The sequence below is a fragment of the Diadema setosum genome, chromosome 11 (genome assembly GCF_964275005.1).
Source record: "Diadema setosum chromosome 11, eeDiaSeto1, whole genome shotgun sequence".
NCBI classification, from domain to species: domain Eukaryota; kingdom Metazoa; phylum Echinodermata; class Echinoidea; order Diadematoida; family Diadematidae; genus Diadema; species Diadema setosum.
Genome location: NC_092695.1, coordinates 26,546,541 through 26,690,719, shown reverse-complemented (window position 1 = coordinate 26,690,719; position 144,179 = coordinate 26,546,541). Strand labels below are relative to the sequence as shown.

Sequence of the window (144,179 nt, the reverse complement as noted above, 5' to 3'; positions counted from 1 at the left end):
ATGAGACGGATAGAAACAGGTAGGATGACAAGAAACGGGAAAAAAGGCATTAAAGACATTGATATATTCTTTCTCTAAGCTTATATGTTATCAAGGCCAAACAACGTCATTTTGACCTTTGAGGGGACCTTCTCTCATGCCTGCAGGGTAGAAGCCACATAATGTCAAACATTAAGCATGCTTAAGTCTAATGAGAGGACACGTTGTGTGTTTTCATCCAATCCTTTCATTTCTCCTCAATCAAGAAGTTCGAAAAACTGCTTCCGAAAAGACATTGACTACCAGGTTACCAAGATCTATTTGGTTCAAATATATATATGTATAATTATATATATATATATATAATTTTATATACATATATATAAACATTAGGCACATAGAGCTTTTTGAAGAAAAATAAATCTACGTAAAGGTGTAAATAATAACAATATTGTTTGTCATATTTTGAGGTGATTTCTTTTTAAATTCTGTTTCAATTCTTCTTGGATAGCTTATTTTAAAACATCAATACGACGAAATACCTACTTTTGTAATGGAACCACAAATCCTGTCACTTACAGCGAAACAGATATTAGAGTCCAATTAATCAACAAAGAGTCGTAAAAAGCGCAGAGCAAATTGCTTTCCATTACGTTCGTGTTTATCAAAAAAAAGTAAGAGCTAGTAACTAACAATACACAAAGCTAGATTTCCATTGAAATTGGACATACAGGTTATGAATAGTATATGCTTTAAAAAGCGATGATATTGATGAGCGTCATCCCCTTTCATGATTCCCGATTAACCGGCATAAAATTTTCTTCTGTATACATTTCCGTTCTAGCATATAAAATCTAAAAGATTGACTTGTACTTTTGTCAGCAAATCATTATAGAGCAACAGTTTAAAGGACAGGTCCACCTTCATAGACATGTGGATTAAGTGTATGCAGCAACATTAGAACACATCAGTGAGAGTTTGAGGAAAACTGGACAACCGGTTCAAAAGTTATGACGTTTTGAAGTTTCTGTTGGGTCACTGCTGGATGAGAAGACTACTATAGCTTGTGATGTCACATGTGTACAACGATATAAAGAAAAAATAAAGAAAATCTAACATATTTTCACTTTTCTCGCATAGTAAAAGAACGCTTGACTTGCCTCTCTCAGAAGGCAGGGGGGAATAATATTACCCTTAACATACATCAGTGACAGGTCGAGGAAATGTGCACTTATTTCAAAAAAATTAAATTTTGTGAAGTTCTCTTTATATTTTCCTTATATCCTTGTACGCATGTGACATCATACACTGTAGTAGTCTTCTCATCCAGTAGTGACTACACAGATAATCTAAAAATTCATAAGTTTTGAACGGATTGTCCGATTTTCTCCAAACTTTCACTAATGTGTTCTAATAATATTGCTGCATTCACTTAATCCACATGTGTATGAAGGTGGACTTGTCCTTTAAGGACTGGGTTGTTGTACGTGGGAAATCATCGACAACCCAAGCATGCCACGGTGGTGTTGTGAACCTATGGCATCATTGCTTCATTTGATGTGCTTTCGTGGTTAGACACTGGCATTTTCCTTCGAAATATTATAATGGGAAAAATCACACTCTAATTTCATTTTCATTTCATTTCATTTATGAAATTTCCGCACAAATCATGCAGTGTTGTGTTTACAGCAGCCATCCATGACAATGTAAAGTAACACATAACTTATAAGTCATAAGTTCAGTATTTACACACTTCCTCCAAATGCTCTACGTCCGATTTTAATTGAAGTGTCTACTTTACCGCTGGGCTTGTTCCCCCGAGTCAAGTTAAATACGAAGTGGAGTTTTACCTGCACGTATCTAACATTCGACAAGGAATGTATAGGAGGAGGGAAATCACTTATCAAGCATCCGTCAAGAGGAGAGTTCCTGCCTGCCATGACTGGGAGAACACGAGACTGGGACGGGTGACATACAGTGAGTCTTTAAGATAACCAGAAACAAAGAGGTCCTGATAAAAGGTGCGACCAATTTTTATTAGAACCACTCTGTTTTGCTTTGATTTTGGATATTATGTCAGCCGTTTCAAAACCGATTTTCATCAAATAACATGTTAATCGGCCTAGAATTGTATGCCCTTTAATATTTCATGATATTTGATTATTCCGCAAAAAAAGTTAAAATCTGAATTCCCATTTTAACCAAAACTATACCATCCCTTTAAAAAGCAAAGAAAATCAACTGCTATATAATGATTAATAGAGATAAAGATGCATATTTAAGAAGTTTACTTTAAATCATAAAAAGAAAGTAAAATAGTAAAGAAGCTTGCTGTTCACAAATAAAAGAAATCGTGGGCAGATTTGAAGTGATTCTGTATGTAATAGTAAAATGCATTTAACAAGAATTAAATTTCTAGGGCGCCAGTGAGCGTGAGTGTGTGTTTGTGTGTGTTTGATATTTTGTTTGGGTGTATGCCTGGTATGCGTGTGTCATTCCCTAACTTCGTACCCCAAAGACATGTAATTAGGTGGAAAGAGATGCAGAAAGGGACGCGAAGGAGAAACCAGACGTGAAAGGAACTCAGATACTGGTGGGCGTTTTTTTGCCTTATTTGTCATAGATTGTTAGAAGCCATGCAGTTGCAAATTAACAATTAAAAAAATGGTTTGCCTAATGATGAGCCTTCATCAGTGTTTCATGTATGGGTAGAAGCCACAGATTATACTGTTGAGATGGCTTCGAAGCGGACGAGCGAAATGTCACAGTCTGATGTCTGGAGGACGCACTGACTACATGGTTTCCAATCTTTTACCATTTTCGTTCGAGTCATACAGCCGAGACCGTGTGTTCATTGGCGAGAAATAGGTATGTTTTGTGGGGTACAAAGAATATCATCTGCAAACAACCATTTGTTTTAGATAAAAAGTAAAAAACAACAACATTAGAAAGAATGACAAATGTATGTCATCCCGATGGTAAGAAAGGTCACACGAGACGCCTGTTTATATTCACTGTGACTTTGGTAACTAAACTAAAACAAAAAAAAAGTTTCATCATGTTTCTAAGAAAATAGTGGTATATTATGGTAACAATCGTTGAATGACCCTGCCATCGTCTCTCCTTGACTTGCATATATTGTAATCTTAGTTTTTGGGATGTCCTACTATGAATACTACATTATTAATGAGACTAACAATTGATTTTTGAATTTTTAGTGAAACACTCAAAACTATATAGCCGGCGAATGCTTTTGCGTGCAACAAAACAACAACAACAACAGCAACAACAACAACAACAACAACAACAACAACAACAACAACAACATCATCATCATCATCATCAACAATATATATATATATATATATATATATATATATATATATATATATATATATATATATATATATATATATATAATTATATCATATAATATATAACAACTTATTTCCTTTTGCCTGAGAGCGAACCGTGCGAATTTTGAACTTCAAAAAACGTCAACAAATTAAACACAAAAAAATCACCGTATTGTTTAAATGCCCCCTTTTCTTTTTTCATGTCAGCTTCTCTGCAATCCTTCATCTCCCCTCTCTGATAAACATTTTGCTAGACAGTCTTGTCCAACTGCCTCTTATCTGCCTTTCCATTCACTACATGTGCTGATGTTTTTATGATTATTTCATATCTCTCGTGTAAGCTATGTTTGCCAATAGGACTCTAAAATCTGGCATTTCCACAATAGGATTGTTGCAGCTATGATCCATACGCTGGTAATTATCATTCGTTTGCTATCGTGTATGTCGATGTACCTCCTGTGTTGCCTCGTTTTAGTCTCAATGTAACAGACGAGCGTACATTTCACGTGTTTCATTTATTTCTGCGGTATATGTCTATCAGACTTAAATATATGCAACCAAAGGGATATGACGTTTTTCAGCTTTCTGGAATGAATCCAGAAAGGGATATATTTCTTTTACTCGTATTCGCACCATCCCAATCCGTTATAAAAAAAAGAAGAAGAAATCCTTTCAGTTTTTTTTTCAAACTGAATTCGAACATAACTGATAAAAATTATAATTATACTGTTGTACACTGGTCATTTTAGTTGCCATACAAAAGCACGCACATACACCCGTGCACACACTCCCAGGCGCCCTCTAATCACATTTGAGATTGCTTTTCCCCAGGCGTCGACTTTCGCCTCCCCATAATCTGTCTGCACAGCCAGCGGCCTTCTGAGAATTACGTAAGTCGGAGGATGACAAGAATTAGACCGTTTTACTATCATTACTTATCGGTAGCTGGTTATGCTGGAAGCAAGAATAGCGACATATATTTCACGTAACAAGGATTTCTTTCCGTCCCTAAAAGGGAATTTTTAAGCAATTTGTCCCCTCAGGAACCCCTGAAAATTTCTTCTCACCCCAACCTGCTCTGTGTTGCTTTGAAATGCGGATTTCTAATTGCCCATGTTTAAATCATGCGAAAACACGTGCATGCGTGCGTTTGGGCGTTGTGAGCGCTTTGTGTGTGTGTGTGTGTGTGTGTGTGTGTGTGTGTGCAAGTGTGTGTGTGTGTGTGTGTGTGTGTGTGTGTGTGTGTGTGTCTGATGAAAAGCCACTGATAAGATTTGTAAAAGAATAATAAGCAGGCCTATATTTCCTTGACAGAATGGGTCACAAGTTCCAGTGGCCACTGAGAGGCCTTAATGAACCGATGTGTAAATGAAAATGAAATGAACAATGTTGATACACGGCGACAGCAGCCGTAAACCCAGTAGCATTCCTAATGTAATTTGGTCACTCTCTCCATTGAGAAAGGATAGAGAGACTTTGAAAATCAGGTTCTTTCATCCTTTGAACTCATGGTCCCGGTGAACAAACTTTTTCATGTGCCCTCTCACGGTGTCTTGTCAGACAGCATCATAATCCATAGTTGCACCACAGCTTTACATAATATTATTGCGACGGTCAACTCAGCACCAAACGGACAAACGGAGAAGCCAAGATCTTATTTCATCAGCTCTGCCCCTGTCAAAAGTACAAGTCTCCGCCTTTTTCCTGTCCTTATCGAGTAATATAATATGGGTTAGTCAAACACCAAACGGCGACTGGTTGGACAAGATTATGTGACATCGGAACATTTGTGATATTTTCTCCGCATGGGTATACATTCTGCAATGTAGGCCTAACCCGTGGGAGAGTATTTTATTGTGAAAAAAAAAGACAAGCGACAAAATGATCGAAGGATGATCTCCTTGTATTGATTGTATTGTATTGATGTATTCAGTACAATGTGAAAACCTGCCCCTTTTTTGTGTCGCCTGCTAAATTCTTTTAAGACTTTGTGCGCATTAGCTGTATGTACGTTTAATTATACGCTGCGCTGTGCATAGCTGTGGGCTCTGTCCTCTTGGTGGTGATTATTCAAAATGGCTTTTACGCAAATTTCAAGCTTAGGGTAAGGGCCTACACATGCTTTGGTACTTTGACTAATCCGTGTAGAATAATAAATGATAACTTTTCTTGTCGGAGATAGATAGAAGATGTTCTAACCTCTGGGTTTAAGTGCTATTTTAGGGAGGTTATTACCTCGCCAAGAAGCATTTCAAGACCTTTTTGATAAATCATTCTGTACGTTCCCTTCCCCCACCAGTTGTCATTTGTATAATGGCTCGTCTGCGTGAAACCGATATCCATTGTCTTGTAAAGCCAATCCCCGTCACAGCGGCTAGGGATTTCAGCCTCCAGATATCACATTAAAGTCGTTTCTTTTTTCCCCGTTACGTTTCCATGCATACCTCCTTCAATCTTCAAGGGTAAGGTTGTTGGTGTGTAGCCGTCTGTGCACATGACCGTGTCCATGCGCGCAAGACATCATTCATACCCCCTACGCCATGCGTCTATTTTTGCATCCGTAGTTATATAGACAACCAAGTTTATAGAACACATTATTGATAGGGGAGCGTACTAATTTTGTCATTTTAATCCTTGGGAAAATGAGATCAGGGTTGGGGGAAATATCAGAGAAAGTAAGATTGTGATGATAGCTAGTACTTACATGCAATGCGGCTTAGTGTTATGAAATAGAAACCAGATGTTCCTTACCTAATCGTCAATTCCCCTTGTTTTCTCTCAAATTGTAGCGTCTTTGATAACTAAGTAATTTGTATACCCCCATCAAGCTAAAGTTGCATGAGCGGAAGTAAAAATTGAAGAGAAAAAAAAAAACCAGAACAAGCAATTGACTAAGGACATATGAAGAATTGATAACTTACAAAGAAAGCATGCGAGATAGTAATCGAAGATCACGCCATCAGTTCTATGGACAGTTAAAGCATGGGGATTCACTGGTGGTCCGGTTCATTCGCTGCCCACCAGGGTACATTCGAAAATCATGAATAGCACAGGTCAGCGAATGTGCATCTGAGCGCAGGCACATCGGTATTGGTCGACACCAGTCGAGACTCTTCGGCTGTGTGTGTACTCACATAGAAATCAACAATAAAGTTGTACACACAATCAGTTACGGGGATTCTCGAACATATCCGAGCCGAGCCAGCCATCCCACTCCATAATGGTGCCTCCACACCCTGCATGGTCTTTCACCAAACTCCTAAAAACACTGAATCGAATCAGAAGTTTCTATTGAATTTCCTAGCAAATTGAAATAAAACAACAACAGAAATACAAATGGAGACAGAAAAGATAGGAAAATATGGCCCCTTGAATTTTGTCTGGGTATAGAGAAAAAACTTTAGATGAAAGGGAAGTACTTTTTATCCGTCTCCGTGTTCTTCGATCCGTGTATTTGATAATATCGGACGGCGCTTTCGGATGTCCGCAAACAGGCAGTGGGAAGTAAGCGAAAATCCGGATATTGCGGATTACTTTAGCCTTAAAAGGGAGATAGCCATCGGACAGATTATGGACGCAAAGAGTCACTGTCGGGATAATGGACGGAGAGAGAGAGAGAGGGGTGAGTGGATCCAGCTTCTTCAACAACCCCTTTATTTCGCTGCTACCCCTCGGCACCCCACCCCTCCCTTCACTAATGGAAGATTTCTCATGGCGGCAATAATCTGCCAAAATGCTCCGTTGAAGTGATTTTTGTGGACATGAAACCACATAACGATTAGTCACAATACATGCTTTTCACATCAGAATCGAGTTAAAAAGATGAAGATATGATTACGCCAGGTAAATATATTTCATAGTTATACAATGATGAGCTGTGTTTGGACATGAACGCATGTACAGCTTGTGGAGTTTACCCCCAGTCTTAACTTGAAGACTGAAATGAACACGCAAGGGAATAAAATCCTATGTATTGCAATAATATATTTTGTGTTGCTTGAAGGTTTGCATGGTCAAGTAAATGAGGGAGAAAGATTTGCGGTGACACCATGTGTTAAGGACTACATACACATGGTGTCGCCGCAAATCTTTCTCCCTCAAAAATATATTTGCTCACAATATAGATGTATGTTAGTAATTTACGATAAAGTTTCTGTTTTGTACAATTTGAGAGAGGCAGTGTGGTTAATTTCAGATGATTCGAGAAATAGGGTGTTTTTGAAATCAACCTTTATTTGCACTTGTAAGCCAATGATTACTTTGCAAATGAAATTATTAGTAAACTTTTAATTTTTATCGCATATATATATATATATATATATACATTGTATATATACATATATCAGGGCTCGACACTAGCGGTGGCCCAGTGGCCCGGGGCCACCAAAAACGCACGTCGGGCCACCAACATTTCAGAAATGAAGATTTTGGTGGTCCCATCGGGCCACCAAAAAAAGTCGGATGTTTGCCTTTACTTTTGGAAATGAACAGCGGTAACAATCGGCTCAGTAAGATGCTAAAATAAATGTCAAATGTTTGCTTTTAAGTTTGGAAATGAATAACGGTAATATTTGACTCCGTATGATACTAAAATAAACGTCGGATGTTTGCTTATACTTTTGGAAATGAATAACAGTAAGATTCAGCTCCGTACGGTGCTAAAATTAATGTCAGATATTTGATTTTGCGTTCGGAAATGAATAAGGATAACATTCGGCTCCGGAAGATGCTGAAATAAATGTCGAATGTTTGCTTCGACATTCGGAAATCAGAAATGAATAACGGTAACTTTCGGCTCTTTACAATGCTAAAACAAATGTCGGATGTTTACGAATGTCTGCAAAATATGCTCATTTCAAACGTAAGTTTTGACCACCTAAATAGGCATCAACTTTTATAATAATCTATAAGCCTATTTGCAAAATCTTAGAACTCAGAATAACGGTATATGATGATGGAATTTTCTATTCATTTATTTTAGACATGGGTACCTGCATCACTTCAGTAATACTTAATATTTATTTTTCTATGTTTAGTAGGACCAATTTAGTTTTTCTTATACATGTATGTTTTATTGATTTTTTCGGGCCACCAAAAATAAAAGTTAGTGTGGAGCCCTGCATATATGTATATATGTATATATATATATATATATATATATATATATATATATATATATATATAGACATATATTATATGTGTGCGTTTGTGTATGTGTATTGTAATTGTTAATCGTACTGTAAATATACTCAAAAGGACTCGTAAGAAATTTATTTCTTAAAAACCTCTTTATGATGACGTTATTCACAATGTTTTTTTATTGTCCGCCAAGACCGTCGGTTGTCCTAATTTACCATTTCGTTCCTATCTTAACTTACAAACTATACACAAACTCAATTTTATATTGCCAATAGAGATCCTGAGAGGGTTGAAAAAGAAAAAAAAAAAAAAAAAAACCTCCATCCGGGGTTTTCAGGCTGTCGCTGCGCAACGGCGCAATTGATCACCACTTAAGGATTGGTAACCCGTATTGCCTCTCGCAAGGAAGCTTAAAATGCATCACTCTTTTACCGCCCGACATACATGCACACTTTATTACCAAGTTTCCGTGGTTTATTCGTCTACTTTCGATTTAGCCCGCTCGGACTTTGCATTTTTTCCTCGTTATCATGGCTGTCCTGCTTTTCTGTTCTTCTCGTACTTTCCCTGTCGTGTCAGTGTCTGTTTTCAGGAAGAACATATACATGGTATGGAGAATAAGAAGACGAAACAATTCTGTACTTAGACAATAATTGGTTTCGTTACAAAAATGTCATTACATTTTGTTCAAATACTTTCAAGATTACCATGACCACTATACCGTGAATGTATTGTGTATATTATTTATATATGAAGATGCATATATCATCATTTCATGCATGATTTCCATGCGAAATGCAGAAATGAAATCAAACTAAACTGGACAATGACGATAGGAGGTAGAGACGTTTTGTTATATTAACTCTTATCATAAATGTAATCTGCAGGAAAGAGAAAAAAAAATGAAAATTGGTGTACATGAGATAATCATGAATGCGTGAATCATTTTTGTTTTCTATGTGAATAATTAAATGAGACAAAAACCACACCTCAGATGTCAGTTGGTTGCGCCCTCCGGCGTTGCAGGTGATGACGACAAACGGGACCTAAAGACACATCGTGCCCAATGTAAGAGTACTTAACCGTTTGGAATCTTGAATGCTCTCTGATACAGATATTATATCCCTCAACATTTCATTTCCAATGTTTCATTTTAACAGATTTGTGACATCCTCATGAAATATGTATCAGGTGTGATAAGTATTGTCAGAGGTATATCATAATGTTGGAATACGATATTGCGTTTCTGTTTTCTTTAACACGTAGGAACAATGTTCAAGGATTGAAGTGGTTATATTTTCGTAGTTCAAATTACCATTTTACAATTCAATTCAATTCAATTCAACAATGAATATTGTTTGAAATCTAAATACAGCGATATTTCATCTCTTTACTTTGTTGACCCAAGTTTTAATTGGAAACCGGCAGAAATGATTATGTGCTACTGATGATACCAACGAAACAATGACAGTAACAAATTTAGCAAGAATTACAATTAAGTACACTTTGCAACATGATTTGGACCACATTGCAGAACAATAGGAGTGATTGTGACATGTCACCATTAAAGCGTGATGAAGCAATGATATTGATATTTTGAATTAATAAAACGTTACCCTTTCTCAATATATATATATATATATATATATAAACATTTACATTTTCCAAAAACATTCAACCAAAAACATGCCAAAACCAAATGCATTATTTAGTATAAAAGTATCTAAAGATTTCTTTGGGTAACATCACTTCGGATTTCCAAACTTTTTTGAGGAGTTTATATTTGTGTGTGTGTGTGTGTGTGTGTCAATGTATGTGTGTGTATGCCTATATAAAGAATTTCAGAACACCCCTCTCTCTCTCTCTCACACTGTATTTTGCTTTTGTGTTTGTTTTTTTGTCCACGTCTACCCTTTTATCCGCACACTAAACACATGCACCTGAAGAAAAAAGATAAAAAAAAAACAGATTTCTGTTGATGGAACCAAGACACAGTTAGAACAATATGAATTAATTTGGAAACATCTTGTTACTGTTACCGGTTTGTTCAATTTATTGTTGAATATAAGCAGGAAATTGGCAGTGCATTCTAGGCACCTGTTTTGCTAACCTATTGCCAGCATTTCCTAGGCCTCGAGCATACATTTAAAAAGGTCGACATCCATTTACGTGAGTGGAAACAAAGAGGAATCACGATAACGTACGAAATATTCAAGTCACGTTGAAGGAGACGTGCTCCTGTAATTTAAGAAAAATACAAACCAAATATTCAACAATGAACATTAGAAATAGTAGATTATTATATTAAAATGAAAATTATGACAACTGATGAATGCAAAGAAATTTCTATCTATCCTAATATTTGAATCCGTATTCGTTGAGGTGGTATACGAAGACAACTTAAAGATACCTTAGTAGTTGTGTTCACAAAATGATCACAAATCTGTTACCCTATCAAGTATTTGAAGAATGTGCCTAAAAGATTGATTCATACAATTTTGTATGCATATACTTTTTTTTTCAGTCATAGAGAAATGTTATTTTCTTTCTTAGAATCATGTGCATTGTAATTTGAATATTGATTTTTTTTTATATATGATATTACCAAAAAGAACTGATAATGAATGAAATAAAAAAAACAAATAAAGATACATATATACTGTATATAACGTATATGTGTCTCATCATAATAAAGGAGATAACAGATGAGTACACCATGTTCTTTGGGCTTTATCAAGCCCCGAATTGATACAATAGTTAAAACTTTCCCATTTGTATCATTTCGCTTTGGTCTTTGATCAGTTGCTTTCAGATGTTTCTATGGCTATATATTGTCAATGTATGTAATACAATTGTAGTAAGTGGCCTGTATATATTCTTTCTTTCGATTATTTTAACACATGATATTTGACATGTTAGTTTCTGTTTTTATGTCCATAATCTTTATTTTTCAAGGTACTAAACGACCTTGTATTTCGTTGTGCAACGACCAATCATTCGTATATCGCAAACGACAATGAAATGACTGACACACACACACACATACACACACATCTTCTTATGATGTTATATTCCTCTTTAATGCATGCTCTATGAGATTTACAAAGAAAGGAATTACGTGTATGACAATTTCCTGAAGGATGGAACTGATGTTTCTAATGATATCAAGCAAGTTGACAGATGTATGACTCCTGTAGTAGTGGCTGTAATCGGACATACAGGTCCAACCACGGAGAAACTAGGTCCACTCAATCTCCGCCTCGTCTCGTACTAATCAAAAACGTAAAACTCGTTCCGCTAAGTGTTTCTAGCAGGAGTGGCAGTAAGAATCTTTTTTGTTACTTTGATGATAACGATGAAGAAATCGAAACTAGGAGCTCCCCGGGAGTTTTCATCGTCTAGCAGAGAAAGAAAAACACAGGGGATTTGAATGAAACGAGTGTAAGAAACAAGCATATTGTCAACAATTGTCCACAAGTAATCAGCCATTAGCAGGAAAATGAACGATATGTAGCATGTCTGAGGTCTTCCTATTTGCTGTCTTCAGCGGCGAGACCTGGTATATTAGAAATCATTTACAATAATATTAACCAGTCGTCGTCACCAGAGTCGACTGTATCAAAACGTCTGCCTTTACAGACTTGGAAGTCATATCTAAAACTCGGCCTTCATCCACGACACTGACGTCAACTACGAGATTTTCACCACCTCTTACGTACCCGGTGCACCATGTGCGACTTCTTTCTGTCCCGTCTTGCTAGCCGCGTGCGTCAATGTTTCGAGGTGTCCTCGGGATGTTCTCTGCTCGAAGTCGAGCCGATGGGGTCGAGAGAAAAGAAAATGGAAGCAGCTGACTGCCCCTGGCAGTCATGGATACGGCAGTCGTATCTTTTTCTCCCCCCTTACTTTTTTTTTCTCGTCATGGTTACAATCTCGTTAGTCCGTTAAACGAGCATTTAGTCTTTCGTCACCACCGGACTGACTATATAAGCTTACACACACACTCACAACACCTCTCATAAGGCCATTTCTCATTACTCTACGCCTTGATGATGATATTACTTAATTTGTCTCATCTATTTCCAATAACATGGCACAGAAAAAAAAATAAGAAGGCGTATGAGTACATCTTCAGCATCTTTGGGAAAAAAGTAATAAAAAGTTTATTTTTTAAAATTACTAATGTTAGCAGACGTACGATTCTTGAAATCAATATATAATTTTTCTCTTTAGTGTCTGCAAATCTATGATGCCATGGTGTCTAGTTATCAGTGATATTTTTATTGTTCTGAAATAGCAAATTTGCTTCTTCTTTGACCATAAATCTAAACGGTCTATCAATACATTATGCTTTAGGGAAGTACAATGTCTCGTAGGTGTTAACTCCACAGCCAGCTTTCCCCCAAAGCTGTTTTCATCTGGTGGTCCTCTTTGAATTGTTTGTGTGTGGCATATTATATATATATGCCATTTTAGCTTTTTATCATATATATACATATATATATATATATATATATATATAATTCACATATATGTAAATTGTATGTGAGTGTGTGTGTGTGTGTGTGTGTGTTCTTTATTTGGTGCTGTTTTAGACATGTCGGGACAAATTGCAATTAATAAATTGTAATTGATTAGGGATGTAAAGCATGTAGATCAAAAATGCCAAATTCGAAAATTGGGCGTTTGGCAAGTTCGAGTTCGGCAAGTTTTCCAGGTATTGTTGGAGGTAGGTATCACCTAAAAGGTATATACACGTATAAGAATCTGAATGGAATACTAAAGTCAATGATACAGGTTTAAATCTGATGTACGTTTCTGTTTCTATGTGGGAATAGCCAGACAGACAAACGGAAATCTCCGTTTGCCCCTCAGGGCCGACGATGGGGAGTTGACGAAATTGCTGAGATCTTTCACATGGACTTTTTTTTCCTTATTCAATTCTGCAGCATTACAGTGATAGATCGGATCGCCGAGAATCATTCCGCGTCGATCCCGGGCTTCGACCACAGCTATTTCTGGACGAAAATGCGAAATGCCTCGGAGTCACTCGATCGATCTCATGGCCAGAAAATGGAAGGGATATGGAGAGGATGAAACGTGAGAGCGTCTCGGAGGAGAACGCGAACATGAGCATCATCCGGATGGAGGCGGGCTGACAGATGCATTGCTATGACAAGAACGGTTATGAAACATCAGGTAGAAAGCTGTTTGGGGTATGGCGGAAGCATTGTATTGTCTTAACGTGCGGATGTAAAGCCATGTTTAGTGTGCCTTTACTATACTGCTAAGTTCTGTATAGTTCATACCGATCATGCCATCCAGCGTAAGTTGGGTTTCCTCCTCTGAAATCGGTCTTTTTGGACCGCTAATCTCTTTAAACCGATAATGGAATGATGTCCCTCCTAAGTTTTTTGAAGTCATCTTTGTGTGTGTGTGTGTGTGTGTGTGTGTACTTCAAATTGAGCGCTGGGGTTGAAGTATTATATGTTTTATAAGTGGGTATATGTTTTAGCTCAAGAACAGATGAAGGAATTACACTCTGGAGTTTTGTTCTTGTTGAGGCAAAGTTTATCACAATTCGTTGGAAGAGTTAGAGCTAAACAGTGAAGACATGCTATTAAACGAGTAATTCTGTTGAACGATTAATTCTGTTGAACGTTCAGCAATGCAGTTTATCATTGTAGCGATCGTTTAAGGAAGTGAATGTCGCAACTCTGACAGAGAATCACCCAGAATATATTGAGCTCAGTGGTATTAACGGCACACTTAATGAAAACTCTATGGCAAATTTCAAAATAATGTACATGACTGCAAATTCTCACACACAAAATAAAACACAATGATCAAATTTGATAAACCGGTTATCATTTATAATAAATTGGTCTTTTTATGAATGAGGATTCAAAGTCGGCGAATTATACAAAACGAGAACGTAAAAGCTAGTATGCAGTTTTGGTTGCAAAAACGAAAGTAATTACAGTAACGCACCACTGTGATATTCGGTGTCGTCTATCTCTCTCTCTCAAAAACAAACAAACAAACAAACAAACAAACAAACAAACAAACAAACAAACAAACAAACAAACAGGAAAAAGGATCACATACCATGTGAGCCCGGAGAGTACGAAGGGATTACTATGCAGTACAGTATCACACCATGTCATATAGCACCCTCTTGGCACCCTTTTTCCTTCTTAGTCACGTGACTGAGACAAACTTCGATTTCGAGTCTTCATTTTGTTTTATAAGCAGACAATCAATATTTTCATATCATTTGGAGTCATCTGTGACAATATCCGTCTACAATATTCAAAACAGCAAAAGTATATCTATCCGTAGAGAGATACGGAACCAAAACATTGTACCAAACAATGATGACTTAAATGCATATAGAATCACTCGCTGTGTGTGAGCTCAATTTGATCGATTGATATATAACTATATCTTTTTAAACTGACAAAAATTACACTTTCAGTGAGAGTATAAGGCTCATCTTAAAACACACCACGTTCATCACAACCATTAAAGTTGACACTGCCACCATAAAGATTGAGCTTAGGAGACAATTTGTATGAATAACACAACAAATAAATAATCACTAACACGCTCCTGTCGGCGTTGAGAATGTTCAATGATAAATCAAGAAACATGCCAACAGCGAAATGTTCGTTTACAATATAAAAGCTACGATGATTAATTTAGCAGCTTGGAAAAGATCTCATAAAAGGGAAATGACACACTTGCAAAACCACAACAACAAAAGATTTACCTTATCTTTACAATTTGATCTTCCGCACAGTCTGTCGATGAGAGGTTTTTCCATTAGTCATAAATTCTCCTTCGCCACGTGGCTATGTGAAGTGCGAGTAATTGCAGTTCACGCAATTTATATTCATTTACCTATATGTTTTGAGAGACAACACAGGGTGATAAAAATGTTGGCATCGAAGAAAACGTGTGTTCAATAAAACCAACATTTTAATGCCCTGTTATCAAAGCAAAGTCGATATGCGAGGAGATTTTGCTATCTTTGTCAAGCGTGACTTGACATGAGTGCCGATTTCCAGATGATTTGCCGTTAACATACTGTCGCAATTTGTTTTTTTTTTTTTTTTTTTTTTGGGGGGGGGCATATGAACTTTCATGTAAAGTTAGACACCCAAGATTGATGCTGTTCATAGTCTTTAAGACGGTGATGGATACAATCGCATGGGGATCGAATTCATTCTTTTTCGATGTAATACTCGGAAGTTATATCTGGATTTTGAACTTTGCTTTGCAAAAATAGAATTGGATTACTGCAATGGTCTTCTTGCTGATCTCTCGTACTCCCACATAGTACCCCGTCATCGAATGCAAAACACTGCAGCCAGAGTATGGTCACCCGAACTAAAAAGTCAGATTATATCATCCAAATACAGCCTCTTCACTGGCTGCAGATTCAAGACAGAATCATCTTCAAAGTTTTCCCATTCATCTTCAAAATCAATCATAACCTTGTTCCAACCTACTTTCAGATCTTGTTTCTGTCTGCTCTGCATCTACATCATCCACAACCAGACGTCTTCGTTCCGCCACCCATGATCCACTGCCAATCTCCAGTTAACCCCCCCCCCCCGGACCTCGTACGATCTGTGACATTTTTTTTTTTAAGTGAAGATATATTAAACTTTTCCGAATTTCGGAACTTTGTTTGAAACAGGTTTACTTTCGTCTGAGTATAAACCCCAATAAAGTCCATTTTTTTTACGTTTATCATTCCTCCTCCTTTTACTTTCTTTGTTACCTTTTCATTCTTTCCTCTAATAGTTTCTTCACCCAATACTTAATTACTACTGCAATGATAAATAATACAATTACAATTGCTATTCTACTATTTCTACGACTTCTATTTTTTTTCTATTCTATATTATGATGCCTTTTTCTCGTACTTCTGGTATTGCTATCTCATCCGGCTGCAATGATGTTCGTTTCGCAACATTACATTATTACTACTTTAACTACCACCATACTATTTACATCACTCATTTTACCTCTATCTAAACTACCTATACTACTACTACTACTACTGCTATACTACTACTACTACTACTACTACTACTACTACTACTACTACTACTACTACTAATAATAATAATAATAATAATAATACTCCGACTACAACTGCTGCTACTACTACATTATACTACTACTACTACTTATGGAATGGTATACTTCCCGAATGTGAAGACGGAAATGTTCTTTCCAAAGTCATAACCACCACTACCAAAACAACAACAACAAAGGCAAAAAAAAATGCAACTATGATCTTGGATCGTTGACTGTCCTTTCTGGGTTTTTTTTTTGTGTTCTTTTTTTATGCCTTAACAGTTCATTTCAATGAACACTCTTTATATGCAAAATGTGTATCTGAATTTTTTCAACTATGAAGCAGCAGCTAAACCCCGTGTCTTCCCTTCTTTCCTTGATTCCTATACTTGCTCGTTCTTCCGTGAGGAAATTGAAGACATTTTCCATAATTCATTGACGTTTACTATACGGGCCGCCAACTAAGTGGGACATCTGAGGGGCAAACGGGGGTGCAGTGGCACTCTTCTGCACGGATTGTGAGACTTAAAAGTCCATCTCTTCACCAAAGGAGGGCCAACTGGTCGATGACCCAGGGTTGGAGACTGACGGAGGGAGGACAGGAAGGAAGGACAAAAGTGACGGTGATTGAAGAGGTACTTCTCACAATGCGTTTATCCATTCACGGACTCGCCTGGAATCAATTGAGCAATGGATCACATCGCTACGGATTATTCAGCGGTCATTACTTTATTCGTTTATTTCGTGTTTCGCCTTACGTCCTTATCGCTCTCCCCTCCCACTGTGTTTGGCTCGAATATTTTTTTTTTTTTTTTCCGTGACGTCATCTTCGTGAGCCCCTTTCTCATTTCAGGAGAGTTTTACTAGGAGCTCACAGGAAGACACAGTCACATGCAAGAGAACGTTTCATCAGTTTGTTATAGAAAATGTTTTGCGATAGCCTGAAGTGACTTTACATTATATACATTCATAATTGATTTTGTCAGAGTGAACGCTCGAGCGATATTATGTGAATGCAAAATCAATGTTCAATATAGTTGTACTTGTGCAACTAATGATGCATGATTTGGTGTGCACACGAACTTAAAGCACTATTCTGTTTCTTCTCGGCCTTCTCTAAATATAACCTATACACTAATTGAAGTAAATATGCTGTACTTTGCAACTGACTGACAAATTGCCCTGCATCGACGTAAATAAGCACTGAATTGATCAGTGTTTAGTAGTAGCCATGATAAAAAAAAAATCATGGGCGTATACATACGCGATTTCATGAATTTGAATAATTGCTGTACATCATACGTAAAATTAACTACTATTTATTATGACACTATCATGTAACTCCAGTACACTCTAGTATAGTGCAAATCATCAGGCATTATTCATCTGAAAGATTATGAGTTGATCAAGTACCAGCACGGGATAGGATATAGACAATACATGTAGACGAACATTCATTATGTTCGGGCATTGGCAAGGAAAACACTGTGGTACGTTCTCACATGAGAAAATATATGAGGAAAACGACGAGGAGACGAAACTACTTTCGTATGCTAGACAAGACGATGTGATGAAAGAAAGCAGCGCCTAATAGAATTATGGTATGCCCGCATGAGGGGCAAAAGCTGTAGATAATTCTGCGAAAATGGTTACCCTGGAAATTCATGTCGGAGACAAGTTAAGTGTTCTCCCATATAATGATTTTAGTTGTCCCGAGTCAATATCTATATAGTAGCAAGCATTGCGTTCAAAACATACTTTGTAGTAAAAATGATATTGCGCATTGCATACATGTACACCAGTATCCTCACAAGATATCAAATGGAGAACAACAGTAATATCATGAATATACAGGTACAAGAATCTGTATGAAACAATGCTTGCATTGTTTCATATTGATATGATTTCTTTCTACATGTTGATATGTGATTTGAGTTGGTGAATTCATTCATTTATAATTTAATTTATGTATCCATTTAAATATTTTCATTTCGATACAATGCATTGTAATGAAAGCATACAAGTATGCGCACAAGAAGTATTATGCATGCTAAATCTAAACGTCTGAAGATCAAACGATAGGGAACTTGAATGACAAGTAAAATGAGAGAAAGAAAGTCGAGACAATGAAATGACTTGGTCTCAGCTGCGTAACACGCTGGACTATATCTGGTATTACGTCATGGACCGCTCAGTTGACGTCATTTTAAACCCTGCATTAGATCCTTTTCACTCATGTACGTTAGTTTTTCTCCAGACTGTAGGAGAGTGCTGTATATGGAAAACTCAATGTAATGGGTTAGATATTATTTGTTGATGATGTGCCAGATTGACACCAGACCCTATAAATCATGATAATACCATAATACATTACAATCCACCGTTGTATATGACTGCCGCTAATCTGCTAAAATGAAAATGACCGCAGTATTCAGTGCATATAGTGGTGCAAGAGTAACTTAACTTCTACTTTAAAGAGGGCATGCTTTTGTCAAAAAGTGACTGAAGGCCACCATTGGCATGCAAAAATAAAAGGGAAGGTAGGTATGTTTGTTTATGGTAAGTTAAACAGCGTACTTTCTGTTTTCAACATTATGTCTACTCCTGCTCGCTATTTAGGTATTGTACAATGTAAGTAGCTCCCGCTGTTTAACAACTCGTTACAAGTGATGAGTGGAAGCAAAGCTAAAATGCTCAGGGTGTGTTTTGAGTTATGTGCCGAGTCTTGTGTATCAATCATTTCTTTTCAGTGACATGATAAGGACCTAAGCATGTTTTCTTCTTCAAACAATGTTAAATATTGTGAAGTGTGTTCCTCTGACAAAAGTGACAAAATTGCAATAAAACTCTTATTAACCTGGCACCTTTTCATTTCGAGAGCAGTACCGAAAAATGTAACAGAAATATATTACGACGCCTGGTGTGCAAGAAATCAATCGAAAGAATAATGACGAAACACTGAATACCATGAATGGAGTGTGCATCACTGAAATAATTTGTTGTAATAATGAGATAATACAGAAAGCTGTCCACATAATGTGAACACAGTATGATTGGATAGTTACCCTTCTTCTTCTTCTTGGCACAGATTCCGGAGTATCCCCGTGAGGATAGAATACAAAATACCATCGACATAATTATTTTACTATGTTTGTTTTCCGAAAGACAATATTAGATGTTCAATCAGATACTTCAGCTCAGTTTCAAAATAAAGATATTGCTTAGTTTGTGACTCCACAATCATGTCTTAGAAAAAAAAATACAACCACAAATTAAAGTCCCAGGTGCCTTGTACGAAGACAATTATTTTTGACCAACAGAAGACTCGCAAACGAATTATAAAAAGAAATTTAATGGAGACAAGAGGATTTCTTCTCTTTTTATACAAATACAGAGGATCAAAGGAAAGTGCGTGACAGTAAAAAAAAAAAAAAAAAAAGAGAGAGAAAGAGAGAGTGGGGTTTCTTGAGATGGAGGGAATGAGAGAAAAGAGAGAAAGAAAGGGAGAGATAGAGAGAGAGGGAGATAGAAGAGAGTACGTTTAAAAGAGAAGTAGAGGGAGACGGCGAGAAGCGGGCGAGTAAAAGAAAGGAGAGAGTAGCCGTGATTAAATCGTACTTCAGCTGTAAAGACAAGATTACTCAGGCCTGTAATCAGATCAAACCGTAAGAGTTAATCTATCGATTCGGCCCGTTCTGTCGAGACTCGTAGGAAACAATCATCAACTAAACGTGCACGCCACTGTCTATGAAATGGTTTCCAAAGTGCCGGGGCAGTGGCTTTCGGGCACTTATGGCTTGCACTATGCATCCACAGGGCAGGGGATGACATAAGGTGCGAAAGCACTGTCTTCATCGTTGCTATGACAGCAGCAGCATGACCCTGCCTCCAAATTTTGGTCACGATGAGCACTGCAGTTTAAGCACGAACGTTTGAATAACAAAACTTTAAACAAAACTTAACAAAATTTTGAAAATGCATTTTGGTAACATGCTAAACCTCATTTTTGCCATGAGATGGCGAGCATTCTTCTTCTTCTAAATGCATTTTCAATTCTTTGGTATTATAGTGGACACCATTTTGTCATGGGTTGGCGAGTGCCTCTTCTAAATGTATTCCTAATTCTTTGGTATTATGTTGGACATCATTTTGCCATGGGTCGGCCAGCATACTACCTCTTCCAAATGCACTTTTAATTCTTTGGTATTATGCTAGATATCATTTTGCCATGGATGGCGAGCATTCTACCTCTTTCAATCGTTTTTCAATTCTTGGGTATCATAGTGGACATCATTATATTTGCCATGGGTTGACGAGCATACTACCTCTTCCAAATGCATTCTTAATTCTTTGGTATTATGCTGGACATCATTTTGCCATGAGTTGACGAGCATGCTACTTCTTCCAAATGCATTCTTAACTTCCTTATCATTATGTAGGACATCATTTTACCATGGGTTGACGAGCATACTACCTCTTCCAAATGCATTCTTAACTTCCTTATCAGTATGTTGGACATCATTTTGCCATGGGTTGACGAGCATACTACCTCTCTTAAATGCATTCTTAATTTTTTGGCATTATGTTGGACATCATTTTGCCATGGGCTGGCGAGCATACCTCTTCCGAATGCACTTTTAATTCTTTGGTATTATGTGGGACTTCATTTTGCCATGTGTTGGCGAGCATATTATTACCTCTATCATAATATTATGCACTTTTGTTTTTTTTTTATGTCATGCTGGACATCATTTTGCCATAGGTTGGCGAGCTTTCTTCCTCTTCCAAAATGTATTTTGTAATTCTTTGGTATTATGCTGGACATCATTTTACCATGTGTTGGCGAGCATACTACCTCTTCCAGTATGGAACTTTGGACTGTCCGTAGAAATCGCCTTGTGGTTTCGCCTGCTCGTGCCCTTTTTCCAATTCATTCACTTGCAATGCGCTTGCTCTTACGCCGTCTGAATTATGCATGTTTTGATACCCGAATTCCATCCACCCTTGATGCTTGCATATCATCTCTTCGCTCATTCTCATTCTGTAAAAACATGCTATCTAAGTACCAGGTTACGCCGTCCACCCGCGGTATCAGGACACCATCTCTCGCATGCGCCACCACCTCTCTGGGGCTACTCTCCTGGCGTCGTTGGCGTTTTATCAATTAGTGACACAGCGCCACCAAATCCCGCAACTTGAGACGCCGATCTCGAGAGAGATGGACGCAGAATGAAGTTTGATCGAATTTCTTCGTTGGTCAATCGCGAAATGCAGAACACGTAAAACGTTATTGTGAGGCTCAAGCTGCCTAGACTTTTACTGCTGGATATTCCGGTCAGATCGCGCATACATTCCTTTTTTTTTTCTTTTTTTTTCTGGAGGGGAATCCTGCTGATAATCGATAACGGCTGCCCACATCAACCAACCCCCTCCCCTATTTTTGTCCCTCCCGCGTTCGGAGACGCTTACGGTGTGGTTACGGAATACGAAATCACGAGAATTTCATCTTCACAACAATGTAATACAACCGCACTGAACTGCAAAATATTGGGGCCTACTGTTTTATTTTTGAGCACGGGAACTAGTCAAGCACTGCAAAGTCCTGGGGCCCTGAGGATAAATGCACCGTGCAAACACATCAAACAACATCTAATCATAATCGGTCTAGATCTCAAATACCGAGCAAAAGCGGTCTTGAACTAAATAGCAAAACGACAAATTTGCACAATATTATAATGCCCGTTTGGGGATATGAAATTGCATATCTTCAATATACGAGTGCAAATATCTATTTTTGTCTTTAAAAAAATACCACCAACATTTTGAGTGGCCACTACTGCGACGGATTTTCTGCACTACGTAATGCATACAAAAGGAAGAAAGTTACGTCAGAAGTGTCATTTTTGGTGAGCAAAATTGAATCTGTATCACAGGCAACGTGTTATGACTCGAGAATTCTCTCTGGACACTGTGTGTTTCTGCTCGTGCTAAGTTCAAGTTTAAAACAGCCAAGCAATGATAAGTCTGATTTTGATGATGTATCACTTGCTGTTATACATTCTGCCAAAGCTGAGAGGTATACTGCGACCCTTGTCTTTCCATATTACATGTCTATGTATAACTTCACACCGGTATATAGGTCCTACTGGTAGTCGGGAAGTTTTCACCTCGAGTTATAGCTTAAAGAGTACGGGGTCATTCCACAGAACTCGAAAATAGGGGTCATTCATGGTTAGCAGGAAAATAAAACACCCCTCTTCCGGAATGCATTCTGACGTCATGAGTAGAAAGTGACGCAGTGGCCTATGCTTGCAACGCGAGGGAACCCATGTAAGTACCTATATACCTTCACTGTTGATTAGAAAATATTTCCACGTACACAATATTCCTTCGAGACATTGCATGTATTGTGGACCTATCGCCGGCTCCTCAATATGGCGAGACACTGCGCTGTGGTGCGTGACGAAAACACTGCATGTCAACGAAAGAGAAGACAAAACTATCAATTGATATAAAATGATCATCCTCTCTGGAGATATAATTTATGCCCTAAATGCACATTTACTTTGGAAATTCTGCAAAGCGAAGCGCCCGCACGGAAGAGTCCGTTTATAACTTGAGGCAAGCAGTATACTAAGATCCCATTCACAAGTGTCATTTCTTCATGGTGAGAACATATAGACATATCTCATCAAAAATTAATTGCAGTATGATGCTCCTGCCTTAATGGGCACCCACTGAATTTTCAAACTGAATAATATAAGACAAAAACGAGTAGAGTTGTCGCCTCCTAGAAATTTGATGGTGATAATAATAAGTGAATGATAGTTTTCGTAAATAAGCAATCAGAACAAGTATCTCTTTAAAGAGTCACCATTGCCATGATTGAGAAATCATTACAACTCTGGAATAGCTAACTTTAGAAGGACAAAAATCCTTTCCATCCTTTCAATGAAGCAGAATATGCTATAAAAGAATTTTGTTTGAAAGTCAAATGGAAAATTGCAAGCACTGGCATAATTGCCACGTCTCATTTGCATAATATTTTATTTGTATGCAACCATTATCATTATTTCGTGACAACGTACGATACTGTAGAATTCCACGAACTTTATAATTTCTGCGAGTAATTTTGTAGATTCAATAGAAAATTCGCTGTATCGTTTGTTTCATATTAGTTCCATGGCTTTAATACTGCAACTCGAATAATGGAGTGGAATCTCATTCTGAAGCTCCCGGCGCGATTGGATATTGGATATTAGACACAGTTTTGTTCCTGTTAATGTCGTTCTGGTATCTCGATTCAACAGCCTGTCGGGCAGTACAGCATGATCTGCATTTTAAACAGAGTTTTCACGTTCAAATAAGTCAGTGAGTTGGTCGACGCGAAAGTAACCATTGCAACACTCTTTGTTGATGATTTCAGGGTAAGCCTTTTCCCTGATGATGCACGCTAAACTCTGTGAACCAGTCATAAAGGATAATGGCGGAATTTCGCCATCCCTTGTACGTGGCTTGCAGGCGGCCATGTTGAAAAGGATTCAGCCTTCATATTCATTCATATTCATATCTCTCTCCTAATCCTTCTCTCTCCCTCTCCCTCTATTTTTCTCTATTTTTTCCCCCGCTCTTGGCGCCTCTCCATCTTCTTTCTTCTATCCAGGCACCCGCAGTGACGCTCACTGGAGCAACGTTTATGAAGGTGGAACAAGATGAACGATTTCTCATTATTTTTCTGGTGGCGCACGATATCACAAAGGGGTAACGGTCACATGAGGGAGCATCAATCAAGATTCTCTGAAGTCACTGGAACCCTCTTCCATTTCCGAAGTTTTCGCTGGGATGTTGACCGATATTTGCTACCAGCTGCTGAATCGGACGGTAACACAAAGCCCGCTCTTGAGGAAAGACACAGCGAATGTAAAATGTTGAAACCATTCTAAGTCATGAAATGTTTATAATGAAACAGTAAACAAATATATTTGTTGTCGTTTTGATATTGGTTGTTAGCCAACAACAAGAAAGCATCATACACATCAATTATACCTTACGATTTCCATGCACCTATAATATCTCTAGGCCTTCTTCTTTCTTCATGTGATTAAAAGTATCATTAGGGGCGATGATTTTACCGAACTATCAACTGAATATGACAATCTGATTTTTTTTTTCATCTTTCCTCTCAGCTGATATAATGAAAACACAGAATTTATTTATCATGAATTACATGAGACACTAGAAAGGAAAGACATTAAACATAATAGCAATGTTGCAAATAAGAAAGGATTATGATGCACATTCAAAAGCAGTCATAAAGTTCTGTTCATTCAGGGAAATGAAAAGAGACGTTACTATGTTATTGTGATGTCTAGGAAGCCTGTGGATTAAACATTTATTGGTAACCGTTTTGTTATAAACGTGAAGCCCTAGTATCAACTGCGGAATATTTGAATCTGATCACTACCTAATACTTGTATTAGATGTATATATTGATGGACAGGTAGACAAATAGATATAATATTCCTTTATTAAAGACGTACCTTGCTATTTTAGCTTTCACATGGTTTTGTCATCAGTATATACTTTGTGTCCTCCATTGCGAGAGGTATTCACATTGGTATTTGTTTCCTGGAACCCGCAGTTACTACAAGCTTTGCTTTTGCGGTTCCTTCATGTCTCACATGATTGGGAATAGTCTTTTATGTAGATGCTGTATACGCTGACGCACTTTCTAGCCATGATCCAGTATATATTAAATTACTTGTATCTTGATTGTTTGTCTTTTTTGCTCAGCATATGTGTTGCATCAATGTGAAGTGAAATATGAAAATAAATGTGCAGGAAATGTCCACCGAGTCTCGAGTGTGAGACTGGTGAAGTTTCAGTAACTCATTCATCTCAAATATCTTAATTATTTCCGTCAATTTCCATTGTATTGATATTGAGATCATGTTTCCTAAGTTTCCATAATGTGAGCTCGGTCTATCAAGACAATTTACAAAAATGTATGAGAATATATTGAAATTCACTATATTATGTTGCATGAGAAACCACTCACAAATGTCTCCATCCTTTTAAAGAGTATGTATGTACGAGTATAAACGCTCTGCACGCTGAGGTAATCGACAATCTCATTGATGTGATAGGCTGAGTTCATTTAGGTCATAGTCAACTATTGATCTTTACATGACAGATTCAGATAGAAACTGGATCTGGACAAACCAGTGTATACTATCGCTGTCACTCGTATGGAGTTGCTGTCATACCACTAAATTAGTTTCTATTGTTGGATTGCCATCGGGCTTTATTCATTTTTTAATGAATAACATTGACGCAATGACCGCCTGTTTATTTGGCACAAAGGATTAAGCCCAAATGAAATGTATGCAATGGGCTTGGTTTTATATAAATATATGTTTCTCGAATGGGAGGCACTCTTATATGATTACTAATAACTTCGAGGGAGTTATGAAGAATATGGACACTTAATACGGTCCCTCCTTGTTGTTGCTGTTATCAGCTGCTTCAATCTTCCCAAACTGCGTCATCATCTTTTTGTTAAGAATCTGTGTCAAGGAAATGTAACGTTATACTTGCGCTGAATTATTACGAACCACATGTATGTGGGACGAATGATTGGATTTCTCACCCGTTCACTGTTATTTCGAGACGATGTTCTCAGACGGAGACAAATAACCGGTAGGGGCCTACTGGGGGAAAAAAAAAATGTCTTTAGTGTGTGTATGCCAATATTGACTTGTTCGGGAAAGACAAATCAGCCGTAATAAGACGGCTTGCTCTTCGACGACTGACACTAAAAGAGATTATCGAGTAATTATATTAACATGCGGTGCGTATATGTCTGCGTGGATTTCTCCATGCTTCTTACGAACCAGGCGACTTAAGGGATAAATACGGCATGATATTGACGGGGAATTGTGAGCACGCTCGACAAACAAAATGTGTTGCGCGTGGTGAGCGTAACGAGTTTTGGAGGAACGTGACTGCAAGAAAACGATCAGATGTCACGGGGATAATGAGAGGTGTGCTTCACATGCCGTTTCAGTGCAAGCCGATTGGACATTTTACTCAATAAGACCCAAATCAGACTGATAGAAAAACAGAAGGACCTTCAAAAGATCTAGACAGGCTGAAGTCAGAAGAAATCTGCTTTGAAAAAAAAAATGACCAAAATAGACACAGGTCTATAGGAGAAGGATACACTGTTTGCTTGTGACCTTCTTGAACGGCCAGTTTATCTCATATATGCTTTATATAACAAATGCTCCAGTTTAAGACTTCATTCACAAACATATTGTGGAAGAAAAATATCTCTGTTAGGAAAATGAATAAATGGCATTGAAAGTAAGAAAAGATTCAAAAAAAATTTAGAAGAAAAACATCATTGGTATAGGATAATGAACCAAATAATGTCATTGAAAGTAATTACGTAAATGATAGAATACATACTAAACTACTCTCAGGCATCCAAATCTAAAATTCACCTATTCCTGATTTAGTATCTTCGGGACGTCTTGCGTAAAATCTTATGAAGCAGACCGGTGATGCTGTCATATCCTGACGAAACTCCGTTGTGCATAATTATTATTTCAGTACATTTTTTCGATGATTTTCAACTGCACCCCTTTTCCTCCTTCAACTAGGTACCTAATGGTTGCATGCTTATTTCAATAATAATAGAATTAGATGAGAATGATACACGTTAGTGATTTCAAGTCAAAAGAAGAAAATTTAGCGAAAGTTAATTTATCCTTCAGTGGGATACTTGCGATGCAAGAGACTTGCGATGCAATGACGTCATCATCTCATAATTCCACGTGTGAACGTGTGGCTGCAACTGATAACCATACATCGCAATTCAGTGATAACATTTTGAACCTAAGATCGTCATAACTTCTTACTTCAGAGGGTTGATTTTGGTAAAACCGTTAGCACTCTCTTCGAAGATTCGAAGATTATTTCGTAGTTGCTGGATATGTCCTATGACAATTAGAACCTGCAATACGAATCAAGTATACAAGGACACGTTGCTCCATTAATGGGGGCTCCTGAAAAAAAAAGGAATAGCAACAAATCTTATATTCCTACTGTAACTCTTTGAATGTTTCGTTATGTCAGTGAAAAAAGCGCGTTTCCAGCCGTACAATACTCTTCCGTGTTTCTGGATGTAAAGGACCTAATAATAATGCTAATGCATGTTGACTTGCGTTGATTTGCAATACCGTGATGTTCGTCACTTAATGTGGCCAAGAGAATATCTAAATACGTGTCAGATATCAAAATATTTTTAAATCATTTTTCTTCAAGGAGATTATTTGGATACGTCCACAAAAAAAAACACCCTTCCAAACCAAGATTTTGTGAATGACATCATCTGTCAATCACTGAGAAAGACATGCACCCTCTCCATCAATTATTAACCTAACTTGACTGTCTCCATACACTATATTGTTGATATGAAACGTATTTAGATATTCATCTGGCTACATTAGTAATGATTAGTACTGATCGATAATGATAATATAATAAAATGTATAATGCAATATAATAACATCATCAAAATATATATCTATATAATTATGTAAGATAACATTATGAATAATGATGATGATAATAATAATAATAACATGAATGATACGGTCTTCTTGTTCAACAAACCGTTCAAGGGCATATAGCCTCTTTGGTAGGTATTGTCATGACTCTACCAGAGGACCGTGCAGTAAATTACCCGAGCGTTGAATATAAATCAACAAGTTATATCATGCCACGTCATGTCATACAATTAAGTTAACATGCATTCTCATGGCATAGGACTTTTAAACAGCTAATGGAAGTAGCAAAGCTCACTCGCGACCGCCATCCTAAAATCCCTTTGACATTGTATGCAACCATGCTGCCCGTGAGACTGAAGGAGTTGATCGGCGCGGTATCTTGATCGACACTCGTGCGATGAGTATCGAAAGAGTATTCGTCAACCTGATCGTGTTGTGAATGCTGGTATGCGAAACACATTTGCACATCCCATCACAATTACAGACAGCTCTTAATACGTGCTTTCCTGTGAGTTCACTAATTGCCACACTGCAATCAATACAGGTGTACCGGTGAACCACACTTACATTAATAACGCATATATAAGCGAGGGCGCAAATAGTCAATTTCCACTCTCCATAACAGTCAAAGCATACCCAGCTCCATTTTATGTGTTTGACATCATCATCATCATCATCATCATCATCATCATCATCATCACCATCATCATCATCATCATCATCATCATCATCATCATCATCATCATCTTGATATGCAATATGTACACTTGATTTTTATAATCAGTCTTATGTCGGGTTTGTGAATATGTCTAGATCTTTTATTCATAGAAATGAAGAACATCCGCAATTTCGAAAGAAGCTGGTCATTTAGGTGCTCTAAATCTATGACAGCACATGTTCAACAAAGTAAGTGTCAGATTCTCACCAAATCGTGTGATTCGTGTCTGTACTGAATACAGCCGCTGTCCACATCACCATCAAAATGTTGATCACTAACAACACCATGACTGTAACATAAACCAGACAACGAGAACAGTACGTCCGGCAACTTCATCTCACCCATAAAATAAATCAACCCCATCCCCTCAAAAAAGGGGGACAGAAAGTAAGTCCATCCAAGCAAAGAGGCCTGTAAACGTAAAGCGGACAATTATTGTGTTCAGTTCAGTTCATCTATTTGAATTCTTTTTTTTTTCCAACAAAACATAACACAGAATGACACAGAATGAATTGAATTGAATTGAATTGAATTGAATTGAATTGAATAAATCAGGAGTTATAAAGCATACATTCAACTGTGCAGCAATGATAGTTGATAAATAAAGAAATACATGCATACCAGCGAAATACAAAGTTGTCTATAGAGGGGAAAAAAATGAGAGGTCCACTAAAAAGCATGCTTGTATACTGTGAACCACTCAAAGGATTCTTATTCAATGAGACATACTGTTTACAAATAGTTATACTTAACATAGATAGATAGTTAAGTATAACAGGACAGAACAAAACAGGATAAACACAACGCCAACATGATTTGACTGAAGGGTGCTACCATTGAAAGAAATGAGGCACAACAGAATAGAATGAAAGAAAGGAAAGAAGGAGAATGCCTACACGCTGAACACGGAAAGCGGAAGAGAGAATTGAGGTGATTCGGACAGCTACAAACTTAGGCAATCATTGTGTAAACCCAGTTTGAAATGAATGGCGAGAAATGCCTCTTTGTCACTTTCTGGTTTAATCCTCGATCTATTATGCCACTTCTCTTCACGTTGGCAGCTTTTAGAATAAATATTTGAAATTACCAACAATCCCATCTATTACAAAACTAAACATAAGAAAAAAATTGTGTACGAAAATACGTGATCTGGATTTTAGGCTGCAGAGTGTGATTTGGGTACCTCCTGACACAGGGCCTGCCTAAAGATTCAGTTTTCGAGGCTCCGTGAACTCCGTACAGTGGGCACGGTATAAATTGATCATCATTTCATTTAGGCCAGTCTGCGATGAGTTGTTGTCATCATGAGGTGATAGGAGGTGGGCTGGGAGCGACCGGAGGTGAAGGGGAACTCAAGGTAGATTTTGATTGCTTGCTTTAACATGCCTTAGATTGTAAGACATTTAGAACCTGGATACAACGAGTATAATGACAGACCTTTCATCACAAACCCAAACGCTTTTATCACTTCTCAAGCACCATTATGATACGAGTGAAGTGGCGGAAAATAGAGGTGATCATAGGAAAGAATGTAGATGTATACTTCACGCAGAACACATTTTAAGATCACACAAAATGTTCATTTCCCTATATCTTGCCCTCAAATATTCAAGGAATGGGTCTTTTCGTAGAGACGACGCCCAGGTCTGTTCTGGGGCGTACATGATCGGCCTACAAACGTCCGCCTCCGTCCGATCACATTACTGACCGATATTGATCACCATAATGGAAGCGATGTCGAGACCCCGCTGAAGATCAGCACGGCTTAATGGCTATATTCAGAGGCCCCAGATTTTTCTTTTTCTTTGGGAGAGATCTAGAGAGAGAGAGAGAAAGGGGGGGGGGGTGGAGAAAGAAAGAGGGGAGTGGCGGGGTATAGAGGAGACAGAGTGAAACCATAAAGAGATACAAGGGAGGTGCGCCTCCCTGGTGTAGACAGACTCACAGGGGGCAGCGAAAGGGGGTGTGGGGGACTGCAGGGCGGGGTTCAAGGGGCAATGGTACCCCTCCCCACTGTTGTGATTTTCTTTGTGATTTTTACCCCCGATTTTTTTATAGCTTTTTTAAGACCCCCCCCCCCCCTTAAAAAAAAAAAGGAAGAAAAGAGTATGGGGTGGGCCGGTTCCGCGGCCCTATAGCTGAAACATACTGGCGTGGAAGGTGAGAGGGGGCTGAAGTGCATGTTTAGCGATCTAAAATGAGTATTATCACTGATCGAAAGGAGGGAGGGGGCAGATAAGGAACTAAAAACGGCAAGTAGGCCTATAAAGTTACTATTGAAACATGATAGAAATGAATTCGTTACGCCAAATCGTGGACATGAGTCTACATCTTATGCTTTCCTCGGTGACTATTACTGTCAATCAATTGCCAGAAATACACACCTGGGGTATTCTCAAGATCTCCATCACGTGCGAAACTCATCGAATATACAGATTGAATCAACTATCTTAATTCCGCACCTCTTTGATTGTGCAAATTAATGCATGTCCAAAATGTGTATCAAGATGTACATATTTCATCCCATAAGTCCTTAGGCCGCTCAGGCAACAAACAAACAAACAAACAAACAAACAAACAAACAAACAAACAATAGGACCCAGCGACATACAATGAAACTCACCAATGGGACTGTTGGCAGGGATCGTCGAACTTGATTGGAGATTCCATGCTGGCGTGTCAACCTGGATTCTTGAAGAGGGAGGAATACCCGACGAACATTAATAAATAACACGAAAATAGCAAACTAATGCTCTATCTAGCAGGAAGCCATCAGTCACGCCAGTGCCATCCTTGACGAGTTCGGAGAAACGAATTGGCGGACTGCCTATAGTTATAGAGAATACGTTTAGCGAACTTTGTCTATGCGGGATATTCAGTGTAAAAATATCTGATCCGACTCTCTGATCAGTGGACAATCTTCGATATGTGGTGATGTATAAACGTCCAGGCTGTTTATTTTGTTTCCCATCATCATCATCATCGTAGTCAGATCATCACCACCACCACAACCACCACCACCACCACCACCACCACCACCACCATCATCATCATCATCATCATCATCATCATCATCATCATCATCATCATCATCATCATCTGTTGCAATATAAGCAGATTGTCTCTGTTTTATCACAGGATGCAGGATTTTCAACATGCAAGAAAGTGTTTATGTCTGAAGACCTTTTTTTTCTCTCTCTCTCTCAGGCAGGCTTGTCTAGTCCTCAAATTTTGTGCCTCCATCACGACTGGTTGGCTAACTCAATTGACTTATTAATGATATCTGCATCAGTTTATTGATGTGTTTTGCAAAAATAATTCTGTATTCGCTAGTTTTCTCTGTGACATATCTTTATTGTAATGAAACAGTAACACGCAGAATAGACATGATAGAAGAACATAACAGAATATGATAAAAGAACATTTTCTTCATGATAGATTTATTCATTTAAAGTGCGTAGAATGAGCTGACGTAAATATGTCAAACAAACAAGAAACGTAAACAAATAAAATCGAAGACAGCACCAATTTAACACCATAACTTTGATTAGGTCATACAAACAAAGAGAAACAAACAGAATAGTTGAAATTTAGTTAAATTTGACTTTAAATAAGAATGTTATACCCTTGAACGGTCCACATGCTTTCCATCAAACGCTGATGTCCGCATAATCCATACAAATGAGCCAGGGCCTTTTTCAACTCACATTTGTAAACCTTAATGTATGTTTTAGTATGGCTGTTTTGTGAAAACCATTGAAACATGTTTTAAGTCTAAATTTGATGCAGATGTTTATTTTGCTGCAACTCTCATATCAATGTTAACTTAGTTATGGTATTGTTTCCAAAATTTATAAGGCTCTATTCATCAGAGAAATTAGTTTCTGTGCAAAAAAAAAAACAAAAAAAAAACAAAACAAAAAAAAAACAACACAACAACAACAACAACAACAACCAAACAAGCAAACAAACAAACAAAAACAAAATGCAAATGACCGCAGTGTTAGCCGAGGCGCAGGCAACACGATACATTCAATGCTCGCACAGGGTCGTAGATGGCACTGTTTACGATGTACAATCAGTGCCGTACGGCACTGTGTACAATACTGTAGCTTCTTGTTACGTAATTTACTCGCATGCAGTTGATGTGACGATCTCTTCCGACGGTAAGACTTACTAGTATAAAGCTTTACCACAGTTTTGTAATGGTTATTTCACAACAAAGAAGATTATTGGGCCAGATTATCAGTCATCATAGAGAGGAATCGATATTTAATATGGCATGAACTTCATCAATGTACGCTGAATCCTAATCAGCCGTGTTCTGGATCTAGTACAAGTTTCGCCTAGTCCCATGCGCCTAATTTCATGCTGTCTGTCGATGTTACGCAACATGATCATCATATTCATATAGGCCTATGTGGAATCTTCAGAATCTCCAGAATGTTTACCGGACATCGCTGTCATCAGCACAAGTGTTAGTGTGGTGTGGACAGAGATTAATTGGCAAAATCGTGAAATAGGCCCCACCGCAGTGCGCGTGCACCCGTGCGTTAGCAAGCAAGGGTACTACTACTAGGTCCTCCCCTAGCGAGACAGAAAGATCCGTCTGTCCGGATGACTCTTTTAAGTTTTATATTTTGCCATTAACGCTGTCCTCCGTAGACAGACGGAAGGTATCAGTACCCATTGCTGTGGGGATGTTCTTAACCACTGTCTCTATGGAAAATTGGGTGAGGTACCTCACCCTTCTCAATTGCGTCTAAGTTACGGCCCTACAGTAGGTCGGCAAATTTAATCTTGTATAGTGAAATCAACTATTCAAGAATACACTACACTCACCAGATTAATGAATATTTTTGGTAGAATTTTCAACGTAAAACACACATCAACCAGCCCGTCGTGTCGTCACGTTCAAACTGCAGAAACATACAGTATGAATCTATTAGCCAATCACATGCGAGGTAGTTTCTACATGTTTTTTTCACTAAAACACGTACCTCGCATTTGATTGGCTTACAGATTCAAAATGGGGACTTAAAGCTAGCGAACTGCGATGTTGCGATATGGATAAAATTTCTGCGTTATAACCGAGTTACTGTATTTCGATGTGAGAAATGTGAGAAATTTAGCCCAAATATTGCTGCATAATGTGTCATGTCATGTCAAACTTGTTTGAATGTAAAAAAGCTGTCTGAAATTTGGTTTATCGTAACGTTTGATCTGTGCGCGACTGCTCCCCACAGGAGCTGGCATCAGTGACTTCGGTCTGTATACGGAGGGGAACATTCCCCGACGGACAGATACAGACCGATCTTTCGGTCAAGGTCCTAGCCTGCTAGGGTTAGGGTTATGGTTAGGGTTAACGTTAGGGTTAGGGTTTAGGGTTAGGTAGGGTTGTATTTATGGTTAAATTGGCCGTTAAATTAGTCGAGGGACATTAGGGAGTCCTTCCGAGAAGAAAGAGAGGAAAAAAGATGCTATGCTGTGGAAATCGGCCCCACCGCTGTTTCAATTTCGTGTAAATGCCGTTTGGTGGGGCTGCATTCACGAGTATTATACTGTGGAAGGAAGCCCCACCGCCGTGCTTACCTACCGATGAACGCCACACAGTGGGGCTGAATTCACGAGTATAAATAGGCGAGCCGCCGTAGTATTAGTACAGACACGCAGTGGTGGGGCCTATTTCACGAGTATGCCGATTAATTTGCTTCCAAGGAAGATTGCAATTTTTTTTAGAAGATGGCATATTTTTTAATTTCAATACTGGCAGGGCCAGTGACCATGGTGACAGTGTTTCAGTCTTTTTTAGTTTGAATGGTTTGTGGCCAGTAACTAATTTATATGAAGGTATGCTTGGGTTCTACACTGTAGTAAAGGTGTAAATCTGTTGTTGTCATTTCCTCTTGAACGGTCTACTTTTATGATGTAGGGTGGCATGTCTACTGCACTTTCCCCATTTTGGAGCATGGCTGTGACGCTTGAAGTCCGGTTGAGGACTAGGCTAGGCTTGACACATCCACGTGGCATGAGCTCATTAATTGGAACTGGCATACCTTTTAGAAGTGCAGATTCATGTTCATATGTCCTACTCGTACAATTGTATTAACTGGTCCCAGAAATCATGCATGTATTTGATATATCATTAGATAGCGCTCAACCAGTCCTCCCCAACTTCTGACATCTGTTTATGCATGTTTGGGAGGAGGTGGAGGTAAATAGCAATGTTCCACTACATATGTCAGTACAACTGTACACTACATTATGGAGCCCTGCAACACAAATGAGGACAAGAAACACAATGTGCCTAGTCCGGTGCCAGAGTCGTGAAAATCAATAAAGGAAGAATTATTGGTATTATGTGCCAAGTTTTGAGTCTTGGTTTCAATATCATCATCATGATCATTTATTGCATATGTTGTAAAGCAAACAGCAGAAAATTGAAGTTCTTAATTATATCTTTGATTTTCTTTTTGATACTGGTACTGATACCCAGTACTGATTTATTATACCTGGAGTGTTTCAAAGCGTTGTATGAAATAAATTGTATGTTACACAAGAATAGAAAGATGTTGCATTTCTAATATCCTAAAGTCAACAAGCAGCTACAAGAAGAATATTGATAACAGAAACAAGTATTGATAGTTGTCAGCTCTTTAATGAATTTAGTGCCTTCCAAACTTCAGTAGGTGCCATGTATATTGCATATTTCCTGTAAAGATTGTTTTCCAAATATTGCATTCTTTCTCCTTCTTCCAGCAGTTTGGGAAGCGGCTGTGGTCAAAGACTGTAACAGGATCCAAGGTGCACAAAGCTACTTAAGCAGAGACTTTAGGCTGTGCAGGTCAAATCATAATTTCAACATCCCAATTTTTGACTGCATACGAACCTATCATGTTCAGGCAACGGAACACATTACTCATCGCTGGCTTCGTCAGCTGCATTGGCCTTGCTCTCTACCCAATTGTCTTTGCGCCAATGCTCAACTCGTCAGGATGGAGTAAGTATTCAGTCTCACTAATCTGCTGTGGCTTCCATTCAGAAAGACCCCACCGGCCCCCGACCCCCCCCCCCCCCCAAAAAAAAAAAAGAAAAAAAAAAGAAAGAAAGAAAGAAAGAAAGAAAGAAAGAAAGAAAGAAAGAAAGAAAGAAAGCATAAGGATGGTATGCATGTCATAAGGAGTAAGAAAATTCAAACTTTATCAAAGACAGGATGTCATATACTGGCCTTGTGTTCAAGGAATCTCTGCAGCTACAGAGGTCAGGTGACTGCAGTGTCATTTAGGATACTATCTACAATATCCATAGCCTTATTCAGTTACCTGTCAAATCAAAGTGGACCCCCCCCCCACCAAAATATAAGAATAAAAAAATCCTCACATCATTATAGATTTAAATGTTGACTCTTCATCAAGGGGTACTGTACATTTAATTTCAATCCTTCCTGATAACGATCATTATTATCATTATTTTTTTTTTTTTTGGACCACAAAAAAAAAAAGCACTTGATTTGCCTATTGAATCAGTCCATAGATGAATTTGGCATCAACAATGACCTTTGCAGCTGTGTCAGAAAACCCACTGGTAAGCTTCCTTTTTTTTCAAGAACATCATTTGATATTCAGTAGAATCAGTCTATTGAATCACTGAGTCATTGTATGAATTTGGTACATGCATAATGCCCTTTGCAGCTATGTCAGAAAACCCATTGGTGAGCTTCCTTTTTTTTCAAAAGCAACATTTGATATTTTATAGATGCCAAATGCTTGGTGAATTGGTAGTTTAAGAAAACCATTGGTCTGTGAGCTACAAGTATGGAATGCACCCAGAAAAACTAAGAGCTTTAGCAGACTACAAATAAACACACAAAATAGAACAAATATGAGGCATGTCACACCTAAATATGAAAGCTCTCATAACAAAAAAATAAAGGTTTTCTCATCTGGCAATTTCTTATCACTTGACAATACTGGACTTGCCATCAATAAGAGATGTAAGTGCCATTATGTCATAATCCAAATATGAATTAAGTATGAAGAAATTTTTATTCACTTCCTAATACATGTGTGCATTTGTCATCTCTTTTTTGTTTATTTTTTTCTTCTGTTTGACAGAGGAAGTTCAGAGAGAAACAAGGAAAGGTGTAGATCAGAAGACGATACAGCCAGGTGGTAAGTATTCATTGAATAGAAATCAGAGTAATTAGGTACTCGTATGTTGCTGACAATAAAACAAATAGGGCCTACATAGAAATGGAATTTCTATTTTCCAGCTTGGCATATAATGCTCCAGTCCTAATGTTTGCCTGACTTTATCAGTTGAGAGATGGTGTCCTCAAGGTTATTACATTTAAGTTTTGTTACAAGAAGTGATTGATGTATGACTTGACTTTGATATTTGATTAACCTCCACATCAAACTATGATTGCAGTTACATGAAATGATATTTGGCAGACTACCTATCAGTAATCTCAAAATTTTGCCTAGAGTGTTGTGCCATTGATAGAGTGTGATACCCGGTTGGGAGAGTGCACATTGAAAGATCATGTACAGTGTGTCTTAAAAGATCCAAACACACTCACATGCACGCGCGTGCGCGCACACACACACACACACACACACATTCCTTCGTAACTTTCATGAATTATGCTTATTAACCCATTGAGGAAGAGTTCCGAGTATTCTCAGGCAGGGGTCTATGGAAAATGTGTGTTGCAACAAAATCAGCCAGTCCTCAACAGGTTAAGTGAATCAGTATATAATATATTGGTTGCATCTGCTTCATTCTGAAGTTAATTATCTCTTGTACCAGGTAAATATCATATGTACACAGGCTGCTGTGGTCTTTCAGAGGTAGTTTGTTGTTTATCGATAACTTCTGCTTTTTCTTGTTTTGTTTTAGATTTTTTTTTTTCAAAAGCAATGATGTGCAAATGTATATTACAGTGTTCTTGTGACAATCAAGAAATGCTATATTAGCACCACCACTTACATGTGACTGCAGATGCAACAAAATTTAATATCACAAAGTTTTTATGTGTTATTTTCACCACTTAATTGGGATATATTTTGACCGAAGCACTTTCCTTGTCCCTCATTGACATCTAGAAATGATAACTAAATCCACAGGGTATAGTAGTACGATGTAGTTTGTGGGACTACACAGTAGAGTAGCATTGTGCTGGCAGTGATATGGATCATTATCATCTCCTCACACATGCACTTGTTGCTTTTCCATGTACCTACCTGTTGCAGTAGATATCAATTGGTATAACAGTGATTGTGCATGGTTGGTTTCGTGTAATATATACTTATACTGGGTTTCATGTAGGGAGATTTGCATGGATCTATACCAGCCACAATTTTAGTGGAAGAAATCTTGTTTCCTGACCCCTCCTGATTAAAGGGTGGGGGCTGCTGCACTAGGTTTTATTTAGATTTAATATTTAGACTAGATCAACTGCAGTTTGAATTTGTGATTTAAAAAAAAGCAACACAGTACCTGCTCAGACACTTTATTCTAAATCTACAGACAAGCTGAACAGAACATTTGATATTTAGTTAGAAAGTCTGAGAACACAGTTTCAAGCGATCATTTATTGTCATATTTCAAGTGTCCAGTTGTGTGTTTGTGCTTTCACAAGGTTGAAGGCCTGCATATTTTGTGATATGCCTTTTTTGTAGTGCAGGATTAAACTCTGCCACAAACTATATAATCTCATTGTCTTAAATGTAATCTGCAAGACAAAGTATACAGTTTTTAAAAAAAAAAAATTATTTTATGTGCATGTGTGTGTGTGTGTGTAAATATGCAAATTTGTACAAATGTCAATGTGATAGGATAAATATGGCAGATATGCTGATATACAATAACTTTTGCCCCTTTTTTTATATTCCCTCTCTCTATGGTAGTGCATACAGTAGCTATTCACATACTTGTAGGTTGCAAGCTATGATTTCTTTTTCTTTTTAAACACATACTAAGAGCTAGCACTTGTTTGTTGGCTTGTTTTCTTGTTCATTTTTAGCTATGCTTTTCTGGAAATTACTCTTCTTAGCAGCTGCTAACCATTTGATTAGCCTAATATAAAAATCTCCTATGCAGGGACACATGATCTAGCTATTGTTTGCTACATTGTATTGCTCAATATACAAGGCATGAAACTAAAGTAAAAAAGAAATTGACAAGCAATGATTATTAAATAAGCATGGTCATATTACTTCCTTTGCGGATTTTCCCTCAATTTTGTTTTTCCCATTTAAATATCAGTGTAAGAATGTACAGTGTAGTGAAGCATTGTTTTTTCTGCATGCTGCAGGTCAGTTAATGATGCTCAGCAGATCACCTATGGAGTGAAAAATGAATATAAAGGTTATCAGATCCATTGCAATCCGTCAGATTTCTTCCTTGAATGTACCCCTCCTCAACTTCTCCTTTCCCTTGTATACATGCTTTCCAACAGCATTCTTTTCTTTGAAGGGAATGGATGGAGAGAAGAAAAAAAAAATAAACAAGTTATTTCTGCATTATTACTGTCAGAGCTATTCAAGCTACTTTCAAACATATGATAATGAATGTTATACAAGGATAATTAATGATCATAATGTTATAAACATTGCAAAGTAGTATAATAATATACAAACTGTATCAATGTATTTTTTAATCATTCAATAACTCATGAGTTAATACAAGAATTTTAGCAAAGCTTGTCATTGAAAGACAAGTTCACCTTCATAAACATGTGGATTGAGAGAATGCAGTAATATTAATAGAACACATGCAGTGAAGGTTTGAGGAAAATCAGACAATCCGTTCAAAAGTTTCAAAAGTTATGAATTTTTGAAGCTTTGGTTCTGCAATCGCTGGATGTGAAGACTACAGCTTGTGATGTCATATAGAACGATATGAAGAAAATATAAAGAAAATTCAACATATTTTCACTTTTCTCTCATAATAAAAGAGCGCATGACTTGCCTCTTTCGGAAGGCAGGGAGAGTAATATCACCCTTATGTCAGTTACATGTTCAGGGAACGTGTACTTTCTTTCAAAAAATGAAATTTTGTGGTCCAATTCTCTTTATATTTTCCTTATGTTGTTCTACGCATGTGACATCATCAATTGTAGTAGTCTTCCTATCCAGCAGTGACCGCACAGAAAGTTTAAGAATTCATAACTTTTGAACGGATTGTCCAATTATTTTCCTCAAACTGTCTCTGATGTGTTCTACTTATGTTGCTGCATCATCTCAATCCAGATGTATATGAAGGTGAACTTGTCCTTTAATCATCCAAATTAGAAAGGAATTCAAGTTGTTTCACAACAAGGAACCTCTTCTATCCAAGGGGTCTGGGGAGCGTGCTCTAATGAACAAATCCCTTTGTCAATGGTTGCAATTCCCCTCTATCCCCTTCTTCTGGGACCATGGAAGTTGCCAAAATCAGAAGTGTATATTAAAAAAAAGTAAATGGATAGACCATAGAGAATAAAGGTCTTTTCATCACCCCCAAGCTGTCCTATTTGCTCCTTCTTTGGGCTCATACCTGTGTTTGTATTGTACACAAGCTACAGAAAGACTTGCATCTGAATGAAACAACGTTTGGGCTGTATCTAGGGATTGTAAGTCATTTGTTTTCATTTCTGTTATTGTTTCATTGTGTGTGTCCTATTTCAATCCAGGCCAACGAATATTTGAATGTAATGTTGAATGTAATGTTGAGTTGCAGCAATAGTGGAACTGAAGATTTATAAATTTTATATAAATAAAATAATAAAAAAAAAATATATGAATGGAGTAGCATGCAGTATGTTTATGAATTTGAGATACTGTAAAAGTGGATATTTTCGCGCGACTAATTTTTCGCGCTAGGCCGGGTCAGAAGAGTTTCGCGTGTTTTTAATTCCGCGGAATCAAGACATCACGCACAGGAACGTATGGCAAGCAAAAATATTTGCGTGTTTTTATTTTCGCGCTAGTTTCTGGTTGCGCGAAATGCGCGAAAATTTCAACACCGCGAAAATTTCCACTTTTACAGTAATCAACACTGTGAATGGCAGAAGTGAATGCTGCAAACAATTTTAATAGCAACAACAACAAATACAGCAAATGTATTAAGCATTCCACTATGGAGTATCTTTTAAGGTTTCTGCTAAATCTACCTCCTTAAAAAAACAACTAAAACAGCAAATAAATGAAACCATTCACTCTGTAGCAGACAGTGTAGTAAGGTTTCTGCTAAATCTTCTCCTTTTCAGAAAAAAAAGATTTGCCACAGAAACAAAACAAGGCTATGCCCCAAGGGCTTCTATGAAAACTTGAAAAAAATTGTGTATTTTGTCACGCTTTTTGAAAAAGATGCCATAGACAATACTTTCTCCAGGGATGTTGCAATCTCTTCTTTCTTGCTTTATTTGGAGGGGATTCACCAGTTTTTTTCCCCCACACTTAGAAAAATATCAGACCACGCTTTTCATTTGTGGATGACCTGTTTTGAAACTCTCCAAACAATATCTTTCTGTATTATCCTTCTCTGCTTCTGACTCACTTCAAGTTCTTGACCGAAAGATCGGTCTGTATCTGTCCGTCGGGGAATGCTCCGCGGAGACTGCGTCTGGCTTCACGGATCCCCTCTACAGAGGACAGCGTTAATGGCAAAATATAAAAGAGTCCTCCGGACAGACGGATCTTTCTGTCTATTCATGTTCAGGCCTAGTGCTCACAAGTTACCTGCCTTACCTCAAAAGATCAAGTCTTCCATGAAGAAGCTGTAGGGACTGCAATTTTTTTTTTTTCGATGCTGCTCCAGTGCATCCTTCGGGGCACACAAACAAACTTAATTCTGCCTGGCCCGTGGGGGCCGGTTCAAAATGGACCAAAAATTCTCCAACTGCAACTGGAGCTTGCAGCTTGTGGGGCTGCTAAGTGGAGCTTTAGGGTGGAATCCCCAAATGGCGAGGCAGTCTTAACTTTCTCCCATGCGTCTCCTTTCCCAGTTGCCTGCTACAAGCAAATGAAAGACTTTGAATCAATAGTTAAGAGCCTCAAAGAGATGGTGGTAGTTCAACAGGATTTTCCATTTGCATCTTTGGGAGAAAGAGAGACAGTCAGATAGAGGAAGAGAACAAAAAAAAAATCACACCAAAGGAACAAGAATTTGCATCGCAGCAAAGAACTCAATTCAGGGTTTCCTCCCTCATCACCTGGCCTGAAGATGCGGGAGAACCAAGCCACCCGTCTCCAGGTGATGTGCCGTGCAAGTAGATCAGAGTTTGCATTCAGGTCGATGCTGCCCTCAAAGCATGGTGGCAAAACAAATTTTTCCCTTCATCTATCTTATTTATGTTTTTTTTTTAATGGTAATGTTAACAAGGCTTATCACTTACGTTTGTTTTTGGTGGCCTGTTTGAGCCACCAGTATCATCAAATTTCAGTTTCTCGTGACCTGACGATGAAATTTGGTTCTCCAAAAGAATAAAGAAAAGTTTAAAGAAATAAACTCGGATGATCAAGTGAAAATTGGCAGGTATAATAAATACCACATGATTTGACTAAAAAGTAAGAAAGAAAAAGCAAAACAAAACATTGACATATGAACCATGATAATTATGTGCAATATGGCAAATGTATGATAATAGGGCTTCTATGTTCTAATACCACATACCGTGACTACATTCACTATATTTGTGAAATTAGTAAATTTAACATACAGGACATGGTATGGCCAGTGGCATTACATGCAGCTCTTGAAACAACAAAATGTTGATTATTTTTTTTCTCCAAAATGTTGATTCATAATCATTCATAATCCTTTTCTGTGTCCAAGACTTGTAGTGCTCAGGATTTTGATAGTTTTTGCTGTCTGTATGTTTGTGATGGAAAAAGGATTCACATGAACCTTAAATTGTACTTAAATATTAGTGTGCTTTAAAGTGAAGGTCCATCCCTTTATCAGATACATGTAATTACAATTGTAATTACACAAACGAGTGACAGTAGGTGACTTAGATTTTATCACTTTTTGTGTTGTGACGAGAGCTAAGATAAGCAAATGCTTGTTTTGTTCACTTCATTATGAATAACTGTGTTCAGTCTGTTGGCAGCATGTTTATAAGTACCATATGTCCCCCCCCCCCAAATTACAATCTGACATTCCACAACAATAACTTTTAAAATAATGAATCAATCCACATGCAGTTTCAAGGTATGAGACTATGACTTTTTACCGACATCTTACAGAAAACCCCATCCGATTTGCTTCCGTGGTCAAAGAGAAATGAGGACATTTGTAGAGCATACATGTACAAGTCAGGAATCCCTTCCCTCCAAGTTTTGTCCATTGTGTTCACAGTTACAAGAGCATCCAAGTGATGAACTTCAAAGAAACAGACCCATGACATGCTTTACAATAATCCACATTTCTCTGTGATCACTTAACCAAATTGAATGGGTTTTTTCTGCAAAATGTCGGTGAGAAATTATAGTTGGTTCCCTGAAATAGCATTCAGATTGTTTAATCATTTTGAAAGTTATCATTATGGAAATTTGATTGTATATTTGGGGGGACATACTGTACATTGCCAAAAGCATTTTAGGTTTATGGTTCTTAGAAGTTTAAATCATGCCAGATTGAAGATGTTACTCAGCAGACTCTAACAAAAATGTCAAGAATGCCACAAAAGTAAATACCAGAATCTCTCATATATATGCATCACTTGGGATACCAGTGATCAATCAAACTTTTTTTTTTTTTTTTAGTGCTGTCCTTGCTTTTTTAACTGTTGTATCTCAGCAACAAAATAGCACCACTCAGTGATTTACAGCTATTAAAGGGGAATTCCACCCTGATACTATGTTGTTTTGTATGAAAGCAGAAAAATGAGAGAGTTAGATCATTGATTTTTTTTTTTGGGGGGGGGGATCAGATACACAAAAAAGTTATGCTTTTTTGAAATTTTGAGTCAAGACAAATTGACAACTCTGTGTGACATAAATGTTGAGCAGCTCTTCATTCAGTCTGAACACAAAAAGTCACAAATTTCTTTTCAAATTTGTTTTTGGTTTGAATTTTATAGACTGTTCAAGTAATGCATGTCCTCCTCAGCAGGTAAGCTCTGTCTGTGCCAAAATGTGTTAGAAAACTGAGAAATTTGTGAAATTTTGTGTACAGGAGAGGTGTTCAACACCTGTGTCTCGTAGAGCTGCTACTTTGTTTCTCTGATATTTCTATTTTCCATACAAAGCATCATTATATCGGGGTGAAATTTCCCTTTAAAAGTTAAGAGCTGTCTGCTTGTCTTCTTTCCTAAGGCATCAGGAAGCTCTTCTCAACCGACGAGATGGATTGCTGCTTATGACGTGCCAATTTGCCTGGAGTAATTTCTGCCCTGCATATATCAATTTAGCACTGCCGTAATCTGCTTGACAACACGGGACATTTATTAGCAACATTTACACAAATGTGAATATGCCTGTGATTGATTGCTTACGAGTTCAACTGACATTTATTTGAAACAAATGGAAAATTGGACTCTAATTGTTTCTTTAAAGGTGCATTTCCAAAGGAAAGTAATATGAGGAAAAGCAATCAGTGACAAGTTTACCTCTTTTATCATGTAGCAAAATTTCCTTGCTGGGTTTCAGAAGTGAAATGGTGTTAATCATTGAAAATTTATGTGTCATTGTGTGCTTGCCTCAAGTTAGTAGAGCCTTGAAAGGATTTTGAGAGATACCATTTTTTTTTTTTTTTTTTTTTGAGGGGGGTGTTTTAAAAGCAGTACAACTCATAATTCTCATCATATTTTGGACTGTCACCCTGCCAAAAAAGTGACCAAAATGCAACGAAGTGCAATATGTTTCAAGCCTTTTTAGGATTTCTTTTTTTCACTCATACAGTGTACCTCATGTACATGCCACCCAAAATCAATCTCCCTGAATGTGATATAAAATGGAATCCCATTTCCTTGGTTCTTCATGTATTCACATTCAACGTCATGCTAGGCTTGTCAAAAGCAGGGCATTGCAATTGCACTACCGATATATCTTTCACCACAATTTGATCGAAATCCTGGAAGCATTTTTAACGGCCATAGTTGTAACAGCACCCATAAATCATTCCTACCCCCTCCCAAGAGACATAACTTCTTCCCAAAGAATAGTTCCTCGCGATGATTTTCAAAGCCGACAAAGTCAAATGAAAATGGTTAGAACTGTGAAAGTGATGCGATTTGCATCCACTAAAGTGCACCGTCAGGAGAGAATTTTTCATGAATCTTGCATGCGAGTGATATTTCACATTCCTGACATATCGTTGCTGTTGTTGTTGTTGAGTAGCCATGCTTCTAATATTTAGCTGAGCCTCTTTTTCTTGTTTCTTGTCAATTCATGTATTTCTCTAATCATGCTTGCTCTCTCCCTCTCTCTCTCTCCCCAATCTATTTCATACCTCTTTCTAATCTTAGTAACTAGAAGATCTGTGACTTGCCTCTTCTTATCATCGGTCTGTCTGTGCGATGCGTCTTTTTGTCTGTCTGTTTTCCTTGCCATCTCGCTTATCTGTTTCTCCATCTACCTGCATCTGTCTAGTCTGTCCATTCATCTCAAGATCAATCCATTCGCACCTGTCTTTGTCCATCTCTGTATATGCTTTTCTACCCCGTTATTGCTTTTTCCTTGTTTTCTTGTCTCTTGGGATGTGTGTTGGTATGTTTGCAACTCTTTTGCCACAATACCTTCCCTTCTGTTTGAATTTTCCAGTTTGTTGGCTCAGTATTTATTAACAACAACAAAAAACAACAACAAAAAATGACCTTTTTTTGATACAAGAGAGTAGTTCATAGTTATTAGTACAATACACCTAGATAGATCCTTGTCATTTGATCGGTTATTTGATATTGATCATTTGTCTTGTGCAATTGTGGCTTCATTTACCGTGCAGTCTTGGATCCATGCGAATTGCTCCATTGCGCACACGCAAAGAGCACGGCACAGTACGTGTGTATTAAAGATGCTTGTGTTTGCAGTGCGCATGTGATCAAGCATATCAACCAGACAGCGCACTCGTGTCTATCGCTCAGCACTCTCTCTGTCTCAGATCTCACACATTCTCTCTTGTTTCTACATTCATAAAAAACATCAATGACATGGATCTATTTTTTAGGTATTATATAAAACAAATGATAGATGTCTTTCATTCGTGCAAAAGACAGAATATTTCATGTGGTGAAAGATGAATCATTGGTCCTTTCAACGAGGTGTAGCCGAGTTGAATGGATCATTTCATCTTTCACCTCATGAAATATTCTGTCCATTGCACTCATAAACATTCATTATTTGTATACTATTTAACACACAAGAATATTGTGTGTGTGTGTGTGCATTTGTTTGTGTGTTTGGTGTGTATTTCACTTTCACAACTTCCATTCTTCCTTAATTGTAATCCTAAAAACCGACACTTCTCAGCATTAGTTCTTGTATCTTCCTTCCTCATATACACAGGAGACCAACCAGTTTGTGTTTTTCCAGAGAATCAGCCCAGCAGCCAAATACTGGCACCAAATGCTTCAAATGAATAATGGATGAATGCTAAGCGAAGCTAGCTGAATGGGTTTGGGGCAGGGGAAAGGGGGTGGAGGTGTGGCTAGTGGAGGTACATGCAGCTACAGCTGTACATCTCCAATTTGTATTCAGCCATTACCTCCACCCCTGGGATAATGTATGTCATAGGGTTGTCTTTTCTCTTTAATTCCTCAGTATCATTTTCTTACTACTGCTGTTGTTGTTGTTGTTTGTGTGTGTAACCATCTCTTATTCTGGTTTCCTACTGGTATCTCACACATGTGTATGGTATCAGGGCTCAAAATTAGCTGTGGCCCAGCTGCCCACTGACCCAGGGCCACCCAGTCCCCCCCCCCCCCCCAAAAAAAAAGCTGTCTTATAGTGGCTTGATCAGACCTTTATGTTTTAAAATCTATTATTATTTTTCCAATTATTTTGGGCCACTACATTTCTTTTTTCGGGCCATCAAAATTTCAGATTTAAAGGTATAGTGACCCAACCAGGCCACCTAGGGGAAAAAAGGGGTGTTGAGCCCTGATGTTGTATTTACCTATTTAAGCAAATGCTGTGTTTATACTCAACAAAGTGTTTTTTTTTTTTTTTTTTTTTTTTTTTTGTGACAAAAATTATTATACTGGTATATACGACTACATATACAACTATTTCAAACAAACATGGCAAAATTTCAAAATATAGACAAAAGTGCAAAATCAACTCACAAATTTTTCTGCATATCACTACTTTGAGTATCAATTTGAAATCATGGAAATTCAGCCAATGATTTGGTATGTCTATCAAGGGCATCTGATCGAATAACAACTTGTTTGTGCTCTGCAGCTCCATCCAGATTTTCAAAAAGAAAAAAAAAAGAAAAAAAAAGAATTAAGTTTCGTGTTGTTTGAAGGTTCGAGTGTAATTGAAAATTATAGAGTGTAGTTGTGTGAAGCCATATACATGTACCAGTATACATAAAAATAATTGTTTTTGGGGGAAAGTGAGTGATGGTGAACCATGAGCGAAGTCATCTAGATGAAGTATTGTTTTGAGGTCACACAAGTTTGTGTAGACAAAGTCATCATCTACATCATTTGGCAAGGACGAAGTGGTCATTGCATGACACAGACTTCCCAGATATTGTACAAACAGAAAACATGTTTTTATGCCTCCGCCACGAAGTGGTGCCGGAGGCATTATGTTTTCGGGTTGTCCGTCCGTCCGTACGTCCGTCCGTACGTCTGTCCGTCCGTCCGCTTTCGTTTACGCGATAACTTGAGTAATATTTACTGGAATTTTACCAAACTTGGTCCAAGTATGAAGTATGATGGGGCAATTATTTGATTAGATTTTGGGTGAAATCGGCTGAAGGTCAAAGGTCAAAGGTCAAGGTCAAATCATGAAATTGTATCCGTTTACGTGATAACTCAAGACTGGATAGAGCAAATTTCACCAAACTTTGTTGGAGGATGACTTGATTAGTTTTTCAGTGAAATCGGACAGAGGTCAAAGGTCAAAGATCAAGGTCAAATCCTAAAATTTATCTGTTTACGTGTAACTCAAAACGGGATGAAGCAGCTTTCACCAAACTTGGTCCAAGGATGATGTATGATAGGACAATTAGTGGAGTAGATTTTAGTGACATTGGCAAGAGGTCAAAGGTCAAACGGTCAAGGTCAAATGCTACAAATGTTGCAATTTCCCCCATATCTATGCAATGCCCAAAGGTATTTTCTTGAAACTTGGTGTGGACATGTACTACTGCGTAGAGATTCTCCAGAGAGAGTTTCATGTCATAAGGTCAAAGGTCAAAAGGTCAAGGTTAGGTGAAAATGTTGCAATATCACTTTTCTCACAAATGGTTCAATGTATCTTCGTGGAACTTGGTACATACACATGTACTGACTGGCAGGGATTATCTAGGAAATTTAGGGGTCATGGGTCAATAGTCAGGGGTCAAAGGTCAAGGTCATCTCCTCAAAATTTTACTATTTCCCTCATATACTAGTATATATGCAATGCTTGCATTATTAGTTTCAAAAAGTTAATACAGTTCGACCTCGATTATCCGGCCTCCTTTTATCCGGAAATCTCTATTATCCGGACGCGTTCACGCAGTGAAGGACTTTTTTTTTTTTTCATCCAAAAATTGAGCAAAAAACAGTGACTTTCATGGATCTATTTCACTAATTTCATAAGATGCGCATGATAGGTTTCTCAATATCTAATGAGGTAAAATATGTATGATTTTCACATAAAGATCAACTTTATTTTTGTGAAGAAGGGACTACAATTTTGCGCAGGCTAGCATAGATTACACCACCGTTGCGGGGTACGCTACCTGCCTACATGTAGCTGCCAGTGCACTGGGACGGCAGCTTGGACGGCAGGTATATACATTAACATTGTGTCTCCCATATCCGGCCAATTCGCTTATCCGGATGAACGCCGGTCCCGACATGGCCGGATAATCGAGGTCGAACTGTACATGCATTACCTAATGGAGATTCTCTGGGAAATTTCCAGCCAGAAGGTCAAAGGTCAAAGGTTAAGGGTCAAAGGCCAGAAAAAACAAATCCATTTTGTACCGTCATTACACTCTTTCTTCATACCTTGGAAATTACTCAATGCATAAACTTATAAAAAGGTCTGTCAGAATTCAAGTACAAATTCTCAATTCCCCATGTGTACCTGCACTCTTAAAAAATTGAAGCAAACCCAGTTCAAGACATTTCTGACAAACCTGTCATTTCAATATTTTGCCAGTTATGTGAAACTGTCATGGATCACACATTGTGAAGACATTGTACTATACGCCTATTGGGAGAATCATGAATTATGGCGGAGGCATCAGTCGCCATAGCGACATTTCTAGTTGAACTTGTGACAAAAACTACACAATGTTTTGGTGTTTTTGTTTATTTGTTTGTTGTTGTTGTTGTTGTTTTGTTATTGGAGAGGAGGTCAAATGAGAGTATAAGGATGCCTTCACATCAGCACTTAATTTCCATTTTTATTTACCTCAAGAGAATTCTCCTCTGAGCATCCAGTACCATGGAATGTATTGGTTTTTCAGGACACTAACCCATCATACTTTTACAACTTTCAGCCAAGCTACCTTTCAAAAGTTCATCCATTCATTCCAAGAGTAAGAATTAAAGCGAGCTCAATCGATGTGAACCCTCATAATGTCTGTAAACAGTAAGGTACTGTACTATTCTGATCTCGGTTCATTTACATCTCACTGATGTATGTGATAGGGTATCAGTATAAAATGGTGCACCATGGTGTTATCAAGATCCAGTTCATTGATTTGTCCCAGAAACGGTCTTTTGTTGTGTTTCTTCTTTTTTGTTTTTGTTTGGGGGGGGGGGGGGAAATATTTAAATTTATTTAAATCTTTACAAGAAAAAAAAAAAAATCTGCCAGGGGTTTATGACCAGATAGTGGAGTGGTTACATTTTGGTAATAGCTGGTGAAAAGCAGAGATTGTTTAAAGATTCAGATGAGTCTAAAGTGATCTTTTTTTCTTTTTTTTTTCACCAGTACATGCAGCATTAATCAGATTTTAATTTCATATTGTACAGAGCAGAAATGTGAAAGGATATTTCTATGAGTGGAATTTGATTTTGACAAAGAGTGGTTAATAAAGGTTGGTAGATGTTTAATAGCACTATTAACAAGTGCCATCAATGAAGTATAGTGTACAGTATGTACTACGCTCTTCCAAATTTGGTAAACTGTATAAGTCTTGGGCTTCAGAGCACAAGTATGTGTCATGTAACAAGGGTGTTATAAACACTGCCACTCTATTGAATCTGCTGGGAATGTGAGAAGTTGTAAACAGAGGCATTTCCCTCTTCTACTCTCTTGTATTCTGTCAGTTGTAAGTGAATAATTTCACACATCACGCCAAAAGACGGCCTAAAGTTTGTTCTGATGGGCTCTGCCGTCGCAGGAGAGATGGTTCATGCCAATGGCCGGAACGCTGCGCATAACATCCATGCTCAGGGGAGGAAATACTACACCCTTCTAAAAGTGGATGGAACGAATTGTGATGTTTATTGTATTGCACTCACGAGTAAAAGTGTTAGCTCTCACCAATCACAACAAATCATGGTGGAGTTTCTAAGTGGTCTCGTCGGACGTTAAGGGAAAGACATGGGTTTGGAGAAGGCAGTCTGTCTTCTCCCTTGTTTTTTTTTTCCCCAGGAAATGTGGAGTGAACCACCCCAGGGAGATTATGCCATTGACCGTCTGTGAAAAATGATACTTTTGAGTCTTATTGTATACGGCCATGTATCATGAAATGGAGCGTGTCGCTGAAATGGCAGAAATAAGAGCCTGAAGTGAGAATGGTTAGAGTTAATGCAGGGGCTAAAAATACTGTTCCTTGGAAAGTCTCAGGAGCTATGAGAAAAAAGGATTTTTATGTGATCAAAATAGCTAAGTTTGTTTCCTCAAATTCTTATCTCTCTTTTTCCAACACATTGTACTCTGTTCAGAATGATGAACACCACTGCATCCTGTTTTCTATCGGCTATTTTTTGTTCCTTTTTATGTCAATCTTTTTCTTGTTTGAATGGTAATTGAGTGCTCTGCCATTTTTTCTCTTGATGTTCTTAAAGTGACTCCTTGAAATTGATTCAGCCCATGTGATTTATTCTCCATTGATGACTGTCAGGGGTATGATCTCTTTCATAATGCAATCCCTTTTATTCTGTGTGTCACAGGAATGCGAGTGTGGAGCGACCCTTTCAAGCCGCGATCGGACAAGTGAAGGGGCGCAACGTCTGTGAGATACCAGTGAATGTGTTCAGAACAATGTACAGAACAACAGAGGGCACTGAACTACTAGTATGTGAACAAGACAAGAGGACTCTTTGACGAGTGATCACGAACCTCAGTGAGTAGCTGGATGGATGGATGGACAGACGGATGGATGGACGGACATTGGTTGGAGTATGGTCAAGGATATCTTGCCAAGAAGCCTGCAAGAAAAAAAAAACACATTTGGAGTTGTGATATTCTCCATTTACATTTAATACTTCCAGGGGCAACCAAGAGTTGTCCCGTTTGAAATTGACCAACATGCATTCTTAGCATTATTTCAACAAAAAGGTGACAGTTGTACCAATTTTTTGAGCAGTGCCATCTTTAGTTATCTTTTATTTCTGGGTCAAAGGAAGGGAAATTGGTAAGTTCTAAGCCAGATACAGTCAAATTTATTGTCAGGAACACAGAGGGTACTGTAAAAGCTGCCTGCGATGATGTAATTTTTGTGAATATGATGAATCACCCTTGGGCCATGAATTTAGCAACAAGCGAAAATATCGCACCTGATCTTCATTGCATTTAATTTAGGGATTTAGGGAAATTTAGGCATGAGTGCACTCAGATAGCCTCAGTGTCAAATCATGAAAACATCATCTTGCAAAAATGTCTGTGACCTCCTCATTCACAAAAATTTAATTATGTGAAATATAGCTATTACAATAGAGAGAAAGAGAGAGAGAGAGAGAGAGAGAGAGCTCTGCAGACTCGGAGTCTAAAACAGTTGTAGATCAGGAACCTGTAGCATAGAACGATGGCAACTTTACGATATGATTACTCTGCAGTCATTGGTAACAATACGTGATTTCTTGGCTATGGAGTAATGTTGCTATAATGGTTGTTGCCATTGATTGCAGAGTTATCATTAATTGTGAAGTTATCATAGTTTTATGCAATGGGGCCCAGATCATTTGCAGTAATAATCTATACCTGAAGATAATGCAGATCAAATGTGCACAGGTGCCTTTGTGCGTAGGTGGGTTGTTGTGCTTTGACAGATTAAAGAAAAAAAGATGAAAAAACAAAGAAAAAACAAACAAACGAATGAACCAGATATGAAAATCAAGGTGATTGGATGAGAAGGTCTTCTCTGCATGGGAGCACTTTGAAAAAAAGCAAAAGCTGCATGCATTCATGATGCATTTTCTTGATTTGTACTTGGAAGGTCGAAAGTAATCAGTCGCTTTTTAGAATGTTATGTTTAAAGTGCAAATGATGGAGATTAAATTTTACAAATGCGGCTTTCACTATGAGCATTCATTTCTGTTAAAAGAATATATTATAAAAGCAACATTTTTATAGGGCAAGATTCAGCCATATTTTGTTCTTTTTCTTTGTTTAAGTGAAATCAATGTCACTATGATGATAGTCAATCTGCTTTCTCTAATTGAATTTCCTCGCTGGAAAAACAGCTTTTATATTTGTGACACAGCACTTTTTCACTGTCTCCATGTACAGTATTCAAATGCTGCAGCATGGACAGTGTATATTCCCGAAACTGTTTGTGATATCACACAAATATGGATTGATGAATGGTAAAAATAAATGATGTAGCGAATACTGTGAAGTGAAGTTAGAAGTGAAAAAACTTAACAAAGAAAATGGGATTCCATTGGGATTCGAACCCGAGACCTCCGGATTGCTAGCCCGGTGCTCTACTAACTGAGCTATAGAAAGCCCAAGTTCAATGTTTGTCACCGAAACCCTAAATTCTCAATGCTCGGATGATCATAAGCAATAGCAGTGTGTTTGTGTGTGACACACATGCACACCCTTAAATGTTGTGAAGTTCAGTAAAAGTAATTTTGAGAGTTGAACCAAGAATATCTAATCCAGAATATAAGATATTACCCCATGCTTTAATATTGAATTGGTACACTGTACATCTATTCATCCTCTTGTTTGACTGTGTGCTCATATTAATGACATTAATTGCAAACCAACACACACACAAAAGACACCATATATATTACTGTATACGCCAAATATTTCGCGAGTCAGCTGCTATTCGCGAAATTAAAAACTCGCAAAAATATTGACTCTAATGCCAATATCAATGTGACGTACGCGTATACATTTCTCCGTTTGATCAGTACACGACTCTACGATCGCGAATTTAACTACTCGTGAAATTGTCAAGAAGTCCCGATTCGCAAAAATTTAGACTCGCGAAATATATGGCGTGTACAGTACACCACAAACAAACAACAAACAACTAAAGTCAAGGGATCATCTTATTCGTGTCGAAAATAGTCATTTCTTTTTCTTTCATCTGCAAGGATCTGTTGCCTTCATGGATTTTGAACAGTTGCAATGATTTTTAGTGAAATTTTTTAACTTGCAGCATTAGTGCACTTAACCATAGGCATAACATATCCCATAATCTTAACTGTAACAACACCAGCACTTTCAAAGATTTGCTTCAATTTGCTGATTAAAAAAAAAAATGCTTGTGAAATCTTTTAAAAATAAGGTGCCTGGAAGAATTTCATCAGATTGCTTTATGGTAAAGCCTTATCACTGAAATGCGAAGATTATGTCTGTTATTCGTGTTTGCAGCATCAACAAAACAAAACTGTGATACGTGTACTTTCTAAACAGTCCTTGGTTGCCGGGGCATATTTTGAACACAGTTCCTGTAATCACGTGCATGTACTACAGTGGTTATCTGATGATTGTGTAAGACAAGTAATGTGTTCTGCTTTCTTCTACAGGTGAATAATGTAATGCTCTTAATCTTGAAAATTCAACCGTAGTAATACAAGGTGTCACTCGTGTTTAGATGCAGTTAAAATCCAGGGATTCTTGTGATTATTTGATAAGTGCTGCGGGTTTGCTTGAGTTGGAATCACACTGACACTGAACTAGTAACCTATCAATGACCTGTGATAAATTGCTCTTTGGAAGCTGTTTAAGGCTTCATACAGCTGTACTGGTAGAAGTACATCAATACCTGATGATGTACATTTAGAGTACACTAGTAATGCAATGTGGTCATAGGTCAAGCAAAATCCTTGACGTGGATATTTGTAGTGCGGATCTTAGGAATGAACACAAATTGTTCTAAATAAAAGCCTCTTTATATTAGAATCAATGTCATTGATTGTTCGACATGAATACCATTAAGTAAGTATAGAAATGGCAAAAAAGAAAAGAAAAGAAAAGAAAACCACAAAAACCCACACATTCTATCATGAATTCTATGTGTGTGTGTGTGTGTGTGTGGTGTTTTTCTGTTGATGAAATTGTTAGTTTAGGACTGTGGCGTAGTAGATAAAGTGTTTCTGATGACTTATCCCATCACAGGTAACACGTTGATGCTAATCTAAAAGCCAACTGATAATGACATCAATTCATTCAGATTTCACCTTCTTGATGTACAAGTGTAGCTAATTTATTTTATTTGATGTCAACAGTGCAGTCAAAGAGTGTGTTTACAAGTTCTTAGTTTATTCAGTGACTTTCCAAAATCTTCGGTTAATTCTCATCAATTATGTTGGCTGGTTTACAGTAAATATTGTACATGAACACGTAACCTTCATTGAAATAAGTCCTTGGGACCGGTAGGATTCTTTCATTACCGGTATGTCAAAATTTTGTTATAGCCGAACAAATAAAATACATAAAGATACATTGCACATCAGTTATAACGGACACAGTTAAAACAAAATTCCAGTAACAACAAAGTACAAATTCAGGCCACAACATTATTCGCCCTAATTTTTTTTTTTCATTGTTTATTTGTTAAGTTATAACAAAACGTCGATATAACAAAAGAAAACTGCCGATCCCGAGGACTTTGTTTTAATGGGAGTCCACTGTACATTTGTATATAGATGATAATTTTGAGACATGAATTTTTTTACTTTACTGCAACAAAATTTCATTATACTGTAGTTGTGTTCGGTATAACGGGAGCACACTGTACAGGGAAGCATCATTTAAAGGGCTGTTAACGATCGCCCCGTCACTGTACAGGCATGCTAACCTGGAAACATTAAACTGCACATTACTTGAATATGAGACCATTGTGAAGCAAATAATTTTCACACAACAATAGATATATAATGTACTCTTAAATGAATCCCACAAGGATTGGAACAATCATCCCCCAGCATTCCCACTGATTCCCACTGATCAGTTACTAGCCATCCCCTTTAAAGGTGCATAGTCCCGGTAGTGTAGAGGGCGCTGTTGATGATACTGCCCATCACCGTTAGCATTGATATGAAGATAGCCGAAGTTGAGCTGTCATCAAGAGTAAAGTGCGTACTGTAGGTGTTGCTAAGTAACGTTGCCTTCGTTGTCTTCTCTGCGCAACACGCAGTCTGTAGTAATGCCAGGGTGTGTGCATATGTGCTTCTTATTATGACATCACAAAAGAAGTTTGCTGAAGCTGTCATCCCCCTCAGCTGAATCATGAGCCGAACTGTGATCGGACCACTGACTACAGTGAATCAGACTTCTTCAGTCTGGGGGAAGTGGGCCACAGTGTAAGCGCTAAAGAGGAGTCGATAGCGTAGGTCTCTATAGGAAACTTGCGTCGTGCGTCCGCGTACACATTTGACTAAAACACCGGGACCATGCACCTTTAACCTCGTGGATTATGAAAGTTTTTATGAGGAATAATTGTGTGTACATGTGTGTAGGTGTATGCATCTGTGTGTTTGAGTCTCTCTCTCTCTCTCTCTCTCTCTCTCCCTCTCTTTCTATTAAAAAGAACAGAAGATACATTGTATTCTACTTCATCATGAAACAAGAAATACCATGTGTAATTTCATCTGCTGGAATAGAATATGCTTTTTATTATCAATGTTAAGAATACGCATGTTATGTCAGTGCCGTGTACAGTGTACAAAACAATTACAAACATCACATACATAAAACCTGTAAAGAATTACAGACAAGAAAAGCAAATCAGATATGGTGCTGCCCGAGTGTACCGAGTATGATGTTTTCTGTTACTTTCCCTATCACACGTACAAGAGATTAGATATTGAGTGTTTAAAATTTAAACTCAGACTCCACAATTAAGCTGCTCTGTACCAGGGCATTGGCATTTGTATCAGAAAGTCTGAATATTAATTCCCTTTGCTGATCAGGGGGGCGTTTCATCAACGAGTTCGTCGGAGATTTCACCGACAAATTTGCTATCAGCCAATCAGACCAAGGATTTCATTAGCTTTTAACAGTTGTCAGTGTAAATCCTTGCGTCTGATTGGCTGATAGCAAATTCGTCGGTGAAAACCTCCGACGAACTCGTTGATGAAACGCCCCCCAGGTTTCAGAGAAGGCAACTGATTCAATATCTGACTGATGTGTACATTTTTTTGTGGTACAGTACTTACAACTGTATCATCTGCCAGCTGCGGGTGTAACACATTTTGGGGAAACTCACAGTGGGCATTCAAATGAGGGCAAAAAATATACGTACAGGCAATCTGGCTGATTTACAGAAATATCCGACGCTATCACAGCCACTTCCACAAAAAATTTGCCAACAGGAATACATGTAATAATCCTCATTTTGCAGCATATCTGTGCAGTATGCACTGTACATACCGTTCATGAAATTCTTGTATGTTGGTTTGCAATTCATATACCACCACCATTTTGTTTTTCTATCTTGCCTTTTGTAAAGAAAACAAGGAAGCAAAAAGAAATATCCACTGCTTGATATTTCTCCTGCTTGTTTTTGTTTTATTTTTCCATGCAGCAGGTTGAATATTCTTATTCTTATTCCATATGAGGACAAACATGATAAAATGTCAAAAGAAAAAACAAAACAAAACAAGTGTAACACATGTGTGGTAATTGCATCATAACATGCTAAATTAGGCCTAAAAAATACCGAGTGGTAAACATGGAATGATGAGCTATGGACTCTTACATGTAATCTAGGCCTCCTCCCTTCCATCTGTACCAGCACACTACTCCTTGCCACGTTTATAGCCATCTATTTTCCAACAATTCCCATAGATCATACCTCTGTTTGGGCAACAAAACCTTGTACATGTACAGCTGTATCTCAAAAATGTCAAATGTTCCAGAGAACCAAAAAACAACAACAAAAAACAACATGGCAAAGCACTGTAATAAACAGGTTTGCCTTCCCTTAGACATGCCTCGATGGCTCCATTTTCGGGGTAAGACGGGGTAAGACAGGGCAATACAAACTACTGCAATTCTCATTACAGTATGAAGTCTTTGATATTGTTCTGTACGTGTACTGCATGTACGCATACTCAACCTGCTGGAGACGATGAACACCATGGAAGCAAACATAGAATGAGTCTACCCTGAGTCTTCATAGATAGCTGTCATTGCCCATTAACACTGGTTAATTGTTTGGAGTAATAATAAATCATAATAAATCACAGCACATAGATTCTACATGAACATATACGTGGACAAGCATAAAGAAAGTAACAAGGGTGCCGGTGTTAGTGAGTCATATCAAAGGCATTCATATGGGGACTTCCGAATGGTCTTTATTTCTGAATTGCAGGACCTATTTTACAACAATCATTGAAGTGGTATTTTCCCTCTTAAGGGTACACGTTCTTGGTACATTTTGTGTACACTTTGGGCAAATGCTGGGCCATTAGCATACTGCCTAGGTGACATGCATCATGATACCCATGTCTGTCCATCTGATATGCACACATTAAAACTGCTAAAAATGTTGAATACACAGGAAGGATGAGCATTAACCTGCCAGCTACCCTCCACACTAATGGCGATCGCTCATTAGGGATGACGGTTCAAGCCTTGCCAAGAATCGATTTGCATTTCTCCTCTACCCGAGTGCCAACTGCTAACTGCAGCACTTTACCTTGAGTAGCAATCATTTTTACCTCATTTATCATTTGTGAATTTTTACCGGAGTGCTAACTGTAGCACTTCACCTTCAGCAGCAATTATTTTTACCTGAGTGCTAACTGTAGCACTTCACCTTCAGCAGCAATTATTTTTACCTCATTTATCATTTGTAAATTCATATACTGTAACTGATCACTGCTGGGTACTCCATGGACACTCTGCTAACTGTTTTGATGCAACCACTGCCAGGAACGTTCGTTGAAGGATTTTTGGTCCCTTTAAGCTTGGATCATCGAGAGGTTGATAGCAAATTGTGCTACCTTTAACACTTCAATCTTCAAACTTGTCACTCAATGATATACACATTCTTGTCATGGTGTGAGAAAAAGATTTTTTTTTTTCATGAAAAAAGAATAAATTATATATTCCACATGCCCTAATGCCAGACATTCTTTGATCAAAGGTCATTTACTGTATCAAATAAATACAAGGAATCAAACATTTTATCACATAACATTTTATTCTTGCACTTGGTGATTAGAAAGAATTCATAAGCCTACCATAAGGTGACAACTGGATGAGTCTTGTAAACCCTTTCAGGCTGCAATTTTATCTGCTTCTCACATAATGTCATGCCATAGAAAAATTAAAAATCCTGCATAAAACTCCAATAATATATTCATGCTATGCTATAATAAATAGTTCTTGTCTCCACATTCCCCCTGGTGAATTATCGGTCCATTCTTAGAGAGAGGAGAGAAGAATGCAGCCACCCGATCAGGAGACACTACACTTTGAATCGCCGGAGGAGCTCTGCGAATGTTGCTGCTGCAAACAGAACAACAATGACAGCATTAATACACCACCTGGGACGTAGAGGAAAAACAGAGATGAGGAGGAAGTGAAATTAGCAATTTCAGCATGCATGCAATACATCCTGCGTTAATGAGTCACTCTCACTTATCAACAAAAGATACATATATCTGAAGTAGAACTACTTCGTTTCCAAAATGAAACCAAAATCTATATATTCCACCAACAGATTGCTTTCTTTTGTGTCCTCTGTTAACAACAAAACAAAAAAAATAATAATAATAGTAATAATAATAACAAAAAAAATAGGTGGCTGGAATTGACAGGAAAGCCTGTCATTCAACATTGTGTGAAAGATGAATACGAATTGAATTGATACATTCTTTGCTTTTCATATTCTCTAAAAACAGAAGAAATGTTTCCCCTATTGAAACCAGTTTATACTTGAAGTGGAGAACTTCCAGTCTCTTTCATTTCTCTGATGTTCTTTTTCACATTCAACGTTTCCATCAACAAACAGTAACCCCACAATAATTACAAGAGTGATTTCTGCATATTGACATATTCTTGCATATAATGCAAACACCCTAACAATTTCACAGGGATGGTGGAAACTGTGTTGCACATATCAGCCTGGAATTGAGTTTCTTTCTATGCTAATGCTTGCAATTAGATCCTCATCTCAATACTACAAATTTTCTGCTGAATAGAGGAAACTGATTTTGCTGTCTCATGCTTAGATATGACTGACAAATTTGAATTGTAATTGACAAAAGCAGGTGACTGAGAATGAAATTGCATTACAATGCAGCTGTATTTCAAAATTACTAAAAAAAACTATTATTGAAATGAGCATCTGCATGTTACAAATTGTCCAGGACGAAATTGAAAACACAATTTTTGAAAACTGAATGAAATGATGGCTCAAAACGGGCAGGAAAACTTACAACAAAATAAGTACATTTTCAATTTTCATTGTAATGCATTACAATGAAAAATGAAAATATAACTTCTCTTAATTCTGTCATTCTCATTGGCAACCTGATGGTACACAATGTCAATGGCCACCTGATAGGGTCAAAGAATCATATGATATAACTTCAATGAAAATATGTTATTATCTCAATTCCCTTTAGATAGTTAAAAGCAAACATTTAATTTTCATCTGACTATAATCTAGCAGCAACTGGCCTATGCATTTTGCATGCAGACTGTAACACCAGACATTTTCGCGTGCATGAAACTTTTGCAAATTTTGCAAGGAGCCAAGATTCATGAAAGTAGAATGCACACAAAAGATTTGTCTGCACAAGGCACTGAATGCTGATCATTAATTTGCACAAGTTTCTTGCCAAGAAAAGAAAGTTGGCTCAAATTCACGAAAGTATCGTGTTCTGAAAGTTTCAGGTTTTACAATATGCATTTCAACCACATTTCACCCAGAAGAGAGAGAGGGGAAAAAAGAAAGGTGAAGAGGATGGTCGAGGAATGTATCATGAAGAGGTGTAAGTGGGAAGTAGGACCTCACCTGTCGTCTCCTGCGATTCCTCTCCTCCTCTTCACTAGCTGCCAATGCTCTGGCCAGGGCCAGGTCCTCATCCTCCTGCTGGAGAGTGGCGGGATTCTTTGGCTGAGACGGTCTGGCCTGAGATGATGATGAGCTGCCTTCTGCTAGAGACATCTGGATGGCCCTTGCCATGGCCTCGTCTTCCGACTTTGATACAAGAAAATGAATCATGACCATTAGTAATCAGCTAAATAAATTATTACTGAGCAGTGAACAATGCGCACCTTAAATTGATGACATTCCTCAAACAGAGAAATATCAATGGCTGATATACTGTTAAGTATGCTTTTTGGTCTTAGGCTCCAAACTGTGGAATCAGCTACCCATTCAATGACATTAACTTTTATCAACAGAAACATTCAAATCCAAACTGAAAACTTATTTGATTCTCTCGTATTAAGGAATACATAACTGTAGTCCACTATGTCCAGGAGATTTGTGTTCCTTTTTAATTGCTGCTTTGTAAGTTTATTTTCATCCCCGCATTCATATGTTTTGTACATGTATTTTTCTTGAAGTACCATGAACACAAAAGGTGGACCTGTGTGCTACATAAGTAACAACTATTATTATCATACTGTATTATCACTACTATTATAATTACCAATTTGAAACCACAGGTTACCATTTCAACAATGCTTAGGACCTTTTGGCTCACTGTGTTTGTTTGTTTTGAGGGGAAATGCTTATACAGCCGTAACATGACAAAGTGGCAAATGGCTACTGCAAGTTTCTGAATACAGGTGGAAAAGGGCAAATCATTGGTTTTCTGTAGTTATCACACTCACTTGCATTTCATAGCACTTATGCTGAAATGTGGAGATATTCAATTTTTTTTTTTTTTTTTTTTAATGGGTTACAGTATCAGTCAGAACAGAAGAAATTTTATTCAGGATCATTAATAAAGAAAATTCTTTGATAAGAAGAAATGAATGGCCATTCCTAAATTCTTCACAAAACATGATCTCACCATGCCTGCCTGCATGGAGTAAGAGTTGTTCACCGCTGGCTGTCTCGCTGGCTGTCTCGCTGCTGCAAGTCTCTCCCGCCTCTCTCTACACGTAAGATAAACAGGAAATACAGATGACAGACACAAATACAAAGAAACACAAATTGGGAAGAATCAATCAGGACAAGATCTTGACTGAAAACTTGGGCAAGATATCACATCCAGATTACATCATCTCATAATATAGTACTTTTAACAGAGAAATTACGTGGGAGAATTGCTATCGGTTTTAAGCCTACAAAATATGCTGTTCAGCATACACGTCTAGATGTCTGTCAACAAATGATTGTGCTCACATTATATCACTTCATAATACACATTACAGCAATTGCAATTCTACAACTCATTTATTTTGTCCTCATGTCATCATAATTCATCCAGACATTTGTTTAGTTTCATTTTCTTTTCTTGTATAAATCTTGCATTTGACAAGGATTACCAATGGGTCTAGACCCATGTCAGAGACAGGACCGACAAGAGGGTTCTTGCAACTTATCTGAGCCACTCATGGAGGCGACTCAGTTTGGCATTATGTGCAGATATGATGTCATAGCACCAATGAATGTATTTGGGCTCCGAGGCAGATACAAGTGCAATGAAGCGCTCCAACTGATTACCTCTAAATCTCCAAGCTCCTTGATATATTTCACAAGTCTAAAAGCCAAGAGCATCTTCCCATCAAGGCACACTAATGTATTCTGCCCTGTATTTCACATTTTTAGGTGATAGAATCAGAAACTTAAACACCTTTCGATCTTTTTCCAAAGGAGTTCATGTTTGCATAAAAAAATTTGGAAAGAGATCGGAAGTATTAAAAATGCCTCAACAATCAGCTCTGTATTTTTCACTACAAAAAGATAGCAACAACATCATGAGATCAAGCCGTGGTTGTGCATATGAAATATCAATTTTGTTAAATTCCTAGTTGATGCATGGTGCAGAGATATCCCATGATAGAGAATTGTAAAAACTGTATCTGCAGTACCAGTTGGGGGTTTTGTTTTGTTTTGTTTTTTGTTTTGTTTTGTTTTGTTTTGTTTTGTTTTGTTTTGTTTTGTTTCGTTTTGTTTTTAAAGTGGAGATACTGTACATATATGGCTTGCTTTAGTAATTGTTTCACTCTGTCAACATCCCCTCCAATATGGGTATGTTAGCATCAAGGATGGGATGTCAATCATGCACTGTGGGTGCAGAGTTCAACGTCTATCTTTGGAAATCTTTCCTGTGGTTGCAATCTAAAATAAGTTTATGAAATGTATTCCAAAATGGATGGGAAAAGCTTTAATGAGGCTACTACAAACCCGCAACACTTATCTGGGCAACTAAATTTCACTGTCTGAGAAGTATACTGCATTGAAAGTTTCCTGCTGAAATATAGGGCTGTTACCCACAGATGCATTCAGGAAAGTATACAACACATGAATACTTTTGTCACGCCCTGTTTGGTTAAACTGACCTGTCTAGATCTCGGCCGTGAGTAGCCATTGATGTCTGCTGAGGTCTGGATTGGTTCCTGGAAGAAGATGAACTACCCATTGCTCTTCCTCCACGACTACTGCTGGCTTGTTGCCTATTTATTGCAGCTGCCCTGAAAACACATCAAAAGTAAAACTCACACTGAAGAAAGTGGGCAAATCACAACTATTGAATGCACAACAGACTGGACAAAGCCAAACAAAAACCAAACAAAAACCAAAAATCACAAACAAAAGCAAAACATTGGACAGAGAGGAGTTTTGCAGCTACCAGCTACAATAATGTTAAGTATCCTGTTGCGCAGGAGTATCAGAAGATTAGTATAACAGAATGGATTGTTGTTAATAGATATTGGAATGCAACTATGTAGTAGACATTATGCAAAAGTACATGATGAAGTAGGATAGTTACTGCAACAAGTTATAATTGGCATCATCAGTCTTTTGTGAATCTTGAGCTCTCAAACTATCAAGACAATTATTTGATGATGGCATTTATAAGCAGCTAGTGACTAATGCATCCAAATTTTATGCAATCATTATAATAAAACTGAACAAATGACCACGACTCTGAGAGCATTACCTATTGTTCAGAAGACTCACAGAAACAGGGGCTGCAGTAAGATGCCTTAAGCTTTCAATAACTTTGGGACCTTTATATTAAAATATGCTTGAAGCAGTCCATTCTGGGGGAAAAAAAGGCTTTTGCAGATGAGCCTTTTTAGTTTTTCCTAGATTGTAAATAAACTGACATAACCTCTGAGGAAGACTCTTCCTTACCCTGGTTTGGAAACACTCTTCCCTGAGCCCTGGAATCCTTGGCAGTCATGGTCTGAAGTGTGTCTATGCTTCAGGCAAAAGTTCAGCTGGCAGGATGAGCACAGGATTGGAACAAGCTGGGACCAAACAGGACAAGACAAGACAAGACAAAACAAAACAAAACAGAATCAAATGAAAGCAGAGATTTTTAATTGAGAGACATCAGTATCCTGATTATAGGTGTGTCTTCAACAGAACGAAGTTCAAACTAGCGGGCCATTTTGCGGTTTAGGAAAATGGCCTGATATTACAAATGTGTGTCTTCATCAGCTTGAAAACGGCCTAATCAGGAAATTAGCCGTAAATTATGCATGCATACTTTGCATCATCACTCAGCTAGCCATTGCTCAACTCGTTCAGCCAAAGAACTCTACATAGCATTCAGCAGGCTCAGTGCCTGGTTCGATTATGGGATTGAGAAAATTTTGGGCTGATTGAGACAAAGCCCAAATAGTGCACTAATGCACAAATTAGTGCTATATTTCACAAACTAGACCAAGATTTTGGGGGAGATTTTCACAATCAAATAGCAAGCTACAATGCATTTAGCACAAAGAGCAGGTTAATAATTTCCTAACCACAACATAACGTGCTATATTTATTTTGAAACTATCAGACAGACCGTATACGATGTCAAGACATGTCTATGCTTCAGTATTTATCCATTAGGTAGCCACACAAGGATTCTGCCATGACATTGCCTTTCCCTGCCATGGAATTCACAGCCTACACTGTAGTATGACTATATGCAACAATGTACAAGCAAAAATGCATCATGTTCCTGGCTTCAGTTATTGGTAATGTTAGCTAGCATTCTTCATGTCTTACCGCACCAGATAATGTGCACTTTCTCATCTTCAGATCACTCACAATACATGACATGTCACTCTAAAATGGATATTACTGGATAGAAATGAAAGAAATGAAAGAAGAAGTACAGGTGGAAAAGAAGAAAGAGCTGCATGGTGCATCACATATGTACATATAATACAATGTATATACCTCTTTCTGCTTGCATCCTTTTTTGTTGCACCGATTTGCGTACACTTTCCTCTTCTTAACAGCTGGATCTGACTGGCACTCTCTGTCGATGTGATCAGACACACCTATATCTGGGGGTTCCCCTCTTTTGATAGGCACTGGTTTGTTGCACAAGGGGCATACTGGCACTTGAACATCCTGCAATTCAATGTTGAGTTGGTTTCAGTACAACTGTATGACTAAAACAATAAACCAAAATCTTACCATATTCACACTAAAATGCAAACATCTCTACTGATGCCTAGTTTGAATTTCTCCTCCTAATGTTAACTTCTTTTTAATGTGAAAAATAACATGAAATTGTAAGACTGTAGTCAACTTTACAAATACACATTGTATGTGATAACAAGTCTTTCACAGCACATGACTGGATGAGCACTTTATGAAGTAATACATAATTGGTCTGAATTCAAAAGGGTAGTTTAAATCAAATCTATGCCTTACGAAACCAATGCCTCTAAATCCATGGAATAAAACAAACATGAAATAGGCATACCTTTCACAAGCTCATATCAGCATACATTCATTATTGGACCTCTATTGGCATCACACAATCTGTCATGCACATTTATGCAGGTGAAATATGCTTAATCCATGAGCTAAATTTACACTTCCTCTGTGGATTTAGGCCCTTGAGTTTGCAGACAGATGAGCTCATACATTGCTATTTTTTTCATTATGTTGTCTTATGCCTCTGTGACTCTCATATTTTGTGTCAGCCATCACAAACTGTAGCATTCTTCTCTTCTCATGATGGCTGCATCACACATTTTGAACTTTCCAATGGATTGTCCAATTTTCCTCGAACTTTGCTAACATGTCATTCTGATCTGCAATCACTAAATTGACACGTACACGTATATTTGGGTTTCATCATCAGTATGATACATGATGGTATACCACACTTTAACACTGATTAGCCATAAAATGTTATTACAGCAATGTCAGTCCTCTAAGAAAATGTCTCATTGAGAACTCACGTCATGTAAGTTATTAACATCAATGAGAACAGCCTTCTGTAAATTGGTACGAACCACACAAGTATTAAAGCATCCATTGCGTGCAATGACAAATGCTTCACTTAATACTAATAATAATACAATACATTTATAAGGCACTTAATACGGATGTTTCTAAGCGCACAGTTTACTGGAAAATTAGTATTTAGTCCAAGATAATACAAAAATATAAATACAAAAATTAAAAAAAAATTAATAATTACAGTGTATAAATGCAAAAAATAAGTACTAAAAATTTACATTTTTCAAGCATTCATATCTTTCTTTGTATTTGTCAGAATTTGATTCAACTTCCACTTATGTGATAGCACATCAATCTCTAATTAAGATGCAAGTTCACATCACTGATCCTCAGCATGAAAAACAGACCTACCTTTTGGAAGCCTGCAGCACAGTTGTGTTTCACATACGTAATGTGATCTTTACTGCAAAACAACAACAAAACAACAAGAATAAACAATCATCATTACTATGATTTCTTCAATTGTTGAATTTCCGGATGAATAGCTGCAATCAACAACATGCTGCAAAACAGAAATATTTGCCAAGTGTCTTCAATTTCTCATTCTAATTTAAGCGCTCATCAAATTTTGGCATGACGACAACAATTTGAGACACACTATCAGTTATGGTGCATTCAGTTTATTCTAAGAACATCACCAACTCAAATATGTATTTACTATTAGTCAAATCATCATCAGTGTCAGACAGACTCGACTTGAATATGACTCTAGAGTAATATTTCTTCTTTTAAATATAACTCTTTCAATTTGCTTGCAAAAAGTGTACAACTATAAACATTATTGACAATTCTGAAGAGATTTACCACTCAACAGTTAATACATTTTCAATCTTCTGTTGTTTTTTAGTCTTTCTGGGTTCCCTAGGCGAGACATTGTTGATAAGAGAGAGGGGGAGAGAGAGAGGGAGAGAGAGATGAATTTTTAAAGGAGGAGCTTTGCTTACCAAAACACATTTGAGCAGGCATCACATTTCATAGGTAGAAAGTCTGCAGGAGTGATTGAATATATATAGTAAATCATGGTAATGCATAGTTACTGGTACAAAATGTACTCTTATACCAGAGACTCCAACCCCAAGCACCTTCTGATCTGGAGATTCTCCCGCCCGAAACCCCTAGCAAACGGGAGACTCCAAGTTGATGTGAGCGAAGCGCGAAGTTCCTAGGATTCTAGATGTTCTCTGGTGCTATCTAAGGCTTATTTTTTCAACATACGATAGAAATAAGTAAGAAATCCTTTCCACCGGGAGACACAGAGCCAGGGCGGGAGAAATCAAATCTCAAATGGGAGAACGGGAGATTGTGCAAAAATGGGCTTTCGGCGGGAGATCTCCCGTCGAAAACGGGAGAGTTGGAGTCTCTGTAATACTTGGAAATGTAGGACTTGAGCATGCAGTGACATAATTACAACTCAAATAAAAATATATCGATAAAGAAAAAACAATAGAAGGGATGCTGACAACGAATATGTTGCCCACTTTTACATGCCTCCCAAACAACAGATGATTCTAGTTAGTTCCACACTACAAAGTCAATGCCTTTTTTGTACAGGAACTGTAAATAAATGTAACGTTGTTGTTAGGTTAAGAACATGATGTGTTTGCCAGTCTTCTTCTTCTTCTGCACTGATTAAGTCTGCCTCCTTCATCATTTAAATCAGTTCAGGCACTGCACTGGCAGTAGACCATATTGTTTGTAGACAGAAAGATCCATCTGTCCGGGGGAGCCTTTTATGTATTTATCTATTATTTGTTTTTTTGACATTATCGCTCTCCTCAGCGTATAGGAGGGGATCTGTGAAGCCAGACGCAGTGTCTACAGAACATATCCCCGACGACCAGCAGAAAATTAGACCGATCTTTCGGTCAATTCAGGCAGCTGAATCATCTCTAAGCAAGGGATCATCTCTTTCCTCTCTAAGGGAGAGCCGCCGGAGGCGGCTCTTATACGCACCAATATGCTAATTTAGCCGGTACTGTAAAAGTGGAAATTTTCGCGCATTTCGCGCAACCAGAAACAAGCGCGAAAATAAAAGCACGCGAATATTTTTGCTTGCCATATGTGCCTGTGCGTGATGTCTTGATTCCGCGGAAGTAAAAACATGCGAAACTCTTCCGACCAGGCCAAACGCGAAAAATTAGTCACGCGAAAATATCCACTTTTACAGTAGGCCTATTCTGTAATTCTTGGTTGCAGTCGTCGCAGTCGACAGACGACGTCTGTCACTGCAACCGCGACCGCAACCCGGCGCAATGTAAATTTATAAATAAGACTTTTTGCAAGAACTTCAAATGCCCCCAGAGAAATATTTGTTTGCCTGACATCTGCGTCACTTTGGTCACTGACACTACACGGCAGTTCCAGTCGTTCATATTACTGTTCATCTAACTTCTAAGATGTAGCTATGATAGTTGCCGTTCTTTTGATAGGACGAGTATGACTACACATCAGCCGTTCAATGTAGTCCCACATATAGCAGTTGGTGTGTGGATTTCACATAAGTCCACAGTCTATGGGCAAGAAGTCGTTCTCTATATTACAAGCAAAGTCAAACAGAAAACGTATCTCCATAATTCAACTTACCTAACTGTTTGCATGTAGACTCATGGCAATGTTGTCCTAATTCAGGAAACTCCATACTTTTCTAATTTATAACAAAAACACGATTGAAGCCCAAACAGTGGCGTTGTGTCCTGTGACCTACACACAGTTGCGTTTGTGATAATGGCAGTCTACTCTACATCACACACTAGTAAACGCACTTTATGTACGTAACGACCCAGCCGCCGTACTTGTACGTAACTTTTGCTGTGTACTTTTGCAAATGTGCTGACGTCATGCGACGAAGCGTCACACAATATCACGTGACAGAGCTGGGGGATCCTACCCTATGATGTCATGTAATTATTTTTAACTCACAAGTTCTGTGAGAACGAACAAGAAGATTCCAGACGAGGTAGACCTGCACTGTACTTTTTCTTTTCATCGAATATAGTTAGTAGGATGTTTTCGGTGGCAGTTACATATAATACATTAGGTTTAGGGGTACTGATGTCATTTTACAGCTGTGATAATTATGCCGTAGGCCTATGGATTCTGGATCTGGATAGATCTGGATCTGATGCCGCTGATCCCTCAGCACTGTGGTGTATATAGTGCAGCTAATGACAACGGAGGTGACGCGGAGAGCGCATCTTATCAAAATTATGAACCTGTTTGGTATCTATGCTTGGCATAGAAAACAACAAACGCACGCACACGCATACGCACACACGTACACACGCACACACACACCAAAAAGATTGAAAATAGGATCAATCGAAGCAAAATGTCCATCGAACGAGTTACCATGTCGAAGAATTTACTTTCCAGGAAGCCAGTGTAATTCAGGGCAAGGCAAAAGGCTTATGGACCCTATAACGATTCTGTTTACGCCACTGTTCCACAGTAATTAGGTTTAATTAAAGTTTGCGACTCATGACCACAAGGCAAGAAAAGTGCAGGAAAAGGTGCCTTTCGTATAGATTCGATCAGCAGACCTATACCCCATATGCAATTTGACGTGATAAGTTGCCATGATACTGCTCTTTAATGGTCACATATTTTGTCACTTTTATTTGCTGTGCAACGGCGGTCAGTGACTACATAACGCATCACCTTCTCGATCGAATTAGAGTGTCCCAAAATAACGCACCTATAGGCCTATATCCCGAACCTAACGAGTATAGGCAACTGTAAAGCAAGGAAACCTTCTTGCCGCACCGATTAAACATCATTTCGTTCAGAGCGGACATTAATTACAAAGCACTTTCAAATCTGACGCTTTGATTATAGCAATGATCAGAAAGCGGGTCTGCCTGGAGTGAAAGTATCATTCCAGGGTTCTGTTTATTGTGTATGATTACGGCCTACTATGAACAAAACCATGATCTATAAGCTGTTCACAAACTTTCTTTACATTTCTAATTCTTCTTCGTACGCAACTACAATGTATTCTGAAGCTGTAATATTTATAGCTGGCTGATCATATACCATTTTGAACTGAGCCTACCGTTATTATGTTTTACATTTTTAAAGCATAGGCCTATCCATTGAATTTTCGTCATTGAATTTTCTTTTGTTTGTATACTACCAGTAGAAAATTGTGAGTTGATGACATCTGCATCAGCTCCCATTTACATTTTCATATCAACTGTGCGAGAGATGTTCTGCATGCAAATTTAGCATAAAAACGGACATCACAGTTTCATATCTTCCCTATTTGTATTTCCGATTTTGATCAAACTTTCACTTTCTTTCAAGATTAGCATTTAACTCGTCCCGAACCTCTCTGTAAGTCTCAATTATCCATTCGTTTTACACAGTGGAACGATCCAAACTTTCTAAGTTGACTCTAAAGAGAAGACCTGGACTGTGGTGGAAATGTTAGAAATATCAAACGGGAAATGTGAGAATGACCGGGTACTGAATTTGATCAGGCCTGCCTTAATTTCTCTGTATCTTGTGACACCGTCGAGTGATCCTATACATCTTCAGAAAACATTGGGAATTATATCCCCCTTAACATATCAAGCAGGGCCCCGTCTTATAAAGACTTGTCATTGATTCAAGTCACTCACAACTTTACGATTGAATGCAAATCCATCTTATTAGTTATAAAAAAAGTTATGATTGAAATTAAGACGGAGAACTACAATCAATCAATCACAGGTTGCAATTGATAGCAGCTTTCAAGAGATTTGTGATTGATTGATTTCTATCACAAGTTTTATAAGACAGGGCCCAGAAGGAATTTTTATTTTTCATAATAGGGTTTATTTTTTTTTTAACTCTCTTTAGGCCCTATATTTTCTGGATAAATTAATAATCGTCGTCGATGAGTGACGTCACAAACACTTGTAGTCTTCTCATCTCATACAGTCATGTACAATGTATATGTTTGGGTTTCATTCACCTTTGAATAAGCCTAAATTGGGAACTGTCTGTAGCTAGATCAGTTTACCTGATATGAAATTTTATGGACTCTGAAATCTGATTTGTAAAGAAAATCAAAAATGATAATCGCAGAGCTCATTACCCCCCCCCCCCCGCCCCCTTTGCGATTGTATAAAATAGCATGTTGCTGCTTGGAGGATGGTATCAAGAACTTGCGTTGCCAATAAAAACATGCATAATTCTGATACACTGTATTTGATTCATCTCAGTATCTGATGAGTTTAAGAATGACTGAAGTACGCTACGATTTAATCAAGAGCATCGAGATCACTGCACTACAATCAGCATTCATCCTCGCCTCCAACAAACACAGATGAGAGTCGAGACGACTGGGGCCACAGCTTCACACTGGTCCATCATGTGGTACAACACAACGTGCGCGCGGCACGTGCGTCTTACCACCTTTCGTAATCGGTACGGTGCTTTGATGATTGATTGCTCAATACAACTGCGAAAGTGGAAGAACATAACCTTTGGTCGTGTTGTTCTTGAAAGCTGTCCTGAGAGTTTAAAGAGCCTTGAACTGGTCGAATTCAGTCAACATGACCAACGAAGTGCAAAATCCCAGAACATACTTCGATATTAGTATCGGAGGAGAGAAAGGTAGGTAAACAATGTAGATCTAGTATATTCTAAGTCACCCACGTGCAATTCGGTTGTCATGGTTGTAGGCGAAGGGGCCGAATTGCTTTACTATCTTGTATGTAGTACCATACGTTAAGTTTCATGTAGGGCTACTGACAAGAAAAAAAAAATCTCATTCATTCATGATTCAGTATTCTTCTTCTTCTGTTAATTCTGAATTCTGCCGCCTTCAATCCTGAAGATTCTTGCAGATTTACTTGTGTGTGTGTGTGTGTGTGTGTGTGTGTGTCTGCATATCACAACGAACAAGGGCACCCGAGTTTGACTGCAAGTGCCTGGATGATAGGTGCATGCATATACAGGAATGTATCTAACAATGTCCATGGACAGGCAGGCATGGTGCTAACTATACACAGCCCAGTCGCCGCTGTACATACGTAGCGCGACAGGGCTGTACCAACGAAGCTCCAAACACGAAGAGGGTCCAACGATCGCATGCGATCGGATTGAATTTTGATACTTTAGATCATTTTTTTGTCACTTCAAACTCATCTGACGAACAAAATGATAATGAGACTTCATATTTATGCTATGAACATTGAAATTTAGATTGAATAACTTACCTAAAATGATGGTTATATGCAGCATGTGTGAACGGTTCACGAACGGTACATCGTCTTTCACGCCAGGCCATTTCCAATATCCGGGAGGTCACATGATCTGAATGCCCTTTCAAAAGGTCGCGCTGTCGACCGTGCTGCTACACCAACACTCAAGCGCAGCGCATCGCACGCACGCAAAAGATTTCCGCAGAGATCAAGGTGCCATTTTGAATTCTGCAATGATGAACCCCAACGCTGTTAGGGAATCCGCCAGAAAGTATCATTTTTTGGTTCCACGGACTTATCATGAGGGCTCTCAATGGACTTACGAACCTTCTCTAATACAAGCATGCACTTAAGGTGAGTAACGTTTGGTAACGTGTACACTGTTTATAAAGAACGTATAAATTTTCATAAGTTTTGTAGTTGTGTTGTGGTTCCCCACTTTGAAGGTGCCCGCTCGCTGGTCAGACGCTGTATTCCCGTAGCGTATTAACAGCGTCTGGTCGGGCTAGCATGGTGCAAGTAAAATCCTGTTGTGTTTACGCTACTCGATCTAAATTTTACTCCATATCTTCCATCATGCAGTGACGAAAGACCTCTACAGTTTGTGCCAGGATGAGCTCTTGGGGCAGGCTATTCCACTGCCGTACTGAGGAAAGAAGGATTGTTTATGTTGTTCTGTCCTGCAGATCAGGACCAGATGAGACCAGAATGCTGCTGTGCGTGGTCAATTCATTCATACTAGTTAATTACCCTAGTTTGCTGTTTTCTCTCCAACAGTTGGTCGAATTTTGTTTGAGCTGTTTGCCAAAGATGTTCCAAAGACAGCAGAAAACTTCAGGGCTCTGTGTACTGGTGAGAAAGGGAAAGGAAAGTGTGGAAAACCCCTTCACTACAAAGGCTCAACATTCCACCGCGGTGAGTACAGTTTCCATTCAGTGATGTCTAGCGCCAGTGGAGCACCCAGACAAAATGACTGAAATTAAGTCAATTCAGTACTTTGAACAGTTGCAGTGACAAAAACTGGTCAAAGAGTGTATGAGCAATTGGTACTAGGTGTGTAAAATATGTATGAAATTATTTTTACAATGTCCAATACTCCGACTGAGTATCTTGGGGAAAATGAGTTTTGTGTACATATTTATATATGATTTTATTATGAAGCAGTCTGACCACCTTAGAGGATTTGCATGTGTTGCTTAGTATGGATACTTTACTATTTACTGGGAGGTGAGAAATATCACATTCTTAAACTTAATGCAATCTTTTGTGCATCTTTATAATTTCTGGTGCAATCACACCATTTTCACTGAAATTCTGTATTCTTTGATAAACCTTTGGTACATGTGTACAAGAAAACAGTACATGGTCCGTGCTCAAAACAATTGAATTATGACTCAAAATAGACATACTGGGTAAGGTCACTTCCAGTACAAGTAATTTCAAGTGTGCAATATATGTGGTAAGATTAAGGAGTACTTTACCTCACACAAGGATTTTGCTTGGAATTAAGTAAAAGCAGAACTTCAAATAAGTACAAATTATGTCAAAATTTATGATAATTTAAATGTGCATACAATCAACCAGATGATTTTTCTTCTTTTTATGCTTCCAAAAGGGAAGAATACATAAATTTTCCATAAAGTACTTTCAAACAAGTCTACAATCATTATGTACTTGAGATACTCACAATATATTATTATCATGTAAAATGATTCAGAAACCTTAAACAAGATATACATGTGTCAAATTTTGGTGCAATTGCTAGTCTCAGGCTACCATTGACTTCAGTCAAGTAAGACATCCATATGTGGTTTAATTTCTCTTTACTTCTCTATTACACCGCATTATTGTTTTAGTCATCAGGAACTTCATGATTCAGGGAGGTGACTTCACCATGCATAATGGAACGGGAGGAGAGAGTATATATGGGGAGAAATTTGATGACGAAAACTTCATCCACAAGGTAAGATTTGGACTTTTAACCTATTAGTCAACATTATCAACGGTATCATTATCAAAGTGTCATATGTGTTTCATTCTACTGTAAAGAGATTTCGAAGTAGTTTTTCCATGAAATAGGAGCAAGAAATAAAGACAGTGATTGTTTTGTTTGCTCTATCTTTTGCACAATGTTTTATGGTAGAAATTGTGTTTAATCTGCCACTTGTTGAATTTCAGTGCACAACTTTCCATTTCAGTTACAGTATTAAATTTATGTAGCACCAACATTTTGTCAAAATGACTCACATTTTTGTTGTAGAGTCAAATTAGAATAGGCAAATTATTTGATTGCACCAATTTTCAGATTCACATCACTTATTACTGGTACATTGTAGTGTGACTTGTCGTCATAGCCAGTTCAAGCTGTGTCCAGGCAGAATAGATTCTGTTGCAGATTTTTTATGGAGCACTTTCTTGATTTCCTTGCTGGACCACACTTTGTAAAAATTATTCTAATGTTAATCTGATTCTCTTATTTCAAACAAAGATTCAGAATGCCTAGAAAATTATTCTGGACTATTGTGCCAAACAATTGTGACATACTGATCTGCTAAAATGTGAATTCATCATACAATCTTTTTGCCCATTCCCTTCAACTCTCTGACATATATGCCTTCCAAGTAGCCACCTCCCGCTTCAAAGATTTTGTAGCACACAAAATACATAGAATTACATTCAATTTATCTCAGCAGGACGTATGGCAATGATTTTTTCCTTTCAACCACATGGAGATGGAATACTCCTCTCTGACACCAAATTTTCACCGTATGTAGTTTGCTTTGTTTTCTGCGTAATACATGTATTGCTGTACATTGCACGTCTTTGTGCAGCATGACAGACCTGGTCTGCTGAGCATGGCCAACTCTGGTCCTGGCACCAATGGCTCCCAGTTCTTCATCACCACCACCGAGACACCTCACCTGGATGACAAGCACGTCGTGTTTGGACAGGTCGCCAAGGGAATGGGAGTGGTGAGAGCAGTCGAGGCCAGCAAGACGCTAGAAAATGATGTACCCATCAAGGTGAGAGCAAGAAAGAGCATGGAAGCTCTGAGCTGGAAAGTGTCTCAATGTGGTTTTTGAATGGTCAAGTTTCATGGGACACTGTTCTGAGGAATGGACTCTGTATATTTTGGGGTTTTTTTTTGTCTTTTTTTGCTTCCTTTCTAATTATTTCAAGAAATCAGAGAATGATTGCATGTTCAATGACGAATGTCCCAATCAAAATCTAAAGTGAATATTTTACTTAAGATATATCGCCAAAAAAAAAAGTTCAATATTCTCAATGCAAAAATCCACTGAGTAATGACAGATATTCTGTATTCTGCAATGACTAGAACAAACAACAGTAAAAAGAAAGACACAAATATCACAAAATTATACCTAAATCCTATGGTATTTCTTTGAAGAGAATCTCACTTAAAGTAACAGTTCTGGCCACAACCTGAATGCTGTAATGTAAAAAAAGAAGATGAAGGGTAGCAGAACCTTGTTTTTGTTTTTGTTTTTTTTTTTTGTTTTTTAAATTATCAAATTTACAGTGTCCTTTTATTGTCCAATTGTTGAAAACTTGTCCATCGAAATGATTCGCACTCAATTCATAATCTGTATAGATTGTATTGATGTAGCTTTGTGTCTATAAACTGTGAAATAGTGTCTCTAACTAGCTTTTAACTTAATACCGTAACATGTCTTGCAAGTAGACGGTGGAGATCTCAGATTGTGGTGAACTCAAGCCTGGAGAAGATGATGGGATGGCATGTGTCGATGACGGAACTGGAGATGCCTTCCCCAACTTTCCAGAGGATGCAGACTTCAAAACGTCAGAGGTAGAGTCAAGCAAAATGAGACATTCCTAATGTCATGCTTTAAAATGGGGAAGGAAAAAGATAATTAACTCTTCATGTGCCATGTTCGCATGCCTGACTCAGCCGATGGGGTGCCAAGTTCGCATATTTTGCTCAAATGCACAAACCCACCCAAACCAATCGATAGATTGCCAAATGCCACAGTACAATGAAAATGTTTTTGGTGCTTCATTTTCTGTCACATGTAGCTTAAATTTTATGTGGTGATTGTCAAGCGGTGTTCCCTTCAGGATTTGCGAGTAAATTATAAGTTTCTGTCACTGTTTTGTGTGCAAAAGTCATGCATCTACAATAACGTTCCTTCTGGTTATTTGAAAAAAAAGCAATCATAGATTTGTCAAACAATTTACATCAAAGCAAAGCTTGGCAATTTCTCTATACCTTCTCTATAACTTTACTCATTACATGTCCAGAGTATTAAAATCCATAAAAGTTACATAGATTTTAAAGACAGAGTGTTTTCCCAAAGCATGACTATATTGCAGTCTCAGCACACAGCGGTTTTACACCATGGCACATAAAGAGTTAAAGCCAGTCACTTGGAAGCAGTTTCCAAAACTTTATGGAGACGTCATTAATTAAATAGACTTAGTGTGATGTTTTGTGCTGTGCATTATTCATTTGCCACTATTAGCTGTTTAAATCAAGGATGAACTAATCTTTCAACAGTTGGTACTTATTATTCTTTAAGCTATTGAATTATTTGTATTTGTGTCTTTACTTATCGGCATACTTTTATTATCGATGTGTAATTGTTGTGCTGTTTGTGGTGAGGAATTGTCATTTTGTTTTGGTAGACACAAACTTTTAGATATTACTTAAAGGTGAATTCTTAACAGAGTCAAAGAGAACATTGTTTTGAATTAGTAATGATTCCTTCTTCATGAATTATAGGACAGTTGGTACAAAGGGAAATCATTATTACTTGACTGTGATGATTCAGACAGGATGATGCTAAACTGTCAGTCGATATTGTGGTTTGGTACATTTTTCTCATACCCTTCACCATCTACTTTTTACATTCCTTCTTTCACTTGAAAGACCTTCTCCGTATTTTTCTTTTTCCCTGCAACTACTCATTGGCTTGCTGGGATGGAATTAATGGTACAATTAATAGTAGTTCTTCAAATGTGCAAAGACACTTCACGCAGTCCTTAAGATGAACATGTGAAATTATGAACATATGACGTCTATGATGAACATATTCCAGATGTAGACGTTGTTGACAATATGGGTTCACTTACTTTTAACCCATTATCGCGATGGATTCTCAAGGTGTTTTCTGTGTGCTTATTTCCACCATCCCCTACCACATCCATTAATGGATCTTCCTCGCCCCCAACAATACAAACCCTCCTTTGGCCATGCTGCTCTCAGTACGAGAAGGTCATAGAAGTGGCATTAAAACTGAAGGAGATTGGAAATGGCAAGTACAAGACCAAGGACTACGGCATGGCTGCACAAAAGTACGAGAAGGCAATAAGGTGAGATGATGATCCATCATAGCACTGTTCTTATAACAAAGTCCTCGAGACCGTCGGTTTTCTTTCATTATATCGAAATTTTGTTATAGCCGAACAGTAAAGTATATTAACCTGTTAAAGACTATTCCTGAGTATACTTGGGTGGGTGTCTATGGGAAATGCTTGTTATAGCAAAATCAGCCCGTCCTCAATGGGTTAAGATATGTAGATGATAATTTTGGGACCAGAATTTTCATTTTGTTGTATTGAAATTTTGTTTTAACCATGGTCGTTATAAAAGAAGTGTACAGTATTCGTTTGGAAGATTTCATTTTAAGGAGACTGACGTGACAAAGGATGATCTACAGGCTTTCTGTTGTAGCTTGGAGTGCTTTTTTGTTATTCCAAAGTGTAATTATACATAAGTAGTTTTGCAAGGACCAAAGTATGTTTAATGAAGTCTAATGTGTCTTGTAAAGTCTTTTTGACTAATCCAAATTTTTCACAAGCTCTGAATGGGCACCAGAATTCAACACCCAGCTGCAGATTGCAAAACACCCTATTCTATTACCATGCTTTCAGTCATAAAAGGGCTTGGACAAAAAAAAAAGAAGAATAAAAATAGAATGTTTATTGGGGACATCACTTTCTTTTTCTTTTTCTTTTTTAACTATGATTCAGATTTCATGTAATATTTGTTGTTGCAATTCATTTCTAGGTATCTTGACTTTGTGGATATAGACAAAGAGCTGAAAGATTCACCAGAGGAGAGGAAAAAGGTCCTCCAAAGCTACCTACCTCTCAGGCTCAACCTGGCAGCCTGCAAACTGGAGCAGAACTTGAATCAGGATGCCATTGAGCAGTGTGACAAGGTAGGTTGGCGCCCTCTTGTGGGCAGTCTGCCATGCACCGTGTGTGGTCTGTGGCAGTAGGCTTGATGAGGATTTTCCTGGTACAAGTAGGTAGCATATTATGTTGGGAGCTATGCTCAGCCGAGGATATAAATATGCTTTAGGATTAGGGTTAGAGTTTACTCAGTTTATTACCCTAGGACACCGAGATCAATGTTGCCGTAACTCTAACCCTAATCCTAACCCTAATCTCAAAGCATATTCATATCCTCGGCTGAGCATCGTTCCAACCTATGCTACTGTACAAGTACAGTCAAACTCGGATACCTCGACGTCGGATAAGCCGAATATCACTTACCTCGGGGGCAAAATGAAAGTCCCGATTGTTCCTATGGAGTTTCTGTGTATTAAAATTCGCGTAGCTCGAAAAAGATAACTCGAAGTTAGGTTACCTCAAAGGGAAATCTAATGTCCCGATCTTAATTAACTTATTGTTTTTCCCAGCATGTTGCTCGAATCGAAATTGTAAACATCACTCAGCATCTCCGATTAAGCGCGCGTGGACAGCGAAGACATGTCACAAATGTTTTCACACTCGATTGTAAATATTCTGAGACCAGAACAATCGCGCGCCCAAGAAGAAATACCCGACACACAGCTGACAAGGAAAATCCCCAACACCTACCAACACACGTACATGGTATGCACATAGCACCCGTGCCAATGGAGTGCTTTACGATAGCACTACGCGCTGCCCCATCATTTGCTTTTCTTTAACCACTGTGTTTTGATTTTTCATCGAGACGGTCATACCGTGCGCGTAGATTTCTCAACCGTCGGGGCGCACCTGCTTACGTTGACAGTTATATCTTTGCCATTAATCACGCTCCACTGTCAAAACATCAATCTACCTCATAGTGCCTTTTTTTAGACCTTTTTTTTTTTTTGCCTTTCACGTTCCCCGAGAACGCAAGCACTGAAACTTTTTTTTTCCACCAATGCGATTATGAAAATCTGGAAGTATAGGCCGATCACAATGAAGAATAGAATACACAGGGCTCCGCACTAAATTTTATCGGGCCACCAATATCATTGATTTTTATTTTCTTGTGGTCGAAAGTAAAATCTGGTGACAAAAAAAAAAAAAATCAGGAAAAACATTAGAAAAATTAAATCGGTCCTACTAAACATAGACAAATTAATATTAAGCATTATTGAAGTGATACAGATGTCCATGTCTAAAACAAATGAATAGAAAATTCAATCATCTTACTCTGTGTTTAAAGATTTGACAAATAGGCGTAGATATTATTATAAAAGTTGATGCCCATATATTGAGGAGGTCAAAACTTACGTTTAGAATGAGAAAATGGGAGCATTTGCTGACATTTGTTAGCATCCGTCATTTGTTTTAGCATTGTAAAAAGCCGAAAGTTACCGTTATTCATTTTTAAATGTAAAAGCAAACAACCGACATTCATTTTAGAATCTTACGGAGCTGAATACTATCCTAATCCATTTCCAAACGTGAAAGCAAACATCCGCTATTTGTTTTAGCATCTAACTGAGCGGATTAATACCATTAATCATTTCCAAATGTTAAAGCAACAATCTGTGTTTTTTTTTTGTTTTTTGCATCGTACGGAGCAGAATATTACCGTTATTCATTTCAAACATCCGGCATTTATTTCATTATCGAAAGGAGCCGAATGTTACTGCTGTCCACTTCCGAAAGTGAAATGAATCATCTGACAATTATTTTATCATCGCACGGAGCCGAATGTTACTGTTTTTTATTTTTGAACGTCAAGGCAGACATCATACATTTTGGACTATGAAACGTATAGCTGAATGTTACTGATATATATTTTGAAATGTACTGTAGCAAATATCCAATATCTTTTTTATCATCGAATGGGGCAGAATGTTACTGCTGTTCACTTCCAAACATGCCAAACGTAAAAGCAATCATTCGACATGTATTTTAGCATCTCCCGGAGCTGAATGCTATTGACATTTACTTTCGAACGTAAAAGCACACATCCGGCATTTATTTTATCAGCGTACGGAGTTGAATATTATTGTTATTCACTTCAGAACATCAAAGCAAACATTCGACATTTATTTTAGCATCTTCCGGAGCTAAATGTTATTGCAATTTACTTTCGAACATAAAAGCAAACATCCAGCATTTATTTCATCATTGTCAAGAGTTGAATATTATTGTTACTCTTTTCCGAACGTCAAAGCAAACATCAAACATTGATTTTACCATTAAACGCAGCTGAATGTTACTGTTATTCATTTCGAAATTTAAAAGCAAACATCAGACAGTTATTTTAGCATCATATGGACATGATGGAGCAGAAAATTACTGCTGTTTTCTTCCGAACATAAAAACGGTCATCTGACATCTATTTTAGCATCTTCCGGAGCCGAATGCTATTGCTATTTACTTTCAAAAGTATAAGGAAACATCCGACATTTATTTAACCATCGTACAGAGTTGAATGTTATTGTTTTTCATTTCCGAATGTCATAGCAAAAATTCGACATTTATTTCAGCGTCTTCCGGAGCCGAATGTTATCCTTATTCATTTCCGACCGCAAAATCAAATATTTAACATTAGTTTTAGCACCATACGGAGCCGAGTCTTATCGTTATTCATTTCCAAAAGTATGAGCAAACATCCGACATTTATTTTAGTATCATACCGAGTCGAATATTACCGTCATTCATTTCCACAATTAAACGCAAAACTCTGACATTTATTTTAGCATCTTACGTAGCCCATTGTTACCGCTGTTCATTTTGAAAAGTAAGGGCAAACATCCGACTTTTTTTTTTTTTTTTTTTTGGTGGCGCGATCGGGCCACCAAAATCTTTATTTCTGAAATTTTGATTTCATTTCCGATTTTCACTCAATTCATTCATATAAAAGTTGATTCAATTCAAATTGACAAGCATGCAAACAATAAGTAGGCACTATAACAGACACCATGTTGAACATCGATAAACGTCGAACATCGATAAACATCGGATAAGTCGAAGAAAATTCGACGTACGCGTACCTCGAAATTCGCGTACGTCGAACCATTTTCTTCAGTCCCGACGAATTCGAGGTATCCGAGTTTGACTGTATCACTCAGTTGACAATTGCACAACAAAAGAGGGCAGCATACCATCACTGAGCTAACGGACAACATAGATGATCCACTTCGTGCCTAGGCACTCGGCTAGCTGAGGTTTTTATCAGCATTCAGCAGTCAAAACTTGACCTATATTTGGAATTAGGAAGCCCACTTGGGTATAGCAATGGACCTCATATGTTTATTTCTTATTTCATATTTATTTCTGTTCTGTTACCATGTGCTCGCAGTGAAGGCATTATATCACAAAAAGGGATTTTCTTGATCTTGATTGTTTTTGCTTTTAGCATTATGGTGCAGTTGGTCATCAGGCAATGTCAATATCAAGCTAAAGTGGAAGCAACATCACATCATTCTTGTTTTTACATTGTGATATGTGCAGTGGTTTAAAGTATGGTGAACGAGAAAAAAAGGACGATAATCATAAACAAGGTGATTTATACATTTCTGGAAAGCTTACATCTCTAGGAATATGAATAATTGACTTTCAGAAGGTAAAAACGTCTCCAGAACGATGGAGAGATGGTGTTTTGAGACTCTTTTTAGACCACCAGAACCCGATCTGACGGCGAAATTTTGGTGACCAAAATTATGACGTCACGAAATGTGCGCTGTGCTACCACTCCATCCACACAGTGGGCTCTGTCTATGGAGGGCCGTTGCGAACGTGGTTCGTTTGGGGCATACGTATGGAGAGGCAGTGTACCCGTTTCCATGTAAACGCCCCAAACGAGTTGTGTCCGCGGCGGCCTTCCATATCCGTCGCCTCTCCCTCGCTTCTTCTACCACTCCGACTTTGCCACTGTCACTATCAGTGTCATTGTCACTGTCATCACTAAATTCACTCTCGATGTCAAACTCAAAGTCTTTCCGTACAATATAAGGTAACAATTGGACGTTTTAATGTCTCAGCCGAGAAAGCAGAGGCGACTAAATACAGGTCAGATATTGCATCCGCTCACCACGAAATACGTGCTTTATGAACGGCGGCCTCGATATCCTGCTGCACTCGTAAAGGGTTTTGTTCATTTCGTGACGTCATATTTTAGGGCTCGAAAAAGACGGCTGTTCTGGAGCGAATATCGGTGAAGCAAATCAATCAGTTTAAACTCACGATTTCTCAGTGGGGCGAATATCTTTTAATAAGTCACATTAAAAATCTTTTTTAGGAGACATTTCCCTCTGCTTTGACACCTTCTCTTATATGATTTTCTTGATTTTAATGTCTCGTTCACCATACTTTAAATTTATTTGGCGATGTTCTTGTCAAAACATTCATTTAATGCAGTGGTCAGTGAATGAAACATATAAGCTGATGATGAGTCAGTTAAGATTGGAAGCTCCCATAAATAGATTGAGGAATTTTCAGTTCCTTTCTTTCCCTCTCTTTCTGTCCAAATCTGTTCATCTATTTTTGTCGGCTAAAATGGACTTTTCCATTGTAGTGTAAGACGTCATCTCGCCTGAAGATATAAGGGCATCTCTAGTGAAAGTAGAGCTCGCTAGGGCTCCTCTTAACCTACAGCCATAACAGGTGAACCTGTCTTGACAGGAGTTTCCACACACAGTGTATTAAGTCAGCTGATTCCCATTCTGTCTGTCCCTGTAGGCTCTGATTATTGATAGGGACAGCGCCAAGGGTTGGTTCCGAAGGGGCAAGGCGCAGATGAACATGAAGAACTACGAGGGCGCCATTGAGGATTTTGAGGCAGCCTTACAAAGGGAACCCGACAACAAGGGTAAGTCAACTCCAGGACCTGTTCATTGATGTAATTAAACATGTAATACTGAGGGAAAAGAAGATGGGGTGGGGGGGGGGGGGAGGGGATGGGGAGGATGGTGTCTGCAATGGATAAATGCAACATTCACAAAAGTGGCTACATGGGCATTATCTGTTATGAATATGGAATGTATGTATTCTTTATCAATCATTGCATTGTTACATGACTGAAGGTGGGATGTCAAATTTGCTTGCAGTGAATGGTCAGCACATGTTTTATGATACAAACGTTGATGTTTGATTTGTTTTGATTTATTCTCCAAATGCATATACATTCATTATACTTGTACACAAATATATAGATAGGTTGCACATAGAATATGTCATATACATTTTGTGTGGATCATCATACACTCTTCAAAGCTTATATGCATCACTAAAAGTTGCCAGAAGTGATGCAGGCACTCCATTGTCTCTCATCATCTTAGATTTTAACCCTGATTTGATTTCAGCTGCAGGTAACGAGCTGAAGCGAGCCAAACATTTCATCCAGGAGAGGAAGAAGAAAGAGAAGCAAGCCTATGCCAAGATGTTCTCAAAGTGAAAGAAGTTATTTTTCTCTCGAATTTGGTAGCTTTGTACGTGTATCAGTGCAGTTCAGGGAATTTGTGTGGAAGGTTTACGCATCTGCGGCATCCTGGTGCATTGCACTCTCTTTATACAGAAAACTGATACAGTGGAGTCTCGTTATAGTGAGGTATGATGTGGTGAAGATACCTATAAATACACTGCATAACGAGCTAATTTTGCAGGTCCCATTCCTTTTATATTCTTTTGTCGTCTTAAGCCCTAATATAACGAGGAAATTTCAGTGGTTTCAAGCAGTTCATTATAACACGGTTTCCCCTGTATAACAATCTCCTGTCATAGCAAAATACATTTTTCTTGCCTCAGAGTTCAGAGTTTTCATGTATTATATGTAATATCTTATTTTTTCTTCCAAACCCCGATGTACAAGTACCAAAATTTCAATGTAAAGAAGTGATGTCTTTTATCCCCATAACTGTTCATTACGAGAGTCCACTGAGTTGACTCATGTGCTGTAAGAAAACTTTGACATTTTTACCACTTCAGTGTAATTCTGCCACTTTGACCTCAATGGCGATTGTGCTTTATAGTCAGTAGTCATTTAGAAATGTTACTGGCAATTGACAGGATTTTGCTGTTTTGTATGGTATGGCAGCATTCCTTATCACCTTTACTTGGTGTGATATGGATTTCCCAAAGGTTTCTTCCAACATAATCCTCACAGGTCACTGTGGTATGGATGATTTATTCTTTCTCCCAATTTTGGGGGATAATGTGATGAGATGGGCTGCAGCAGGTCCATACACACATTTCATTTTCAACCTTCAAAGCAATATGAGGAAAATAGATTCATGACTGTCACTGATGCGAAGTTGTACATTTTGGATTGGAAGTTGTTTGTAATGTAAGATACTGTACTTCTTTCAGAGTATGTTGGTTGTTCCAGTGTCTCAAAGTATGTTTCACAAATGGCTATAGCATTCAATTAAAATGGTGTCGTAGGGTGTCCTTGTTTATAACAAAGTTACATATATCCGACATTTGTTTTTATTGACTTTTGTAAGCAGAGGGTATTAGAAATTAAAATGTGCCGTGATAATTGGTGCTTTGATAGTCGTACATGGTTTCAAGGTAAGACATGTATGTGGTAGTTCACCTGAATGAATTTATGACAGATTGATTCAAGATCAAAGGTCACTGCCAAATTCTGAAATTTCAGCGTTTGCCAAACTTTAGCCAAACTTGGCAATTGAAAGGCATGCTGTGTGTGTGTGTGGTGGTGGTGGTGGTAGTGGTGGGGGGTGGCTACGTCTTGCAAAGTCAAATTTCTGAGGTCAAGTCCAAACCTTCTGTGTTCGTGCTGTAATACAATGTACAAGAATTATTTGACTCAATGTCAAGTTCGGCACATTTGCTGCATCATAAAGCCAGTTTACTACGATGCAAATATATCTTGGATATGTTTCTCTGGGGTTTCAGGCTGCTTGAATTCACATATTCCTCCCAGATATCTTTGTGATATACTGTATATTATGTGCTTGGAATCCAGTGTGCATGCATTAGTTGTGCTATATCAGACAGGTCTTAGACTACTGTATACGCCAAATATTTAGCGAGGTTTTTATTTTCGTGAATTTTGCGAGTCAGCTGCTTTTCGCGAAATTAAAAACGCAAAAATATATGACTGTGACGTACGCATATTCCGTTCAGTACAAGGACTCCACGATCGCGAATTTAACCACTCACGAAATTGTTGGAAAGTCCCAATTGGCAAAAATTTAGACTCGCGAAATATATGGCGTATACAGCATATTTCTGGTCATCAGGAACAACTCTCTTGCATACAGTCATGCCTAAGTTTGACTGTGTCAGCAAACTGGTGTGAAGACGGTCATCATGTGTGTTGCCCATGCAATGGCTAGACTTGATGGCTGAAATGACACAGCTCATCTCCTCGAATGTGCCGCTTGACATGTTTAACCCGTTGAAGACTAGTCCTGAGGACACATACTCAGACAGGCATCTATGGGAAATGCGTGTTGCAGCAAAACCAGCCTGTCCTCAACGGGTTAATATGCTAGTATGTAGAATTAGATTGCATTCTCAGTTTCGTAAGGACATGGTGAAAAATATGCTATGTTGTGTGCATGTGTGTGTACTGTACGAGCTGAAATTTTCGCGTACAGACATTTTCGCGAATTGCTACTAGGAGAACATATTCACGTGTTGTTAATTTCGCGGTTGCGAGGTCTAACTGTGCTTATCTGTTCGCACGTTGTTATTTTCGTGCATTGTTATTTTCGCGGTTCAAAGGCGATTCGTGAAATTTGCGAAAATAAAACCACTGCGAAAATTTCAGCACGTACAGTATCTAATTAATTCTTGCAACTGCTTATTGTAGTGTGTGTATACATTTATAGGCTGTATGGAACTCAAATCATTCCAAGAACAATACAGTGTCCTGTAATCCATAAATGTCTTGAAAAATATCAGGACAATTCTGAAATGATCCTGTATCAAAAATGACTCTATAATGTGCATCTAGTAGATTACTAATTTGAGTTCTTTGTTAAAGGGAAGGTAAACCCAAAGCGCAATGTGGATTGAGTGAAAGCAGCAAAATTAGTTGAACGCATCAGTGAAAGTTTGAGGAAAATTGGACAATCGATGCAAAAGTTATGAATTTTTAAAGTTTGGTGTGGGAACCGCTGGATGAGGAGACTACTAGAGGATATGACGTATGAGTGGACAACAATACAAAGAAAATATAAAGGAAATTCAACAAAAATTCACTTTTTTAGAATTATGAAAGAGCAATGGACCAACCGCTTTCAGAAAGCAGGGGGAATAATTGCTACCCTTAACATATGTAAATATCAAGTTGATGGAATTTGTAATTTTCATGAAAAATGGATTTTTGTAGTATTTTCTTTATATTTTCTTGGTATTGTTGTCCACTCATACGTCATAACCACTAGTAGTCTCCTTATCCAGCGGTTCCAACACCAAAACTTTAAAAATTCATAACTTTTGCATCGATTGTCCGATTTTGTTCAAACTTTCACTGATGTGTTCTACTAATGCTGCTGCTTTCACCCAATTCACATTGCTCTTGGGGTTTATCTTCCCTTTAATTAAATCAAATACATAATGTAAGTCGAAATCTAGAAAATATTCACTCCAAGTTCATTCCCTATGTAGCAACATCCTTGTTAGTACACATGCTATGTAGAGTAATGGTCTCCACCCAGTGTTGAAAATTTTATTTCTCTTTCTTAATCCCATGCACAAAAAAAAACAAAAACAAAAAAATTGTCCACCATTCTATAAAACAGATGAAACACATGTGCATCATTTTTAAGTTTAGTTTCTCTCTGTATCAAATGAAATCCCATACAGTAGATTCTTGTAAAGGAGAACAACAAACCTTATACACCGTATAACAAAGTAAATTTTTTGCCTTCAATGTTTAAAGATCCTTTATTCTATTGAATAGCAAACCGTGATACACTACATCCAAAAATGTACATGCACTGTGTAACAAAGTTACAGTTGTATTTCATTGGTGCTTAGGAGTTTTTTATAACAAGAGTCCACTGTACTGCCTCAGGAATTATGTGTATCATCCTTGGAAAGCACAAATTTGTTAGGTTTTCATTTAATTTTGCAAAATACATATTTAGTGCTCTAGATACAATACACTATAATGCCTGCTATTTCATTTCCAGTGTGGCATTGTGCTGTACATGTACCTTATGGGCTTGTGTGCAATGGTTGAACAACATCTGCAGAGTGAGATATCTTTTATTTGTTGCATACAGAAGCCCATTTGGTGACAGTCTTGAGCCTTGCAAACAAGCAACATATGCTAGGGAGGCTATCAGTAAGCACCTATGGTTCACAGGAGTTGTGCATACATCTTCATCACTACAATGTACATGTGTTGCAATGTAACATATTATCTGGAATAACTGTACATGCAATAACTACTCTTTGATTTTCATGATGACTATTAGAATGATACACGTAGTATCCTTGAATATGGAAAAGACTGATCCTTTATAGCAGTTGTAATCAAAAGCTACAATCCAGTATTTTTCCAGAATGTTACCCAAATTTTCTAGGATTATTGCCACTTAGAAGATGAAATTTCAAGAGGTTTTGGATGTATTGCAGAAAAATATTTTTGTGTCATTGCATAACTTTTTTATATAGAACTATGCACAAAAGAAATGTGTTCCTAATCCCCTGCAGTTTTGTGCCAGTTTTGTATCACAACTGGTGAACCAAATAAATGTGATTTTTTACTGATACACATACTGTACATTTATGATGATTATGCCTCTGGTTTCATGACTTCATGTGAGCAAATTTCCTATCAATGCATGAGTCATTTCTCTCTTTGGCCCACAGATGGCTAACAGCATGACACATGGGCCACGGAACAGCGAGTAAAAAAAGATTATAATACACGTACTAATGAAAAAAATTCAAATTCAGTTACACTGGACTACAAACAAATTACGCAGATAAAAACGGGTACAATATGTACTTGTAGTTGTGTTATCTAGTGTATGTGTACACCTATATTGCCCCTGGCCAGCTTAGAAGTTGCACAAATACCCGATGCTACATGCATCAAGGAAGAACAGGTGAAAAGTTCACAGGACAGTACATGTATTTGCAATGGAGTAGATAAAAGTTTTATTTGTTTCCAGGAGTCATAAATTACAAAATGGTTTCATACACACATTTGTACTGTTGATTTTATCAACTAAAATATATGTACTGCACAATTGAAGCACTTTGTACAGCATGCATGAAAATGTAATTCATGGGCTTGTCCAGTGCACATCGTGCCAGGTTACAATATTCTGGTTTGTTGAAGTTACAAGACACTGATTTGGACCTGAAAATTCACAAGGAAAGTATCTCCATGTCATCCTCCGAAATTACTGTATATGCAGTCATTTTCATGAGGGTTTAATTTTCGAGAATTCAACAACACGCAAGAATGACGGCATGCACTAGGTTAATAGTGCACTGACAAGAACCTCGGTGTCAAGTTGCGAAAACAACATCTTGCTGAAATGTCCTTGACCTCGTAATTCATGAAAATATCTGTATATCTGAAATAACAGCTTATACAGTATTGTAATTTATATCTTTAAGTTTGAAGTTTGAAGTTTGAAGTTTTATTAGCAACAACATTTGAACATGTACATTTCAATTATTATACAATTGTATTTACATACATGTATGGAAAAAAAATACTTATCTATTACTCCTTTACAATAACATGATTAAATGAAGACATTTGAGATTTAAATGTGATGCATGTAGCGTAATTCTACAAAGTTGTTGTTAACAAGGAAACCAAAAGTTAGCACATGTGCTTGTCGAGATTGGTCACCTTGATCTTCATACTACGTGTAAAAGCTAAACGCAAACGAGAAATTATTACATGGTTGGTTGAAATGGCAGTTAATATTTAAATACAATGTACATCATATATTTTATAACATAGAAAACTAATTATACTTGATACAGTATATAATATCTATTAGAGAAGGAAATCTGCAAGGCATTTACAAAATGTGGATCTTTCGCTTTGTTCACGCATTTCTCGTGGCAATGTGTTCCAAAGTTTTGGACCTAAGTAAGAAATCGAAAATTGTCCCTGTGTGGTTCTAAATTTTGGTAAGTACAACATTCTTTTTTCATTTGTTCTTGTCCTGTAAGTATGATGCACAATTTGGCAATAGTCATATAGAGGGTGCGGAATAGTTCCATTGCAGAGATCGTACATAAATGTTAAAACTGAGAACTTATGTAACCTAACAACATCTAGAAGTTTGAATCGTTGGAACAATGGTTCTGAATGTGTTCGTAAAGTCGAAAATGTTATAGCTCTCAGAGCCAGTTTTTGAGAAATATGTATACAATTTAAGTGAGATTTATAAGTACTGCCCCATACCTCAATACCATATAATATGTGTGGTTGTATAAAAGACTTAATACAAAAGCACAAGAATGCGCTGCGGAACATACTGTCTTTATTTATACAATACACCTACTTTCCTTCGAACACATTTACTTACCAATTGAATGTGAGGTTTCCAAGTGAGATGACAATCAATCTGAGTTCCGATAAAGGATGCAACACTCACTTCATCAAAGTCTGTGTCAGATAGTTTTATTGCACCCCTCATCGCAACTAACTGGCATTTTCTTCTGATTACCATATAATTTGTTTTCTTTAAATTGATCGTAATTTTATTGGCATTACACCATGTTTGAACTCTGTGCAGGTTTTCATTTACTTCATTCACATTTATTTCTTTTTGGCGAGCAGCATAAGTATGAAAAATATTTGAATCGTCGGCAAACAATCTGAATTCAAAGAAAGAGCAAGAGCGTGGCAAATCATTTATGAATATCAAAAAGAGTGTAGGCCCCAAAACTGACCCTTGCGGGACACCACAAGTTATAGTCTTCGGTGTCGAGACCATTCCTCTATAAGATAGCAGCTGAGATCTGTTGGACAGATAATCAGCAAACCATTGAAGTGGAATTCCACGAATACCATAATGAGCCAGTTTACATAGAAGAATATCATGATTTATCGTATCAAAAGCCTTTTGAAAATCTATAAAGATACCAAGTGTTACTTTTCCTTCATCAAGTGATGTCATTAGTGTATTTACAAGATCAATTAAAGACAATTTCGTACTGTATCTTTTACGAAAGCCATACTGGTGTTTATAAAAAATATCATTGGACTCAAAAAAATCAACCAGTCTATCATTTACAATTTTCTCTAAAACCTTTCCAATTATTGGCAGAACGGAGATAGGTCGCTAATTTCCAGGGTCCGATTTTGGTCCTTTTTTATATATTGGTGTTACTTTGGCCATCTTTAAGGGTTGAGGATAAATTCCAGTTTCTAAGGACAAATTAAAAATGTAAAGCAATGGCTTACAAACAAATCTTGCTGCATCCTTTAATAATCTTACTGGTAAATTATCATATCCATGTGATTTCTTAGAGTCTAATGCGAATAAAATATCGAACACTTCTTTCTCTGTAACTGGCCTCCAAAATAACGATTTATTATTCTTTTCCCCCAAGAATTCCTTTAGATTAATTTGTGTTTCAGGAATCTTAGTGGCCAACTTTGGTCCTACAGTAACAAAATACAGTTAAACTCGCCTAAGTCGACGTCGCATATGTCGAATAATCGCGTAAGTCGATGATTTTAAAAAGTCCTGATTTTTCCCCATTGACTTACGTATATTAATTCACTCACAAGTCGAATTTTGTAAGTCGAATACTCGCCTAAGTCGATGAAATTCCAAGAACACTTTCACGGAAAAACCATTGAATTCACTGTGCCTAAGTCGAATAAGATTTTATTGTGTAATAAATCACTGTCATTTATTATTCATTAGTTATTACTCAATCATTATATTGTTTGTCAGATGAGTTTGAGGTGACAAAAAAAAAATGATCTAAAATCAAAATTCAAAGCGATCGCATGGGATCGTTGAACTCTCTTCGTGTTTTGAGGTCCGCTGGTACAGCCCTGTCGTGCTACGTACGTACAGCGTTCGTACAGTACACATGTGTTCATTTACATGTACAGTATTGAGCTCGCAGTGTAGCTTGGCATTTGCAGCGCTGTGCAGTGGAGTGGTCGACTATAATGGATGAAGCTGCTGAGTTTTCAAAGCGGAAAGTAGGGGTAAAGTTACGGGCACGGGTAAATCAGAATTGCATCTCTACACGCATTTCAAGCCACGGTATGGTAAACTGGAATCAATCACTGCTCAAATATCGTTCATATTCACTTCCCCAAGGTTTAACAAGGGTGTCAAGTAATCGGACCTGTGCCAATACTAATGCACTGTCCATGCAAAGTTAGCCGCGGCCCTACCGGGCGACCCGTGCTGCGGCACACCGCTCCAGCTCTCGGCTCCAGAGTAGACAACATACATGTACATTATACATACATGTATGTACGTGTGGTGAAACTGTAAGTTGATTTTTTTCGACTTACGCACAAGTCGAAAATCGCCTAAGTCGATGTGTTTTGCTCAGTCCCGAGAAGATTGACTTATGCGAGTTTAACTGTAGTCATTAAGCTCTTCTGCTATTTCTTTTGCAGAAAAAACAGATTTAACTTCATCAACTTTACTAACCACCAACTCTTCAATGTCTAAACTTGCAGTATGTTCTTTACCAGGATTTAACAACTCATTGACTATTTTCCATGTTTTACCCGAATCTTGCTTATTATCATTAAACATACTACTATAATAAACCCGTTTGGCATTTTTCAAAACAGTAGTTAAAATATTTCGATATACCTTGTACTCCCTTTCATATTTTAGATCAAAATTTGATGACCTATACTTAAATTGAGAATTTTCCCTAAATATATACATGTGAATTCAGTGAATGCAGGAAAATTATTAGAAGACATAGGAAATGTAGAGCAAGCCGTTCAGGAGATTTAAATTTTAAATTTTTGATTAAATCCATATACTCCTGGGGTGCAGAACTTTTTTTTTTTTTGGGGGGGGGGGGGGGACCGGGAGGGGGTCAAGGTCCATGTACCCTCCTGATTAGGCAGAAGATCTAAGAACAGAACCCTTGGAAATTCATTGGGGGTGGGGTGGGGTCCCAATTTTAATTTTTTATTTCTTTTACCCTCTCCCTCCCTCCCCCCCCCCCCACCCAGTTCCTTTGCCTTTTTTGTGTTATTGCTGGAAAAGAAGGAAGGCTACAAGTCATGATTTCATAGTAGTGAAACATTGCAAAGAATGTGTAGGGAGAATTGCACAAAATGTATTTATTTCTTCTTCTTTTTTATAAATGAAAAGTACACACTCTTTCAACTTGATACTGATGTTTGTGTCACTCACACTCCCAAAGAACCACTGCTTGCATCTTGGCCATGAATTACATGATTGTATGTCCTACTTTGAGCAAAAGACATGAATACACCAAGGTGTTCCAAGTTTACTCGAACATGCTATTTCCAGAGTAGGGTAATATTGCCTTGTGGTTAGAGCCAGCTGTGATTTCACTGCCAACACCGCAAAGAAATTTTCTTTCATGTGCGGTTAACATTGAGTTCACTGAAAATAAACTGCTCTCTTTCCATCTTCTTCCTTCTTCCATCTCACTAAAGTACAGGTCATCTTTCCAACATCTTCCTGAGTGTTGCTATGGCGATTTGCGGCTCCACCCTGCCTTTTGTCTCCCTCTGCACCTCCCCCATCAACCTGTTCACCACTTTTTTGTTGCCTCGTCTGTATTCTTGGACCTGGAAAGAAATTACAGCTTGTAATCTTTGAAACTTCTCCCATGTTTCATGTGGTCATATCTCTCAAAAACATTAATGAGGTGACCAAAAGCCCCAATTTCCTTGTAATAGTTGGACCATAGGGCATGCAAATATGAATTTGAAATTCAAATCTTCCCACATGAAGCTGTGTGATTGGTTACAAGCCACTACATGTTCACTCAACCGCTCAGAATCAAATAATCAGGCTGCCACTTTACAACACTCACAAATGCTAATCATCACACTAAATATCACATGTACTACTTCACACACAAAAGATATCCACTGCAACCTTATTGCATGTCTGAAGTTTCTAAATGACTAAATGACACAATGATCAAACATTTTGCAATAGAGAACAAAAAAAAAATTAATAGAAGCTCAAATGAAATATATTCTGCTATGAACTTCTTTCATAAACTAATCAAGGTGTAATTGCATTGTCCCATTATGAAGCTGGTCGAGTCGAAATCGCAGAGAAAAACAGACGGCAAAATGACAGACAAACTTACCGTTTCTGTATTCTCTTCCATGACTCTCTGACACAGCTGCTTGATGATTGTTTGATCTTTGATCTGCCCCCACTGGTTCTCTTCAATGATCTGAAGAAAGAGAGCAGAACAACATGGTTGTCTAGAATCTAACACTTGAACACATTCCTGCATCTGAGTGGAAAAGTAACACAGTTATCCAGTACTAGTACGACAAATGTTTACTGGATATCATCTTCTACACATGTTATGTATTTAAGATATTCAAATACACAAACATATATTTCAAATCAACATGCTTCATGAAATGAAATCATCTCTTTACTAAATCCACTGGATTTGTTTGTTTGTTTGTTTGTTTGTTTTTTTACTGCCAAACTCGGTTGTATACTTCCTGTTTAAAATTGCAGAGATAGAAAAATAGATTTAGAAAGAACCTTGGGAAGAAGTTTAATTGCTTCACAATAAGTAAGACATTGATATTCATTGGGGAAGTGCACTATAAAGAACAAAAACTGAATAATTTGGGGACAAACTAGTTAAATGCTTAGTTTGTCAAGGAACTTTAATCTGGTGTCCAACCAACCTCAGTGAGGGGCCGTGTGTCGCCTTCAAACACCATGGCAGTGAGTTTCTTGCTTGTAGCAGCAGATATCCTGCCTTCAGACATCAGGTCTATCAGCTCACCAAATATTGCAGGTGTCATTGGACTACAAGCAGCAGCAAGACACAGATATATGAGAGAGAGAAGAGCAAGAGTGAGGAAGGGTGAGCGAGGGATGAATGGAGAAAGAAGAGAGAAAGAAGGAAAGAGAAGTGAAGATCACGTAAGTACATTGTACATGTGAATATAAAACATCAAACAATATGAACCTTGTGGTTATCAATCATGTGTTCAAAAGTTTGACCTCTTGCAAATCTCTGCGAAAGTCAAAACTGTGGTCTAAACCTATATTCATACTATGGATAAACCCACATGTTTCTTGCTCTGATCAGATTTCACTTCGGCGAAGTTGATGTTATTTTCAGGTGTGCAAATGATTGACAAGCCAAATATCAATAAAATCTATGAAGATGGCTCAGTATTTGCAGGAAATGCGATCTCCGTGCTCATCAGCATGGTAAAAAACAGAGTACACAATACAGTAGACCTCGCCTAAGTCGACATCGCATAAGTCGACAACTCGCTTAAGTCGACACAATAAAAAAGTCCCGATTTTTGCCTATGTCATTCCTTGAAAATTTCCTCGTCTTAGTCGACGTTTACAAGTCGACAACTCGCGTAAGTCGACCTGATTTTCAGTGCCAACTGAGCTAAAATACGTGTTAATTCCCTCGTCTAAGTCGACATAATTTTTCGCTCAAAATCGTATCGCCATTCTCTGAAAAAGAATTGTTTTCCCGCTCCGATTCGCTGCATTTCTACTCGGTAATTCGCTATAGTGTACGGCGCGGTAGCGTTCGCGCCATGCGTCCATTGTCTTGTATGCCAGAATAGAAAGGGCATACACTCATTTACACTGGAGTATTACATGTAGTACCCAAGGCAGTTCAGTTTACTCCTTTTCTCCCTCTCGTTATTCTCAAAACGCAAAAATTTTGTACACTTAACTATGTCCCAGTAGGTATTCACTATCCGAACATGAAATGTTTTTGTAAATCCGAATATTCTGACGTTAATTATTCCGAAGCGGTATTAAAACCTAGGCCCTTTCTAGACAATTTATTACAATGCAACTAATAATGCAACTAAAAAAAAAATCAAATGCAGGTATATCAAATCACACGCAACTTTTGCATTTAAACGCAAGTGCGTTGCTGAAAAGAATTGCGTCTGATAATCATATGAAACTAGAAAATAATTGTGCGAACCTGAAACTCAATTGCGTTTATAAACGCAACTCGAAAAATCAAATGCAAGTCCATCAAATCACACGCAACGATGTATTTAAACGCAAGAGCGTTGCAGAGAAGACTTGCGGTTTTGTACGAAACTAGAAACTGCGTTTAAAAACATCTATACACCTACGGAAGTGTGCTATTGTTGAAAAGACTTGCGTTACTTTTTTATTTCGTAAGAAAAATTTGAAATTAAATGCAACTGAAAATCCAATGCAAGTCCATCAAATTACACGGAAAGCTGAAAGACGTGCGTTTGATAATCATACGATACTAGAAAATTGTAGGGAACTTTTTAAAACTCAATTGCGTTTAAACGCAACTCTAAAAATCAAATGCAAGTCCATCAAATCACACGTAACGCTGTATTTAAACGCAAGAGCGGTGCAGAGAAGACTTGCGTTTTTTGTACGGCACTATAAGAAACTGCGTTTAAACGCATCTCTAAACATCTACGGTGTTGTGTTATTGTTTAAAAGACTTGCATTATTTTTTATTTCGTAAGCAAAATAAGAAATCAAACGCAACTCTGAAAATCAAATGCAAGTCCATCAAATCACACGGAACGCTGAAAAGACTTGCGTTTGATAATCATACGAAACTAGAAAATTGTAGGAAACTTAAACTCAACTGCGTTTAAATGCAACTCTAAAAACCAAATGCAAGTCCTTCAAATCACACGGAACGTTGAAAAGACTTGCGTTTGATAATCATACAAAACTAGAAAATTGTAGGGAACTTTTTAAAACTCAATTGTGTTTAAACGCAACTCTAAAATTCAAATGCAAATCCATCAAATCACACATAACCCTGTATTTAAACGCAAGAGCGTTGCAGAAAAGACTTGCGGTTTTTGTACGAAACTATAAGAAACTGCGTTTAAACGCATCTCTAAACATCTGCGGAAGAGTGTTATTGTTTAAAAGACCTGCATTATTTTTCATTTCGTAAGCAAAATTAAAAATTTAACGCAATTCTGAAAATCAAATGTAAGTCCATCAAATCACACGGAACGCTGAAAAGACTTGCGTTTGATAATCATACGAAACTAGAAAATTGTATGAAATTTAAACTCAATTGCGTTTAAACGCAACTCTAAAAAAACAAATGCAAGTCCGTCAAATCACACGCAACGCTGTATCTAAAAAGCAAGAGCGTTGCAGAAAAGACTTCCGGGTTTTGTCCGAAACCAGAAACTGCGTTTAAACGCATAAGAATTTACGGAAGTGCGTTATGGTTGAAAAGGCTCGCATTATTTATTTATTTTTTTTTTTTTTTTCGTAACGGAACTTTCGCCGTGACCGAACTTAGTCTGCACCTGCAGGGGAAAGACATCGCAACATTCACACGTTTCAAACTGCTGAAACGCATGCTGCTTCACAAAATGTCAATGGAAAAAATGACAACGAATTATTGTTAAAGTTCGCTATGCCGAAGGTTTAAATCTCAGTCCAAAGTTAAATTAGTTTTTACGAAGGTTATAGTAGTCCGAAAGATGTCGTTTTCAAACAAACTTTTCTTCTTCTTTTTATTTCAGACGGGCCCGCGCCGTACAGAGCGGTAATGTTGCGAATCGGAGCGCGAGAACAATTCATTTTCAGAGTATGGCAATACAAATTCAAACAGAACAAATATGGCGACTTAGGGAAGGAAAATCACACATATTTCAACTCAGTCGGCACTGAAAAATTATCTCGACAGAATCAAGCAAAATCACACGCATATCTTCGCAGCAACGCACTTGAATTTAAATTGCAAAGTTTAATACAATTTTGGGGAATTTGCGTTTGATATTTCAAATCAAGTTTAAAACGTAAAGTGTCTAGAAACGGGCCTAGGTTTCCGATCCCGCTCTCTCAAAATCTCTCTAGAGATCTGGGAATTGTGTGTTGTCGTTACTATTAAACCGGCGCGAGATTTATGCATGAACTAAAATATTATTGTTGCTGATGTCAGTAGGCATGTTGTGGCGGCAAAAGGAGTAAGATTTGGGTAGCGATCCGCATCGTGATCCAAATCTTACTCTGTACAGGGGAAATAAGTTTTCATTTATAAGTCAACAAAATGTCGACTTACGCGTAAGTCGACATTCGCGTAAGTCGACGTGTTTTGCTCAGTCCCGATTATGTCGACTTACGCGAGGTTGACTGTATAATGATATGTAGAAGATTATTTTTCTCTCAATGTACGTTAAATTGTGTAAATTTTTCTAATCCACTTAATAAAGCATCATGTGGATAGATGCACACAGATTCAATACAGATACAACTGAAAGTGAAAGCTTAGACATCTGTTTACCTCTGAGATACAGCAAGATTTGTAAGATTATGATGTTTGAGGAACTCCGTTGTCAGCCAGTTCAGTACTTTCTTGGCATCTCGGCAAGAATTTGCAGCTAAAATAGACTCGAAAAAATCCACCAGTCCTGGCTCATTCTGATAAGTAGAACAATCAAGATACAAACCCCATCAATGATATACAAAGATGTATGTGCAAAATGAAGAGCCCACTGAATGTGATGGGAATCACAGGTCTGCCCCACGTCCAGCCTGAAAATGTTGACAGATATCAGAACTGATTGAGGTGAGATGTTACCCTCTCACAATGAAAAGTTCATAATAACTCATACAAATTGAAGTTGCCTTTGCAGACTTGTCCATCAACTGATGAGAAACTGACATTCTGAAGGTGATATTTACAAAATGAATGTTATTACAATTACCAGTACTAATAGTTCACATCATGCTGACTGTGAACAACAACAACAAATTTAACATTGGTCATCGTGCACTTACAACCAGTGTGTTAGCAACGTCCAATGACATGCCATACTGGTCAGCCATCCTCTGCCGTGTGTCTCTGGGCAGCTCAGGCAATTTCTTCCTCAGGACATCAATGCTGACCGCCCCCTCGGGCCGGAGAGCAGTGTGGATGTTGGAGTCATCGTACAAGACGAGAGGTGGCAGGTTTGGCTCCGCCATGAAGCGATAGTCAATTTGACCCTCCTTGTCTCTCATGGGCACTGTAATTCTGGACAAGTATTTCGCAGAAGAGCATACAGTAATTACTATTTCAGTCATTTTCCATTAAAAATCACTGCAAAACATAATTCAGAGAAAGGTGTACTATTCAGGGGCATTATCTTTAAATCAATTGTCTTTTCAGGCTATTGTTATATACAACCTTAGAGATTGTCTTGGGGACATCCAAGTAGTGTCAGTTTTGGAAAGTTTTATGAGTCTATGTGTCCATAAAATTTGCTGTTTCATTGTGATACATATTTCTAAACGTATTTTCGAGACATACACCTACAAGACTGGCAGAATACTGAAATAGAGTGAAACAGACAAACATATCCATCCAAAGGTATACATTATTTAGAAAATGAGATGATAAATGTGTTTTAGATATGTAATATAGAAATGTTTCAATGAGGACAACAGAGATAACAGAGGAAAACACCAAAATGAATCAATTCATTTCAATGACACATGCATCAATGCATGGATGAAATAATTTCCATATTAATCACACAATGGCTTGCTCTCCTAAGATACTACGAAATATAACACAAGAAAAAAATATAAGGAACTATAGAAAGAAAAGCAAAACCCCCTCAAGTTCCTATATCTGTAGACAATTCTTTTCAAAGCAGTTTGTATTCAAAGTCTTACAGTCAACCTTGCCTAAGCTGAATCTATTTGGACTGAATAATCTCGACTTAGAGAAAATTGACTTATGAGGGATTAAAATCAATAGAATATAAAGAGTAGAGGGCTTGAAAAGACCTTTAACTTAGGTGATTATTTGACTTATGCGAGGTCAACTTAAGGAAGGTTGTATCTGGTTGACTGTATGTCGAATGATGGTCCTGCAGAGAGAGGAGACATTTTTCTCATGCCATTTTATGGAAGCCACTCACATCTATGTGTCAGGCTGTGCAAACCATTTCTTTTTTCACTGATTTGCTTAGAGGAAGAACTGCTGGAAAATAGTTTTATACTGTTTAAATCAACGTAGAACAAATTTTTGTGATCATTACAAAAATTATGAAAAAAAACCCATCATCAATACTTTAATACATCATGCATCCAGTTCATGACTGACTTACCCCAGCATGTTGTCAAATGACCTTGTTTCATACTGGATTTTTTCTCCTCTTTCTAGCAAGTCTATGTGTCTCTTGATTTCGAAATCTGCGAACGGAAAAGGTGAATGTGAACTAAGTTGAATTAAAATACCACTGTGTCAAAGGAAAAAGAGTTAGATTTAATTAAAACAGTACTTTCTGGTGTATGACACTAATTGTCAAAAGAATTTTCAAAAACTTGACAAAAGAGAGCAAACAACTAATTTCTCCATTATTCTCCCAGACACTCAAAGTTTACAAGATTTGTTTTTACATAAAAAAATCTAAATAATTACCTAATATAAAGAAGAAACACAAAGCTGTTTCATTCCTGCATAGAAGACTTTAGTAATGCCTATTCATCATGACATAGTTTTATCATTCCTGGTTGGCACAACTATAGTACCATGCAAAGAGCTTCAAAGTGCCACAGTTGTAATAAAGTAAATCATGGTATCACTCTTGGTATCAAATTATCTACCTACTGTATCTCTAAAAAGAATGAAGTCATGGCGATTGCATTTACAAGCCATACCTACAGCTTGCTTGACAAAGCGCACACTGTTGATGTTCTTGACCTCTGACCTTACACCTGGCTCCTGTCCTGGCCGACTCACAGACACATTGGCATCAACTCGTAGAGCACCCTCTTTCACACAGAGTAAAAAAGGAGATGATGGATCAAACATATTCTACAAAAGAACATCTGTCTAATTCAAATAATTTCAAACTTACTGTTGAAAAAATGCTCAGAATCAGTTTGGCAGTAATGATGTAAATTTTGTGATGTAATGATAAAATGAATTACAGACTACTCACATCACATGCTTACAACACAAGTCATTCAAGTGGACAATGACAATGATATCCAACTTGAATGGTACATTGTGAGATATGCTTCAATTTAGTGTTCTTTGAACTGAAAGATGTTACACACATAAATTACCATGACAAATCACTAGTCTCCACTCTTAGAAAATGGGCAGAAAACCCTCTTGTATCTACAGTTTGCAATAAAAATGCTTTTAGGAAGAACTACTCAAAAGAAAAAAATGTCTTCATCATAAAACCCCTGCTAATAAATGCTAGTGAACTTAAAAACTTCTCTGAAGGCTAAGGCAACCCCCCCCCCAAAAAAAAAAAAAAATCAAAAACAAAAACAAAAACAAAACAAAAACCCTCTACCCCAGACACTTAGGCTGAAGAAGAACTTCTACATTCCTATATTGAATATATTCCCATACACATTTGTGCTGCTACATCACATGCTAAAACCTCAAGAAGAAACTGATTGAACATAGCATCTACACTGACCATCCATTTTGCCAGAACAAGTTCCGAGGGTCTGAAGCAGCAGCTGCAGTTCCCGCACCATGGCTGCTGAATCAGTGCCATCACTAAGGTCTGGTTCTGTGACAAGCTCCATCAGACCGACCCCTGACAGAAAGGGATTACAGAAAGCAGCCATACCTTTATCTTTTCAGAGACTCATACCCAAACCATTTCTTAAAGGACAAGTTCATCTTAATGTGTTTGGATTGAATGAATGCAGCAATATTCGTGGAACACATCAGTGAAAGTTTGAGGAAAATTGGAAAATCCCTTCAAAAGTCAGGAATTTTTAAAGTTTCAGTGCCACCAACAGCGGACGAGGAGACTACTACAGTTTGTGATGTCACATGCGGAGAATGATAAAATGAAAATAAAAAGAGAATTCCAACAAAAGTATAAATTCCAATGACTTGTTACTGATGCATGTTAAGGGTAACATCATTCCTACTGTCTTCTGAAAGATGCAAATCAAAAGTGAGACATTTCAGAAAGGTCTCAAAGTGGGAGAGGTGGAGTCTCTGCCTTTAACCTTTGCACCATTGACCCATCCACTCCTGGGAGAACTTTGCAGTAGAATTTGTCATCCTATAATCATTAAATTGGCAACTTGAAATTTCTTGTGTATCTTACACAGGAGAAGGATTAGAAAAAGATGGTTAACTTTATGAGGTAGAAAATTGACTAATTCATTCTTGTGGATGTAGCCTTAATTATGTTTTTATTTGAGGATGAAAGTGGAAAATTCAACATTAGGTGGGCATCTACTTTTGCATTTTTAACTTTTAGCCATATCCCCCTGCTAGTGAGATCAAAGGCAAAATCATGCAAACTTGACACATGACACACTGGGTCCAAAATAAAAAGAGCATGATACACAATTTTTTTTCCTTTCCATTCAAATATCTGATATCCCAAGGTACCTTGATTTAGAAAGGATGACCACAGCAGCATTTTAGAAGTGCACCCAAGCGTAGTGACTCACCAGCTCGATTCAAGTCAACCAGGGTCTCCTGGTTCTCTTCATCATGGAGACTCTTGCCACTGTCTTGCTCCAACTGGATCTGTTTGATGCGGACCGAGTGGTGCGCCGCCGGTCGCTTCCTCCTCTCATCAAAGATAGTGAAATCTACTCTACCTCCCACCGCCAGTGGAAGCCTTTGTTGTGTGATCTGGTAGCCAGCCTTTGGGACAGAGAATATAATATGTTAACTATAAAACTCATACAGTTGGTGTATCGAGTAGATTTTTTTAAGCATGCGCTATGAATAATACTATCAATACCAATTGAGGACCATTTGCACACTAATACCACATATGATGTTCGTTTGAACAAATAGGTTGGCATGGTATATTAAACAAAATCATACATTGAGCGCTGATATGAAAAAAAAAACACAAAAACACACACACACACACACAAGAACACAAATCTACAACATATGCATTTAATCCACGTTTTAACATTGTAATGGCAGTCACACACAGAAACATGTAGTTAGAGACCTACATTTGATTTTTATCTTTCAGACTATCAAAACTTTTCATGCAGCAGGTCAAAGGTGAATTGCAGTATTGTCATTATAGATAAGAATGGAAACAATAAGGGACCACTACTGAAAAAAATAATCTGTAATATGCACCTTGCACTTAAATTGTTGTTTGTTTTGCACAAGAAACAAAAGAATAGCACATAGGCACATGACATATAGGCCCAAGTATGTCTACAAACTTTGGGGTAACACCTAAGTCTCCACCCTACTCCCTCATTGCATTGCCATTAGAGACCGAGAATCACTGGTGGTGAAAAAGTCCTCACTGGTAGGTCTGCATAGAAGTAGTGTTTGCGATCGAAGACAGACTTTCTGTTGATCCTGCAGGAGAGTGCCAAGGCTGTTAAGACACCAGCTTCCACGCATCTTTTGTTCAGCACCTGAATCATGATACAATATTTGGTCAAAGATAGAGATATCAAACACGAGACAATACCTTTCATATTAACAGTTCTCAATACATTAACACTACATACCGATGTATGCCTTTCACATGCTAGTACAGTTTGTACTGGATTGGTAATTGTAAAGCTGCATGAAGAATGCCTATTTTCTAATACCCAGGTGAGCATATTTCGCCTGGTAAGTGACACTAATCTGAAAAAAAGATGTATAATTGCTCGCATTCCACCAAGTACCATTACACAGTTGTGCAGAGAGCACTGTGAGAATGATTCGTGTTGCTGAAGTACTTAATAAAGGACAAGTTCACCTTCATTAACATAAGGATTGAGAGAATGCAGCAATATTAGTAGAACACATCAGTGAAAGTTTGAGGAAAATTGGACAATCGGTGCAAAAGTTATGAATTTTTAAAACTTTTGTGTTGGAACCGCTGGATGAGGAGACTACTAATGCTTGTGATGTCATATGAGTACAACAGTATAAAGAAAATATAAAGAAAATTCAACATATTTTCACTTTTTTCGCATAATAAAAGAGCACTTGACTTGCCTCTTTCTAAAGGCAATGGGAATAATATTATCCATAACATATGTCAGTATCGAGTCAAGGGAATGTGTACTTTTTTCAAAAGATGAAATTTTGTGAAATTCTCTTTATATTTTCCTTATATTGTTGTACGCATGTGACATCATACACTGCAGTAGTCTTCTCATCCAGCGGTGACTGCACAACAACTTCAAAATTTCATAACTTTTGAACGGATTGTCCGATTTTCCTCAAACTTTCATTGATGTGTTCTACTAATATTGCTACATTCTCTCAATCCTTATGTTAATGAAGGTGAACTTGTCCTTTAATAAACTTATAAGGCTCATCTCCTTGATCGTGGACATTTGACAGGGGAGAGAGTGACTTAACCCTTTGAGGACGGTTTGATTTTGGGACAACAAGCGGTTCCCAGAGACACCTGCCCCAGTATACTCGAGACTCGTCCTCAATGGGTTAATTATTTTGAATATTATATACAAACATTAAATGAATTATTTCTTTACTCTTGTGTGTACTTCATGAACTTCCTTCTTTTTCCCCCACCCTGTTCTGGAAAACATCTCCCCTAACACTGAAAACAAAAACAAAACGTAGATGTATCTGCATCTATACTCCAACTACCAGTTGGTGATGATTGTGCTGTACTCTTAGAACACAATGTGCTCTACTATTAAAGGGACATTCCAGACGATTTTCATAATTTCACATCATGTACTACATAAATCGACAGTTCCACGTATAGATTTGTGGAATTTATTGTGGTCCTTGAGCAGAGAAACCAATACTTTGAAAAACCTTAAAGAAATTACACTGAACAATGATGATAACATAGGAGGCTCACATTTTTCAAAAATGTAGCAGTGTAATTCCATTACAATACTGTTTGTAAACAAGTTCACCTGTGTATAATCTATACATGCTTTCTTTTTTTCTCTCTCTCTCTCTCTTTGTTCTGTTTTCTTCAGTCCCAACTCATACATTCTTATGGCGAGGCTGCCATGTCATCATCCTTGTTCATTGCAATTTGTTATAAATTTTGATAACATTCTTATTCCTCATCCCAATCGCTATAAATTGTGAAACTCTAGACTGTACCCAGTATAAATAGTTTATAGGTGTTCAAATGTAAAAGTTTGAAAATCATTTGAGTCTCCTTTGATAGTGTGCTTACTCACTACTAAAAAAAGAGAGAAGATAATAATAATACGATAATAATAATACACTGTACATACTTTTGATGAATTATAACAGTGAAATAAAAGTGCAAAATGTAATGATGATAACATTACTGATACGGATAATAATAATTTATCATTATCATGATAATTATTTTAACAATTACAATAAGACCTCAATTTTATGCAAAAACAAATCAAAACAAAACAAAACAAACAAACAAGCAAAGAAACAAACAAACAAAGAAAAAAACAAACAAAGAAACAAACAAACAAATTAATTCATACTGGTAATGTTCCCGGTAGCGATGCATCAAAGAAAGACACTAAAGAGTTGGGTGGAGCCATAAACTGAACTTCTGAGGCAGAGAAGAGCTTAGTATTTGAAGCAATCTGAGCATGGATCTCAAGCCCAACCATGCTAACCCAGCCATCTGATCTGTTTCTCCTGTGAGTGTGAAATGACAGTTCACAAGAGGCATTTTTTTTAAACAAAAATAAATGAATGAATGCTCAAGTGTATGCCAATTAACAATTTCTACAAGCACGATCACAAGTCAAATTGCTAAAGTCAATTCATCATTGCCATTAATTAGCATTATAATGACACTAAAATAAAAAAGAATAAGATTGAACACGAGTTCACAGGTGTTCATGTACGCTAACCTAACCCAACTCTAGCATGCGTGGCGACACTTGTGACAGTGTACAGCTACGTAGGGCTGTGTATAGTTAACCCAACTCCAATGTCTGAGCACCTGGGCTGTTACTAGCTGGTCTAGTGTTCATTAATTTGATAATATTGTGTTTAATGTTCAGCATATGCACATAAATTAGTCATAAATCATCACTGTCACTGATTTAATCGTTAATGAAAGGAACTTGTGCAAACTTTGAGTTTTTAGTTAAAGTAAACAGTGATGCAGTGGATCACACCTCCTATAAATTATGACTGAAGACTGATAATAAATACACCGGGGCCCTAGGCCTACTACATAGATCTACCAGAGGAATAGAGCGTTACGTGCGTGACAGGTGACGCCGTCCGTAACCATAGCGTTACTTATTTTATACCCGTTGACCCGTGGTGGTGGGTAACCGCACCAGCGACCCCAACCCGTAGTTACAGCGCGCCCCGCGCCGGGGTTAGGTGGTGGGGAGCTCCGGATGGTTATCCCGTCCTGCAATTCAATCTCAGTCCCATACATAGCAAATTTTGTCATATTATCTAATGTACACATATCACAACTCCACTCCATGCATTCTTTGAAAAAATACTCACCAGAGTGGTTGAGCAGAATGAAAGCATCTTGAAATATTTGCACCTTTACAAAATGCCTTAACGTATTCTTTCGTCAGAGGAAATTTCGCTGGTGAATGTTTTCCCGTCCCCCGTATCAACACTCCCCTCGTGCGTACCATGTAAGTCGCCATGTTGAATAATAGGGCGAGGTGTTCTTATGATGGCGCTATTCACTAAATCCCGCGATGAGACCACTTGACGACTCGCCCAACTCGGCAAAAGAGCAGAGCAGTTGTCAATATAGCAGCTATCATAGAGAAAAAAGAAATGCTGTGCAAGTCATGTAAAGAAATCTTAACAGATTTCAGATCTTACCAAATGAGATATTGATTTGAAAGGAGCTTTATGGAGATACGACCTTTGGCGTAAATAATAATAATATCAATTATATTTCTATGCATATTGAGAATAATTATGTAACCGTTACTAGTATCTTTACAATGTTCATACTTCTCTTGTGGTATGTTTTGTGCATTGACACTCTTTGTTGTATTCCTATATGTACGGGTGCAATAAAAAAAAAAGTGGGGGCTGAGCCCCCAACTTATATATCTAGAAGACTAGAATAGAAATAAAAGTATGCACTCTTCAATTCATTTATTGGGTGTTCTTTAATTTTCTTAAGAGAGCTCACTGGAAACGTCGATTTTTAGTCATGAAATTATAGAACTGCCTAATAAATGTTTTAGTAAAATGCCTGATTACTAACGGTGCAAAGGCTTTTACATTATGAGAAATAACATCAAATTTGAACGTGATAGCTTCGAGACTTTCCTTTGACGTTATGGTAGGCCTCTTATATATAGGTCCCTCTGAGGCATTTCATGTGGAAGCCCCGCTTCATTTTCAATCGTCCATAACCCTTCCACCACATTCCGATCGGTCATTTTTGTTTTGCTCAGTCTGCGTCACCAAGAGGCCAGTAGCTCAGTAGTGTAAAGGTTCATTGACGTAAGTCAAACTTCGTCTCGTCACTTATCATTGCAATTTATTGTTTTACAGTATATTTCATAGCAACACTGTTTATAGAATTTTAATGTAGGCATAGTTACCTCTTGCAAAGATAATAATGTTACCTTCGATGAAAGTTTTCTTATATATACAATGTTATGAAGAGTTTGTTTGCAAAAAAAAAAAAAAAAAACAACCGATAAGTAAATATTTGCCAAATGGAGATATTTGCGATTAAAGGTCAAGAAAAATAAAGAGAATAATAAGAAAATTTTTGCTTCTGTTGACCATGTACACTGTAACTTCAAAAATGTACCTATATATGTAGGGCCTGATGACCAATACATATATTATTTAAAAGATATTATTTTGTACTTTGTGACAGAGACCGTACTTCAAAATTTAAAAAAAATGGACTAATCGGTTTTTGCGAACAAACTCTTCATATGTAATATCCGTGTGTGTGTGTGTGTGTGTGTGTGCGTGCGTGTGTGCGTGTGTGTATGAAAACAATATTGAACTAATATTCGCATTGGTGTCATCCCTTCAAAATAACAGAATGTCTTAAGTACAGTAAATAAAAAAAAAACGAACAAATCTTATACTCTCGCCTTTTTCAAGCTCTCCTGAATAGATAGGGTAAAGAGGGGGTGGGGTGGGGAGGGTGGATGGAAAGAAAGGGAGTTGTCCCGAGACTTCGCGAGAAGAAAAATGAAAACACCGGCAAAAGGAACTGAAAGTAGGGCCGACTGTATGGTTTTACAAAAAAAAAAAAAAAAAAAATAGAAAAAAAAATGTTCCGACATAAAGCGGCAATGCAAAATCACCGAACGAATTGATAGTTGTGTGACATAAATACTGTACAACCAGAGAAGCAAACAACAAAGTGCACGATACCATCATCACTTTATTGAAATCAATTGATTCTTTGATTGAAGTATACATTTCAAACAAAGAAAAATACTGAAAGACGAACAACACAATAGAAATAAAATCATTACAGCATTATTACTTTGCCCAGGACAAGACGTATGCTATAAAATGAACATGACCGTAGGGCGAATGAGAATTAGACACAGAAAAGACAAAGTAAGAGCATTATATTGCCATTATGATAGAACATGTATAAACTTTGTATAACTGATGTCTTGGCAGTGTACTTCGGGTATGACATTGTTTGAACTTATACGATGAAAAAAAAAAAAAATACAGTACATGTAATGAAACTCCTATATACGCGCCTGGTCATAATAAATCAGAGCCTTCTTGTCAGAGCGGGTTTTATGGATAGCGCCATCTAGAGGTACAAACTGGCTAGTATCTTCCTTTTCAACGCAAGCCACCAAAATGGCCGCACAAATCTCAAAGAAGAGGAAGGTATAAAACCTCATATCAGACACAGTAAAAGTGTTATCAGCAAAGTTTTGCCCTCAAAACAAAGTCATGACATAGAATTTGAAAATCAGTCGTAGTGATCATTTGGATCATACTTCCAGTGTTTGATATTCGTCGATTTATTTGGGTCATCTCGTGACGAGAATATGTAGGTGCCTGCTGCCCAATGGTGGGTGCAGTGCGAGCGAGCAGAGACCGTAGAACTGCCGGTATAATGCACCATACGACTAAATTCACTCCCTTAGCAATAGCGAAAGCCTCGACAGGTTCAACTTTTCCAGATTACCATGTGATAACTACAGCAGTAGAACTAATTATTAGAGTGAGATCCTAGGTAGTCTAGTGTCGAAACACTTGTAGGGAGTGAGGTTTGATAAGTCCATAGACAGATCTGATAGACTTTTTTTGTATTGTCGCTGATTGCAGGGGCGGATCCAGGAATTTCGTAAAGAGGGGGCGTGTTTACAAAAATAAAGGGGGGGCGCACGCACCCCTCCCCCCATTTTTTTCTTTTTATTTCTTTTGTTTCAACAAAAAATAAAGGGGGGGCGTGCGCCGGTTGTGGTCCTCCCTGGATCCGCCCCTGGATTGTAGACTAACGAGTTACACATGTAACAACACCTTAACGTTAACAGTTAGACGTTTCTGAACAGCTTGTCGATGACATTTCTATGCTGCAGTTATACATAATGTTCCTGGCAGCCACGGCCGGCAGTCACGTTTCATGCCACCGTAGTCAAAACGGGATGGACGTGTACGTGAGATGACGCTGTGAGGCGGGATAGGCGAAGGTGACAAGCCGCGATTGCCATGAATGCTGTGTCAGATTTTAAAACTGTTGGTGTCAAAACATTTGCCATGGCAGTCCTGGTACGAAGGAGAAACCTTACCCTGGATAACACAGTAAATGGCATGAAAAATGCAACTTGTCAACAAAACACAACAGCACGCAACAGGCCTTAGAATCTGATAATGTTAGGTGTAGGGCCTAACAAATCTTGGAGTTGGTCTGTAGTCATGGTAGTGGGAGGCGATGGAAAATATTGATATAAAACACTAGAGTCTCTAGAGTCTATGCTAAATGATAGTCTAGCCTGGCCAGATGCTGTGAGAACACAGTCAAATGGAGGCTGCTGAAAAATGCACCACGTTTTACCTTGTTGGCACAACAGGAGAAACCTTACCCTGGATAACACAGTAAATGGCATGAAAAATGCAACTTGTCAACAAAACACAACAGCACGCAACAGGCCTTAGAATCTGATAATGTTAGGTGTAACAAATCTTGGAGTTGGTCTGTAGTCATGGTAGTGGGAGGCGATGGAAAATATTGATATAAAACACTAGAGTCTCTAGAGTCTATGCTAAATGATAGTCTAGCCTGGCCAGATGCTGTGAGAACACAGTCAAATGGAGGCTGCTGAAAAATGCACCACGTTTTACCTTGTTGGCACAAGGTTGTATCGGGGATGTTGCGGCGCCCAGGCATTGGTGTCCGAATTCTGGCGAGTTGGCACTTCAACCCCTGTACATTTCATCATTGCATCTGTACAGAGATTTTGCTTTTCTTTTGTTTCTTTATGGATACCATCACACTGAGCTTGCGATAAGCAAAATATCTGGCAACAGAATGGTATATTTCTAGATTTTTAGCGCTGTTTTGGCAATGCCGATTCTTAACACAGGACTTAATTTGGGCGCTTCAGAAAAGTTGCGCTGATTCTGTGTTTTTGAAATTCAGGATTTTTGAAATTTTGGATTTTGGATAAATTTTTGGAGGTGACTAAGGGAATTCCCTGTTGTGAACGACGGTGCCAATAATGTGAAATGATGTGAAATGCGTGTGTTGTGACAACAGAATTTGCGGGCTTAAAGTGATAAGTGTCTGGATTCTGGGGGCCAGCCAAAAACAGGGGTTTCACTCTATTGATATAAGTCTGACCTCTCCTGTCTGGCCTCCCTTTATTCGGATCTCTCTATTCTCTGGATGCGATCTTGGCATGATTTTTTTTTTCAAATTTTGATAATTACCTGGAAAAGGGGATTTCAAACTCAAAAGTCCTACACAAACTCACATGAATTACATATTATTCCCAACACAATTAACACATATTCATATCAAATTTTCATTTACATGTAAAGTAACATGCATTCAGATATTCCACTACCCCTCCCCCCAAGTTTGTAGTCTTTTGCGAAGGTAATTCCCTATAAGGCCAAAAAAAAAAAAATTGTATTGGCGTAACCCGCCCGACCCTAAAAACTCCGCCGACCCTATGTTTTTTTATTATTTTTTTTTTTTGCTATCGATATCAAGTATCTTGTTGACTGCGATCGTGATCGCAAAAAACCCGAAAGTGGAAACGGCTCTGGGGATATCGGATGTAGGAAGGAGAGATCTCGCTAGCGCCTCGCATAGCCTCGCTTGATCAGTACGTCATCTGTTTCCAACACGGACGCGTACTCTATCAAGATTTATACAGTGTATACTTAGCGTTCAGACTGCAATGTATTGTGTACAGTTTTGCCATAGGTTTCTTGTGTGGAGAACTTACACGAATCTGTATATGTGGGACTGTAATAGAGATCGCCGTGTGCGATGAAAAGATCGTACATATGGGTCAATTTGCATCTATCTTATCTAAGTCAAAATAGTAAAATATGAAGTGAAAACATTCAGGATAGGGATTTCAACATCTTTAAATTCTGTGAAGGGGTATAATTTGAGTAATATCGGCCTCATAAATGATTTGTAGAATAGATGAACACAGCATATACGGTGCAGCAGTTGTAACTGTTTACTGAGCACGAGTTTTACACGTAAAATGCAGGTAGCAAAATTTGAAAATTTGAAAATTTGAAAATCTCATGTTACGCCAATACAACCTTTTTTTTTTTTTGGCCTAATTTGAGGACACATGTACAGAGAGCAGTGGACTCGCACACACAGCGCTCGAGCAGCAAGCTGCGAGCGTCGATCTGATTGCTGTGTGTGTGCCAGCCCACTGCTTGCTGTGTGTTAGTCCATTGGGAGCTGCCTTTGCAAAAGGCTACCAAATTTGGGGCTGATAGCAAAAAAAAAAAAAGAAAAAAAAAAGAGTTTCAGTGTATGCTACCTGCAATACCAGCAGGTTACATGTAAATGTACAGTGTACATTATGTACACTAAGGTTTGCCATTATCTTAGCCGAACAACCTCAATACTTATGTACTACAAAATCACAGGAAATATTTTACCCGTTGAGGACGAGTCCCGAGTATGTACTTGGGCAGGAGTCTGTGGGAAATGCGTGTTGAAGCAAAATCAGTCTGTCCTCAACTGGTTAAATAGCTTATAAATTTCCAATCACTCTCATTTCAGATTGTGCAGTCAACGTTTATCGTGATCACTCATGAAGAGTGAGTTGTTTTGAGCGATGAAATAAAAGTTGACATCGATATTGATGCTTCCTGGTTAAAGTAATTTGAGTGATTGGAAATCAGCTATTGAGGTATTTCCTGTGATTTTGGTGCAATTTGGGCATGCAGAATTTGAGATATCGACATGGATACGAAAGTTCTACAGTAGCACCACTTATACTTGGTAAAGTTAGTGTAACATAGTGAATTAATTCATGAACCAATGGACATCTTCAAATTAGAACAAACAGTGTAAAATCAAAGATGAAGATGTAGGTTCTAGTAGTTTTGTAGTCAAGTTAGTTGAAATACTGGTATTTCTCTACTATCACAATACATGCACTGTATTTTCTGCTTGATACATAACAAGAACTGTGTACAAAAGTGGGTGAGCATTTTTAGTTTTTTAACAAAACCTCACTAAATCAAAGGTACAGATGGAATTGAAGCGGAGGAAATGAGACTTCTGTGTGTGTACATGGTTCTTTTTAAGTGTTGTAATGGTCTGGGTAGGAACATGACTTAGTGGGCTTCAATATGGTTCCAAAATGATGTTTTTATTATCATATTCTTTTTTCCAGTGGATGGTAAATGGTCAAGAGTTGTCATTTTTTTGTTATTGTTTACTCCATTACCTGAGTTTTACTGATCCTACTTTGTCCCAATCTATTGCAGTTCGTCGCAGATGGAGTCTTCCGTGCTGAATTGAACGAGTTCTTGACACGGGAGTTGGCTGAGGATGGCTACAGCGGTGTGGAGGTCCGTGTGACACCAACCAGGACTGAGATCATCATCCTGGCCACGCGCACCCAGAGTGTGCTCGGAGAGAAGGGCAGGCGCATCCGCGAACTCACTGCTGTGGTGCAGAAGAGGTTCAACTTTGCTGAGAGCACTGTCGAGGTATCGTGGAATTAGACCCATGATCTATGCGTTGTTGTATGGATATTTGTAACTTTGAATAAAGAGGAGTTTATAGTGATAGTCTTACTTGGTATCTCAAAAAGGCTTATTAGGCATAGCTCTCCTCCATCAGAGTGCAATACATGCATTTTGTGATGCCACATCATTGATTCCATAATGAAGATCTCTATCTCATTGCAGTTTCATACCTGTTTGGGTTACTGCCTGCCAATTCATGTCTTAATAGATGGGAAGAATGTGAAATATATATTGTTCTCAGAGATCTTAAATGCGACCAGTAGAAATCCTGACCTTTTTCTTATTAGAAATTGTTAAAAGTGAAGTTAGTCAAGAGGATGAAGGGACACTTTGCATGAATTTATTAAAAACTGGCTTGAAAGACCGAGAAAAGTTACGTGTAGATGTTTTAACAGATCTCTCTTAGCAGTGTCATGACAGACTGACATCCAGAAATGTGGAGGTCTTTTCAACTTACTTATCTTTGGGTTCTATGTCCGCAGCTCTACGCTGAGAAGGTCGCCACCCGTGGTCTGTGTGCCATTGCCCAGTGCGAGTCCCTGCGCTACAAGCTCATCGGTGGTCTGGCTGTCAGGAGGGCATGCTATGGCGTCCTGCGTTTCATCATGGAGAGCGGAGCCAAGGGCTGTGAGGTGGTCGTCTCTGGCAAGCTGCGAGGTCAGAGGGCCAAGTCGATGAAGTTTGTCGACGGCCTCATGATCCACAGCGGAAACCCTGTCAAGGACTACGTCGATGTCGCCATCAGGCACGTCATGTTGAGGCAGGGTGAGTTTTCTTTACCACAGTAGATATGCAGTCACGTACTGTATGTGCCATATAGTTTGTGAGTATGATATTTTTGGAATTGGGACTTGTTAGACAATCTTGCAGGTGGTTGAATTTGTGATCAGAAAGCACTGTGATGGAAGGAGAAATAGCTATTATTTCTTTTTAGGAGAATATTTAGTGATTTCCCACCTTGATGATACACTAATGAGGCATTTGTCCTATGGGTGGCAATATTTTCTCAAGATGTTGATTTAGTGAATATGAGATGAGTCGACTTGTGAAATTCACAAAATTAAGAATGATGTGAAATATGCCTTGTATACAGTACATCTTATTTTTGCTCATTGAAATTGGCAAAAAAAAAAAGCAAAGAAAGGAATACAATTATTTTTGCCGCCTTTTCAGTTCTCATGGGACTGAACAAACGTGAAGTTAGTCTATTAGGTGAGGCATTGAGGCAACCATTTAGATTGCCATGAGTTTCCAGCCTACACCTAGCTGTATGCTCTGTTCCTATTTAACAAACATTTAATACTCCTCCAATTCACCACACTGCAAACGACCACTAGTAATTGCTTGGAATTATGTATTTTTATACATGTTGTTTGCTCTCAAGTCATTTCATGCTGCATATGTTAAAAAAGCTCTTTTGTGCTTATCATGATAGTACTTGGAAATCTGTAATATCTTTTTTTTTTTTTTTTTTTTTAATAGAAGCAGACTATCTGGGCATAGTTGCCATGTTGTGATCATGTCACATCAGTCTCTTTATGCATGGATGTTGCTTTCACATAATTACCGTGTGGCCAACTATATTTCAATACTTTTTTTTTTTTTTTTTTAATGATTAGCATAGTAAAAGAACATAGAGAGAACTCTCTCATTTCTCCCTGCTCTGTATATAGGTAGAATTAAACTTGGAAATGTAGACTACTGATATTACGTGGCAACTTCAGGATGTGGTTACTTGACTTGTCTCATGCTTCGGTTTTGTTTTGAGTTGTTTACACTTCCTTCTCTTGAGTTTTGAGTATGCATATGAATTTTGATGCTGGGATTGTAATGCTAAGTTTCCTATCAGCTTTGGTGATACTGAAGCACATCTTTTAAGAGAGATTACAATTTTGCTTGTTGTTTATTTGTTTTAGGGCAAATTTGAAGAGATGATTTGAAATTATGGGCTATTTATTTCTATACATTTGTTTTTCTTTTCTAGGGGTGCTTGGCATCAAGGTCAAGATCATGAGACCATTTGACCAGACGGGAAAGATGGGACCCAAGAAGCCTCTCCCAGATGTCATCAGCATCTCAGAGCCCAAGGATGAGGAGCCACCTGCACAGCCATGGTCTGAGCAGAAGGTTAGTACTCTATCTCTCAAACACGCACAAACATAACACACACACACACACAGACACATGTTACACAGCCCGTTCTCTCACTTCGTAATAAAAGAAAAAAAAAAAAAGATTTCAGTTTAACTTTGATTGAGGCATTACTATAGTGCACTCCTGTTATAATCAACACAGTTCAACCAAAACTCTTACAAAGTAAAAATTAAGATCCCAAAATTATCAGCTGTATATCTTTATGTACTTTACTGCTGGGCTATAACAAAATTTCGATATAATGAAAGAAAATTGCTGGTCCTGAGGACTTCGTTATAACAGGAGTCACCTACACAAGTGGTGCCAGTGGCATAGCTTCTATGGCCTGGCCATCATCTATTTGCTTGTCCTTGCATTTTAATTTCTCATAGCAGGGCAAATTTGCAACACGACTGATTTAGATAGCCTCATGAATCTTTTGATTTGTGGATATGTGAACATTCATGATGAACTGGTTTTAGGACTTGTGAAATTATGAAATTTGCAGTCATCAGTGCAATCCTAAACATCACAGTGTTCAATGACCTGTCTTATTAGTACGCAAACACAGAGAACTTTCCAGTTCAGAACTCGCCAGCTGCAGTGGAAACTCGATATAAAGAGGTCTGATATTTATAACAAAATACCTGATATAATGAACTAATTTCTCCGGTCCCAATGAATTTATTTCCTTTGTTTTGTATTGTTTATTGACTACTGATATAACAAAATATCTGATATAAAGAATAAAGTGTCTTGGTCCCAAGGATCTCGTTATACTTAGTTTCCACTGTATCAGGCTAAACAGTGACAGAATAAACTTTTCTCAATTATTAGATGCACCTACAGTTAAACTCGCATAAGTCGATCTTCTCGGGACTGAGCAAAACACATCGACTTAGGCGAGTTTCGACTTGTACGTAAGTCGAAAAAAAATCGACTTAAAGTTACACCACACGTACATATATACATGTATGTTGTCTACTCTGGAGCCGAGAGCTGGAGCGGTGTGCCCGATATTTGCCCTTCAGCAAGACACTTTATCCACATTGATGCAGGCCAGGGCTCCACACTAACTTTTATTTTGGTGGCCCCAAAATGATTGATTTTTATTTTTTGGTGGCCCGAACAAAAAACAAAAAACAAAAACAAAAAACAAAAACAAAAAAACAAAAACAAAAACAAGCAAAACTAAATCGGTCCTACGTTCGGTCCGAAAGTTACCGTTATTTCTGATTGTAAAAGCAATCATCCACCATTTACAAGTATTTTAACACCTTCCGGAGCCGAATGTTGCCGTTAATCATTTTCAAATGTAAAAACAAGCAACCGAAATTCATTCTAGGATCTTACGAAGCTGAATATCATCCTTATTCATTTCCGAACGTGAAAGCAAACATCCGCTTTTTATTTCATCATCTAAATGAGCCGATTGATACCGTTAATCATTTCCAAATGTAAAAGAAACAATCTGTTACTTATTTAGCATCGTACGGAGCAGAATATTACCGTTATTCGATCTCCAAATTGAAAAGCAAACACCCGACATTTATTTTATGATCGTAAGGAGCCAAATGTTACTGCTGTTCACTTCCGAAAGTGTAATGAATCATCTGACATTTATTTTGGCATCTTCAGGAGTCGAATGTTACATGCTATTTACTTTCGAACGTAAAAGCGAACTTTCGGCAATTATTTCATCATCGTACTGAGTTGAATACCATAGTTATTCATTTCCGAACGCCAAAGCAAACATTCAACATTTATTTTAGCATCTTCCGGAGCTGAATGTTATTGCTATTTACTTTCGAAAGTAAAAGCAAACACCCGACATTTATCTCATCGTCGTACGAAGTTGATTATTATTGTCATTCATTTCCGAACGTCAAAGGGATAATTCGACATTTACTTTAGCATCTTCCGGAGCTGAATGTTAATGTTATTTACTTTCGAACGTCAAAGTAAACAGCCGACATTTATTTCATCATCGTACGAAGTTGATTATTATTGTTATTCATTTCCGAACGTCAAAGGGATAATTCGACATTTACTTTAGCATCTTCCGGAGCTGAATGTAATTGTTATTTACTTTCGAACGTAAAAGTAAACATCCGGCATTTATTTTATCATCGTATGGAGTTGAATATCATTATTTTTCATATCCGAACGTCAAAGCAAACATTCGACATTTATTTCAGCATCTTCCGGATACTTTTTTTGTTCTTATTCATTTCCGAACGCAAAATCAAATCTCTGACATTCCAAAAGTATAAGCAAACATCCGACATTTATTTTAGTATTATACGGAATCGAATATTACCGTTATTCATTTCCAAAATTAAAAGAGCAAACATCTGACATTTATTCAGCATCTTATGGAACCGATTGTTACCGCTTCATTTCCAAAACTGAAGGCAAACATTCGGCTTTTTTGGTGGCCTGGCGTGCGTTTTTGGTGACCCCGGTCGCAAATTAACCATTCGCGAAATCGTGATTCGATTCGCGAAAAGACTCCGCTAAATATAAGGCATAGATCGCTACACTCGGCAGGGGCTACGTCGTCCTTTCACCAGGTCTCGTTACAAAACCAAAATCTCGCGTGAGTTCTTGCGTTACCTATCGTTAATGTTAACGAAACATCGTTAATTTGCGCTAGGGATCGTTGCTACAAACGTTAATTTTCCCGATCGATAGTTTGCGTTACTAACGATTCAGGTGAAACCGCTTGCGTTAATGAAACGTTAATGTTTATTTACGCAGTTTCTTTTGGTATATACTGTATGTAAACAAAAACTGGCGTCTCGCGATTTTGACAGTGATTTATTACACAATAAAATCTTATTCGACTTAGGCACAGTGAATTCAATGGTTTTTCCGTGAAAGTGTTCTTGGAATTTCATCGACTTAAGCGAGTATTCGACTTAAAAAATTCGACTTATGAGTGAATTAATACACGTAAGTCAATGGGGAAAAATCGGGACTTTTTAAAATTATCGACTTGCGCGATTATTCGACATATGCGATGTCGACTTAGGCGAGTTTAACTGTATTAAGTTCAAAGGATATGTTAAAAGTTGATTTTTATTTTTTTATTTTTTGCCTCTTGCAATGCCTCAGCATTGTTTCGTTCAACTCATTGTTATGTGATAATAGTATTTGGGCATAGTTAGATTTTGTGCCAACCCATGGGTCACTGTAAAGTAAATCACAGAAAATGGCAGCTAACATGCAGGGAAAGATAAAGCAGAAGTGCTTAGACCTGTCCACTTTATTTTTAGCATAGGATAAAGTCAGGTGAGACTTCCACCCCAATGTGTTGTCACAAGAGTTTCGCCTGTGAATCTTCTGTGTTCCAAATCAAATCTACTGTGTCATGATCTGTATTCATGTACACACACTGCTTCGTCCATAAATGCCTTTAGTGTATGTCATACTCACTTTCACACAGTATGGTTTATTAATTATGTGTCTTTACCCCCCCCCCCCCCCCCCCCCCCCGTTCTTCCATTCAATTGTGAATGCTTAGGGAGCCAAGCCCATAGACCAGCAGCAGCCAGCACCCCAGCAACCTCAACAGCCACAGCAAGCACCCCCAACCCAGCAGCCCATGGCTGCTGCCCCTGTGGCACAGCCCCCACCCCAACAGCCAATGATGTGAAGGGCTTCTCTCTTCAACGTGAAGTGAGTAGCCTTTTTTTTTTTTTTTTCTAGTCAGCTCAAGATATGGCTTTCATATGTAAGTAGGAAGAAACCCTCATGTAGGGAATACCAGAATGTGTAGACCAGAACTGGGACCACAGTACTGGAGTTGGGAGTGAGACATGGTCCTTCCAAGACTTTGATCCAATTGCTAACAGTGAATACTATCTGTAATAAATGTAAGTGTAACTGAACGTACTGTGGCAATGAGTCTTCAGCTGTCTGGACTTGGGGTTCTACCATAGAACTTCTTTTTCTAGACAAGGCTTCGGTTATTAATCAGATTTGCTGTTATAAGAGCTAATTGAGACTGTTCAATAGGTGGAAACAAAGCTTAACTGTTCACTATGGTTTAGTGAAAACCTTGAATTTTGCATATAGTTCAAGTAGTTTTGTCAAATTCAATATTTCCTCAGATCAGAGCTCCACAAATGTTGGTGTGAAACCACAAGCAGGATTTTGAGAATATCATTTTTATTTTAGCTGCTTGAAATGGTTCACACCCTCTGTCGTGAAAAGACCAATGTAATGTCTGTGTCAGTTCAGAAAGGGATTTATAAAGAAAATGTAAGATCAGTGACATTTTATTAACAAAACAATATATAATTGAGTACTCCATGTAAGACCACATTGACCAAAAAAAAAAAAAAAAAGTTACCTAAGAATATATTTTGTAAAAGTAGATAACTAGTAGGTTACACAGACTTGCCATATCCTGTTTTCAAATTATTTGTTGTATGCTCTGTTCCAGCTTTCATTTCATTGAAGTGCTTGGGTCAAATCATTTTAATTTGTCACAATTTGCCAAAGGATTCAATACACCTCTCCTATTTTATCTCTACAATTATTATGATCGCTTCAAACAGTCTTTGGGATAATATATCTGTGTGAAATAGGGCCTACACGAGTTCTTTGTGTACCATTATTTTGTTTACTGAAATTACAGTGACATGGTAAATACTTCTATAGTACCAATCAGACACTTGCAAGCCAAGTGCAAAACAGTTCTTGCCCTTTAAATCTGAAATAGCTCTCTCGTGCAAATTGTGAGTTTTATGCTGCTGTACATGTGTGCTATGTTACTGAGGATAAGAGATGCGATTTTATAGCATTCCAAAGCAGTGAGTGTGTATGTGTGGAAGGCACTAGTCAGAAACAAAAGATATGGGTGGTATTCCATGTCAGTGACATTTTGATGTGCAAACAAATACAAGATGCGCTCAAAGATCTTGTGACAAATATGCATGTTCATCAATGGCAACTGCAAATTATGACTTATAACAAATAATGACGCTCTTTCTTGTTTTCTTTCTTTTGCATTTCTCTGCAGATTTCCGGAGATGGGGAAATCATCCCACAAGGCATTGTAATGTAAATAAAGAACAAAAGGTCAAAGTTACATGCCAACAAAATTACGGTGTCTTATGTGCTTACATCTATTGTCAGTTTGATTCACATTTGAATGATTGAATTGGGTTCTAGTTTGTAATGCATTGTGCTAGTATGTGTACCAGATGGACTTCCACCTCACCACCATGTACCAGAAAACAAAAATAGACATTAGATCCAGAGAGGGAATTATTTGGGTATACTTGTCATTCATTATCAAAAAAGAAGATGATAATAACAATTAAAAAAAAAGTAATTATTTCAGGGGAGCTGACAATGTGTTGTCAGTGGCGCATCCTTCCTTCCTCACTTCATAAAGTTGCACATTCCATAAGGTATTACAGAGCTCTAAACAAAAGCCAAGCAACATTTAATCGTGTAAACCTTTGCCAATCAGCAGACATTCATTCAAAAACATTGATGGACTTGCCATTTCAGTCATCATCCTGGAATCTTAATAGCACCAGACATTGTTAATAAAATATATCTTCTAATGTCTTTTCATACAGCTGTACAGAGTGTGATCGTAAATGCTGTGGTGATGTTGACCATGATCAGCTGCAGGGAAACCACCTGATAACAAGGTCACCAGGACCACTGAATTTATGTCGTTATAGCCATACCTCCTAAACGTGCCAATAATGAAACCAGCTATGAAATACAATAATTGAAAATTAGGACTGCCAAACTCACCTCATAAGAGGCAATACCTCATTTATGTTATTTCTCATTTTGTTATAATGTGGTTTCCCTGGCAATGGGTGAGAGAATTTTGTGTTTTCTTGGCCAGTGATGTTCATTTCGCACTTGTAGAGAGATGCTCTGCATGGCAAGTTGGCATGTGGTGGTTGAGAAGTTAGTTTGGATGTAGGAAAAAAGTTAACAAGTCAGAAGATGTGTGGTGCTTTCGAATTTTCCGTCTCGCATAGAGGAGTCATTTTTTGTGAGATGAAGGGAAATAAGTGGAAATGCATTCACAGCTCTGTGTGTGTGTGTGTGTGTGTGCGTGTGTGTGTGTGTGACTAGTTGAGATAAAAGTAAGTACATGTAGCATAATCTCGGATTCATAAACTACATGTAGGGAGTGAAGAATGACTGCTAAACAGACACAGATTCAAGAGCTGCCAAAATGAACAAGAATGTTTCTGGAAAACATAGTGCAGGTTACAATTGAGAATAATCCATGGCACTTGTAAAAGCTGCTACTTTCGCTCACATATTTATGCAAAAGAGGAGGTCACAGACATTTTTGCGAGATGTTTTCATGATTTTGACGTGGAGGCTATTTTAAGTGCACGAATGCCTGTCTGTCAAGTGCACAAGGTCGCTCTTCTCTCCCGACCCCATACTTGATGACGAAGATAATTTCCCTGAAATAGCTCTTGTACATGTAGTTGGTGAAATGACCATACCTCAAATCTTCCACACTCAGTTTTGCTATTGCACACCAATAAATAAGATGAACACTTGTCCATGCTTTGTCAACATTGCATAATCATTTATATTCAATATACTCCAATATATTATGAAAATTTTACTTCACATCAATAATATACATGCACTTGTATGTGTATGAAGTACTGTATTGACACTAGCCATGATGGCATACAAGGAGAGATTCACACTCTCACAAAATATATGCAAATAAAAAAAAAAGCAACACAACAATGCTAATACATGTATGATCACAGTTGTCCAATGCCCAATAAAATATTGAAGAGTATCTGTGCACTTACAGGCCAAGTTCCTGAACATGGCACACAATGCTACAATCAACCTCTTGCATGTTGGCTTAACTGGGACAAAGTACCCAAATGTGAGCTTATCTTTGTGATGATTGCTTGGATTAAAGAAAAGGCTATGCTCTTCATGTAACTCGGTTTAAAGGAGAATTTACTCCAAATATACATGTGGATGGAGTGAGTGCAGCAATATTAGTAGAACACATCAGTGAGAGTTGGAAGAAAATCAGACAATCCATTCAAAAGTTATGAATTTTCTAAGTTTTGGTGATGAGACTGCTGGATCAGAAGACTACTACAGTGAACAATATAGGAAAATATAAAAATTCGACATATTTCCACTTTTCTAGCATAATGAAAAGGTACAAGGCTTACCTCTTTCAGAAAACACAGGGAATAGCATTACACTTGACAGTAACAAGGCCAGGGAATGTGTACTTTTCATGTGAAGTATTATGTGGAATTTCCTTTATATTTTCTTTATACATGTATCGTAGTTCATGTGATGTTTTGGTCTTTAACAATAGTGGTGTGTATTTGTGCCCAAATGATGTCATTATCTGTAGTATTCTTTTCATCCAGCAGTCTCATCACCAAAATTTCAAAAATTCATAACTTTTGAATGGATTGTCCGATTCTCCTCAAACTTTCACTGATGTGTTCTACTAATATTGCTGCATTCACTCATCCACATGTATATTTGGGGTAAGTTCCCCTTTAACTTTTGAATGAAATAATTATATTTTGTACATGAATAACAGTGAAAAACCGGGCTATAATTTTCTTGACTCGTCAGTTTTTCTTACACTTGGTACGTTATACAAGGTATAATTTTAAGCGACTCTAAGGGAAATTTTGCATCATACTTGGCGAATAAAGATGTACATGTACACAAAGTTGGCCTTCACACACTGAATCATTACAGAACAGATACAGTGGACTCTTACAACTATACTCCCTAGACAAAGATACACTTCAATATCCTATGGAAATTCTGTCCTGTCACTCTGCAAAACAACAAATAAAAAGAGACTAGGAATTATCACACTGAAAAAGAAACAACTGTGTTGTAGCTAAGATTTTGACATCAGTCTTAAAAATATGAGCACCACTATCCAAAAACTAGAAAGTCACCCACACAGTGCACTATCCAACATTTAAGTACTAATAGGTCTCAATCTACATCTGCCTTTCACATACTTGACAGGCCTATATGCACACTGCATGTAATAGTCCAACATTGTGGAAGTCCTTTGTAAAGTCCTTTTTGATGTTTACTATCTTTTTAACACGTTGAAGACCATTCCCTAGAATACTCTGGCAGATGTCTATGGGTTAACAATTCTCTTCTGTCACACACCTGACCAATGACAACGTAAAACTGTATAAATACAATCGTAATTGCAGAATACCAAAAAGGATGACCCGTCCAATGTACAGGACATGTTAGGGAGGCACAAGATTCGGGTAAAAATAAACATTTCTACATACAAGTTACATGTACAGTGTACAATCTTGTAAATGAATAAATGCCACACTATGTACACCTGGTAAAACATCTGCCCTCAATCATACACACAAAGCAATTGTCACATCACTTTTACACTTACAGCTGCTACTGATTGTTCCATAAGTATTTATACATTATACAACTGTGCTATAGTTTACCTTAAAAATATTATACCCACGATACCACGCAAATCACATCACTACACTTTCTCATATTTCTGCAATTCCCCCACACTTTGTACTAAAAAGCATTAATACTGCATTTCTACATCATAAAAATATCTATATCTGTATATAATAAAACATTTTCAAATGTTTATGCTCACTTCCCATGCTCCCACTGATGGTCAAACATTTGACATTAATTGCACTTCATGCATATTTTGTATACTTGCAGTCAACAAGCAGGCTTGTCCAAGACCAGTAGGGACCTTTCCAACACATCTGCATGACCTCATTTTTAGGAGTGAAATAGCAACATGTGCTGTCATGGTAAAAAACAAACACAAAATCCAAAACAAAACTAGATATGTCGCTAAGGCGACTGGTATGCCTCCGCCATAATGCATGATTCTCCTAATAGGTCTATAGTACATGTGGACAATGTGTATCTTACATTTTCACAAAATTGGCAAAATATCAAAATGACAAGTTTGTAACAAATGTGTTGAATGTTCACCTTCCTTGACCTAGGTTTAATTGGATGAATAGGAGAGCATGTATTTGGGGATTTAAGGACTTTAACATGACTTTGACCCATTTATTAGGTTATGCATTGAGTAATTTTCAAGGTATGGAGAAAAAGTGCAATTTCTGTATTGAAAAGTACATTGTTACCATTTTCATCTGGCCTTTGACCCTAAAATTCATAGGATAATCACTGCCAGGCAGAACATGCATAAATATGTAGTAAGTTTCAAGATAACTTGAGCCACTTCAGAGATATGGAGGAAAAAGTTAGTTCAGCACTTTCCCTTGATCTTTGACCTTTCGACCTTTGAGGCAAACAAAAAAAGAAGAAAAAGAAAAAGAAAGTTTCCAGAGAATCTCTATTAGGTTATACATGCATACACCAAGTGAAAAAAAAAAATCCTGCTGGCACTGCATAAATATGAGGGAAAAAGTAAAATTTTGAAGTGTTTCCCTTGACCTTTGTTCCCTAACCTTTGACCCCATGAACCCTAAATTCTCTAGATAATCACTGCCAGTCAGTACATGTATACACATGTATATGCTGTATGTTCCATGAAGATACCTTGAACAATTTCCAAGGTACGGAGAAAAAAGTGAAGTTTTAATATTTTCACTCGACCTTTTGAACTTTGACCTCATGACCCCAAACATTCACCAGAGAATCTTAATTGGGTAATACATGTATACACTAAGTTTCAAGAAAATATCTTCAGGCATTGCATAGATATGGTGGAAATAGTGAAATTTTACATATTTGACCTTGACCTTTCACCTTGAGCATGTGCACCCAAAAGTTGATAGGCACAACTTCACCCCCTAATACACATACATGCCAAGTTTCATTAGGATACCTCAAAAGGTTTTTTAGTTACGCTGTCCACAAAATTCATTACGTACGGACGGAAGGACGGACGGACAACCCGAAAACATAATGCCTCCAGCACCACTTCGTGGCGGAGGCATAAAAACCCCAAAAATTGTAAAGTGTCATTGCTTGACTGACCTTGAACAAAATATTTTTCACTTGCCAACCAGCTCTTTTGCCAAGGATATGGCAAGATGTTTGAAAACTAAGAGAACAGTCCATCTTAAATACAAGGCAAGAGGTATCTCCAATTACTTATTACAACTGTATCTTTAAAATTTACTTGAAAATACACTACCCGTGGGTAGTTATTTTCATGAGTTATCAGGCAATATTATCAGAATGTAACATCTCAAAAACCACACCTGGAGACGTCAGTATTCCACTCTTGAAGAATACTGCCACAATCGGATTAAAACCTCTGAATATCTACACTGTATTCACTCCTGATGGCAGTGGTCAACAATGTGAATATGATTTATTAGCATACATGTACAATGTATTACTATTTCACGAATGGCTGCCAACATCCAAATGGCTACCAACATCCAAATGGCTACCAACATCCAAATGGCTGTCCCAACTGATTGAGTACAACCATCAAAAGTGATGTTTCCAAATTTGTATTTATCATACTTGTGTATTATGTAGTGGACTGGTACAAAGTACAGTCACCTTGAACAATGCAAGGGCAAGTAACTTACATTTGGCTTGAGCGTATGTTCGTAATATTGTTGTGGCAGTATTTTGAGATCGTGGAAGTGACATCCTGGTGGGAAGAAATTATGAGATGAATATGAAACATTTTAATGGAGAGAGATGAGAGATGTCATAAATAAGTGGTCTTACACCGTGTATATTAAATTTACAGACAACTTCATATGATATTGTCTTCTTAGTCTGAGATACATCAGAAATGAATAAAACGAGTACCGCCACTAAAAGCGTAGAGGTAATTCAAAATTACCTGACCCCAAGGACACCCTGATTGACTACCACTGACTTTATGAGGTAATCATAGACCATCAAAAATGGCATTATGCACATTTTACTGCATGCAAACTATCATTCACTAAACCAGTAGGGCCTACTTTACAACTGTCATATCAAAACTAAATAACATGGATGATTGTCCAGGCATGTACAATGCACATATGGATATTCGTCATTTAGGAATGAAATGAACTGGTCTTGTTGACACATGCCACACACACTAAACGGTGTGCGGTGTTGCATCCAAAAAATTAGAAGTGACCAAATGGTGATAAAATCTGAAACGGATGACCAGTACTCAGGATGATGAATACACACTCCATCTATGTACCAGGAATTCTAACTTCTACAAATTTATGACAGGCCTTCTCTTTTATGATACCAGCATTTTGAAGAACAAACATTTCCCAAAGGTCAGACTGATGCGGTACATTCGACCCTTGACCACCATATCAACACACCATCTGGTAATTTTGCATCATTTAACAACTCTGAGAGAGTGTGTGTGTATACATGTACAGTGTGACAGACACTGAGACAAGATAGCAGTAGCAGCAGTAGTAGCAGTAGTATTAGGAATATAAATAGACAGACTGTGAGCAGTCCCAGAGAGCGTAGTAAAGATTGGTTTGACACATTTACACTATATGTGCTTCACAGTTGTGACGCCTGTTACACACTGTAATGCATGGAAGACTATCATGATTACTACCTTTATCGGAATCTTACGTACCCATGGTATGTTTGCTGGCAACAAAATATTTGTTATTCTATGCGTATATAATCAAGTATGTCATACTCATAACATTTCAATGTGTCTGTAATAGACACATATAAAATATCTTTTCCATTTCAGTATCATAATTGCTCAAAATATGTCAGTACATCACATCAACTTTAGTAACTCTATGATCTTAACTTCACATCAACAATACAAGGATCTACAAGTACATACCTAGTACACAGTATTATGTATTGTGCTCCTGTCACACACAAGCATCTTACTAATCTACACAGTTGGGGTGGTGAAGGATTGAAGGTATAGTAAAATGTATGATTAAACATCTGACACTCCATTCAAAGTGGATGGCACATCAGTACACAGTAGTCTGAGTAGACAACATGTAAGCCATGGCACGCACAGTACTCTTACGAAAGCTGAAGGAATATGAATCTGAAGGAATACATGAACACTAAATGATGAGTAAGCAATAGAACTTTTCATTGTATTTGATGACCATGAATCAGGAGAACTTGGCAATCAACCATGGCCATCAATGAGAAATGAGCATTCACCAAGTCACTAGAGTACTTCTTTGGTAGTCACTTAGAAATCACTGGGCATCATATACTACACCTTGGGATATTATGACATTCACCAACTTGATAGTTTTGGAAAAACATTTGTAATGTTCAGTCAAGCAGATTTATCACTACCTCACAGCGCTACATAAATTAATGGCTTTATAGGTATTAACATCATTCACATCATTCTCGTTTGTCAAATAAATCCAATACCATTAAGAGATGATGGAAAAAATTAAGAGTAAGCTCTGAGCTTTAACTTCAGTTTCTCTGGAAAATACTGCTAAATACTATTGATTTTTACTATTTTCTACAATTGAAATATACTAGTGCTCATGTCTGTGTCAGCCCACTTCATCCATGTCTATCTAACAATGAAAGAAGCAAAGAATGCTACAGCTCAAGACTGACATCAAATGTAGCATCTTGTAAACATCAATATTTGCATCACTATAAATCAGCATTTTGTTCCATTGCTAATATGACTGTAAAATCACTTTCCAAGCATCTATCATGAGTTGTTACAAAATACCACAAACACAGTTTTTACCTTTAGTCCCCACTGAACAGGCATTGAATGTCTCATTTTAAATTCAGTCTACACTATCCTACACTTTTGGATACCTAGAAAAACTCAGGCTGGTAAAGCGTTGAGATGTCACCATCCAGATAGGAGGTGACAACAGTCTGTAGACTTGGTAATCTGTCACGGAGTTTGTCTACAGCTGCCATGGGGACGCTACACTGAGACAGGTCAAGGAACTTGAGGTGCCGGCAGTGCTCTCCCATGATCTCCAGGCTCTTCACCGTGATTGGACACTGAGGAATGGAGAGAGATGACAGTCGTGACGATCCGCATGCCACTGTACACACCCCAACATCGGTGACCTGATGACACTTGCTGACATTGAGAGTCCGGAGGTAGGGGTTCTTATTTGCAATGCTGACAAGGCTCCTGTCAGTGATATTGCTACACATGCTCAGATTCAGCACCTGGAGACGCGGGAACGATATGCTCTCTTGGATGCAACAATCTGTGAGATGGTCACAGGCACTGAGATTAAGTTCCTCCAGCGTCTTGATAGCATCGATGCCAACTCTTGTGGTGGATCTGAGAAACTCCTGCATATCCTCTTCAGAGATGGTCAAGATGACCTCCTCAAACTTGGGAGGCCTGAAGAAACCCATGTTGCTATGGGTGCGTGTGTAGCGGTCACTGCTGTGCTTTGAAGCTTCATCAGGTGCGCTGATGGCTGGGCAATCTTTCTCCAGTCCCAGGATGCCAAAGTCAGAGATACGCTTGCACCAGCTGAGATTGAGGCGTCTGAGGTGGTGGAGCTGAGCAGAGATGCGCTGGATGCTCAGATCAGTAATGGCAAGTGATGAGCTCAGGTTGAGCACCTCAAGATCAGGCGCAGCGTCACAGATGCACGTAATGACATCATCATCCACTTGGGGGCAGCCTTGGAGGTTGAGGGATCTTAGGTGAGAGAAGGTTGCCCCTTGTAGACCCTTAAGCATCTGTGAACCCTTCAAATTGAGATTGTTGGCCAGACTTAGATGCTTCAGTTTGCTGAGGTTTGTTGTCATTAGCTCAAAGGTGTCCTGGGGTATTGACTCCAGCTTGTTGAGGACAAGTTTTTCCAAGGATACCAGTTTACTTGTGACTGCCTTGATTGCTGGAATTCCTACTGAGCGACAAGATACCACTGTGAGCTCCTTCATGGTGGGTTGCATTCTAGTTATACTAATTATACCCTCATCTGTCAAGTTAGTACAACGTAGTAAGACTAGCTGCTCCAGGCACAGGTTTTTAACATTTGCAAGTGAGGTCAGAGCTTCACTTGTTATAGAAGTGAGACTGAAGTCCAAGACTCTGAGGTTTGCAGCCTGCCTTGAAATAAATGCAAGCACATTGGAGAAAGTAAGGACTGTAACAGAGTCCTCGCCCCTTCCCCCCTTCCGAAATGGATCCGTTTCAAATGCAATATTGCAGCCAGCAAGAGACAAATCTTGCAGATGTGGCGTTGTTGCCACAAATTTGTTGAACAGTGCATCAGAGAGGAACCTGATGGATCCTAACTTCAGCTTTTTCAACTTCTGGAATGCTGACCTGGCTACCTCTTGATCCGACTCCTTTTGCAGCAACGTCCCTGACATGAAGAGACTGTTGCAGCAACTGATGTCCAGCGATGAGAGATTGCGGCAGTGGGTGATCATACCCAGGAACATTTTCGGTGTGATGTCGCATCCTTTTAGGCAGAGAGATCGAAGGTGAGGACCGAGATGTCTGCCAACTTCCTTCAGCAGGAAGTCTGCATTGCTGCCCTCCACGTATGTGATGACAAGATTTGGACTCTTCCGCTGACCCAGGTCTGGGAGATGCTTCCCTGCAGAGGCCGATGCCCGTAGCGTGATCACAGTGTGTTTGTGCAGCGCTGGGTCAAGGGATGCACGGAACCAGTCCTTGCAGACCACAGCTGCTTCCTCCCGGTCCTCATGGCACAAAAATTGGAAGATGTGGGCGATCAACTAAACAAATATGAAAAGAAAAGAAGAGATAAAAACCAAGATCAGCAAAAAACAAAACACACCAACAACAACAACAACCAGAAATCAATGAACAGAGAATACATAATTTGCCCAATTCTTATTGCGTCACTATGGCCATTGGGTTGGACTGTATTGCTGCACCTGAGTGGGCTTTCTAACTTTACCACAAGGTCAAGCTGGTATAGATGACTGAATGCTGATAACAAAGTTTGGCAAACTAACTATAGGTCTGAGCACATGAAGGATTAAATGATGAAGAATTTCAGTACTACATTACAAATAATGCTGTAATACCTCGTACCTGTGTTTTCTCCCCCCCCCCCCCAAAGAAAGAAAGAAAAAATAAATAAATAAAAAATAAAAAGTAACAAATAATAAATTAATAAATAAATAAATAAATAGATAAATGAATATGTAAATAACCCTGTACAAAAATCACTGGATATAATAAAATAATCATAAAATCCTATGAACATTATAATTTCTCAGTGACATATTGTTTGCTCATTCTTAGAATGTCCTCAACATCCTGGCATGACATTCTATTCTGTAAAAAAATTTTAAGGGGAAAAAGGTGCACAAATCCATTCGGCAACTGGATGACCAACTGTGACTAAAATGCCAAGACAGCTTCCTCTAAACAAAAAAGGCATTTGTTTTGGTTTCTATCATCAGGGCCCTGTTGCTAGAAACTTTGCGTTTAAACGCAACTTGCAACTGATTGTCACTGGCCAATCAAAATCATTGTTGCATGCATGTCTTCTTAATAGGGCAGACCCTGAGCCAATCAGAATGGTCAGTGACAATCAGTTGCAAGTTGCGTTTAAACGCAAAGTTTCTAGCAACGGGGCCCAGACCAGACAGTGGTTAAGCTGTAAAGCAGAAGCACTACTATGATCCAGAGTTGAGACTGAATGGTGTTACTGGTAGTAGGTAGGTTAGTTTCAGCCTCAGACCTTTGTTCTCTTACAAAATACCTCTACCTTAGTTGATACATCATACAATATTGACAATTTTATCCCATCCCTCCCCCCCCCCCCCCCCATACATGTGTATAAGGAAAGATGAAGGTTTACTTCTTGCCCTTTCCCTTCAGAAAGACAAGGGTGAAAGATTCAATTGCACTTGCATAGAGCATGCATGTTTGATGTAAATATGCCTGCCATACCACTTTGCATAATGGTATAATGACCAGCACAATTTGTATCCTCACTGCCTGACTAATATCACAACTTTATCAGACGGTAGTGGTTTACAGTTTACTGGAATGACTCCTGACTAAAATTAGAAACCACTTTGACACAGTTGGGGAAGTAAGAAACGATAGAAAGTTAAGTACTGGTAACTGATGCATACCATCATAATCTGAATGACACACAGACAGACTGTGGAAGTGTCAAGTATCAAGAGAAGGCAGCTGCTGTTTAATAATTCTCATCAAGAGAGCTACTTGTGCAAAACTTCTGTCATTAGAATGAAACAAACATTCTTGATGCATTGTCAAAATATCAAGTACAATTATCAAATGAAATACACAAACTGATTTTGCTACAGGACAATTCGCCTCATTTATAGAAGTGAGCTTTGATTACTTAACATACATCAAATAACAAGGTTTTTATTTTCGTGAATTTTGCAAGTCAGGTGCTTTTCGCGAAATTTAAGACACGCGAAAATATTGACTCTCATCCCGATGTGAATGTGACGTATGTGTGTACTCTTCTCTGTTCAGTACATGACTCAATGATCACGAATTCAACCACTCACGAAATCGTCAGGAATTCCCGATTCATGAAAATTTAGACTCACGAAATATATGGCGTATACAGTACTACACCAAATGAATTTTTCTATAATGATGCATATCAAAGAAGTTGGTCCGATTACAGCATGTGCCAGTAATTAAAGATATGAATGATAATGAGAACTGATTTTTATATGATATCATTGATCTTTGTTTCCATTTTGTTAATACCAAATTACACAAATTTGAGATTTCTATACATGTTACATTAAGGTCATGTGTCCAAGACAAAATTGAGGATGCTACATCTATACCGGTACATGTATATTTTGTGATCCACTAACCCCAGCGCGGATCGCTGTACACAGTAACAGCATACGTATTGGGGTCACTGCTGCGGTTAGTGATCCACATGACTTACTAGTATTTACACTCTATCTGTTAGTAGAGTGTTACCGAGTTCCTACAGGACAGCTTTTAATTTCATGTGTCAGCTTCATGATTTTTTTTTTTCTCCATTTGCTTCCAGTTTCAATTCAGAACACCCAGTTCTGGCATACTCGTGAAATAAGCCCCACCACTGCGTGTCCGTACTAATACTACGGCGGCTCGCCTATTTATACTCGTGAATTCAGCCCCACCGTGTGGCGTTCATCGGTAGGTATTAAGCACGGCGGTGGGGCTTCCTTCCACAGTATAATACTCGTGAATGCGGCCCCACCAAACGGCGTTTACGCGAAATTGATACAGCGGTGGGGCCGATTTCCACAGCATAGCATCTTTCGTCCTCCCTTTCTTCTCGGAAGGACTCCCTAATGTCCCTCGACTAATTTAACGGCCAATCTAACCATATACAACCCTACCTAACCCTAAACCCTAACCCTAACCCTAGGACCTACCCTTGCTTGCTAATGCACGGGTGCACGCGCACTGCGGTGGGGCCTATTTCACGATTTTGCCAAAGTTCTTACTGCTGAAGTGCGTAAAGTTCGTGCTCTAGACTCTACACAGTTTTTGCATCATTGCCTATCCGGCTATATTAAAATTAAGGTTATCTTTCTTTGATCATAAAGGCAGAGGGCCGCACTGTGTTGTGCATGCGTTGGGACAGATGGTAGAAGGGGAAGAAAGCAAGAACAGAAACATCAAATTCAGAGTTTTCACAATGACCAGTCAGTGATCACTCTGATCATCGCCTAGTCTAGGACCTATACTTGTAATACTACTAGTATGGTAGCCCTACTACATATCGACCACCCTTATTGAAACCGACCGCGTATAATTCGCGCACTGAACACTTAATACGCACTTCTCTGCGCGCAAAGCACATAAAAATGGATTGGCTTTGAATGTAGATTAGGATGGTGTGGGAAAACGCGATAATTCACTCTTCATTAATGGTTTTAATCAAGGAAAAAATTTCGAATGAATATTTTCACCGAATCGTAATGACAGCACAATGTAATGTCTATGGAAGTTTCTAAAAGGCTTCTAAAAAGCTTCGTACAACACGGTGTTCAATACAACTCGGTTTACGTGCATTGTCAATGCAAAATCAGCGGTCGATCCTAAAAACGCGATTTACCGCGGGGAGCTGAAACGAGGCCACGCAAGTTCGTCGGCGATATTTTTGCACTGAAACTTCGAATCGAAAAGGGAACAACGGCATTTGATAGAGCTGGATTTTCTCAATCACGTAGGTCAAGTTTTTTACGTGAATTTCAGTGTTAAATATTCTTATCAAGCAAATAAACATTAGGCGGTCGATTAGTAGTAGGTCCAACCCTACATTTTATTCATTGCTAGTCTCGAACGTTGAACGTTCCGTGCGGTGCATGCGGGTATAGCCTATAGGCCCTACTGATTCTAGCAACATGAGACACTAAACGTACATTACTACGGACGCGACGCCGGTACGCCGCCGGAGTTCCTGGCCAACTGACACCTATGCATTCGACTGGCAGAGCAAAGGCTCCTTTATTTACCCGCAGAAATGATGCAATTATTTCCTCAATCGCACGCCATGCGAGTAGAATTTTCTTACAACATACTTACCTCGTCAGGTAAATGGTGGGCCATACTAGACGTCTATCAAGTATGAAATCACTGTCACCTCATTCTGAAATAAAACGAGAAGGCGGACAGTATGACGTTTATCGGATATGATTGATGCCAAATTCCCCAAACATTGAACTGCTACGTGTATGGGTCCGATACCACAACCAACGCAACTGAATGAGGTCAGCGTACCGCCGAACGTTGAGTAAACATTGCATAAATTTTGTCACGCGCACGACTGCTCGATCAGCGCATGCCTGAGGATTACACAAAGAGGTTCTATAGAACCTCTTTGGGATTACACAACTACTGAACTCAAAAAACTTCTTGGGCGAAATAAGAACTCTATTTCCGTGGCAAGTTTACAAGGGAGATACTACTTCCCTGACCAGTAAGCGCCTACAATGTTTCAATGACAATATGTGATAGAGATGCACATATCGTGGCATGTCACTATAATAATTTTACTTATTGCATAAAGAAAAGTTGTCAAACTCATGGATAGGCATACCTCCCCATCTCCCCGTCTTTCTGCTCTGCGCATTTTGCCAAGGAGCTGCCGGTTAGGCCCTATATGTTATGAATTCTCCCTAATCCCAGAAAAAAAATCGTTGAGATTTTTCTTTAGCTTTATTACTAGTATAGTTTAGATATATTTCCCTGTATGTGCAAACGATAGATTTCAGTTGCACTGTGATATTAGGCCTACGTATGCAGTTTCTAGACAAAACACACAGCGTCATCTCAATTGGGAGGAATGTCGGCCTACTTAAGTATATTCATCGAGTACTAGTACTTATTCATTTTGTTCTATAAACACGTATGACTGGCTATGATAATCTTATGTAGGTTCTATTTAATATGGATATAGCAGGAGGAAGAATACAATAATCATTAAAAAAAACCTCAAAAGAGTATAAAACTCCTCCCTTATGAGAGCTAGTGTGATGGGGTATTGGGCAATATATCATTTAAGATTTTCCTTTGTTTTTGACATTTGTTCCGAAAAAAGAAAGTATAATCATGTCGGACTATGTCAGAGATCTTTTTATCTTTTCTTATATAATAATTGACTGAAATAATTGATGAAGAGAGAGTTTTCTTAAGTATCGATGACATTGTTTAAAATAATGTAATCTCATTTCATGTAAAATGTATTGTGAATGTATGGCAGGAGGAGTAATCATTATAGACCTACGTGTATATTATGTATATTGCTCAGGTTATAGTAATATATATTTTTATGGGCCTTAGGGATGGCTAACTGATCATTGGAAATCAGTGGGAATGCTTAGGGTGATTGTTCCAATCAGGGAGGTGGGAAGAGTCCCACCTCCCTGTTCCAATCCTTGTGGGATTCATTTAAGAGTACATTATATACCTATTGTTGTGTGAAAATTATTTGCTAATTGGAACAATCATCCCTCAGCATTCACAGATCAGTTACCAGCCATCCCCTTTAATAATAGAATGGATAACAAAGAAGTAATTTGGTGTGGAATATCAAACCTTTCTAATCATAGTGCCCGTAGTAAGTCGTGCCGCAAATACATAACTTGACTACTGCTTGAGGATACTGCTGTTTCCTAGCAGAAACATAGACCTAATATATTACAGAAATTTATATGCTGCAGGGTCTATATCAAAATTAATGTTAACAGACCTGCTGCACTCTGTTGGCGTTTCTCTCCCTCTCTCTTCTCTTCTCTCTCTCTCTCTCTCTCTCTCTCTCTCTCTCTCTCTCTCTCTCTTTTGCATGAAGCATGGCATGGTTTTCTTGCCTCCTATAAAAAAAAGGGGGAAAAAAAAAAGAAACCGTTCCCATCGAATATGAGTATAGTGCTTTACAGACAAATTCAATCACTACCTTATAATGTATTAGTGTAGCATATACCAATATAAATTATTGTGTAATATTTGGCCTACGGCATATTACTTTAGAAAGCCTTCTACTTTGTTCTTCATCACTAACGGGCCTATGGATTGCGGTGTGAATGGTTTGAATTGCTCTTGCTTCATACCAAAATCATTTTGCTTCTCTGAATTCAATTTCAAATCCGGTTTCAATTCAAACAATTGAACATTTGTTTCCTTTAATAACATACTCTAAAACCATGCAGTGACAAGTTATGTAAGCCTAGACTGATAGGGGGCTTGTCACCAAAAAGCACAGCTAGCAAAGCATACACACGGGCAATAAAGTGCAGATAAACAACAACGCAATTACAAAAACAAACATAACACACTGCAAAAACGAAACTGTGCAGGACTGACTATAATAGGAAACACATGACCATACCCATTATAAAAAATGAATTTATTCATCGTACAGTTAGGTGCTTATCAAACGTACCAATTGGGTTTACTAGTTGTTAAAGACCTCTACTATGTACAAGATATTGACTGATTGACTTTTTGTGTGTATGTGTACGACTATTTATAAATTTATTCAACAGTTAACAGGGCAGGGTATTGACATAATTTGCTAAGACAAAGATATTTTTTCATGTCTAGAAGTAATTGTTTCATTCTTTTTCAGATGCCTGATATCCTGTAGACCTGCATGCATTATGTTATCTGATTCATTATTTTATCTCTGAAGCAAAGTGTTTTGTGGTTTGTTTGTTTGTTTGTTTGTTTGCTTGACAATATTATGGTGTTTGTCTAGTGCAACTGAGCGCAACGCAGTTCTTTACTCGTAGTAATTTCGTAAAGAGTAAAGTGCGCCAGCTGTCGGTTAGCGCGTTAAACAAAATAAACCCCTTCTGCATAATATGTTGCATGTTGTTACATACAACCTACTGCGTTTTGTTGGCGAATAAAGACTACTACATACAGCAGAATCTATAGACTTTCGAAACGAACGTGGACGCGATTAGTACGCTTTGTTTCCCGAGCGTAAAAGACCCCAGCAAGATGTCGAGTTACGTTGGTGCACGAATCCAGTTAAAAACGAAGGAGGGAATTTATGAAGGGACCTTGCATTCTATGGATGCAGTTTCAAAGAAACTTTCCCTCGAGAAAGGTAAGTCGATATTAAACACTGAGTGTAAACTACACAGCCCTGGCCCTGTCGCTGTACACAAATGCAGTGCCGTCCTGGCGCACGGCGCCTGGTCGGGCTAGTTGCTAGCAAGTAGCATGTAGTGGGTACCGGCAGCTACAAAGTACAGTTAGGTTATATACCTACAATGGTTTCTCCCCGTTTTAGCTTTTCCACTTCAGTCCCAAATCATTGTTAATTATGTTATGCAATATGTTGTAAGCTACGTGACATTATGAAGTGAAAACCAACCAGAAAAATGCATAGAGTCTATAGACCTAACGTAAATACAAAGAGTGGAGGTCTTTGAATACCGTAACTAATTTCTGATTGTGGTCAGCATTGGTCAGAAGTACAGGTTGTAGGTTTGGGCTTTATCTCGTTTCTCATTTGCTTAACTGTAAAACCAGAAATAGACGAAATAGACATTCGATATGTTCTGTTTGCTCATGATTTTATTTATTTATTTAATTTTTTTTTTTCGTGAATTAGAGCTGATGACGGCCTTTTTTTTTTTCAAATTGTTAGGGCCTAGTTACTTTTTTTTTCTTCAAATTGTTAGTGTTACTGACATTCAATGCAGACGAGTGTAGACAAGAACTTTTGTGTGCATTTTACTTTCACAAATCTTGGCTCCTTATGAAACCCATGAAAATTTCTGATTTTAGTAGAAACCCCAGGTAATTTTTTTGAATTTAACATTCTTTCAGACTCTACAGACTACACTAACTGGTGCTGGCTTGCTTGTGCTTGGCACTGCAATTACGATGCTACATGTACAACTTGTAACTATGTAACTTGGCACTGCAATTACGATGCTACATGCTGCTGTAGCACTGCTTTGTGAGGTCAAGCAGTATGGGATAATTGGTGGGACTACAAATGTAGCCCACTTTGGCAAAAACAAGTGTTAACAGAAAGCTCTTCTGTTGTCATCATTAGACATGATAAGTAGGAAAGTCTAGCTTATGCTCAATTTCTAATTTTTTTAACCATGGATATTGTATGGACTTTACATGTACTACAAATTTTGACAGTGTTGGCAGGCTTATCAGATTGTTCTTAAATTACATAGAATATACAATTGTATATATATATATATATATTGTATGTCATGCTTGAAACCTTTAAAGGTCCTGTTTACCTTTGGGAGCAGTGATTTAAAAAATGTTCAAGATATCACATTTGATGCATATATATGTGTAGGTCTGTTGTATTACAAAACATCCTACCATATAAAATTTTCGCAGTAAAGCCTAAAATGTAAGGAGATATCGGTATCTTTGTCAATAAACCATAACTGTAGACGGTTTAGTCTGGAATTTTTTTTTTTTTATTATAACTATTGTTCACATTTTGTGTATTTAACATTTTACTTAAAATCGATTATACAGATTAACATTTTTACAGTGTCTGTTCCTATCTCTAACTCACATTTCAGAACTAATTTAATGCACTAATGCTGGGTTTTTGTTTCATCTGCAAATGGTAAATTATGCCTAACAGATTGTCATAATATATTTTGGAGGTTCCTCTACAAACAATTGTATCTATTCTGATATATTTATTAACACACTTCAATTGCTGTTTATAATATGATCATTCTCTATTTCAGCGAGAGCTCTGCCGTCTGGTCAAAGATTTCTTGGGTTGCTAAATTTCTATGGCCAAGAGATAGAAGATTGTGAGTATCAAAACAATTCTGCAATGATTATTTGCTAAAAAAATGATCACTCAGACTGCAACCTACTCTCATACTAACCTGATGAGATGAAAGGGAAAGGGTGTTTATAGTGTACTCTACCATTTCAGATTAAAGAAAAGAAATAACAAGTGGAATATGCTAATAGATAAATGGAGCTGCACAAGCAAAGCAAGAAGATGACATTTTATTTTTGTTCTCTCTGCATGTCTGTCTGTTCTTCCATCACTTCTTATTCTTACTCTTGCAACAAAACTATGGCATTCAAATGACAATGTCAGGAATTTTCACTATCAGTTTGCATGTGGCAAATTCAAAATGTGTTCCTTCAAAACATCTGTGGTACAGAGAAGAGAACAAACAATAATACAAAAAAAGATATGAAGAAAGAAAATGTCTTGATGTGTACAATGTTATCTAGTCTGCTACAATTGTATGTAATGGCCATTGAGGCTTGCTTTTATATCTTATGGGCAGTAGGAAGTTTATATTGTCCAATATCAGTGAAGAAACTTGTATCTATCACAGGAAATATTATGTTTTTACTGTTGTTTTTGTTTTGTTTGTTTGTGTGTGTGTGTGTGTGTGTGTTTGTCTTTAGTTCCCTTTGTTCTGGACTGTACATATACAATGACACATCAATTTTGTTTTCCTTCTCCCTTAAAATTTCAGTGGAGGTGATAGAAGAAAGTCTGACAGCTTCAGAACCCCCAGTGGAGGCAGCTCCAAGACAACCAGACTTAGAAATTGATGGCCAACATTCTCCAGAAATATTTGATGATTATGCTACTCAGGTAAAACAAAGGAAGTCTGCATGTAGATCGTGCATTGCATTGTAAACAACTTAAGTTAATGCACAGGCATTTCTATTAATGTACATAATGAAAATATCCTTAGATGTAAGACTTGTAATGACAACTTAAGTAACTTTTAATTTGTATGTGCAATGTATCACTGAAACTGTTATCTTTACAGTGTGTGCAGTATTGATGTATAATAGCATTCAGTCAATTTGGATAAAGGTTCACAAAGAAGTTATTGTGATACATCTCCTGTTTCATTTCTTTCCAAAATGATGTCTGTGACAAATTTCCCATTAAATGAGGATATACTGTGATAGGAGGCTGAGTGCAGATCAGTTTTGGTAAAAACATGGAGGACAGTGTAGAAAAAAGGTCTTTGACAATGATTCTGGGCTGCTGCTGTCAATAAGTCAGGGTCCGAAAGCGTATTTAGCATGACAAAAATGGAAACTACAAATTATCTTTAGATCTGAAGAACTTTTCTACTGTTAAACACTTTACGTCAACCTCTGTTATTTTCATTTTAAAAAGATTTCATCAAATTTCAGTTTGACAGAAAAGGCAAAATGTTTGGATGCCCATGATAGTGTTATGGAGAGCCATGTGTAACTCAATTTAGCACACAAGTTCAGAGACACAAAAGATGAAACAGTAGGCCTACCATGTACGTCTTAGCTTGGAGACAATGCTTATTGCTCAATGGGTATTGTGCATTGCAGGCTGAGCCACCAAGGAATGAATGGGATGTTGACCTGCAGCCAATGTACAGCCAAGAAGTGACCGTCCCTTTTGCTGGTGGTCCATCGCTAAGGTAAAGCTCTCCTCTTTGCATTACAGCCATTGGGGTTCGCGTTGTTCAAGGTTGTCTTTACCTGCAAGTACTATTAAAGTACCTAGAAGTCATACCAGGAATGGAGCTCTTGTACCAGCAACTCACCCAATACTTCACCATTCTGAAGTAGTGGACATGTGTACATCATTACAGCAACAGAAATTGAAGTTACTCAGATGCAATCTGTTTTTCAGTGTCCTTGTGGATTTGTGTGTTACTTATAATGTGTTACTTACCCTATGCTGATGTTATGTTTGTGCAATAATCAGCATCAATACATGATAATCATGATTGATACGTGACAATAATCCACAGATGGCAGTGATTTTACATTATATTGTCTGATAACATGACAAATCAAGAATTGATATTAGCATCTATATTTTACTGGTTGTACTATAATCTGCTTTAAAATACCAGGGCATTGTGTATAAAGTTATCTGTGTTCATACAAGATCATGGTGATTACATCATACACTGTACAACCATTTAATAAATGCTTTGTTTGTTTGTTTGTTTGGTTTTTCAGTCAACAGGTCAATCCCACAGCTGATATTCCTGAGGAGATTTGCAATGGGGTTGAAAATGTAGAACTTGGTGAAAAATATGCAAGCGTGGAGACAAAATCTGGTAATCAAACATTGGGATCACCACCAAATAAATCCCAAGGTATAAAGCTTGTAAGTAAGGGGGGGGGGGCGGTTTGTTAGTATAGATTTTTTTTTTTTCTTGCCAGTTAACTCTTTCCTAATTTTATCATCCAGTTGCATAGACTCTAAAACTGCTTCATGCATATATGTGCATTGTAATGTTAATGTGAATATATCATATTAATTTGAGGGTTGGATGCAAAATTCAGTGAAGCAAAAAAAGTGCAGAAAGTCAAAAGGGAGTGTCCATACTTAACTATTGATAATACACACACGGGATTCTTCTGTGATTTTCAAGAAGAAAGTCCATTTTTGTGAGGCAAATATTATATTTGTCTAGAAAAAATAAGTTTTGTTGTTTGTGAGTACAGTCAAGCACAACTTTGTAACTTCTTGGATCAACTAGGATTAACATCAACATAGTGTTCCTCACTGAGCTCTATTGCATACTTCAAATGTTACATTTATTGTTGTTGTACTGTCTGTATTCAGTTTCTCTGAGTTGAATTGTGTACAGATATTCACTTTGATCTTTCTTGTAGGAATGTGTATTGACCTTAATCATTTCCACAAGTCTTGCCATCTTTGAAGCTGTTACTGTTTAAATAACCAATTATTGATGCTCTTAGTTCTGATTTCTCCAAGTATCTTGCAAACATAATTACGCTATCATCGTCAATGATATGTCATCTCTTTAATAATTTATCATAGTTTCATAAAAAAATTCAGTGTTAATGCGACATCTTGCACGGATGTAGAGTATCAATTTATGAATTTCTTTCTTTCAGTCATTCATTCATTCATTCATTACATTTCTATTATCTGTATATTTGCAGGTCTCCAAAGAGGAAAAGGCCAGTCGTTCACTCTCATTAATAGAATTGACAACCAGTATGCCCTTGCAGTGAGTGTAATTTGCTTGGTCTAGTAGCATTATTGGTGTTGACTTTTGTGAATTAAGTGATGCTTCACATGCAGCTTCTCCCCTTCCATATCTACATTGATAGGCATGTGACCCTCAATAGTTATACTCGAAATGTCTCATACAGCATTTTTGTATGACATTTTTTTTTCTAAATTTTCAAATTAGTCTTCATCAATGAAGTTATTACTATTTTTTGACATTCTGATGATTTAAGCATCTGTCAATGAACTTTCCAATCCATTTCATAAAGTGTTTCCAATTGTGCCAGAAGAGCATTTTTTTTTAAATTCTCTATTTTCAGAGTATGCAAGTCATTTAAGCAGAAAAGGAGTTTTTGGGTGGATAGATTATGACAGTGAATTGATTTATAGAAATGCCCTCCTCTTGCGTCCTTGTCAAGTTTACATGCATCTATTCAAGTATCAACTTCTCTATGTTATGGCTTATCAATTACTTTTTTCATACAATTTTGTCTGAAAATGACATATTTGAAACACTCTTTAATCTTAATCACCCTTGTGTCTTGTCAATGATCTGAAAAAGAAGGAAGATATCATACACGAGATTTCATTCAAGAGTATTGTTTTCTTATTTTATTCTAACTAGGTAGGAGACATGGAACGACAGGCGGCCATTGGGCTGGCTTTGAAAGGAGTCCAGATTGGGCGGAGAGGGAAGCTCTCACTGATTCTGGTACAAACTCCATTCATTTTCACTAAACCACACAATTTTTATTTTGTTTGTGTGTGTGTGGGGGGGGGGGGGGAGGGGGGAATAAAAAAGGATCAACAATAAATGGTACAAGTTAGGGCAGACAATCTTGTAGACTGCAATTTGGGTGTCAGGTGTGCCAAATTTTGCTATGATTCCATCACTGATGGTCGTGATCTTGGTGGGGGGGGGGGGGGGGGGGGAGGGCCGGATCTGCCCCCTGGACTTAGCAAAGAAAGAAAAAAAAAAAAAAGCCTGGTCTAATTGGGGTTAAAGACATTATTGATTTTATCATCACAAATCTAATTCATAGCTTTGACTTACTTTCAATAACAAGAATTTGAATTTGTCTTTCCCACCTGTTTAATTGTCTACCTTTTATGTTTTGATTTAACATTTCAGTAAAAAAAAAAAAAAAATTGTTGTTTGTGATTCAATTTTTTTCTTCTTTCGTGGTTTGGATGTCCATATATATATATATATATATATATATATATATATATATATATATATATATGGATATATATATGGATATATATGTGTGTGTGTGTATGTGTGTGTGTGTGTGTTCGTGTGTGTGTGTAGAAAGCCTGTCACTGAGAGCCATAATGAAGCAATGTCTCCAATCACAAATGTTTATGATAATCAATGGTATGAAGATTTGATCACTATGAACTTTCGTGTAGCAGTACATACATTCATAGGCCAGCTAATTTTGTTATGCTGTAATACACCATGATTTTGCTGTCAACATTCCCCTTACTTTTTATGAAGTTGCTTCTGCTCTTTTCAGTTTGTCATTCAGATATCTAATTTTTGTTTTTATTATATATATGTATTTTTTAACAACAAATAAGCTGTACATTTCCATATTTCACATATTACAATGTTACTGTATGTCCCTTCTTTTTGTGATTGTTCTTTAATCATAGAGTAATTGTCAATTTCTGTTAACTCCTAGGTCCAGTGTGGGGAGACAGTCTATATGTTTGATGCCCTATCTCTTGGCCCTGCTCTCTTCACCCAAAGCTTCATAGACATCCTGGAGGCAACAAATATCACAAAAGTAAGATTTTATGAAATTTTATTGGCCCTACCTTTGGCAAATCAGTGACACTATTCAGCATTATGATTACTGTCAAAGAACTATAAGGATATTGGCAGTAGAGCTTCAACTTAACACTCCTTGTTGCATCATATTCTATTGACGATTGTGTGGGAAAGCATCAAAATTAAGGACTCAAATTTTAGAAAAAAAAACTCAAGACAATATGTTTCATCGCATGACATTGTAAAGCAAATTCAAGATCTTAGAAATAGCCCTGAACAACAAAAATAGAATTAAAGTAAAAAAGCAAACGAACAACAAGAACCATACTCTTGTTCACTTTATTAGCACTAAATCAAGCAACAGAAAAATCTGGCATGAGTAAAATGAAAGGCAATTTGGTTTCTACTTCATTTCAAAGAGTGTGTCTACATGATCTTATGTAATGTGACAGAATTGCATGTGAGCCTCAGGTATTTGAATTGCCAGCGTGCATAGCCTAATAGCCTAATTCACAAAAGCTCACAAGAGCTTCCAAAAGAGCCCCCAGTGGGGAAAACAAAGCAAGTACAATACCTCAGGGAATGCATCAAAATCCTCTTTATTCCAGGGTAACTTGTTACAAAGCAGTAACCAGGGTATAGCTTAACCCATTCCTTACGGGAACCTGGTATACCAGGTTCCCAAGATGAAGACAAGAGTGCCTGCATTTGTGACCTAAAGTCATGTTTATTTGTGTTATACTGACAAGGAAAATGGGTTTAATAAAAAGATCAGAGTTTATTCTACCAGCACCTGTTCTCTTTCTGTGGGAAAACTGCCTATATAACAGTATTATTTACCTTTTTTCTGATTTAGTTTGCGCTTGTTCTGCGATAAAACTTGTATAAACATGTACACAGCAATCAAGGCTGAGCTCAGTAGATTTTTTGTGTTAGCTGACCCTGTTCAGGTGCCTGGTTTTGTGTGGAACAAAGAGTTTGTTAGCCCATCAGCACACACTCTATTCATCCCTGGCCCTGCACCAGATTGATACTCTCATTGTTCGATGGTAGGCCCTACATGTACTTGACCATGGAAAGGGGATACATGTACCACTTGACTGCCTTTGCATAGGTGGATTACCAACCTGTCCCTTCTCTGTCCATGGGCAAAAGAATCTTGTTTGGGGGCATTAACAGCACTCAGAGAATTGCCCGAGGAACAAGTTAAGAATGAGAGATTTTCTCACAAACCAAGCTACACTGACCATTCAAGACAGGA

At 37.9% G+C, this 144,179-nt stretch overlaps 6 protein-coding genes across 8 annotated transcripts in view; 3 read left to right on the top strand and 3 right to left on the bottom strand.

Moving 5' to 3' along the window:
• Positions 1-58,495: 58,495 nt before the first annotated feature.
• LOC140234844 (AN1-type zinc finger protein 2B-like) lies at positions 58,496-68,544 on the bottom strand. 3 transcript variants are annotated; one of them, XM_072314889.1, is made up of 9 exons: positions 68,406-68,544; positions 66,767-66,809; positions 66,174-66,225; positions 64,743-64,919; positions 63,702-63,817; positions 62,903-63,034; positions 61,408-61,492; positions 60,399-60,584; positions 58,496-58,923 (listed from the first exon to the last, which is right to left on the bottom strand). In XM_072314889.1, exons 1-9 carry the CDS (start codon positions 68,458-68,460, stop codon positions 58,912-58,914), a joined length of 858 nt encoding a protein of 285 aa, XP_072170990.1. In that variant the 5' UTR covers positions 68,461-68,544; the 3' UTR covers positions 58,496-58,911. The 3 variants fall into 3 exon arrangements, with proteins under 3 accessions (XP_072170990.1, XP_072170988.1, XP_072170989.1); XM_072314887.1 differs by having other exon boundaries at positions 58,496-58,885; XM_072314888.1 differs by having other exon boundaries at positions 58,496-58,882.
• Positions 68,545-71,272: 2,728 nt separating this feature from the next.
• Positions 71,273-84,124, top strand: LOC140235286 (uncharacterized). Its single transcript, XM_072315316.1, has 9 exons — positions 71,273-71,420; positions 72,788-72,925; positions 73,867-73,973; positions 74,842-75,033; positions 75,714-75,839; positions 77,256-77,362; positions 78,060-78,213; positions 82,952-83,081; positions 83,575-84,124. Exons 1-9 carry the CDS (start codon positions 71,360-71,362, stop codon positions 83,664-83,666), a joined length of 1,107 nt encoding a protein of 368 aa, XP_072171417.1. The 5' UTR covers positions 71,273-71,359; the 3' UTR covers positions 83,667-84,124.
• Positions 84,125-92,603: 8,479 nt separating this feature from the next.
• LOC140235382 (glutamyl-tRNA(Gln) amidotransferase subunit B, mitochondrial-like) lies at positions 92,604-105,966 on the bottom strand. Its single transcript, XM_072315410.1, has 12 exons — positions 105,815-105,966; positions 104,821-104,980; positions 102,670-102,783; positions 101,836-102,034; positions 100,836-100,958; positions 100,057-100,170; positions 99,504-99,588; positions 98,188-98,422; positions 97,691-97,827; positions 94,080-94,203; positions 93,515-93,604; positions 92,604-92,981 (listed from the first exon to the last, which is right to left on the bottom strand). Exons 1-12 carry the CDS (start codon positions 105,964-105,966, stop codon positions 92,853-92,855), a joined length of 1,662 nt encoding a protein of 553 aa, XP_072171511.1. The 3' UTR covers positions 92,604-92,852.
• Positions 105,967-108,109: 2,143 nt separating this feature from the next.
• LOC140234663 (small ribosomal subunit protein uS3-like) lies at positions 108,110-119,763 on the top strand. Its single transcript, XM_072314694.1, has 6 exons — positions 108,110-108,163; positions 112,256-112,480; positions 113,002-113,284; positions 114,504-114,646; positions 118,179-118,333; positions 119,682-119,763. Exons 1-5 carry the CDS (start codon positions 108,134-108,136, stop codon positions 118,308-118,310), a joined length of 813 nt encoding a protein of 270 aa, XP_072170795.1. The 5' UTR covers positions 108,110-108,133; the 3' UTR covers positions 118,311-118,333; positions 119,682-119,763.
• A 7,708-nt stretch (positions 119,764-127,471) lies between these two features.
• Positions 127,472-133,223, bottom strand: LOC140235185 (uncharacterized). The gene is made up of 2 exons (XM_072315221.1): positions 133,200-133,223; positions 127,472-129,379 (listed from the first exon to the last, which is right to left on the bottom strand). The coding sequence occupies exons 1-2, from the start codon at positions 133,221-133,223 to the stop codon at positions 127,472-127,474; spliced, it is 1,932 nt and encodes a 643-aa protein (XP_072171322.1).
• Positions 133,224-136,118: 2,895 nt separating this feature from the next.
• The window catches only part of LOC140235381 (uncharacterized), a 20,332-nt gene continuing 12,271 nt past the window's right edge, over positions 136,119-144,179 (top strand). Inside the window, exons 1-8 of the mRNA XM_072315409.1 lie at positions 136,119-136,227; positions 137,861-137,929; positions 138,620-138,741; positions 139,470-139,561; positions 140,112-140,251; positions 141,069-141,136; positions 141,764-141,850; positions 142,830-142,934. Coding sequence (XP_072171510.1) covers positions 136,119-136,227; positions 137,861-137,929; positions 138,620-138,741; positions 139,470-139,561; positions 140,112-140,251; positions 141,069-141,136; positions 141,764-141,850; positions 142,830-142,934 — 792 coding nt within the window. The remainder of the gene's footprint in view (positions 136,228-137,860; positions 137,930-138,619; positions 138,742-139,469; positions 139,562-140,111; positions 140,252-141,068; positions 141,137-141,763; positions 141,851-142,829; positions 142,935-144,179) is intronic.

Bases quoted from the DNA above. Each gene is read 5' to 3' on its own strand.
- LOC140234663 (XM_072314694.1), top strand. From the start codon at position 108,134: ATGGCCGCACAAATCTCAAAGAAGAGGAAG. The intron at 108,164-112,255 runs GTATAAAACCTC...AATCTATTGCAG, and splicing joins AAATCTCAAAGAAGAGGAAG to TTCGTCGCAGATGGAGTCTT. The intron at 113,285-114,503 runs GTGAGTTTTCTT...TTTCTTTTCTAG, and splicing joins GCACGTCATGTTGAGGCAGG to GGGTGCTTGGCATCAAGGTC.
- LOC140235185 (XM_072315221.1), bottom strand. From the start codon at position 133,223: ATGGCCCACCATTTACCTGACGAG. The intron at 129,380-133,199 runs GTAAGTATGTTG...ATATTTGTTTAG, and splicing joins CCCACCATTTACCTGACGAG to TTGATCGCCCACATCTTCCA.
- LOC140235286 (XM_072315316.1), top strand. From the start codon at position 71,360: ATGACCAACGAAGTGCAAAATCCCAGAACATACTTCGATATTAGTATC. The intron at 71,421-72,787 runs GTAGGTAAACAA...TCTCTCCAACAG, and splicing joins TAGTATCGGAGGAGAGAAAG to TTGGTCGAATTTTGTTTGAG. The intron at 73,974-74,841 runs GTAAGATTTGGA...GTCTTTGTGCAG, and splicing joins ACGAAAACTTCATCCACAAG to CATGACAGACCTGGTCTGCT.
- LOC140234844 (XM_072314887.1), bottom strand. From the start codon at position 68,460: ATGGAGTTTCCTGAATTAGGACAACATTGCCATGAGTCTACATGCAAA. The intron at 66,226-66,766 runs GTAAGCAAAGCT...GTTGTTTTGCAG, and splicing joins GCCTGCTCAAATGTGTTTTG to TAAAGATCACATTACGTATG. The intron at 60,585-61,407 runs GTGAGATCATGT...CTTGTATCAAAG, and splicing joins ACTCCATGCAGGCAGGCATG to TCGGAAGACGAGGCCATGGC.
- LOC140235382 (XM_072315410.1), bottom strand. From the start codon at position 105,966: ATGGCGACTTACATGGTACGCACGAGGGGAGTGTTGATACGGGGGACG. The intron at 100,959-101,835 runs GTGAGTCACTAC...CCTTTCTGTCAG, and splicing joins GGTTGACTTGAATCGAGCTG to GGGTCGGTCTGATGGAGCTT. The intron at 93,605-94,079 runs GTTGGTTGGACA...CTCTTTCTTCAG, and splicing joins ACACACGGCCCCTCACTGAG to ATCATTGAAGAGAACCAGTG.